General features: G+C 37.5%; 12 protein-coding genes across 17 annotated transcripts; 7 read left to right on the top strand and 5 right to left on the bottom strand.

The window, feature by feature from the left end:
* Positions 1-4,447: 4,447 nt before the first annotated feature.
* On the bottom strand, positions 4,448-29,551 carry LOC106083605 (microtubule-associated protein futsch). The gene is made up of 4 exons (XM_013246740.2): positions 28,831-29,551; positions 8,080-8,496; positions 7,216-8,014; positions 4,448-5,126 (listed from the first exon to the last, which is right to left on the bottom strand). The coding sequence occupies exons 1-4, from the start codon at positions 29,083-29,085 to the stop codon at positions 5,035-5,037; spliced, it is 1,563 nt and encodes a 520-aa protein (XP_013102194.2). The 5' UTR covers positions 29,086-29,551; the 3' UTR covers positions 4,448-5,034.
* Positions 12,619-20,287, top strand: LOC106083604 (V-type proton ATPase catalytic subunit A). Its single transcript, XM_013246739.2, has 6 exons — positions 12,619-12,728; positions 17,662-17,751; positions 17,845-18,542; positions 18,617-19,594; positions 19,665-19,919; positions 19,983-20,287. Exons 2-5 carry the CDS (start codon positions 17,676-17,678, stop codon positions 19,755-19,757), a joined length of 1,845 nt encoding a protein of 614 aa, XP_013102193.1. The 5' UTR covers positions 12,619-12,728; positions 17,662-17,675; the 3' UTR covers positions 19,758-19,919; positions 19,983-20,287.
* Positions 29,552-30,588: 1,037 nt separating the features above from the next.
* LOC106083585 (melanoma-associated antigen D2) lies at positions 30,589-32,274 on the top strand. Its single transcript, XM_013246703.2, has 5 exons — positions 30,589-31,177; positions 31,260-31,455; positions 31,522-31,678; positions 31,754-31,826; positions 32,113-32,274. The coding sequence occupies exons 1-5, from the start codon at positions 30,998-31,000 to the stop codon at positions 32,188-32,190; spliced, it is 684 nt and encodes a 227-aa protein (XP_013102157.2). The 5' UTR covers positions 30,589-30,997; the 3' UTR covers positions 32,191-32,274.
* A 3,220-nt stretch (positions 32,275-35,494) lies between these two features.
* On the top strand, positions 35,495-37,610 carry LOC106083601 (uncharacterized). Its single transcript, XM_013246735.2, has 4 exons — positions 35,495-35,642; positions 35,702-35,908; positions 36,192-37,353; positions 37,424-37,610. The coding sequence occupies exons 1-4, from the start codon at positions 35,568-35,570 to the stop codon at positions 37,525-37,527; spliced, it is 1,548 nt and encodes a 515-aa protein (XP_013102189.2). The 5' UTR covers positions 35,495-35,567; the 3' UTR covers positions 37,528-37,610.
* A 1,733-nt stretch (positions 37,611-39,343) lies between these two features.
* LOC106083600 (E3 ubiquitin-protein ligase Kcmf1) lies at positions 39,344-56,089 on the bottom strand. 4 transcript variants are annotated; one of them, XR_009397003.1, is made up of 8 exons: positions 55,963-56,088; positions 46,366-46,777; positions 45,650-46,074; positions 44,053-44,313; positions 43,688-43,951; positions 43,395-43,612; positions 39,754-40,747; positions 39,344-39,689 (listed from the first exon to the last, which is right to left on the bottom strand). XR_009397003.1 is itself a non-coding variant. In XM_013246734.2 (7 exons), the coding sequence occupies exons 2-7, from the start codon at positions 46,379-46,381 to the stop codon at positions 40,132-40,134; spliced, it is 1,794 nt and encodes a 597-aa protein (XP_013102188.1). In that variant the 5' UTR covers positions 46,382-46,777; positions 55,963-56,089; the 3' UTR covers positions 39,344-40,131. The 4 variants fall into 4 exon arrangements, 3 of the variants coding, with proteins under 3 accessions (XP_013102188.1, XP_013102187.1, XP_059218222.1); XM_013246734.2 differs by having other exon boundaries at positions 39,344-40,747; positions 44,059-44,313; positions 55,963-56,089; XM_013246733.2 differs by having other exon boundaries at positions 39,344-40,747.
* Positions 56,090-58,296: 2,207 nt separating this feature from the next.
* On the bottom strand, positions 58,297-58,701 carry LOC106083597 (splicing factor 3B subunit 5). Its single transcript, XM_013246727.2, has one exon. The coding sequence runs from the start codon at positions 58,597-58,599 to the stop codon at positions 58,342-58,344; it is 258 nt and encodes an 85-aa protein (XP_013102181.1). The 5' UTR covers positions 58,600-58,701; the 3' UTR covers positions 58,297-58,341.
* Positions 58,702-59,911: 1,210 nt separating this feature from the next.
* LOC106083586 (abasic site processing protein HMCES) lies at positions 59,912-61,606 on the top strand. The gene is made up of 4 exons (XM_013246705.2): positions 59,912-60,032; positions 60,102-60,520; positions 60,577-60,857; positions 61,023-61,606. Exons 1-4 carry the CDS (start codon positions 60,013-60,015, stop codon positions 61,446-61,448), a joined length of 1,146 nt encoding a protein of 381 aa, XP_013102159.2. The 5' UTR covers positions 59,912-60,012; the 3' UTR covers positions 61,449-61,606.
* Positions 61,607-64,653: 3,047 nt separating this feature from the next.
* LOC106083611 (aryl hydrocarbon receptor nuclear translocator homolog) lies at positions 64,654-67,135 on the bottom strand. The gene has a single exon (XM_013246748.2). It carries the CDS (start codon positions 66,756-66,758, stop codon positions 64,821-64,823), a length of 1,938 nt encoding a protein of 645 aa, XP_013102202.2. The 5' UTR covers positions 66,759-67,135; the 3' UTR covers positions 64,654-64,820.
* A 295-nt stretch (positions 67,136-67,430) lies between these two features.
* Positions 67,431-68,286, top strand: LOC106083613 (uncharacterized). 2 transcript variants are annotated; one of them, XM_013246751.2, is made up of 2 exons: positions 67,431-67,841; positions 67,902-68,286. In XM_013246751.2, exons 1-2 carry the CDS (start codon positions 67,590-67,592, stop codon positions 68,199-68,201), a joined length of 552 nt encoding a protein of 183 aa, XP_013102205.1. In that variant the 5' UTR covers positions 67,431-67,589; the 3' UTR covers positions 68,202-68,286. The 2 variants fall into 2 exon arrangements, with proteins under 2 accessions (XP_013102205.1, XP_013102204.1); XM_013246750.2 differs by having other exon boundaries at positions 67,459-68,286.
* On the bottom strand, positions 68,220-69,301 carry LOC106083612 (dephospho-CoA kinase). The gene is made up of 3 exons (XM_013246749.2): positions 69,088-69,301; positions 68,735-69,026; positions 68,220-68,674 (listed from the first exon to the last, which is right to left on the bottom strand). The coding sequence occupies exons 1-3, from the start codon at positions 69,197-69,199 to the stop codon at positions 68,359-68,361; spliced, it is 720 nt and encodes a 239-aa protein (XP_013102203.1). The 5' UTR covers positions 69,200-69,301; the 3' UTR covers positions 68,220-68,358.
* Positions 69,302-70,313: 1,012 nt separating this feature from the next.
* On the top strand, positions 70,314-72,861 carry LOC106083580 (THO complex subunit 4). The gene is made up of 4 exons (XM_059362447.1): positions 70,314-70,696; positions 71,552-71,750; positions 71,812-72,015; positions 72,081-72,861. Exons 1-4 carry the CDS (start codon positions 70,466-70,468, stop codon positions 72,230-72,232), a joined length of 786 nt encoding a protein of 261 aa, XP_059218430.1. The 5' UTR covers positions 70,314-70,465; the 3' UTR covers positions 72,233-72,861.
* Positions 72,862-91,263: 18,402 nt separating this feature from the next.
* On the top strand, positions 91,264-115,336 carry LOC106083602 (transforming growth factor-beta-induced protein ig-h3). 2 transcript variants are annotated; one of them, XM_059362408.1, is made up of 8 exons: positions 91,264-91,316; positions 91,609-91,734; positions 107,950-108,032; positions 108,121-108,277; positions 112,651-112,827; positions 112,963-113,239; positions 113,319-113,787; positions 113,851-115,336. In XM_059362408.1, the coding sequence occupies exons 2-8, from the start codon at positions 91,655-91,657 to the stop codon at positions 115,107-115,109; spliced, it is 2,502 nt and encodes an 833-aa protein (XP_059218391.1). In that variant the 5' UTR covers positions 91,264-91,316; positions 91,609-91,654; the 3' UTR covers positions 115,110-115,336. The 2 variants fall into 2 exon arrangements, with proteins under 2 accessions (XP_059218391.1, XP_013102192.2); XM_013246738.2 differs by having other exon boundaries at positions 91,269-91,390.
* The last annotated feature ends 3,683 nt before the right edge of the window (positions 115,337-119,019 follow it).

The raw sequence follows: 119,019 nt of genomic DNA, 5'->3' as shown, positions 1-119,019 counted from the left end.
GCAATAAATACGATATAGGTACAATATACCAAATACCAACGTACCACCCTTAAAGCCTTCAACCTAATATGGTCAATGAGTTTTTCTAACCAAATGCCGAAACGCGTCCCATAGTTATTTAAAGGCGCTTCTTTTTCGGCCCTTGAAGCCTTCACACCTAATATGGCCGATGAGTTATTCTAACCAAATGACGAAACGCGTCCCATGCTGGTTGGTATCGATCCGATCCTTAAGCTCATCTCGAAAAAGAAACAAACGTAAAAAAAACAAGTAAATGCGTTCTAAGTTCGGCCGAGCCGAATCCTTTATACCCTCCACCATGGATCGCATTTATCTATTTCTTTCCAGGTGTCAATACTAGGGTTTCGTCAATCCAAGCCGCTGGCAACAGTGCCTCGTAGTCGAACTCAAGTGTCGTCTCAGGTATCGTATCGGAAACCTCTTCCATTCCTTCCAGGTTTCCTACCGTCGCCTCGATTATACCACGATGGTATGAGCTGCCCCCATCCTCAATGCATTCTCCCATCGCCTAAGTCTCATAGCCACAGTGGCTCCCTCACACTTAATCTGTATGTCAATAGGTTGGATATCGAGAATAGTCTCCAGTGCCCTAGTGGAATACTGCACCTCCGTGGAGAATACATCTGCGGCCTCTATGCTAAGGAAGATCCTATCCTTGAAACCTATTATGGTGGGATATATTCAGAAGTCAGAGAATGTATGGACAATGTCTAGTAAGGAAATAGTAGAATTACTCGTTGATACCATTTCCCCGAAACAATGAGGCAGCAGAAGAGATTGTCATTTCAAAGCATTCGTCTGATGTTATTGGGGAAATTGTTTTTGAGTCGAAAATCCTTTTCGCGATAAAAAGTTTTGGCTCCCTTTAATCGCTAGGACCTGATGATGTATCACCGGTTGATACACCGGTGTCCGTTCTAATGGTCTGAACGTAAATCCACGCAAGACAGAAGTAGTTCTTTTCAGCAGGAGATACAAGTTTCACACTGTGGTACCTGCCTCCGTGGGAGAAAAATGTTCCATTTACTGAAAGCGCAAAATTCCTGGCTGTTTTGCTGGACAGGAAATTGAACTTGAAATCCAATACTTTGGAAAGGGCAAGAAAGGAAACTCTTGCGCTTTACACCTGCAAGAGAGCCATTGGCAAAAGTTGGGGGTTTAGAACGCGCGTCATGCATTGGGTATATACTGCAGTTGTCAGACCTATAATGCAATATCGTGCTGTCGTCTGGTGGACGTCGCTTCAAAAGTCCACCTACTGTTCAATACTCACCCGGATCCGCATCGCAGACGCACTGAGGACGACATCACCTACACTACACCTATTGCCTTTGGACATTGTGGCTAGTAAAATTGCTGCGACCACTGCTGTGAGGCGGCTACGAACATTGTGTTATCCTTGATACAATGCCCGATGTTCCTGGCAGTCTGGATTACCCATAGCCTAAGCCGCTTTTTGATGAAAAGTACTTTACCACTATTCCTGATAGAACCGATTGGAACTACAATACCCCTGGTATTAGAAGTTTCATAGACTTCTATACGGATGATTCCAAACTAGACGATCAGGTGGGCTGTGGGTGTATTCTGAAGAAATTGGACAGTGTAGTGTGTATCAAGCGGAGATCCTTGCAACAAAAGAATTGGTGGAATGGCCAATGTCATAACGATGAATGCCATTAATCTCTTCTCAAACAGCCAGACAGCCATTAAATCCCTATAAAACGTATATCTGATTTCAAAAACAGTCTTAGACTGTCGCATATCTCTCAATGAGATGGCTGAACAGTTTAAAATTCAGCTGTTCTGGGTGCCGGGCCACAGACACATCCCAGGGAATTGTAGAGCAGACGAGCTAGCGAGACTAGGAGCTACCTTACACATCCCAGGGCAACTGGAATCTGAGGGATTTCTCTTTAGCGACATGTAAGCTAAGTCTTCAAGATCAGGCCCGAAGGGCAACGAATGATAGAGGGTCACAAAGCGAGGGTAATGAACACTCCAAAATTATGTGGCCTTATCTAGACTTGAAGAGGTCCAACGCTTTGCCATCACTGGCTAGAAGAGACAATGTGTCCGTCATGATCAGAAAACATTCTGACATACTTAAGATTTCCAGTAACAAATTCTGCAGAATCCATGAGACGTTCGTGAGGAGGAAGAACATACTATAGAGGAAGAGGAGACTATAGAGGTGTGTGTGTGTGTCCTGTACTGGCAGAAGAAGTTCTACTTTAGGTTCTCATTTCTTTCAAAATTGTCTGATTTATCGATTTAGCGGATGCGAACATTCGCAAGTTGTTGGGCTTTTTGAAGCGATCTGGATGGTTCAATGGAAGGAGCTAGGAGGCATCTTTCTTCTCCTGTTCCTGTGGTATCACAATGGACGAAAACGTCTATGTGAGTCCGATTGCAGACTGCCAATTAAACCTAACCTAACCTACTGATTAAGTGACCAGACGCTGTACTGCCAAATGATTTTTTGACGTTTAGCTACCAATTGTGACATCCACATATTGAATGAGGATGCCCCCACTAGGATTAGGAGGAGGTGCAGCGACTCGCCAGACATCTCAATCGCATCCCCTGATCTCCTGAGTGACGTATCCTGGCAAGCCGTCATCTCTTTGGGGTCAGACCACCTCCCCATAATCCTCACCATCGACCGACCACCCGACTTCATAACCTCTGAGCGCCGGACGTTCATCAATTACAAGAAGGCCAATTGGACTGGCTTCAGAGAGTATACCAATCGCCGCTTCAATGAACTGCCACCCCCCTCTGATGTGCTTGTGGCCGAGAGGAAATTCCGAGACATCATCAACGCAGCAGCCGATCGCTTTATACCAGCCGGTCGAATACCGCAAGTGCGACCCAATTTCCCGGCGCAAGCAGTGGTACTCGCAGACGAGCGTGATGGGATTCGTGCTATGGACCCCGCTAACCCCAGAATCAGCGAGCTGAATCTGGAAATAAACAGGGTAGTCAACGAACATAAGCGGAATTTGTGGCTGGAACACTTGGAGCAATGTAACTTAGGCACCGGTGCAGGCAAATTGTGGGCCACTGTTAAGTCTCTCTCGAACCCCGGTAGACGGGACGATAGGACCTCAGTCACTTTTGGCGAGTTAACCGTGACTGATCCGAAGAGATGCGCCAGGTTGTTCAACCGTCAATTTATTGTGCATCCCGAGAGAGACAGGGCAAGGAGGAGAGCCATTCGCCGTGTTCGTGGTCTCCGAGCCGATGAACAGCCATCACAATTTACCGTGGGCGAAGTTAAGAATGTCATCCGTGGCGCCAAACCTTCCAAGGCGTTGGGCCCCGACGGAATCTCTACATTGATGCTGAAGAATCTGGATTTACCTGGAGTTGAGTACCTTACCACTGTCCTTAACCTGTCATTGAACACTCTTATAGTTCCCGATGTCTGGAAAATGGGCAGAGTGATCCCGCTACTGAAGCCTGGTAAAGACCCGAGTTTGGGGGAGTCGTACAGACCGATCTCCCTTCTCTCACCAGTGGCTAAGACGCTTGAGGCATTACTCCTCCCGAGCCTCGTAGGAGAATTTCCATTCGCCGAGCATCAACACGGATCCCTGTGGACGCACCCCATCTTAGTCGCGGAGTTCCTGGGTCTTGACACTCAACAGAATCACGCAGACGAAAGATAGAACACAATAAACTGCTACAACAACAACATCTAAATATTGAAAGAATTGTCATACAAAACTGATCCTGGACTGGACATCCCCTACTTAACAAAACCTTATTAAAACTAAAACACCAATATTATCTTTTATTTAACAAGATATTGTATTTATATTTGATTTCAATTTGGGCTCTTTGTTTGTTGAGAGGGCGAGAGAAAAAAAACAATACCTAAAATGGGTAAATCTATAAAGACGTAAAATTGTTCTTAAATATAGATTACATTACACATAAGTAGTACGTATAAAAAATAAAATATTTTATGTATGCCAACATACAAAAAAACACAAATTCAGAAAAAAAAACAAAAAAATCAAGGTAAAAAAATTTACATTTTACAGACACAAATGCTATAGGAAAAAAAACAAAAAGAAAAACAACATTCACAAAACAAGAACTAAATTGAACAACACAAGAACAACCGACTCACTAAAATCGATAGTGTAGACCTCTAGCATTTATAGGCAAATTCGAAACAATAATGCCAATGGTGGTGGAACATTTAAATAAATGATTATAAGTTGCACAACTTCTCTCATACTCATGGTGTTGTTATGTGACAAATAATGCCAACATAGATTTGGACTTCTTAAAACTTAGATTCATGATTGCACACTGGATAGATTTGCAGCACCATATCCTTGCAATATTTAATATTGTTTTGTTTTCTTTCTTTTTTAATTAAAAAGAAACTTTATAAGAGACTTTTTTGGGGTTTGTTTGCATTTATTTCCATTTCTGTTTTATTTATTTATTTTCTTTGTTGAACTTTGTTTTAATTAATAATATTTTAATTTTAACTTTAGACGTAAAAACTATTAATCCAGTTTATATAACTATTTATATATATGAAGAATTTAATTGTTTTGTTTGCTATTTTAGTTAATATACATTTTGAAAACAATGTATGACTTATCGGTAGTATCGGTGTAGTGGGGCAGGGGGCTTAGGGAGAATTTGTTAAATGTCATAAATCCAAAATAGAATATATAGGTATATATTTTTGAAAAAGGTTAGATCTATTTTTTCTTCTTTTGTTTGTTAAAAGATGTAACTAAACCTAATAATAAAAAAAAAATAAAAGACAACATGCCAGGCGAAGATTTTAAAACAGTTTAGAAGGGAGCACGTAGTTGCTATTCTTTAATTTAATTTTATAAAAAGGGTTTAACTCTTTCTAATTATTTGCTTTTGTTAAAAATGATATAGACTTTAGATATTTATTTGTTTGTTTGTATGTGGGCGTGGGTGTGTTTGTGTGTGAATTTACTGCTTAGGTGTTGTTTCTGTATAGCTTCCAAGCTAATTACATGTCTGCGGCGTCGTTGTGACTGAGCTGTTGTTGTCAGTAGTCGCTGTTGTTATTGGGGGTGATGTTGCAATTTTTGGTTCACCTGAAATGTCAATAATATTATTTAATGAATATTACAAAATCATTGAAAATTATCATAAAAAAAATCATTATCATATATAAAATTATAATATTGTTGTTGTAGCAGTGTGTTGTACACTGAGGTGGCAGACGTTGCCGATTAAGAACTCCATCGGATCAATCCGGTACGTACAACCGGCTGCCATGGAATTGATATAATATTGTAAGAAAAAAAAAACATACGAATTAATCTTCAAGTGTTTTGCCTGTTAGGGCGAAGATCATTAAATTTTACAATTTCTGTTTATTTCTCTTCCGAGACGAGCCAATGATCGGTCTAATAAATTAAATAAAATAAATAAAAACAAGTAAAAAGGCCGGGCCGAACTTTGGATACCCACCACCTCGGGAATACACGTAAACCATCTTTCATCAAAATTCGGTGAAAATTGTATACCTTTTGTCCCAGAGCAGTTATATAAAAATATTTGCATTAGTATTTGGACCAAATACTTATAACTACAAGTTTTTGTTCAATTGTGTATAACAAAATATTGGTCTTTTAAGTAGCTTTATCTAGAAATAAACCGATCTGAGCTACATACGACACAGATTTCGAAAAGCCTATCATAAGTCACTGTGTCAAATTTCAGTGAAATCGGATTATAAATGCGCCTTTTATGGAACCAAAACTTTAAATCGAGATATCGGTCTATATGGCAGCTTTATCCAAATCTGATCCGATTTGGGCCAAGTTTCAGAAAAATGTCGAAGGGCCTAACTCAACTCACTGTCCCAAATATCGGCGAAATCAGACAATAAATGTGCCTTTTATGGACCCAAAACCTTATATCGAGAGATCAGTCTATATGGCAGCTATATTCAAATCTGGACTGATCTGGGCCATATTGCAGAAGGAAGTCGGAGGGCTTAACCTAACTCACTGTCCTGAATTTCGGCGACATCGGGCAATAAATGCACCTTATATGGGCCCAAAACCTTAAATCGAGAGATCGCTCTATATGGTAGCTATATCCAAATCTTAACCGATCTGTGCCATATTGCAGAATTATATCGAGGGGCTTAACTTAACTCACTGTCCCAAATTTCGGCGACATCGGACAATAAATACGCCTTTTTTGGGCCCAAAACCTGAAATAGAGTGATCGGTCTATATGGCAGCTATATCCAAAACTGGACCGATCTGCACCAAAATGATGAGGGATATCAAAGGGCCTAACGCAATTCACTGTCCCAAATTTTAGCAAAATCGGATAATAAATGTGGCTTTTATGGGCCTAAGACCCTAAATCGGAGGATCGTTCTATATGGCAGCTATATCCAAATCTGAACCGATCTGAGCCAAATTGACGAAGGATGTCGAAAGGCCTAGCACAACTCACTGTCCCAAATTTCAGTAAAATCGGATAATAAATGTGGCTTTTATGGGCCTAAGACCCTAAATCGGAGGATCGGTCTATATGGCAGCTATATCCAAATCTGGACCGATCTAGGCGAAATTATTGGAGGATGTCGAGGGGCCTAGCACAACTCACTGTTCCAAATTTTATCAAAATCGGATAATAAATGTGACTTTTATGGGCCTAAGACCCTAAATCGGCGGATCGGTCTATATGGGGGCTATATGAAGACATAGTCCGATATTGCCCATTTTCGAACTTAACCTGCTTATGGACAAAAAAAGAATATGTGCAAAATTTCAGCTCAATATCTCTATTTTTAAAAACTGTAGCGTGATTTCAACAAACAGACGGACGGACATGTCTAGATCGTCTTAGATTTTTACGCTGATCAAGAATATATATACTTTATGGGGTCGGAAATGGATATTTCGATGTGTTGCAAACGGAATGACAAAATTAATATACCCCCATCCTTCGGTGGTGGGTATAAAAAAAATAAATAAAAAAATAAATATAAATAAAAAATAAAAATAAAAATAAATAAAAAATAAAAATAAATAAAAAATAAAAATAAATAAAAAATAAAAAATAAAAATAAATAAAAAATAAAAATAAATAAAAAATAAAAATAAATAAAAAATAAAAATAAATAAATAAAAAAATGAATAAAAAATATTATTTACTTACATAAGTCACTTTCACTATTTTTATTAGTAGCAGGTGTTGTTTCGTCCGCATTATTATTAACAATAGTGGCGGCAGGTGCAGGATCTTCTGATGAATTAACTGTGCTTGAATTGTTTGTAGTTTCAATGGCATCAACAGAGGCAACAATTTCAACGGAATTTTCTTTAACGATCTCCACTTCCGCAGCTTTACTATCAGTTATGCAATCAACAACATCAGCTTCGACTGCTGTTTGTGGCTGCGATGAAGTTTCCACTATTGTTACATCGTCGGACATTTTGTCGACAACATCTTCGCTAGCAGAACTAGAATCGACTTCCATGGGTTCAGGTGTGTTATCAATAACTGCAGGTGCTTTAACTTTAGTTTCATCAGCTTTCTCACTCTGAGGAACAACAGCTGGTGCTGGCTGTGTTTCAACTTCCTTAGCCACATTCTCAATCAGCTCAACATCGTCAGATCCCATGGGGCTATCATCTGAGTCTGATTGCACAACCACTACCTCATCAGGTTTCTTAGAAGTTTCTTCCACTAAAGAGGCGGTCTGACTTAGTGTCTCTTCGGCTACGGAAGGCAAGGCAATAACTGTGGCATCTTCATTTGGAGGAATATCCTTTTCCACTGTAGCTGGAGGTTGTTCCACGGCAGTGTCCTCGACCAACTCCTGCGATTTTTCTGTAGCCTTTTCTTCTTCCACTTCAGGGACAGAAGTTTCCATAGGAATTTCTTCCTTTTTACTTTGCTCCTCTGAATCAACTTTATCTTCCGATGATACTTCTTCTGTATCTCCTTCTGTTTTCTGAAAGGTAAACAAAAGAGAATATTTAAAACCTACTGCATTCACTTTTATTTAGAATTAAATACTTTGTCTTCTTCTTTATTTTCTGGAGTGATTTCCTCTTCTTCATCATTTTTAGCGGCAGCCTTGCCTTTTCCTTTAGCTGGCGTCTTCTTTTTGCTGGGTGTAGGTTTTGCTTCCACCTCTTCTTCTTCTTCTACATCTTCTTGATCGGCGGCGGTGTCAACCGAAGTGTCCAACTTACGCCCGCGGGCACGGCCTCGAGTAGGCGTAGATGTACCACTAGCTGGAGATGTACGCGCCTTTTTGGCTGGAGGTGGTGTAGCTGCTGCAGAAGCTCTTGTCGGTGTTCCTCTTGCGCTGGAACGTGTTCGTCGACCTCCTTCCATTTCCAAACTTCCTCCCATATTTTTCACCAGTTCTTCGCTTTCTTTTTGAGCACGTTCAATAAAGGACATGCGTTTAGATGGAGTTCTCTTAGCCTAAAAGTAGTACCAAAAAATAAAATATTTTTATTATACAACATTAAAAAAAAAAACAGTAAGAAAAGGCAAAAGTCTATACTATAAATTACCCTACACAACCTTTAATTTAGATACCAATTGAAATAGCAATTTAGAACCTTGTTTGATTTTCCTACCATAGATAAAAGATTATATGGGAGTTATATCGAAACCTGTACCAATTTTAATGACACATACTGGGGCGCCAAATAGAGATTGACGTTCCAGTATGTGTCATTAATATGGGACCAAAATTGTCGTTTTTACTGCCATAAAAGTCCATATCGGATGAAATATACACATTGGAGCTAAATCTGTTGGGTTGCCCAAAAAGTAATTGCAGATTTTTTTAAAAGAAAGTAAATGCATTTTCAATATAACTTAGAATGAACTTTAATCAAATATACTTTTTTACAATTTTTTTCTAAAGCAAGCTAAAAGTAACAGCTGATAACTGACAGAAGAAAGAATGCAATTACAGAGTCACAAGCTGTGAAAAAATTTGTCAACGCCGACTATATGAAAAATCCGCAATTACTTTTTGGGCAACCCAATAAATTAGGACTGATTAAATGAAATTTTGCGCACGTATTGGAACGTCAATTTAAACGTCTCATGTAAAATCGGGCGAAAATTGTGGATTCTACAGCCTTAAAAGGCCATATCGGATGAACGATATATATTGTAGCTATGCACACATATGAAGACGTCAAATAAAGCACCTCATGCAAAATTGTGTAAAGATCGGACCAAAATTGTGGCTTCTACAGCCTTAAAAACCAAATCGGACGAAAGATATATATGGGAGCCATATCTAAATCTGAACTGATTTTTATGAAATTTTCCACATATATTAAGATCAGTAACAAAACAGTCCGTGCTAATTTTTGTGCAGATCGGTTGAAAATTGTAGCTACTGCGGCCATTTAAGTGCAAATCGGGCGATACATATTTATGGGAGCTATATCTAAATCTGGACCGATTTTTATGAAATTTTGCACACATATGTCCAACATGGACTTTTATGGATGTAGAAGCCACAGTTTTAGTCCGATCTTTACAAAGTTCGGCATGGGGTGTTTTATTTGACGTCTGCACATGTGTGCAAACATCATAAAAATCGGTCCAGATTTAGATATAGCTCCCATATATATGTATTGCCCGATTTGCAGTGGTGGTGCAGGGTATAAAAATTAACTGAGATTGAAAGAAGCTAATTGTTTAAAAAAAAGCTCAAGAGCGTGCAAGGTAGCTGACAAGAAGTTTTTCCAATTCAAACAACTAGATTTTCCTGTGTGTGACAAAAATGTGTGTGGAAATAATATAAATTTCATCATCTATTCTCATGTGCTCTTTTTTCACTTTTCCCTTGACTATTACTGAGTTAACCAAAAAATGAGTGGGAAGCGGCAGGAATGTAATCTGCCGTACAAATCTTCATGTACCACATCCATAATTGGCATACTTTTTGCCGCTACTTTGATCTCTAAAATGCGCCAAATAGAAAAGTCCATCGGATGGACATTTGAACATTCGAATTGGATGGCCACAGTGTGGACAAAATGTTGTGCGAAACATTATTTTTTGGCCATTCTTAGTGAACATGTGCTTAATGTGAAAGTGCCGAGTATTATTGGTATGGCCATGCTATGCAACCGAAATGATTACGTGCCCACGGATTCAAAGCAGCTTCCAAAAGGTTTCTCCTAAACGCCAGGCTTGATGAAAATGATTGGAGTGCTGCCGGTACCATAACTTGAAATAGAAAATAAATTCGGGTGGCCCATTGTAGGCTCTAATTCTAGTACGTGCGCCAAGGATAGAAAGGCAATACTTCAGTACTTTCTTCAAACATTCCCATGCCAGCCGGTTTTACGTACCGGACTGACCCGACGGAGTAATTCATCGGCAAGGGCTGCCGTCTCAGTGTACAACACACTGATACAGCAATAACAACACCCCTCGACCGATTTAATAGCTTTTAAAGCCTAACTTTACAAACAATTCGCGAGTTGTTCTCACTTTACGTCTGTTTCGTAAAAATAGGGACAATCTCCTGTAAGACGCTCGAATCATATCCGTCCGACTGTCGAATTTACATTTTGCAGGTCGTTTGGGGATTGTAAGGGGACAATATTAGTTCATATTTACATATATAAGCCTTATGCACGAATCGCTTTATTTGATTTATTAAGCATCTAAAAAACAAGAAAAGGCGCGGGGGCCCCTAAAACTTGACTCCAATTTCTATATGAAATTCGTGATAGGCTACCAAATATCTTTCACTTAGGTCCTATATTGTATATGTTTGTATGTAGGATTTGGGGTGGGCCGTTCCCCCATGGTACTTCATTCGAAATACGATTATCTGATTTGTGTTTTTGGTTTACTATAAATGTACAATAAAAAAAAGTCATCTCCAATAACTATCTCGGTTATATCGCAAAAAAGGGGCCCATCGTCTTCGGTTAGGGTTATATATAAATGGTCCTAAAAAGAGTTTGACGACCACTCTTGTAAGGTTTTTCTTTACTCAACCATAACCACCACCCTAACTTGGAATATCCCACTGGTTAGATTGACTGTTATATTGTGTAATCTGTGAGGCATAATTAACATTATTTTTAATTTCTGCACCCGAAAATTTTTGAAATTTTTATGTAAAGCAAAAAGTACTCTTTCGGCCCAAAAATAACTTTTTAGTATGTTTTCAATATTTGTATTTTCCATCTCTGAGGTGGGCTCGATTAAGTAAATGCGATCATTTTGAGAGCATACGAATTGCTCAATTGGGAAATTGTTCTCGTCACCGAACACCTTGTTCGGTAATGCACAACGTTCGTGCAAGCTCTTTCGAGTCTAGCTCAAAAAAATTCCCTTTTTACAAAAAGGCAATATTTTCGTTGCTATGAGAATTGCTTAAGCGAAATTTTCGGGTTTCTTTGTAATACAGGGTGATGTTGTACGCATTGGATATAGAGATGGTCTGTATGTCGAGCAAAAATTTCACCAGAGCAGTGTACTGGCCTTTAAGAAAAAGATTTCAAAATCATCAATCTTCTATTCTCAGATGTAAAAATGACGTAGGAGGTTGTTTTTAGACTGGTGGGAAAAAATTTAATTTTGTTGTGTCAATCGACCATTTTTTTCTAACACTGACAAATTTTGACGTTTGTCAAAAATCAAAAGTGAAAAAGATGTGCGCGCCAATAATAATACAGGAAGTAGTAAATTGCAAATTTTGGCCATGAACACCGCAATAAGGAACAGGGGAAAACTTCTCACATATCAATGAGTGCAGACCGATTCAAGTTTGACATCGTTATAGAAAAATCACTTTACGACGGCGGCGCCATCATTTCAATAAACTACAAACACAAAACAGTACTATGGTCCATTATTGTTAAATAACCACCTTTTAGAATCCCGTTTCCAATGATAATAAACAAGAATCTTATTTATTTTACGCCAAATAAGTCGTTTAAATTTTGTGACGTCTGTCCACAATGTAGGCGGCTAAGTTATGCCGCACGCAAGATGGTTACCAAAACGCAAATGAATTTACAATTACTGGCATGGGACTTTGCTCAATAAAACGTCAAACTGTGCTGTGCTATCAAAAATCTTACTAACCTCTGGGCTACCTTACTACCTTACATATTTTTACTATCCCTACAACTTTGCTACCATTCAACACACAGCCAATATGCAAGATTGGAAGGGGATGGGTTGCCACACATTTTTTAGAACTTAGAAAAGCCATTGTTTTTTTTTGATAAATGATCTTATAAAAAATGGTCCTTATGACATAAGACATAAATGTCTTTCTTGCGAATTGTTTTGCAAAAATAATATGGCATCATAGCTAAAATACCACCTTTTTGCAATTCACCACACCATGGCACACAAACAACAAAATTATAATTGATTTTTCTCTCCATTATGACAAATACAACAGTTTTCGCGCATCCCACATTAGTGCGCAAAGCATGGATACCCCACAACAAGAGAGAGCGCACATTGTGACAAACATGCATATGTTGGTTGTGGTCTGTCATAGGTCGTATAAATGAGTAGTATGTACTCAGAGCAGATACTTTCCTCCCAAGGCAGAATAGAGGAAAAAAACAGCAGCATATCGAAATTTTTCATTTGAGAAAACCAATTCGTAGTGAGCGAACATTAGCAAAAATCACAGAAAAAATCGAAAAGTAAGTAAATTCTTAAGAAAAATGTAAAAAATTATGGGAGAATTCAGCAAAAACAATACCACTTGTTCGAAAAAATCCAAAAAATATAAAAAACTTAGAAAAAACCAAGATAAATTTCATGAACATTTGTCAAAAACTATGAGAAAATGTGAAAATTCTTTTATTTCTTCATCGAAAAGGTAACACACAGTGAAGAGAGCAAATTTTTTTTCGGGTTCTTCATTATTTTGGGGCAATATAAAATATAATATGTTTTCTACGTTGTTGTATTTTGTTTTTTTCTATGGATAATAAAATTTGTTGCGTTTTTTCGCGAAGCGGTATTAATATTAATATACAATTCCAATTGGCAACATAAAAACTTTGGGCCTACTTCTGCCTACTGCTATCTAAAGAAAAAAATCCTTTTTTTCACTAGAAGTGAAGGTTTGTGCTGCGGTATAGATTTTTCTCGCATGACCCTCAAAGCAAAAAAATAAGGTTCCGAGTAAATGAACTTTACAAGTTGTGGTGAATATAGTTAAACTGTTTTGTTTTATGAAATGGTTAATGTTTTGACAAAGATAGCAAAATACATTTTGTGGAACAAGTTATCCCTTTTTAATAAAAAGGGTTTTCGAATATAGAGCTGAAAATTTCTAAAGAATTATAGTGATAAAAATATCAATTTGCCATAGCCTTATTTAAACGAAAGTGTGTTACATGTGATAATGTAATGCATTGGTTAGTAAACCGGAACTGTGATAAAATTAACCTTAATCCATATCCATTAAATGAATAGAAAGAAAATAAAAAAAAAATTATAGAAATGTAAACTTTAAGCTGCTAACAATCGAAGCTTTTTTGTAAAAACTGAAAAAAAAAAGTTTTAACTTCTATCATTTTAATCTAAACAAACTCTGTCCAAAATGTGTTATATAACTTGACAGCTTCCCTTTTTAAGTCCTAGCAAAAAATTGTATGGGAAAAATAGCTTGCTTTTACTCGATTGCTTCTTAAAAAAAATAACAAGTAAAACGCATAAAGTTCGTCCTGGCCGCAAATTGGATATTTAGATTTAGATTTAGATTTATTTGTTCGTTTTCACATACAACAAGATAACAATGATCTTATAATTACTGTATGTGAGATATCAATGACATTTAACACAGTTCAACAGAGATTAGTAGTATATAAAGTAACATTTGTAATATATAATTAATTAACAAATAATTTTGACAATATAAACACTATTTAATTAAGACATTATCAATATTAAGATTATTTAAAGATTTTTTCAACCACCTCAGACATATTAACCACTTTCCGTAAAAAAATCCGGTAATAATGCACCACTTATGAACCCATAGCAGCTACATAGAAATATGGGTACCAATCAACGTACGCTATGCCAAATTTCACCAAATTGTATATTAAATGTACCCGAATAGGGAGATCGGTATAAATGGCAGCTGCATCCAAATGTTATCCGATCTGAAACATACTCGATAATGATGTCAGAGAAATGTTGCAGATTTCAGAGAAATAAGGGGCCCAAGACCTAAAATCTGGAGATCGATATATACGGCAGCTTTATCTAAATTAAGTCCGATCTTGACCACTCTCTGTATGGATGTCGAGGGGCCTAACAACACAATTGCCTGTGCGTGATGTCATCGAAAACGGATAATAAAAGCGCCTATTATGGGTCCCAAGACCTAAAATCAGGAGCTCGGTATACAATACAGAAGCTATATCCAAATATAGTCCCATCTATCAATACGGCTTTTATGAGCACAAGACTTAAATCGGGAGAACAGTATACACATATGTCTGCTATATCTAATTATAGTTCGATCTTGACTATACTCGGTACGGATTTCGAGGGTCCTGCACAATTCACTATGCAAGATTTCATCGAAATGGTGAGATAATTGGGCCTTTTATGGCCCCATAACATTAAATCAGGAGATCTGTATATATGGCAGCTTTATCCAAATATAGTCCGATACGGAAGACAAGCGTCTTAATATAACAAATTTTAGCCAAATCGGGTGATAAATGCGCCTCTTATGGTCATACGACCTTAAATCAGACGGTCGTTCTATATGTGAACTTCATCAAGATAAAGTTCGATATAGCCCTTCTTCGAACCTAATTTGCCTATGGACGAAAAAAAAATCTGTGCAAGTTTCAACTCATTGTATTAATTTTTAATAATTATAATAATTAAGACAAGACTAGATCGTCTTAGAATTTTACGAGGAACAAGATTATTCATACTTTATAGGATCGAAAATAGATAAATTGCAAATGGTCGGTATAAAAATGGCGATAACACTAATCCCTGCAACATTTGTGAAGATCTCAGCTATATAAAACTTCATTAAATGGCCATAAAATATTTTTGCAGCAAATATAGTGGCTTTGGATAAAATTAAGTTTTTTTTGATAATTTTTAACAATTTAGAATAAAAAAAAAATTATAAAAATTAAAAAAGAATTAAGAAAAAAAAGAAAAATATAATAAAAAAAATAAAAAATAAATAAAAAAAGAAATAAATAACAAAAAATAAATAAAGATAAAATAAAAAAAAAAATAAAAAAAAAATAAAAAATAAAAAAATAAATAAAAAAAAATAAATAAAAAATAAAAAAATAAATAAAAAAAAATAAATAAAAAATATATAAAAAAAAATAAAAAAAAATAAATACAAAATAAATAAAAAAAAATTAAAAAAAAATAAATAAAAATAAAAGAAATAAATAAAAAAAGAAATAAATAAAAAAAGAAATAAATAAAAAAAGAAATAAATAAAAAAGAAATAAATAAAAAAAAGAAATAAATAAAAAAAGAAATAAATAAAAAAAGAAATAAATAAAAAAAGAAATAAATAAAAAAAGAAATAAATAAAAAAAATAAATAATAAAATTAAATAAATAAAAAAATTTAAATAATTAAAAAAACAATAAATAAATTAAAAAAAAACAATAAAAAAAAATTAAAAAAAAATAAAAAATAGAAAAGACATTAAAATAAATTAAAAAAAAAAACATCTAACAAAAAAACATTAAAAAAAAATTCAAAAAAACAATAAAAAAATATATAAAAAAAATAAAAAAAAGCAATAAAAAAAATTAAAAAAAGCAATAAACAAAATTAAAAAAAAAAGAAAACAATAAAAAAATTAAAATATTAAATAATATTAATATAAAAAAATAGAAAAAAATAAAAAAACAAGAATATAAAAAAAATAACAATATAAAAAATAAAGAAAAAATTATAAAATATTGGAAGAAAATTAAAAAAACAATAAAAAAAACTATTCAAAAACAATAAAAAAAACTATTCAAAAACAATAAAAAAACTAATCAAAAACAATAAAAAAAATAAAATAAAAAAGAAACTAAAAAAATAAAATAAAAAAGAAACTAAAAAAAATAAAATAAAAAAGAAACTAAAAAAATAAAAAAAAACTAAAAAAAAATAAAAAAAAACTAAAAAAATAAAAGAAATAAAAAAATTAAAAAAAAATTTAAACAGTAAAAACAAAATATTAAAAAATATAAAAACAAAAATTAAAAAAAATAACAAAAGTTAAAAAAAAACAAAAATTAAAAAAAAAACAATAAATTAAAAAAAAAAACAATAAATTAAAAAAAAAAAAAAACAATAAATTAAAAAAAAAACAAAAATTAAAAAAGAAAAATAAATACAAAAATTAAAAAAGAAAAATAAATACAAAAATTAAAAAAGAAAAATAAATAAAAAAAATTAAAAAAGAAAAATAAATACAAAAATTAAAAAAGAAAAATAAATACAAAAATTAAAAAAAAATAGCAAAAATTAAAAAAAAAATTAATACAAAAATTAAAAAAAAAATTAAAAAAAAAAAATAAAAACAAAAATTAAAAAAAAATAAAGCAAAAATTAAAAAAATACATTTAAAAAATTAAAAAAAAAAAAAAATTCAAGATATAAAAGATGAAAAAACAATTAAAGAAATTAAAAGATTCAAAAACTATTAACGAAATGGAAAGATTAAAAAACAATTAAAGAAATAAAAATAAGAACAAACAGGTTTAAAAAAAATTAAATTAAAAAATTTATAAAAGAAATTTAAAATATGTAAAAATCTAAAAAAAAATTAAAAATAAAAAAATTAAAAATAAAAAAAATTAAAAATAAAAAAAATTAAAAAAAAATTAGAAATCTAAGAATAATAAATAAGAATTTAATTAAAAAAACTAAAATAAAAAAAATTACATTTTCTTTTCTTTACTTTGGTTGTTTGAAGTTGATACCAATTTTTTCTTTGCTTTTTTGACGGGCTATAAGATTATTTTAAAAAATTTGTTAAAAATTCTGAAAAACATTGATATACATAAATGCCCTATATAATGAATATGTCAATTTTCATTAAATTGGACTAGGAAATAGAGGGCCAATTATTATTGAATTTAAGACATCTGTACGGAAATTGAACAAAAAAAGGCCTACGATTTGAACTAAACTTGTGTCAAGAGCGCTGTCATTGAATGGCTGCCAGAGAAAAAGCTCTAAAACTTTATCACTTTTTCTACATGGCTCCAATCCATCCCTCAAAAATTTTACCGGATTGACCCGATGGAGTCCTTCGTAGGCAAGGGCTGCCGCCTCAGCTTACAACACACTGCTACAATATAGTGCAGGTGCAAGAAAACTACACTTCTTTGTGGTAATTTTTTTTAATTCCATACAAAAGCATTTGCATTCTTCCCTTTTTCTCAAATTTAACAGCACAGAATTCAGTTTAGACTAGTAGGCATGTGTAACGAATCGCTATTAGAAAAATTCTTCATGGATATGTGACGAAGTGTGTGTTTGTCAAGTTCTCTTCGTTTCCTTCTACTTAACATGGCTGCGGTTCCTTCTATTACTAAAATCAATCAATTTACTTTAAATTTCTTTCAGAACATCCTGCCAACATGTCGCTTTTGAAACGTTTCGCTGACGAGGAACGGGAGTCTAAATATGGACGGGTGTTCGCTGTGTCCGGACCAGGTTGGTAATATTTTCCCGGTGAAAAAGCCTCATTTTGTTTCTAATAATATAATTAATTTTTTTATATAATTCTCCTTTTTCTCTCTCCCCTAGTCGTTACTGCCGAATGTATGTCCGGTTCTGCTATGTACGAATTGGTTCGGGTAGGCTACTACGAATTGGTGGGTGAAATTATTCGTCTTGAAGGTGATATGGCCACCATTCAGGTATACGAAGAAACCTCCGGTGTCACAGTTGGTGATCCTGTATTGCGTACCGGCAAACCTTTATCGGTTGAATTGGGTCCCGGTATTATGGGCAGTATTTTTGACGGTATCCAAAGACCTCTGCGTGATATTGGTGAAATGACAAGCTCAATTTATATACCAAAGGGTGTCAACGTTCACTCCCTCTCGCGTACCACTGCCTGGGAGTTTAGTCCAACAAATGTCAAAGTTGGCTCGCACATAACCGGTGGTGATTTATATGGTGTAGTAGTGGAGAATACTCTGGTAAAACATCGCATGCTGGTGAGTCCCCGTTCAAAGGGTACCGTTCGCTACATTGCTCCACCTGGCAATTATACCATGGAAGATGTGGTCTTGGAGACTGAATTCGATGGTGAGGTAACCAAACATACTATGCTGCAAGTGTGGCCAGTGCGTCAACCTCGTCCAGTGATTGAAAAATTACCCGCCAACCATCCTCTGTTTACGGGTCAACGCGTTTTGGACTCTTTGTTCCCTTGTGTGCAGGGAGGTACAACTGCCATTCCTGGAGCTTTTGGTTGTGGCAAAACTGTCATTTCACAAGTGAGTAGTCAAGTGATTTTGAAATGGCATATACTATACATATACTAATTAATTTTTTGTATTTCTTTCTTTAGGCCCTTTCCAAATACTCCAATTCAGATGTCATTATCTATGTGGGTTGTGGTGAACGTGGCAACGAAATGTCTGAAGTATTAAGAGATTTCCCCGAGCTGACCTGTGAAATCGATGGCGTCGTCGAATCTATTATGAAGCGTACCGCTCTCGTGGCCAACACTTCCAACATGCCAGTGGCTGCTCGTGAAGCTTCTATTTATACAGGCATTACCCTTTCGGAATATTTCCGCGATATGGGCTACAATGTGGCCATGATGGCCGATTCTACCTCACGTTGGGCCGAAGCTTTGCGTGAAATCTCAGGTCGTTTGGCTGAAATGCCCGCCGATTCTGGCTACCCCGCATACTTGGGCGCCCGTTTGGCTACTTTCTATGAACGTGCTGGCCGTGTTCGTTGTCTGGGCAATCCCGAACGTGAAGGCTCTGTATCGATTGTGGGTGCTGTCTCACCACCTGGTGGTGATTTCTCTGACCCCGTTACCTCTGCCACTTTGGGTATTGTCCAGGTGTTCTGGGGTCTGGATAAGAAATTGGCCCAACGCAAACATTTCCCCTCCATCAATTGGTTGATCTCTTATTCCAAATACATGCGCGCATTAGATGAATACTATGACAAAAATTTCCCCGAATTTGTGCCATTGCGTACCAAGGTTAAGGAAATTCTGCAGGAGGAAGAAGATCTCTCGGAAATTGTACAATTGGTGGGTAAAGCTTCTCTGGCGGAAACTGACAAAATTACCCTGGAAGTAGCCAAGATCTTAAAGGATGATTTCTTGCAACAAAATTCCTATTCACCCTATGATCGTGTATGTCCCTTTTACAAAACCGTGGGCATGTTAAAGAATATGATATCCTTCTATGAAATGGCCAGACATTCTGTCGAATCAACAGCACAATCCGATGTTAAAGTAACCTGGAACACCATACGTGAATCGATGGGCAATATAATGTATCAATTGTCCTCAATGAAGTTTAAGGTAAGCATAATATATTATGGGATTATGAAAGTAGTAACTAACGTGATTTGGTAATTGTTTGTCACCTTAGGATCCTGTGAAGGATGGCGAGGCAAAAATAAAGGCCGATTTTGAACAGTTACATGAGGACATGCAACAGGCCTTTAGAAATCTTGAAGATTAAGCACATATATCCCCCTCACCTAAACAACACATAGATATTATTTAGAGAAATTTTTAAAGACAAGACACATAAACGATTCTTAGATGTGGTACTTGAAGGAAATTAAAACAACAAGTAACCTGTAACAATAATTGTAACTAAACCGAAAAGTTAAAACAAAAGGTTGGTAATCCAATACTATGACAAAATGCTTGCAATCTAACTAGCCATTCCATTCTTTTACAGATCATCATTCAATAAGAAAATACAACAGCTATTCTATATATATTTATATACACACACACATACAAACACTAATACCTACTATATGATTTAGCCAATAAAGAAATACGACGACTATATACATATATATTATATATACCAAACAATCCACGAGGGAAGATTATAAAGAAGAAAGCAAAATGTTATCTCTGTTCCAGATACCCCCTTGTAACTTTCAAAATCCAAATAAAATCTAAAAGTGTTATAAATGTTATTGTTTTTATTGTATATTTAATTGAAATAAATTTTGAAAAATTTATTCTCTCTCATACATATGTATAATTCATAAAATAAATAAAAAAAAATGTTCCAGTAACTATTCCGTCATTAAATAAAAAAATAAAAACACAAATGATGCGTGGCATAAATATCATGGGAAGTTCAATGCATACGAATATACACATACATACATACATAAATATGTATGTATATACATAGTATAAAATGTAATTAAGCAATAGCTAATAGGTACATACATATTACCACTATTGTGTAGTTGCCAATGTAAAAACAAAAGCCCTGTTTTATTTTATTGTACAGTTCAAATCGGATTATTAGATATTAGCAGGAAACGCTATTGGCCAACCTGTCAAAATAATTTGTAAGTCTTACATTAGATGTCTTTTATTTTAGTACTTTATATAGCAGTGCAATGAAATTTGTATGAAAATGACATCTATCCAGGACAACGAAGTTCTGGATAAATTTAGCCGCTATTGCCTGGCATGTAGTTTTCTTATGACATGTCACTTTTTGTATTCAAATTTAATTAAAAGTGTTTGTCAAAATTTTCTATTTACATACGATACATCATTTTTGCCATCACACCTGTATGTGATTTTCGTATGACATAACCTTAAAATGTAACTAAATCTGAATACTTTATGCGTAAAAATTGTTAAAGTTGTGAGAAAGGTAGTTAAATGCGAATGAAAGTAGCATAGAACAATCAGATTTAAAAATAGCACATGTTATTTTCGCTTAGAGCAGTGCTCTATTTCTTCTGACAAAAACTTAATGATATCAACTTGTTTTTGTTGCCAGACGGATGAAAGCAACGCCAAATTAAATTGTTTTCACAACTTGACGATTTGGCCAGCTTTCTTACAACTAAAAAACATTTTACTTATTAAAATATGATCTGTTGTTACATTTTCAGGTTATGCCATACAAAAACAACATATACTAGGTTGATCAAAAAGCACACATAATGTAAAACTAACGTTGCATAAAAAGTGGCATGTCCTAAGTCAAGAATATATAGTGTGATACCAGCTTTACCCGTGCTAATCACGGCATTCGATAACGCATTCGCTTTTGCTTCGAGCCAATTGTCAATACGAAAACGTGTTTGGATCATGGCATTCGATCGAAATTTGCTACCGTTTTGTACAGAGTTGTCAGTACCAAAAAGCGAATTAGATTCAAAACAAACAGGAAAATTAAGAATAAGAAAAAGGAAAGGCGGCAGTGAATTAAAAGTAATCTACTTTGTTTTGTGAATGTTAATGTGATAATCACATTTTATCTCTTAGGACGACAGAATCAACGATTTCATGACCGAACGGAATCAATTTCTTGCAGCGAAAAACGTAAACCACCCAAGGATAGATCCATAACATCTAGAATAATTCATCGATTCCTCTTGTTTGTGTTCTTTCCATCTTTTGGCCCACGAGATAAGATGATCTAAAACTTATTTGGCGACAAAACAGGCATGTGGTTGGTTTTGGAAATGTATGGATAGGTGTAAAAAGCATATAATTTTACATGCAAAAAAGTTTTCTGGTTTCAGCAATATCAAAAATAAACCCATGTATATCATAGCAAGGTTTCATATATTTATCTTCTTCCAAGATATACTGTCACCGAAACTACCAGTTAGAAATAAATCTTCCCACAGTTTTTTAGTTGCTTTAACCTGTGCGCAAATTCTAACGACTTTTTCCAAATTAGGATGCTTTTTATTATGTCGGCCAGAATAGGCTGTTGTTATTTTATTCATATTTAAAGTTTATAAATCATTCTTTATAATAAAAAGACAAAAAAGGAGGAGGATACATATAAAAGTGTACGTTTTCGCATTTTTATAAATTCATAAACAATCAAACACAAATACTTCTCGATGACAGCAAAGCAATCGAAAAGAATTTCGAACAAGCGATTCTCGATATCGACTATCGTGATTCGAAAAATGTACAATTCGATCGAAAAATCTCGAAATCGAATCCCGTTATTTGGCCCCAGGTTTATGTTATCTGTCGTCAGGATTACCATATATGCTTTTCACAAATATATGTGGCCACCTGCAGGAATAACACTATTGTGAATGGCAAATAAAATTTAAGACTAATTAATTATAAACTTACGTGCACAAATCTTAATGAATTTTATTTGACTTGCCTACTTGACTATGCCTACACATGTTTTGCAAGATTTATTTATAAATTTTTTTATTATAATTTTATAGATGGCATTGATATATGACCTCTCACTGAGACTCTTCACTCTATACCGTTGATTGTCTGCGGCTGCAATTGCAGTTTCTCCCTATATTGGGCATCCCACTATCCGCAACTTGTGGACGCACCCGGTAGCTATCAGCAGAGATTCTCGTAATGACGACGAAGACAAAATTCATCTGATTTGGACGGAAGTAAACCTCTAATTTGATTTTAGAGGTTTTCCAGACTTTATACCAAAGTTATATGTATCAAAACGCTTTGGGCTCTTATCCAGATGTAAAATCTTATCTGACATGCTTATATTCTCCAAAAAATGTAAGGATACAATTCTGTACAATTTTAAAGTAATTTGTAGACATTGCGATAGTCCTGTATACTATAAAAAAAAGGTCCACTCCATTGTATAGAAACATTCCCTAAACCATGATATGTATGTATGTTTGACGGTTTATACAACACACTGTTACAACAACAACAACGAATCCCATGGCAGCCGGTTGTATGTACCGGATTGGCCCGATGGATTCCCTCATCGGCAAGGGCTGTCGCTTTAGTGTACCACACACTGCTACAACTTAGAGCTGGCAAACTATCGATAATCGCAACATTCGATATTTTCGATAGTTTTAATAACAAATATCTATACTATCGTTATTTTCCCATCTCCTATATTTCAAAGGAAATTCAGGACTGAAAATCAGGAAATTTATATAGAAGCGATATCAATGCACAGACCAAATTAAACCAAGATTAATAAAGTCATTTGGAAGTAATGAGAGAAATCATTATCCCAAGTTTAGTAACTTTTGCATATTTTTTCTTGTAACAGCGTTAAAGCAACGACTCCATTTGCCCAGGTTACAAGTAGAAAAACTTCAATTGAAATAAAATGCTTGATCTTACCTCTTCTTCTAAAAATTCTACGAGCAAAAAAATGCTCTTATTCAATTTTAGCAACAGCTTTTAATGAATTTTCTATATTTTGAAACGAATCGACTTACTGTCCCCATTATTTCGCACAACTTAAAATTGGACTTTTTGTAGCAAAAGTGCGTTCTTGCGAAATATCAGTACATGCTTGACATTTTCATAGCGGGAATAGCTTTTGCAGAGTATATGCAATACAAAATTGTCATAAACCATCGATCCAGATCTCATTTTACGCGCTTTAGAAACCTTTATTTTGGGTCTACACGCTGGGCTTATTTTCTCGCACATAACTGTATATACCTTAGTGCCAAAAAATTAATAAAAAGGGCGTGCCCCGATTTTCGAGTGTATACATTGGTGGTGGCCACCGCGGCGCAGAGGCTACCATTTCCCGGGTTGGTTATCCCCCTAATGCTGGCGATGCTTGTGAAGTGCTATGCCATGTAATGGAGCCAGTAAAAACTTCTCTCACTGGATTAAAACTTATATCGATAACTACTTAGTATATCGAAATTCTAACCAAAACATATGAATTCACTGGATAGGTACAAAATAAAACACGACAAAAATTAGCATCTTTAGGCTTTAAAGGCCGGTACGTAGCCCTAACGAAAGTTACCACCATAAGAAATGGAGATATATCCTAAGAAAAATTTTCGAATTGTGAATTTTTTCTACATTAATGAAAATTAAGGATTGTATAATTTGTTCCATTACTAAATGTATGTATTAGCTTCCATGGCATACTCATGACATTTTTGTGCACATTTTGGTATTGTATTGATGGCTTCGAACTCTAGGCAACGGCAACGTCTCTTGTTTTTTTGTTCAGGTTTTTAGGTTATGTAAACTGACAATAGAGGCCACCGTAGCGCATGTCCACCTATGACGCTGAACGCGTAGGTTCGAATCCTGGCGAGACCATCAGAAAAAATTTTTAGCGGTAGTTTTTCCCTTCTAATGTTGGTAACATTTGTGAAGAACTGCGGCACGCCGTTCGGACTCTGCTATAAAAAGGAGGACCCTTATCATTGAGCTTAAACTTGAATCGGACTGCACTCATTGTGTGATCGGATTGCACTCATTGTGTGATCGGATTGCACTCATGTGTCATATGTGAGAAGTTTGTCCCTGCTCCTTAGTGAAATGTTCCTGAGGGTCTTACCCTTCGGAAGCTCATATGATGAGGAGTGTTCGTTTGATTTACTATTACTTTCAATAAAACCTTAAATATTCCAATATTTTAAATAAAGAACAAAATTTCAATAACATTTTCTGTAAGCACAAAATAAAAGGTGTTTTTTTTAGAGCTATAGGAAAGTTTTTCAAGAAAATTGCATGAAATTTTTATTTGAATCGGTGGTACGGTCCACATAATTTAATCTTTGAAAATTATTTCATACAAATGTTGACCGTGGCTGGGCCTCAAATGGTCCATCCCACGAATAAATGCTTCAATGTTGTCTTCCAATGTGCCAGTTGAAGAGGGCTTGTCTGTAAAGACATGAACTTTTACATAGCCCCACAAAAGTAGTCTAATGGCGGCCAATTGACCGGTCCCAAACGTGAAATAATATGTTCACCGAACTCGCCCCTCAATAAGTCCTTTGTTACTCGTGCTGTGTGGCATGTGGCGCCGTATTGTTGAAAACACATGTCATGCAAACCAAGCTCTTTTGGGAAAAAAAGCGTTGCATATCATCTCACGATAGCAGTCACCATTTACAGTTACGTTACGATTCGAATCATCTTTGAAGAAGTATGGTCCATGATGCCACCAGCCCATAAACCGCACCAAACTGTGAATTTTTCTGGATGCATTGGTAGCTCTTACAATGCTTCTGGCTGATCTTCACTCCAAAATCAACAATTCTACTTATTTACATACCCATTGTGCCAGAAGAAGCGCGCGATGAACTTTATTAACAAAGCACGCGTTTTGATCACAAAATTAAATAATTTGCAAGCGTTGTTCTTTTGTAAGACGATTCATGGTTAAATTATAGAACAAACTGAAGATGTTTTACAGTGAAACAAAACAAGAACATGCGTGAGCTGTTTAACACTCCGATGGTTGAGTCATCCGATGCCGTTGCCGAAGTACTATGTCAACAGGGATCTTGTACTTTTTGTATGGAATTTTTTAATTGAACAAGCGACCTTCTCACTCGCCACTGTTATAATATCAATAGCTAAAGAAACACCCTTAATCCATGAAATCTTCTATAGAGACAAAGTTTAAATGATATTTTCCCTGAAGAAAAAATTTTACTGAAATTTTCCTTGAACACAAAATTTTGATAAAATCTTGACTAAAATTTTATAAAATGTACCTCAGTATAAAATTGCAGTAAAATGTTGACTAAAGACAATGTTTTCGAATGGTAGGGTATTGCGACTGTAAAATTAAATTTTTTTGAAATTACAATTTTTTTCACAGAACTTTTTTCATTAATATATATATTTAATATAGGACTAACAATGAACAATAAATATTACATCTTAAAAAATACGGGCCGTTTTCGGCACAAACCCCGATGTAGTAAAAACACGACTGTAACACCAAATTCAGCAAAAGACTGTCCTGTTTTCCAATATCGGCCTGATAATCTTAATGGCTATGTGAACTTCAAAGTAAAAAAATCAATACGTAGAGGGATTTAAAGCAAAAATCGTCAGGGTTCAAAAGACCAAATTTTGGCCAAAATATAGTCAAAATAATGAAAAACCGTCACGTCTGGCAGCACTGGATGGAACTCCAGTTATTTTTAGTGTGGTGTTCTTAGTCATTGCGAGAAGCTCAGCTGGGGGCTACCGGGCGCGTCCACAAGTTGCGGATAGTGAGATGCTTCATATACACGGAGTAGCTACAACTGGAGTCGCGGCCAATCAGCGGGATCTAGTGGAGAGTCTCCATGAGAGGCCGACCGGCTTAAATACACCCTAAATACTGAGTGCCCTAAATACGTAGTAGCTACAACTGGAGTCGCGGCCAATCAGCGGGATCTAGTGGAGAGTCTCCATGAGAGGCCGACCGGCTTAAATACACCCTAAATACTGAGTGCCTATGATACACGATATGACAAGTCGAGCTTTGGCACCTTCAAATAACCGATCCATAACGTTCCAGCGGCGATCGGTCCTATGAGCCGGAACGAGCTTGCTCACCTATGAAGCTTAACCACAACAACAATCTGGCCAAATGAATGTATTGTTTTTTTATCACCATTTGTTAGTTACAGAAAATATTGCTAGAGCTGTGTACCGGGATTTGAGTGAAAGATCGGGAGACAGCTGTAACGAAATTTTCGTTCCGATAAACTTAGTACTGGGTTCGACTTTTCACGCGAACACCTGAACGGTGACGAAGGAAATGCGAACACACACCCAGGATGCACTTAAGGTGAGATCATGCGAACAGCTGAGTAAAATTTTTTTATTCTCGTTTCGGTTCTAAAATCCTAAAAATATTTTCTATTTGATCCGATATTCCGCACATAAGCAACAAAACAGTGTTAGAAGACGAGGTACTGTGTTCTATGAGCAAAATAGTAGCGCCATGACGCAGCGTCAATATAAACTCTGTTTCAATTACCTACAATTGTAATATAATGCTCATAAAAAAGGTCACAAATAAATCTGCTTCGATGTAGTTGCTTTTGTTGTATGTCCTTATAAAATTTTTGTTTATATTATTTCATCCTATAATACCACGCAATTGATTTATTTGTATAATTTAGACAAAAGCGTACATTACCACAAAAAAAAATTTAACCACGTTATGGATTTATTTGTACATAATAATGCTTAAATTTGATCAAAGCAAATGTATATTTTTTTATTAACAGTTGTTTTCCAGCGAAAATTTCACTAGAGCTCGGTACAACATTTTATCATCGTTTGTTTGCTACCGAATATTTCGTTAGAGCTCCGTACATATCTTTTTATCACCATTTGTTTGATAGCAAAAATTTCTTCAGAACTCCGTATCGGACTTTAAGCTAAATATACACATCTAGCAAAATTTTCGTTTGCAGTCAAAACATTTATGACACCAATGAAAAAAAAAGTTGTGTAAAATGCAAGATAGCGGCAAACATCGAATTGTAATTTTAACTGAATTTTAATAATTTTCGGCTAATAACGCTGAAAGCTATTAAAAAATAAATTTTCATTCGTAGTTGCAAGAAAAAATTCACCCCTTCCTATAATGTTACCCTGTTATCAAAAAAAAATTCATTCCGGCCTATAATATAAAATAAATAGCACTTATTACCACCCCAATTATATCAAATCATGTAAAGTGACTTTGAATGCAAATATCATGTGGTAACACTAAACGGTTAGTGTCAAATTCAAAATAACGGCAACACTCAACAACAAAGTGAGAACAATAGAAATAAAAACAAAACGGCAAAGTACAGCAAACACAAAACACAACACATAAAAAAAACGAACGCACAAAAAGAAACCCAACAAAACAACTCAAAACAAGGGAAAAACATTTTGAAAGTGGACCGGCTGATAACAACGACATAATCAACTAATCGAATGAAAAGTGTATGTAAATACATGTGAACAAATAAATAGATGTACACACAGAGAAACTCGCACGCTACACTTCTAAAAACCACGCAACAATAAAAAAAAAGCTACAGTCACGAGTAAAAGGAAGGAGGAGTATTGGCGGTAGCGGTGGCGGCGGGTGCCACCAATAGATGCGAGCGTGTGCCTGTACAATACAACTTAGATCACACATGGCTGTGAACCTGTCTGTATTGGTTGTGTAAAATATTACATTGAACGGAAAGGCCACAAGCAAAGATGTAAATCGTAATAAAATGAATAGCAGCAATACAAGCAAATGCCAACATAAGCAACAGCACCACTATTGCAACCAATTAAACACGGCGACTGCCATTACTTTTTTTTTGCTGTTGCTGGCCACACCACCACAAAGCGATGTTTACTTGTTTTTTATTTGTTTTGCCGGTGTAGGCAAAGGTATAGTTTTTTTTATTTTTTATCTTAGGAACATTTTGCAATGAATTGGCAAGATGTAAAAAGGCATGCTTCCATTTCCAGATTGTTCCAATCCAAAAAACACGCGGGAAATTACTCTACGCTGTCAATAACAGCACTGCAGAGCTCCTCTCAGGTCTTGTGAGAACTTATGCGATTTGTTAATCTCTCTTGTTTTTTTATTATATATATTTTAATCGCTACCTTGTACAATCGCAAACAGAAAAAGTAAAAAAAAGAAACAAGTAACACGACTAAATAAATGACGACTACCACAAAACGAGGTAAACTTTATCGCGCAACCTTGTTAATTGGACAATACGAATATTCGTCATTCGCTGGTCGTATTTTTTGAACAAAAATCCAACAAAAAAAACAAACAATATATTACTTACGGGAGTCTTTTTGTTCTCCGCAACTGGTGACGATGATTCTTCAGCCGGTTTTGGCATTAAATTAGACTCCTCATCAGCATCTGGAGACTTGTTGGTGGCAGTTTTTTCGGCTTCATTATGGGCGGCAGCAGATGAAGAAGCATCAACTTCATCTTTTTTCGTAATCTCTACTTCTGCCGCCTCTGTTGGCTGCGCTGCCTCATTAGATGGCGCGCTATTTTGTTGTTCACCAATATTTTCAACAACCTCAGACATGTTTCCTATTTGTTTGTACTGAATTTCAATATATTGTGTAAATCCCTTACAACGTTTGGCTTTTACAAAATCAAAAATTCAATTTGTTCAAACAATATACACGAAAGAAGATATTTTCACTTAGAATTGCCACAGCACACTTCTCTTTTTTGGTATTCACACGAAAAAACGTAGGTTGCTTTGCTTGTATTGAAACTTCCACTCATACACGAACACAACAACTACAGGCACAAAATTTTTTTCTGGTTTTCTCTTCGTTCTTTTTTAACGTACAGTTTTTATGCACTTTTCTCCTGTGTTTTCTGTAGTTTTTTTAATATATTTTTATTTAAATGAAACGAAAATTACAAATTTTTTTGTAAACAAACGAAATTTTGTGTAATATTTGTGTAATTTCACCAACGTAACTAACGCCGCGTAGTTTGACACAGTAGAGAGTGGTGAATGCAGAGAAACGAGCTGTGTCCGATTTGTAAACGGCGTTGGCAGCGCTACCAACATGCGTTTTCAGAAATGTGGACGGCGGCTTCAAACTGAGTCGTTTACTGTTACAGGGTGTACGATATTACATTGTTAATTATACATTGGGCGTTATAATAAAGTGTACAAAAACATATGTTTTGTTTTCACTGTGGAAACTAGAGCTGGCAAACTATCGATAATCGCAACATTCCATAGTTTTAATAATAAATATCGATAGTATCGATACTATCATTAATTCCCTATCACCTTTATTTCAAACGAAAATCAAAAGTAAAAATCTGGAGATCGATTTTTATAGAAGCAGTATTAATTCACAGGCCAAATAAAACCAAGATCAATAAAGTCAGTTGGAAGTCATGAATCTGCAGGCGCAAAGTATCTTAAAGGATACATTCAGTGTCGGATCACTTTTTTTTCTTAAATTTTACAAAAAATTTAACTTTTCGATAGTATCCATCGGAAAAATATCGATCGATATTCAGTCAAAAAAATAAATATCGATAGTGCCATCAATATTTTGCCAGTGCTATTGGAAACCCCTTTTTGCGATTAATTTTTGAAACACTACACAAATATCAAAATTTTACTGTAAGTAATGAGAGAATGTCTTGCTGAATGAAATCAGAATATATAGTGTGATAGAGCCTTTTGAGCATTGAAAATGTCAACGACTGCGTATTGGCCTTAAAGCTAGGTATGCAGCGCAGTTTTGTTATCAAACACATGGTGACACAAACGTCTATTTTCGTTTGGTCAATCTGCCGATGTTTGGTGATAAAGTAAGCATTTATAAAAATTAAACATTACCATGTACAAATGAATCCATTACGCAGTGCAAAAAACTGTCAAAGCATTAATTATCTTTTAATGAAGCCGAAAAAAATACCCAATGCTTTCAATGTCGTCCTGTAACACCAACCAAAGCAAAAGTTTCGTTTGAGATGCATACCGGCCTGCACGAGAAACATTACGACTTACGCTGACGTTGGTTTCAGACGCTTTAATTAGGGCTCTGAGATATGTAGCCTATCTAAAAATGGACGAAATTTAATTTTTTCAATTTCTGGTTTTGGCAAAGTCGATTTTTAAGGTTTTTTGTCTTCTTTGGCTCGTCCAAAAGTCGAGTTTTTCTCTTTTATAGGCCTAAAAAGGCGATTTTTACCTTGCTTTGCATCAGGATGTGTAAAGTTGCAGCTTTCAGTTTGTTTATGAGACATGAAAGAGAGGGCAAAACAAACAACTAGAAGAAGGAGAAAATCAAACTAGAAGAAAGAACGTCGGAATTTCGGAAGAAACCGAAAGTGGTGGACCACTACCGAGCGGTATTATCTACATAGCTGTAGCATCCTCGATTAAAAAAGGCCCGCTTTTAGCCGAATTCGACGAAGATAAGAACAGTAGCAGTGTGTGCTTTTAGTACTTGCTTCAAATGGAGTCATCTTTTGCTGTCGATGAAATTGCAAGTTGCACTAACAGCATTATAACATATATAATCAATGGAATATCAAACAAATTGCCCATAAAGGAAAGGGACATCACGACCGTCTTAAATGTTAAAGGACGACTGTTCAATATGGCGCTGACACAAGCAAAAACTGCTTTACAGGAGGTAATGTTTAATTATAAAAAACAAATTTCCGAAACTCTTGAAATAGTTTTTATAATGTTTCACTGTTTTCCAATTTTCATAGACCTTTGGAATAGTGATGGTAGATGTGCCTGATTCTAAAAGCGGTAAAGCTATCATATGCTACAATGAGGACAGTGGAAAGTCGGTTCTACTGTTTGACGGGGAACAACAACGCCAACTAACATTGCTTTTTGTTTTACTTTCGTATTTATTTATGCGCGGTTCTGATGCACCTCAAAACAACAATACTAGTGAAGGTATAACATAAAATTTATAATTTCTTATACTCAATCAATGTCTAAGTTCGAGGTTGGTTTCTACAGAGGATTTGGTTAATTTTCTCAATGGGATACGCATACATTTCGATGCCCCTCATGAGTACTTTGGGGATAATATTAAGAAATTAATAACGGAAACATTTGTTAAACAACTTTACCTTAAACGTGAAAAAGTTGTATCCGAAATGGAATCGGAAGTGAAGTAAGCATATCTTGAAAAAAAATCGAGTTTTTATTTTACAGATTTTACTATTCATATCGAGTTTTTATTTTACAGATTTTACTATTCATGGGGATTTAGAGCTCATATGGAATTCGATAAAAAGATGGTTTTGGAAGCGACAGCGAAGGTAATTTTTTTTCATTTTAAATAAAACGAAAGCTATAACCTATAAGAGTGGTGGCAAACACGACATACAATTTCTTGGTACTCTTACTGTCGAAACATAGAAATGCAAATAAAGTTCACTAATAATTAAAAGTTTTTAATTTAAATTGAGTTAAAAATAAACCAAAGTAATTTGCATTGCTACTCTTTAAAGATTTTTCGCACAGATTTGGACGCAAGGCTTTATATTCACTATTTTTACTCATTTTTTTATATTTTTTCATGTTCATATTTCTTCTTCGTTGTAGATATTAAAAAAGCCTCCCAGTTTCTTCGTTGCCAAGTACCAAGAAGTTCATCAAGAAGACAAACAAATGGAGACATAATGCTTATTAATATTCACTATTATTCAATTTTATATTCTAGATCTAGGCTATAAAATAAAACGTTTTAATAACGCGTTCAAGAAATTTCTATTAGTCTCTTACACTGGCACGGGATGACTATGAGCACCACGCGGGTTGGAACTCTCAGTTACGATTCCCGTTGTTGTTGTAGCAGTGTGTTGTACATTGAGGCGACAGCCCTTGCCGATGGAGAACTCCATCGCGTCAATCAGGTACGTACAACCGGCTGCCATGGGATTGACCATTCCCGTCATTACGAGAAGCTCAGCTGAGAGCTACCGGGCGCGTCCACAGGTTGCGGATAGTGGGAAGCTCCATATACGGAGTACCTGCAACTGCAGTCGCAGACAATCAGCGATATTGAGTGGAGAGTCTTAGTGAGACGCCAGCCGGCAACGGCTCATGCTTAAATACTGAGTGCCTATGATACTCGATATGACAAGGCGAGTTATTGGCGCCTTCTTATAACTTATGGCCATAATGTTGCCGCGCAATCGGTCGAAGGCCCGAAACGAGCTTGCTCAAATATGGAGCTTGACGAGGATATCCACATACAAATGTGGTTACAACAACAATATTTTATTTAAATTATTCTAAGCCATTTTGAGAATTGTATAAATTTTAGAAAAGATATATCTTAAACTAATGTGGCAAGTAATATGATTCCTTGTTATTTTCTTTCTCGCTGTGTTCCCCCAATTGATCTGTCTTGAACTACCTATTAGAAGAAATTCGCATCAATTGATCATAAAGTTTTTCACTTTATCTTCTGATAGCAAAACTAATTTCGTTTGATTTCGACGATATAACGTGATTGGTTTGGCGGGGCCAAATCTAGGAAGACCAAACTTGGCAAATGTAGACGACTGAGTTTTCTTTTGGATTAATTTGAAGACATTAATAAAGCCTTATGAAGTCAAATCGGGAGATCGGAATATATGGGGACATTCAAACGTCCGAGAGGCTCCTTGCATCTTTCCAAAAGCCTAGACCTCACATGACAGGCAGCTAGTGCCTTCAGCGCCGCCTGACTATCCACATAAATTGCGAGTCTGAGGGCCGGTGCTCCTGACTCAGAATCACATCTAGGTCGACGAAATATCCGCCCGGCAAATAGTCCGTCGCAAACCAATGCCCGCAATCCATAGAGCAAAACCCCTGCGGCCCTGCTGTTTGCATCATGGCAGGCGATATTCCATCCATGATTTGTAGGGCTCAAACGAATTAATTGCCCGGATTATCCTCACCTCCGTTATCGTCCCCTCAACAACCGACAGCGCCTTAGCACTGCTTTTTATATGAGGGCCATCCGTAACATCAGAAGCCACCGGTCCACTAGCCACATCCGAACACCCCGGAGAGTGGGGTACGTCCAGGAGTTCGGGAGTTTCGAAACTAGATTCCGTTCAAGTCCCGGAAATCACTCAGGACGCTCCCAAGGGTCTTCAAGTCTTTAGACAACACTCTCCAAAACGTATATCCTAAAAAGCGTTTAGAAGTTTAAAGTCAAATCGATTTATACAGGGCTATCTTTTCATGAACCTATCTGCGTGTGTGGGTTTATCGTTGATTTCGTTGTTGTTGGGCAAATGATCCAACCTTCCATGGTTGAATTAAGAAGGTTGGGTTACCCAACAACAACGAAATCAACGATACAACCATATAGCGTTGGTGGCGCGAATTCCCACGAGACTGTCAAATTTCTGGACACGTCCTAATTGACAATCTAGTTTTTATTTGCATTATCATATGTACCATACACAATATTCATGGCGGATTTAAAAAGATGGTCTCTGTTAACAGCCGGCCAGGTTTGACGGTATTAAGATTGCATGCTCATTGCATCTTCTTTTTCGCATATTCCCTGCTCATCTACGTGCACGTATACACACACGCACACAATTAATGATTGTTTAACATAAAACCAAACCATTATTTTATTATTTTAGTAAATAAAATGATACTTTTTATCAAAGACAAGAACTTTATTCGAAACATGCAATTCTAGTACTAGTTTACAACCACCATTGTAGATCTTTAGTTTGACAAAAGAAGCGGTGCAATCAAAGTAACAATACGTTCTGCCTTTTGGATGCCAGGTGTCGCTGGCATCTTCCAGTTATATTTTAGTTACAAATAGTGGTTAGCAGGTGTCGTTGGTAAAAAAAAATACGCAAATTCTATTGTGCCTTTTGGATGCCAGATGTCGTTAGCGAAAACACTACTCTTCAGTTATATTGCAATGTAGCAAAGACATGCACAAACATACAATACTTATCGTGGCTTCATGTTTAGTAGTTAGTTTCTCTCTAAAGAGCACAGGGCGCCATAGCACACAAGCTAACATGTGTGTTTTTGACGCTGAATGCCCGAGTTCAAACAATTTTTTCTAATTTTTCATCGAATTTTCCCGCCCTAACCATCCAACATCAAATTTGGCGTGAACTATGACACATCTGTCAACTGCTAACCAGCGCCCACCAAATATAGATAGACTTGCGAATGAGCCTTCCAAAAGCCGATTAAAAATTCGTCAAAAATATTTTCGTCGGACTATATCTCGGGACCCAGACCAGGGGTCTTGAGATTTACACCGACGGATAGATAAGAACTTCCTCTATTTAAATGCAAAATGTCATCAAAAACGAGCAAATTTTGAAAAATGCAAAAAAAGTTAATAGGCCGAATTTTCCTAGATCTCGGAACTTTGACCACCTAGGGTCTTAAGACTACACCCACGGATAGGCTATCACTATATCTATATACTTGCAAAATGTCGTGAAGTTTCGACGTATATTCTCCAACAAACCCAACATAGAAAATGTTTCTGATTTTTAGTAGAATTTTTCTCTATCTCGAGACCTGGACCACCAAGGGTCGTGAGATTACACACACCTATAGCTTTACACTAAATCTAGATACATGCAAACTTTCTTGAAGATTCGACGTGTAGGTTGCAACTAATGCAACAAACAAAATTTTTCTGATTTTTCGTCCAAACTTCTCACCCAAAACCCTTTAAAATCAATTTTGGCGCGACTTGGTTGCATTGAAAACAATGACGAGATGGCGGATTTCACCATATGATTTGTGGTTGTTGTACAAATGTGACAGCCTTTAATTGTTCCGCCATGCAGCACTGCTAGTGTTGAAGACGTTTGCGCTTTTATTGTGCCTGTTGGTATTGGTGCATTTCTCTTCGCGTGATTGCACAATCATATGATTGTGCCACCATAAATAGCCCTTTAGTAGGATACTTCTTATATACAACACTGCACTTGTTTATTTGCAAATCGGTTTTTGTTTACCAATTGTATTTAACAAAAAATCATAAAGTCAATTAAACTAAGGACATCATGATGGAAATTGATAGTATCTTTGATATTAAAAGTCTGTTATGCGATCAAGAAGAACCCATTTTAACAGAAATAGTGCGTATATAAATTAGTTCTTAACAAGAAAAAAATATTGATATCCTTTGTATTAATAGGTAAGAAATCACTATATAAATTATCTAGAGAAACAACTTATGGAAAATTTAATAAGCTGCTTTCATGGCAAGGCGGATAAAGATTGTCCGCATGATGCAAATGAAAAGTACAAAGGATCTATAAAACACATTGCAAAATTATTAGAGGATAAAGCTGTTGAGGCATGTCAAATTGCCCAAAGATATCAAAGAGCTATGGTGAAAATCGTAAGTGCAAATAAAAAATAAAACTAATTATCTACCAATCATCATGGTCATTTGGTTGTTGATCGTGGTCAAGGATTTTCTAAGAAAAACTAAAATGCTGCATCAGAATTTATTCGTCTGATTTTTCGTTCTGACAAGACCCAATTTATGAGTTTTTTGTGCCTATGCCAAAGCATACAATGTAAAATTTGTTGTTTGGGTCCATGCTTTGTATTTATCTTATGTTCTCGCAGTTAATTGAATTGTACTTATTTAATTAATCTTCTTATGTTTTTGTGTTCAGATTGCCACAGTGAGACGTTCAACTCAAGAAAATCGTCTAATTTCCCCCTTGGAAAATGCTATTTTAAAAACTGAAACTCTTGGTATGCAAAATAAGGAGACCCAAACGGAAGCTGGTCTTCTAGAAAAAGAAGTAAGAAGAAGCAATGAAATGATTAGAAAATCCTTACAACAAGAGAATAATAAGGAAGAAGAGGAAGACCATGAAATGACATTGGATGAAAAAATTGAAATATTTCAGAAGCGTTTGATAAATGGAAATATTGTAGCATCACCATACAGCAAAAGCGAACATAAGACCATTGCTTCAAAAAGGCACCATTCACATGTAAAAAAGACTCATGATCGTCATCATCAAAGTCGTCGTAATCATCACAGACCTTATAAGGAAAAAAAGCATAGTATTTCAAACGAGGTAGAGGTAGCAGTGAGTCCCATCAGCACTGTTATAACACCAATAAAGTCTACAATGCAAACCAAAGTCAACGTTTCCAAGAATCCTTTAGATGACCTAGTAGCTGATATGGAGAATTCAAATGACAGCGTTGCCTTAGAATTGGCTAGATTATTCAGCGAAGAGAAAACGGAATTGGATGAAATATTTGGTATTGATCCCAATCAAGAACCTGACGACCCTCACATTTGCAAAATCCTTAAAGAAATAGAGGAAGCTCATGTTAGTCATGAACCACACTCACAGTTAGCAGCGAACAATAACAAAATGGTTGTTGCAAGCGATCTTAATAATAAAATATTAACACCCAAAATCGTTACCAAGTCATCAATGCCAAAATCAATGACCACAAAAACGACTTCTGTAGATCTCAGCAATAGCCTTTGGCCTTGTGAGTTATTTATGCAAAAGCGCAAATTAAGCGATTCCTTAGCGCGTCTAATCGAAGAGGATCTACGTTGGCATGATATAATGAAATGGAAGTTTAAAGAACTATTCGGCGAGGACAGTGATGATGAGTTTGCTCCCTGCAGTCCCAGCATAGAGATGGATGATATACTTATGGGCAGTTGTGTGAAACGTATATCGCCTTGGATTGTTAAGCATCTAATGAAACCCATGAAACACGGTCTAATAGGCAATCGCTTTATATTTAAAAAACTAGCTAAACATATAGCACGATCCATTATAATGGAGAATCAATATCCTGGTATTTATTTCAAAATATAATCTATTGTATATCAACAATTTGTAAATTTTATGCTTAATTATCTTTGCAGATGAATCAATTATAAAAGAATGTGTGGAAAATTATTTTTGCCTGCATCAGGCTGTAATGCATTTGGACGATTTGCAAGATGTACCAAGTATATCTTTATATTGAGCTTTCTCAAGTAAAAAATTAATACATTTTTAAATCACTTCACCTAAAAATTTAGAAATAATAAAAGTACTATCGACATAAAAGTGTGTATTTTTGGGTAAACTTATTAAAAATAACAAAAATAAAAATCGTTGAGTTTATGTGTAACCTAAGAGTCAAATTTTATAGTGCATACGAAAAAGTTGCCTTTAAAATGTACTTGTAAAAAAATAGAATTATAAATGTCCATGTTTTTTTTTTTTGTTAGGGCTAAGATCATTTTATTTCCCAATTTTTATTATAAATACTTTTCAATAATTTTTCTCAAATACCTCAATGTTTGTCACGAATCAAAATTGTGCACATTTGAAATTTGCAAATTAAAATGCTGTCCATGAACATTCCACAAAGGAACAGGGGCAAACTTTTCACATATCACTGAGTGCTGTCCGATACAAATTTAAGCTCAATGATAAGGCACCTTCTTTTTACAGCCGAGTCCGAACGATGTGCTGCAGAGCGACATATATTTGGGGAGAAGATTTTACATGGCAAAGTTCCGCACAAATGTCGCCAGCATTAGGAGGGGATAACCACCGCTGAAAATGTTTTTCTGATGTTCTTGCCAGGATTCGAACGCAGGTGGACATGCTAACCCTCACGCTACGATAACATTTGAAATATGTTATACAATACCTTGCTTTTACATCCGAGAAGTAGACATTTGGACTCTTCAAAACTCTTAAATGCTTCCGATGTCCACAGTTTTGTATGTACTTTTCTTGAATGCCGTCAACACCCATGTACCGTATGTTTGAGACCCATACGGTTTCTATCAGGGAACGTCTTTGAGAGGCGCATTTCTTAATTAATCTCAAAGGAACCAACTGATTGAAGAAAGCACTGATTGTACCGAATATGATGACAAAGCATTACCCGCTCTTTGGAATGCGCTGGAAATCCATGCATATGTACCAGAAGACATCATCAAGGATTGGCGTAGTGCTACTGAAACATTGTAAAGGAAAAGAAATCGGAAAAAAGTATATAGGGCAGGGGTGGAATGGACCTTCAGTGTGTGACATATGTTTGGAGTGAAAGTATTCTTCCAACACTTGGCCTTGTGGCCGTTTAATTTCTTTCTGTTTGGCAAAATATTTGATGTATTTTGGATACGATTCAAAGTTCATGAACGGGAATGTCAATTTCGTAAACGTCTCAAAATCCAACATCGAAGAAGATAGTGGCAACGTAGAATGATGATCAATATAAAATTCAATTCATTCAGAACACGTATATGCCAAGAGAGGGTGTACTTTGACACATGCACATGGAGATGACAAAAAAGGAAGGAGAAACGAAACACAGGCACACACGGAAAAACTCACCAACTCCGCCCCAACGGCCAGCCCAGGTCTTTACAGAAGTCAGAAGAAAAGAGGTGATAACCATAATTCTAGTCCTTCTCTCCACCATCGCGCAATATTGACGCAGCATAAGCTCGAAACGTCTCCAACTCCTAGTCATCTCCATAGACACGACACTGTAGCAGTCGTCCACGTCCCGAGCCCATCGCAATATTAACGACATGACATCGTAGTAGCCGATCAGGATCTGTTCTGCCTTCTTCCGGAGTGGACATAATGGTCCTAGGGTCTCCAAGCGAAGTGGCAACAGAGGTTGCTTAAGTCTAAGGCGAAAATGGTGTTGCTTGCAACCGCAATGGCAAGCTACTGATATCGAAATTTGTACATCAGTAGGAATAGCCAAATCGATTATCGACCAACGGCTTTTCTCAAATGTTATTACAATAAATAACAAGAAAAAAAAACAGAAATTAAAATGTTTTGAGTTAAGATTACAATAAGATTTTTTCTTTTTGTGTTTTTATAATTATATAAATTTTTTAAATAGTTATAATATTATATTTATTTTAATAAACGAATATTATGTTGTTGTTGCTGTTTTTTGTTTTTGTTGTTGCAACTGCTGCTTGCTGTGCATGCACACCATGCTAACATTAAATCATCATCAACGTTAAAATCAAACACCGTCATCATCGTCGTCATCATCATCATCATCAGCTGGGATCCATTCGTCGTTTCAACACGCTGCTGCTCAGTTCAATGTGTCAATTGGAACAAATTAACATTATTGACAGAAGAGGTAGACAGACGATGATGCTGTTGATAGAGGATGGATGAGAGGAGAGTGGGCTTCACGCGATGCTTACTACACAAAACATACCAGAGACATTTATGTGCCGAGTTAAAAAATAATAAAAAGATAGAGATAGAGATGTTTTCTTTTTCCATTGTTGCTGCTGATCGATTTTTAGTTGGTTTGTTTCTTTTGCTGTGGTGGTGGTACACTTTACCATCATCATCATAATCACCTTCATCGTCCTCAGCTTTTTGGGGGAGGGGTTGTTGATAATTTTGGTGGTGGTGGTGGCGTTTGTTGTGGTTAAATTGGTTGCTAAGAGTGAATTTTGTAATTGCGACTGTTGCGACAATGATCTCGGTTGTTGTTGCTGCTATCATTATTTTTCTTGAATTTATTAAAATAACAATGCTGCTGCTGTTGTTGCTGTAGTGATTTGGCGGGTCTATGGAGATGATAACACTACCTAGAATCGGGTATTTGATTTGTGTTTGCTGCCGACATCGCTGCTGCGTTCGCGGCAGCATTTTGTTTATATTTTTGTGGTTGCTGACCTTGTTGCTGTGGTTGCGACTGTGAGCCGGTTGCAGCAGCGGCGACAGCGACAGCAGCTGCACCTGCCGACGTGGGTGGTGGACGGCCACGTCGCTCAATGCCTCTGTCTGTTGTTGCCCCAGCCCCAGCTGAAGGCTTAATACCAGCCGTATTACCAGATTTCTTTTTACTCGAATAAGCCTGCTGCTGCTTCAAATCCTCAACAACGAAATCTTCTGGCGAGGTCTGTTGCTGTTGATGGACCTGTTGACGACCCGTAACACTGCTTGAATTTGTAGTTTGTGCAGACGCATCTGCAGCATTGTTATTCATCATTGTTTCCCGTGTATTATCCCCATACGATGACGATTCACTGTCATTGGCTGTGTTTGTGTTGTTGGCTGCCGCTGAGGCTGCCTTTTCATTATTTACATTATCACTGTTGGTAGTTTCTTGCGATTCACCTCGTTTATCATGTTCCGGGTCTAGGTCCAATGAAGTACAAGCTAAAGTTGAGAGCAGTAAGGCCTGTACAAATTGTGATCTGTAAATGAAAATAGCCACAATGAAAGCTCCTTCATGCATAATAGAACATAAAAAGAATATATACTAAGAGTAACGTTTATTGTTGTGTATGTAGAGATCCTTGTCAGGTTTTTGTAGGTGAGCATACAAGGGTTAGCCGCAGGAACCTTTTGGCCATTAGTTTTTTAAACGCGCCAATAAGTCGATTTATCATTGCGATGCACTTAGTACTTATGGACGGGCCGCAGCCCTCAGGCCTGTAACTACGACTTTCCACTAGATACCGCTGATTGTCCGCGACTGCAACTACAGTAACCCAGAATTTCTACAGAGCATTCCACTCTTCGCAATCTGTGGACGCGCCTGATAGCTTTTGGCTGAACACCACAAAGGTTGGAGCTCAAAGTTCTAACATGTGTGGTGCTCATAGTTGAAATATACCGGAAGAAAATGTTAAGGAGTCTGTCGGCACATGTAAAAAAGGTACACGTTTTCGGGCCTTGTGTCGTTTTTGTGTCATTTGGAAAAACTGATGCATAAAAGGTTCCACGGAGAACCTGTCACAAGCATAAACTAATACTAATGAGAGACTGCAGAATAACTCACAGATGGTTTCGCGATCACAGAGCAACCTATGGGTTATATGCCCCAGATTGACCCAATGAAGTCCCAACAGGCGAGGCGCTGCCGATAAAGTGGTGTGTCAACTAAGCCAGCAGTGGGTCAGAAGTGCCATTATCGTCGTCGGGTTGTGTAACTCTCCTTCTTCTCCCTTGTTGTAATATGTAAAGCAGCATCCTATTCAAGATATTGCCATGCCGGGAAAAGCATCGTTCTTGCAACGATGTCAGCAAGGTAAAGTCGACAAAAATAAGTCAAAAAAATATTATGGCCTCTGCGATCAAGCAGATGAGGCTGACCAACACCTTCCCCTTCTACTTTCGAATTATGGACGTATTCGAACTCGAAAGTTGTTGACAATCACTAACACACTTTGTTTCTACAGCCATTGAAGCACAGTAACCTAAGTGCTGCTATTGGTCACTCGCAGTCACTCCTAAGAGGCCACCGTAGCGCACAGGTTAGCATGTCCGCCTATGACGTTGAACGCATGGGTACGAATTCTAGCGAGAACATCAGAAAAAATGTTCAGCGGCGGTTGTCCCCTCCTAATGCTGGTGATATTTGAGAGGTACTGCCATGTAAAAACGTCTATCCAAAGGGTTGTTGCACTGAAGCACGCCGTTCGGACTCAGCTTAAAATTTGATTCGGACGCCACTCATTGATATGTGAGATTTTGCTCTTGTTTCTTGAAGGAGTGTTCATGTGCAAGTTTGTAATTTGCAGTCACGCCTGAATTCAGGTAAAATCTGTGTTAAAGCCTCAGTCACTGTTGGCGACATAGAGTAACTAAACTGGAAACATCCGCCGGGTGAAGCTGGTTGCTATACAGGAGACGGAAGGTTGGTTTAGAGCAGTAATCAACCAATCATCCACAATAACTTTCATCACATTGAATACTTATATTCTCGATCTTGGATAATGCCGCCTCTAGTAGCGTACGCTTCAAAAATTTATAAAGCATCTCCGAACGCTTCTCCTTTTGTGGTATCAACCGGTTTTTTCTAATTGGAGGTTGATATATAACGAAAACCAAACCTGTACCACCACAATGTATGCGATCCTTACGCAGCACATTGCAACTAGACAAATCTGCAAACTGTATTTTAGTTGTTATTGTAACCACATATATGCATGTTAAGATAGTATACGTGTCAAGCTCCCATAGGTGAGCCATAGGTGAGGAAGTTTATTCCGTCTCAAAGGATCGATTTTTGCGGCAACGTTGTTGTAGCCACATTTTCAATTGGAGGTGGCGATCCTCGTCAAGCTCCAGTAGGTGAGCAAGCGGAACGGGGTGGCCATTGGTTATTTAAAGGCGCCAATAACCCGCCTTGACATATCGAGCGTCATAGGCACTCAGTATTTGCACGTTGTTGTTGTAGCAGTGTGTTATGTTCTATCTTTCATCTGTTCGGGTCTGTTCAATATACAAATCGATGAACTCTACAACTAAGGTGGGTGTGTCCAGAGCGATCTGGGTCTGAGTCAAGTAGGTCTGGCTGGCCAGTTAAACAGGTGTCGTGTGGGAACGTTATGGCCATCGTTTATTTAAACGGCTACAATAACTCGCTTTTTTATATCTCGACACCCTATACTGTCTAATCGTGGACAGGTTGGAGCACGTCCAAAAGTGTATCCACTTCAAGAACTAGTTACACACCACAGACCGATTTTGAATTGGGACCTGACAGATCAAATAGAACGAGATATTGGGGTTTTCTCAGATTCCAGTACAAACCGCAAACGGAGTAGGTACTCCAGTATTTGACCAATTGTTTATTTAAAGGCGCCAATAATTCGCCTTGTCATATCGAGCATCATAGGCACTCAGTATTTTTGTGCAAGAGCTGGTGACGCCCGGCCAGTGTTGCCAAAATGATAATAGCTTAAAAATCACCCTTTATAAAATTTCCCAGCCTAGTCCCAAGTTTAAGCTAAACGAATGGATCACTACCGTGCAACAACAACCGCATATAACGCAATTTGTTACCATATACTAAAACGAAATGTTTCCCTTAAAACGTAACAAATTTATACTTACCGATCAGCACGTTCTCGGCCAATTTCAGCCCATTCGGCATCACTCAGTGTTGGTTGCATGAATTTTGTGAGCAAAAATTGCGATTGTGCACCATCAGCTCCAGTGCCGCCATTTCCAGATGCCCCAGCTGAACCAGCATTTGCTCCACTGCCAGAACCGCCCATTGACATGCCCAGCATGCTGTTTCCATTACTACCACTGATTCCACTGCCACCAGGCTGTAGAAAGGAGGAATATTGTGGTGACAAACCGAAATCGTTGAAAGACAAATAATTGCTAGAATTCAACGTTACTTCTCTAGTGTTCAATGCATTTGCAGCCAGACTTGATTGTTGCGATTGATGTTGCGCCGACACAGACCATTCATTGGTGCGGCAAGAGCCACTGCCGGTTCCACCATTAGCATTCGAGCCAGAGCTGTTTCCGCTAATTAGACCACTTCCGGAACCAGAACCACTAGCACCACTAATGACCTCGGCCATGGTTGCATTTGAATTCGATGATGAGACCAATGGATGAGCACGCCTTGGTAAACGTTCCAACTGCTGACGGGTAGCCTATATAGACATAGTAAAAAAAAACACAGAACAAACAAAAGGATTTGGGATTTAGTATTACAATTATCCATGTGGCCCTTAATAGAGAGTTTAATAATTGCCGTCACTTGTTGGCGTTCCAATTGTATTTGCATTTGCAATTGCTGCAGCTGAGATGTTGGCGGTCCTCCTCGTCTAACCCCCGACAGTTGTGATAATAGTTCAGCAATCGGATCAACCGATTCCCGTCCAGAGGGTGATAATGCTGAAAGACCACTTGATGAGCTAAAGTGCATATTTGAACGACGAGCTCGGGGGCCACCAAGTGTACGTCCTGGTATGCGACGTACTCCTCCTCCATGTCTAATAGCTGAAGGTTCGTCGTGCAAAGGAGTTAAGGAATATAATTCACAACAAATAGACGTTTAAAAGAAAAACAAGTGCGAGCATACATATCCGAAAATGGATATAAGGATATTCCGAAACATTCTACACAATGGAATAATAAAAAAAGCGTTCAATAAAAAAATTAAGGTGATGACTAGAGAGCAGAAAAATATATTATATACAAAAATGTGGAACTGGCATAATTAAAAATGTGTATCGTGCATTTTCCTGAATTAAATTTTCTTTTTCGAGTTTACTTTTAAGTATTTAGGGCGCACAACAAGCCAATTGCTGGCTTAAGAGTATGTCCATATGGCATCCTCTTTTCCTTCTAACCTAACCTAGCGTGCATTTTTCCGCCCTCTAATGAGAGCTAAAGACACAACTGTGATATGAAATAAGAACAAAATTTCTTTCTGAACTTTGAATACGATTTAAATTGTGCCGACGGATTCTATTCGCCGCCATAACATAAACTAAAGCCGAACAGCAATACACAACAAAGGCGATATCTTTGAAACACCGTCGATTATGGCCAAGTTCGTGAGCAATATACATGTTCAATTATTTTAAGCGAAATTTGTGATACAGCAACAAGGATAGCCTGCTCAAGGAACTCAGTAACACTTCCACGGAATGATACCCCATTCTTTTCGCCATATTTTATAGTACGTTGTTGACAATAGTTCGGGCAAAACGTAGAACTCAAGCTACAAGAATTTTTTACAGGAATATACATAAATGTATATCTAAACATGTCTTTGGATGCTCAATGAAAATAATGTTTTGACACAGAGTCGATTATGGCCAAGTTCGTAAGAAATATACATGTACAACTATTTTAAGAGAATGATTGCGCTTCAGCGACATGTCATTGCTATTTTTCTCAAGGAGCTCAGAAACACTTGTATGGAAAGATACCCTATTCTCTTTGCCATTTCTTATAGATAGGCAAGTGATTGGCAAGCTACATTTTTTTAGAGGAATATCCTTATATATCTACCCATTTTTTTGGATGCTCAATGCAAATAATGTTTGTATTGGGTTGCCCAAAAAGTAATTGCGGATTTTTTAAAAGAAAGTAAATGCATTTTTAATAAAACTTAGAATGAACTTTAATCAAATATACTATTTTTACACCTTTTTTTCTAAAGCAAGCTAAAAGTAACAGCTGATAACTGACAGAAGAAAGAATGCAATTACAGAGTCACAAGCTGTGAAAAAATTTGTCAACGCCGACTATATGAAAAATCCGCAATTACTTTTTGGGCAAACCAATATATAATAACTTAGGCCGAGTTGAAAGTTGCTTGTTTGTTTTGAAAAGGATATCAAAAAAGAAATCAATTCCCGGGGTCCAGTACGATGTTCCAGTGATAGATGACCGGCAAAATCATCTGTGACTAGATTCGGTTCACCACCTGGCAAGCCAGCACATACAGGACATACAACTTCTGAACTGGTTTCCGTATGTTCGGATGACACATGCTCCAGTAATGTGGCATCACTGAAACCCATTTTTTTACAATACGGACAGGTAAAACTTTGGGGTTGCTCAGAATTGAGCATTTCACCACCAAAGAACAATTCAATATCCGAACGCGTTAGAATGCATTGCATAGGATGATCAACTAAGTGTCGTGTAGAGGTGACACCTTCTTCAAAACAATCGGCGCACAAATCATAATCATAGCAAATTAGGCATTTATAACGTCGACCAATAAAGTTCGATTTAAGACATGAATCGCAGCTGACGCCTGCAAAAACAAACAAAAAATAAAGCAGTAATTTTAAGTTGTTTATTTCACTTCAAAGAAACTGTAAGCACCAATAGTGAGTCTACACCCATTGAAATTAAGTTTATTGCTGTAAGATTCTTGTATGTATGTATTTTCAACATTCTTGCAAATTTATTTATAATATTTTTAAAATTGCTATGCTCTATGTACATTCTTGCAATAATCTTAAAAGTCCAAAATTTCACGGATGCTGATACGCTTTTGACGCTCTTTGTACATATATTCATTACATTTATCACATATACAAACCTTCATGACGACTCATTATATAGTTGCGAAAACTCCTATAGTTTTCAATAAAAGATTATTTGCATCCACCTCCGCCTCCTTTTGTTAGGTTTTCTATGTTTTCGTTAATATTCTTCTGAGTTATTCTTCCTCTCCAAACGATGCGGTATTCTTAATTTAAACAAGAGAAAAAAGGCCTGGCCTTTTAAGCACCAAAACTTATACGGTTAGTAGTTAGGATATTTTAGGGATCCGTTAGTTAGTCCAAGTTAAATTATATGTTCCAAATGTAGATTTCGTGGGGTTAACTCATCCACAATTATTGTTCCAGATTCTTTTTTAAACAAAATTTATTTATTTCCTTTCTGAACAATAAAAAATGTGCAGATAATTAGTTAATAAAGGAAATGTAATTTCTTTTTCAGCAACAAAACTGCAAGTAGAAAAAATTAAGATACATTTTTAAGTTAGCTTTGTTTTAACTTGTTTGCTTTCCTGACAACAAAAATAAGGGAAACTTTGATTAAAATCTTTCAATGTATCTCATTACGTTAACTTAGGAAAAGTTGTTAGACAATGCCTTCTGGTTGGGTTCAAGACCCTCAATAGGCAGTTTTGGTATGGTCTCATCTGAAACATACTCAGCACGGATGTCGAGAGATCCAATTCAGTTCGCTTTACCAAATTTAAACGAATTCAGGTCATAAATGTACGTTGTATGCGTCCAAAGACCCTAAAACAGGAGATCGGTCCAGCGATATATAAATTCAGTCCGATCTTAGCCATATTGGACACAGGTGTGAAGGGGCCTAACAACTCGATGTACCAGAACCTGAAACGGGAAGTCTGCTTATTCAGGTAACTGTGTCCAATATAGTACGATCTGAACAATAGCCGGCACGGATGTCAGAAGCCTGGTTTTACTCACTGTTTCAAATTTAAGAAAATTCCGAAGTACTTGAAGTGTTTGAAAGAACGATTCTTTGCAAAATGTATAGACCTATCTGCCTTGATGGAGAATAGCGGAATAGGTCGTGTTGTCAGAATGAATGAAGTAGCTCCAGCGAAGTAGTCTTTTGAAGGTAAACATTGTGGTATAAAAGGAAGTTGAAGACCAAAACTCCGATATATAGGCCAAGTAGAGAACACACATAATAACATCGAGGCTGAGTTCGGCTAGTGAAACAAATGTTCTATGATAGCCAGTTTAAGTATTCTCCAGGAAGACCTACGGAGTTCGGCAAACTTCTTTATTTTCGTTGAAAAAGGGTATTGAATTTCATTTGAAAAATTAACTAAAAACAAATAAAAGCGTGCTAAATTCGGCCGGGCCGAATCTTGGGAACCCTGCTAAAATTTTATACAAAATAAATTTTGTTGAAAGGCATAATTTAATGTTTTTTTTGAAAGTACTTGGCACAGTTGTTGGAAGTCATACAGGACGACTGACTGTGGCTTTCAGGGGTTAATGATCTCAAATCGGGAGATCGGTTTGCATGGCAGCTATTGCAGTTTATAGACTGATTTGGACAGTATTTGACACAGTTGTTGGAAGAGTTAACAGAACATCGCATGGAAAATTTCAGCCAAATCGGACAAAAATTGGGGCTTGTAAGGACTCAAATCGGGAGATCGGTTTATAAGGGAGCTTTGTCAGGTTATAGACGAACTTGACGCAGTTGTTGGAAGTCATACCAGAACACTACATGCAAAATTTCAACCAAATCAGACAAAAATTGCGGCTTTCAGAGGCTCAAGAAATAAAATCGAGAGATCGGTTTGTATGGGAGCTATATCAGGTTATAGACTTATTTGCACCGTACTTGGCAAAGTTGTTGAAAGTCATAACAAAACAATTATGTGCAAAATTTCAGCCAAATCTGACAAAAATTGCGACTTCCAGGGGCTCAAGAAGTCAAATCGGGAGATCGGTTTATATGGGAGCTATATTAGGTTATAGACCAATTCGGAATGTACTTAGCACAGTTGTTGAAAGCCATAAAAGAATACCACATGTAAAATTTCAGCCAAATCGGACAAAAATTGTGGCTTTCCGGGGCTCAAGAATTTAAACCGGGAGATCAGTTTAAATAAGATAAATTTTTTACACATAATTTTAGTGACATTAAATAGTTTTATGTTGCCAATAGATTGAAGATTTGATGGCATAGAGTTCCAAAGGCGGATCGCATTTGTAAAATATTGCCATTTTGATATGAGCAGACGATACCGTGGGGCGACTATTTAAATCCTGCGAGTTGTTCTCCCAAATTGCAATTTTTGATACAGGTACTCCGGTCATCTCTCATAGATGATTTTATGTAAGAATAAAGGTTCTTGATGTCAAGGTAACCACCAAATTTCATATTACATATACTTTTCACAAATACATTTTTTAATATCTGAAGGTTCGACAGACGCTCCCCCTTACCTAATTACTAAAAACACCATATCTTGGAGATGGAAGGGCGATTCAAGCGACATTTTGTTTGCACCCTCAAAGTAACCACCACAAATTTGGGGTGATATAACAAAACAAATTGATTTCAAAGGCTAAAATTGTGAATATTTTCAGTGCCCTTTCAGATATGAGCCTAAAAAAGAGATTCGTTTGTTTGCCGTCTATTCGCGATAGAATAATGGATTTGTAAATTCGGGTTCATTGCATATTGCTTAATCAAAAACGATAGGAGCCAATGATGAACTTAAAACTATCATACTATTCCGGCCTAACAATAAAATAGTTTGGGTCATAGTACTTGTAGTAAAAAACTTTTTTTTCCTAAAACAAAACGCATAAACAAAGACACCTTATGTGGAAACGGTAAGTAAGATAGTCCTCAAGATGTTTGTTTTGAACATCAGTTTTCGCGATATATGTAACTCCATCAAATGCAATGCTACACTAAACCCCTTCGTGAAATTTGTTTTTTAACCGCATCCACTACGTCACCAAACTAGGGCCAGTAAATGTCACATTTTTGTCTATTGATGCATTCTGTTAAAACCCATTGCATTAATTTGCTGTGCAAATTTGTCCATGAACATTCCACACATCATCTAGAGCTGTTCTGTCATGTTTAAGCTCAATGTTAAGGGGCCTCCTTTTTATAGCCGAGTCCGAACGGAGTGCGCAATGCGACACCTCTTTGGAGGGGATAACCACCGATGAAAATGTTTCTGATGTTCTCGGCAGGATTCGAACCCAGGCGTTCAGCGTCATAGGCGGACATTCTTATCTCTGCGCTACGATGGCTCCATTAATGTGCTATACCATCCAACGCCTCAACGTGCCACGTTGTTTCAACAAGAAACAACCACAGTGGCATGCGTATATCTGCCACTCTCAATACAAAGGTTCAATTCATGCGTTAAAAGAGTTGATTTTAAAATTTTTTGAGAAAGAGAAAGTCAAATACCCAAAGATATTCATTTATCTAACACTTTATGTCGTCAAATGGATTTCCCTTTGTTTAACGAATTTAATGATAAATGTGGTGCCTTAAAAATTGATGTGGATACGAACGAGTCTTTCATTGATTCATTAAAAAAGCCTTCATAATTTGTTGTGGAATTTGTTTTTTGTACTTGTACACGTTTTAACATACATCGCAATATACCATCCATCTGTTTGAGAACTACGCAGTTTACATTTAATTTTCGGCCATTTTCTTAAATGTTGTATATTCTCCATCTACGCCTTTTTTGCATGATCATGACTTTGTAGACGATATCTGACTCATTTTTCACACACAAAATGATATTCAAAGGAGATCCACAAACATATATAGAACATCAAGTCCCAATTTTTATTTATTCCCACTGCAGGCTGATATAAGTACTGGAAAAATCCCTGGTCATTCTTGGTGAAGGACTGCTCTCTTGAAAGATGTTTCAATTGATCTTGGGATTAGAGGTGTATACGTGAGTCGTGAGTTGTTGTTTCACGCGTGAGCCACGTGATTCGTGAGTGAGATCCAAATTCAATCTCGTGATAGTGCATGACCGTGATTTAGTTGAAATTCTTCGTGCGTGAGCGAGTGAAATCATGCTCACGACTCTAATCACGACTCACGAGAAAAGCACGACTCCCGACTCACGAGACACTTACGACTCACAAGACACTCACGACTAACGAGAAATTTTTTTTTCGCATGCTCTCAAATCATACAGTATTTTAAGATACTAATCTGTCTACAGATGTGTAAAAGGATAATTCCAAATAATTGGTTATGCAGGGATGATACATTTTATACACGTACATTAATATTCGTAATTTCAAATACTGTATGATTTGAGACACATGGCAAAAATTTAATATTCGCTTCATGGAAAAATATTTGTTTAACCGTGACGCTGTGATTATCTCGTAAGTGTTTCGTGAGTATCTGGTGAATAGTGATTTCCTAATGTGCAAAATTTTTTTCTCGTGAGCGTGAGTAAAAAATCACTCATCATAGGATCATAGTGCACAAAAATTTTTGACAGCAAATAGCTGAAAATTTTAAGAGTTACCCTGTACAGAGTCGCACAGCCGATTCAAGTTAATGCTCAATGATAAGGTCTTCCTTATCACACAAATGTCGCCAGCACACAGCTGAAAATTTTTTCTGATGTTTTCGATGGGATTCGAACCCAGACGTTCAGTATCAAAAAGTGGCCTCCAGGAGTGAACAGTACGCAGAGGAAAATGCTGTCAAAGACCAAGATCCTAAAAGTCAAAGATCACAGTGAGCTTATCTTTATACAATATCTCTTGAGCTTCCAAAATCATTCGAATTTTCGCCTTACTAAGGTAGAACCCACTAAAAGACATGTTAGGGGGAGTATCTGCTTGTTAGAGACGCGATCCGACAACACTTCACCGATCCAATTACAACCTCCTCATACAGAACAGGCTTGTACCATAATCATCAGAATACTGTTACCAATGCGAATTCATCATACCAGCCGAATATAGAACTTGGTCCCGGCACGGGATGACTATAAGCACCACACAGCCTGGTACTTTATGCTCCAATCTATGTGGTGTTTATAGTCATCACGATAGCTACCGGTCGCGCCTACCGGTTGCCTATAGTGGAATGTTCCATACGGAGTAGCTGCAACTGCAGCCGTGGACAATAAGCGGTATCGAGTGGAGACTCTGAGTGAGATGCCGGGCAGCACTGCCTCTTGCTTAAACATTGAGTGTCTATGATTGTTGATATGACTAGGCGAGTTATTGGTGCTTTTAAATAACCAGTGGATATAACGTTTCTGCGGGGATCTGTCCTATGGACCGGAACGAGCTTGATCACCTTTAAAAGCTTGACGAGGATAGCTACCTACAAATATGAATGCGGCTACAACAACAACAGCAGCAACATAGTCCTTGGTGGACGCCCACCACACTTTGCAGATGATGAGAAAGATCTGCCTAGAAAAACCAGAACTACTTGGCCCAATTAAAAAGCGTATGGTGCAACAAACTAAACTCGTATACAAGGTTAGACGATATGCTATCATCCCCAATATCTGCACTATTTCAACACAGCATACTATGATATATACATATCCGGATCAGAATATTGGAATGAATCAATTTGTATACTTACAATTTTCAATTTGACGAAGAAGTGAGGTACAAGTTGTGCAAAACCCGATCTGCATTTGGACACTTTTTAAGATCTGGCTATCCCCGTTATGGCTGATCCTGCTTTTCCTTACTAACTTGTCAGTCTCAGGTTGTATGTACCGGATTGACCCGAAGAAATCTTTCATCGGCAAGGGCTGCCCCCTCTGTGTACAACATACGCTACAACAACAACAATAAGTAAAATCCCCCGCATAAAATAATCTGACATTTTGGTCAAATGCCATCACCAATGCACAACTTTTGAGTAGAACCAATGAAACGCCTATAGAATTTCAGATCGCGAAAAGAAATTGAAATTAGACAGAGCATACTCTTCGCAAGCCACCTGAACCTGAAAGGGTCACAATACGAGTTTTTTGTCTAGAGAGAAACCCACATTGTAGCCACAAACGTGGACGACCGAGAAAGACTTGCCGACCCATAATATTCCTAGATTAAAAAAAAATTATAATAAAAGGTGGAACAATGCTCGAACAGCCCTATGTTACCAAAAGGAATAAATAAGAAAAAATCAATGCTCGTTAAAGTTACAATGTCTACCTATTGCTTTACCTTCCGTAGCTTTTTTGGGTATCATATGCAGTGCTCAACCCCTTTTTCTGACTTGCAATTACTACGGTGTGTTCTTGACACAAACCTTAACCAACTCCTGAGCCAATAATATTAAAGTAATTAACCCTCTATTTAAGACAAGTACTACGGATTGGCAATCCCATTGCAGCCGGTTGTACGTCCCGGATTGACCCGATGAAAGCCTTCATCGGCAAGGGAGCTGAGAGCTATCTGACGTGTCCACAGGTTGCGAAATCTAGAATGTTCCATAGGGAGTAGCTGCAACTACAGTCGCGAAAAATCAGCGGCATTGAGTGGAGAGTCTCAGAGAGGCCGAGTGGCACCACCTCTTGCTCAAATACTAAGTGCCTATGATGCTCGATATAATAAGGCGGGTAATTGGCCCGGATCGAGCTTGTTCACCTAATTATTAATTTACTATTTTAGTATGTATTATCTACTTAACATAGGCGCCGATTAGGTAGCATGCTCGGATTCTCACAAGAGGCCTCGGTCTGTCACTACTGTGTTTTCACAATGGACCTAAACTTGGCTTTGGAAAAATTATGATGCTCGATATGACAAGCAGTTATTTGCGCCTTTAAATAACCAATGGCCACCTTGTCCCGCGGCGATCGGTTCTTTGCACCAGAACCACATGCAAATATGGCTACATATTCGTGGGAAAGCATACAGTTGCAATGGTCACCCCGCCATCTCTCTAATAGCATTAATCTAAATTCTAAAAGCCTTTTCGCTTTGTGCAGTACTAGTTCTTCGGAATATTACCCGAAACCAGTGTACTAATATAATAACCCCAATTGGTTTCTGTTAATTATAGTGGTATAGAACCAAGTAAGACATGTCAAAAGCACGTCCACCGGTATTTGCGTTGGTTGAGACTATAAGTATTTCGTAAAATACGAAGGTAAAGCTATAAATAGTAGAGAACATTAGTTGATAGGTAAATAAAAAGGGTCACGGCATGGACAACGGTGATATCTGCGATTGCGGCAAAACGAAGATTAAGACCCGGTATTCCATATTTATTCATGAGTTTGAATAACGTAACTTGTGTACGACAAAGTTTTAATGTTGTCCATGATCCTGGATAGATCCCCGTGCAATTTGTATTCAATATATTTAAGCGATTTCATCTCCATGTTTCTCTCCTTCTCCAAGTTTCGAAAATAGGACTGTTACATAGTCTCACTTATTGAAAGAAATAATTTTATCCGCTCATAGATTACGTAGCCATTGTAGTTGGATTTGCTCATAAAACATCGATATTTTCTATGAAGTCTAATGGATCTATATATATTCGAATACCTCGACATTGCCTTACCGAATGGTGACTGCTTTAAATGTTGCCAGAATTTCAGACTGTAAGTACTTTCGTTTACCTACATTATTAGTAAACTTTCAATACAAAGGATTCATCGCTGTAACTTCATGGGTTTTGTAAAACACCCCTAGATAATTTCTCTGAAACCAGCTTACCTTTACATCAAACCTTAAGGCAATACATATAAGTTCGCTTCGCTATATAGGAGTTACAAGATAAGAGTAGGTTCGCTTCGCCTAAATTGACTTGGGTCACAACTGTCCAAGGTGGTGAACTAATCAACAGTCGGTTTTTGATGACCTAAAAAAATCCATATTCCACATACATTTGACAGAATTTATATTTTATATATATATCTGTCTGTGCACTATTTTCAGTCATGCAGCGTGAAATAAAATAAGAAAATTATTCTTATCGGTATCCAGTTCTTATAAAACACGAGGAAGTGCTAAGGAGACATCCAATAAATATCACAATTAACTTATATTTCTCTTGTTCGTATATAGAAAGAAGCCAATGTCTTGTTTCGTTCAATTTACAAATTGTTTTGTTTTGGGAAGGAGAAAATCGAAAATCATTACCTTTCAAGCGATAATGTGTGTATTTTATTTTGGCATTTTGCAAATTCACAGGCACAGACAAGAGACTGAGCGACAGCAAATCGGAAAGTGGGGGTAAAAAGAAACCAAAGTACGCAGAGGAGATATTGGAAAATTTGTATCGCCTCCTCGTTGTCTTTGTGTTGTTGTTTTCAAAAGAATTTTCCTTCTTCTTTTGCCAGGAAAATGAAAAGTGCAGCGCACTTTAATTGTAAATGAAACAGAGAAGATTTGATGTCGAGCAATGAGCAGCAATAAACCAACGATATTTTTAACTTAATTTTTTTTTTTCTTATGCAAAAGAAAGAAAAAAAGATGTGTGAAATGTATTTGACTTGTCGTTTTTGCTGCTTATTTCTTCTTTATATTTTATTCTCGCGAGTGACGTTTTGCTAAAGTTCGTCTGATTATAGACAGCAGCAGCAAATGGACACCAAGACCTTTAGAGCGTTCTTAGTGTTGCAAAATGACAAAACAAAAATAAAACGTTTCAATAAACAAATTTAATTACACGATAAAGCGAAGAACGACGTTGACATTATATATGTATGCATATTATTTATGTCAAATGATTAATACTTGCTTTTAGAGGAATTGTAAAATTGTGTTACTAATAAGAATTTCGTTGATTTCTTATTTTGCGGTCGTACTACTGGATTTTGCAACTCTGCCATTTGCTTCAGAACGAACGAGTACTTCTTTTTGTCAACTCAATATAGATTCACTACTCTCATTGGAAAATATTCCCTCTCGATTTTTGTTCTCTTGCTTAACTGTTTTTCTAGTTAAAAGGAGATAACATTAGAAAATGCAAAAACGGGAAAAATGCACTTTGTGGTCTTTATTTCTTCAATTCACAATTTGTTTTGAGAAATATTTTGATATAATTGCACACATTTGCGCTGTCATACTTATTATAATAATTTTTCGCACAACACAACCTTATACCCTCTTCCTGCTTCTTCCTATCATCCATTGAAGAACAAGGCGCAATTTTTGCCCGAATTCTTTGCACAGAATACCATACATATTAGATTTGCAAAGAACACACAAATGCGCTTCAATAAATGCAAGGGGGCTCAATAATCGTGCATGTACGAACTTGAATTGGTTGGTTGGGTCACCGTCGTTTATGTCCCGCGAAGGTAAAAATGTTATACTTTTTTCTTGTTTGGTGATATTACATATTACACACACATACAATTATTAAATAACCAAAATTATGCACTTTTTATCTTATACCAGCGTAGAAGAAGGGTATTTATGAATTCCAATAATATTTTTTGTTGTACAATTTTCTATCGTCGCAAAAGAAACGTCCTCTTCTCTATATGTACAATATCTTATATATATTTATTTGCATTTCTTTACTGGTCTTCTTCTTCATATTTTCTTTGAATGACAAATGAAATTTTCTTTCATTTCATTATTTTTTCTTTTTTACACATTGCCTTTGCTCAGAAAAATGATATTTTTACACGTACTTCTATATTCTTGATGTGGTAGTTCCAATATAATTGTTCAGATATTGTTTTAAACTTCGAAATTGTATATTAACAAAAATTATAAATTGTTTAACACAAAAATTCTGTAATTTCGAGACGAAATCGTGATTACCTTCTCACCTTCGTCTAATCGATTATTCGACTTTTTGTGTGAAAAATTCGATTTTTTTATATTAATCGAAAATCGACATTGTGTAGACAAAATGAGGGAGAAATATCTTTTATCCCGTCAAAAATATAGGCAGTTTATAGGGCACATCATGATCGTACTCATCATGTATTACCAAAATCGGTACATCGATTTTTTCTTCGAATTTATTTTTTAATTTCCCATACTTTTCTCTTCCTTTTATAACTTTAATTTGGACAGAAAGTGTTTTTCAATATCTGTCAAGTAATGACTACACATTTATGGGTAAACGGTAATTGATAGATGCCAATCAGCCACGACTGATGATCATGTGTACATGTGACGCATATCATGATGTGCCATGTAAAGTCCCCATTATCGGATCATTGATTCAACAATATTCGATTATAAGAAAAATCGATAATTTGAAATATAAAAAATTGAGTGTGTTGTGTGTGTGGTAAAAATAAATAAATAAAAACCATAAACTCATTAGTGCTTGTGTCTTTTATATGACGTTTTTATTTCTAACGCTACGTGTTCATCTATATGAATATTTATTTATTATTTTTAATTCTGTAATATTTATCAATTTTCAACTTTAAAGTTCTTATTTACTACCAAAAATGTAAAAACTTGAAAAACGCCAAAAAAAACAACTTAAAATCAATGTTACGTTAAGCGGAGCAATATTTTTATTTTTCCCGCTTCTAAAAACAAGTCCTAACAATATGATCTTCAAATAATGATAAAAGGGGTGTTTTATGTACTCATTAAGCAGATTTCCTCGCTTAGTTTATATGGAGAGAAATGCTATCCCAGTTTAGCTAATCGGCTAATCTTATCGCCGTTTATTAAAAGATATGAACTGGGTTTTATTTATCAGTCTAGAGGATTCGTTGGCTTATGGGTAAATAAGAAGCTCTTCCCGCTATATGATTTACGTTGGCACACCACGTCTGAAATAATTAAGTATCAACAAAACAATCAAAATAAGTAATTTCAATTATGTTTCTCGGAGTTCAGTGGCTCTAGAAGTGAACATCGGGCGATATACATATATGACAGCTATATCTAAATCTGAACCGATTTCTAAATTATTCATCAATAATATTAAGAGTCGTAGGAAAATCGTTCCTGCCAAATTTACAGGGAATCGGTTAACAAATGATCGCTCTATTGCAATATTTCTCTACATCGGACGAACATATATATGGGAGTTATATATAAATGATTTTGAGCAAACCTCTCAGATGTTTTTGTAGCTATCGAGGAAAGTGTTGTAAAAAATTTTGGGAAGATTGGTCAACCGAACCGATTTCTATGAAAACCACCAGTAATGTCGAGAGTCAAAGGAAAATCCTTCCTCCTTAATCCAAATCTGCCGATTGAAAATGTCATCAAATAGGAGAAATTGTAAAGAAAGAAGAGTGTAGGGCTTAAATATAAGGAACTTATGAACGGTATACATACAGGCAATGCTGCCAGGTCTTTTTCGCAAAAAGTCTTCAAAATTAAGAAAAAAGATCGTCAAAATTTTTAGAAAAAGTCGTCTCTCTTTTTTACTAGTCTAAGTCAATTAAATTGTGCGTTTTTCGAAGGGTGGAAGACCACTATAATGTGGCAGTCTATTAACAGAACAGCTGTTAATAGCCTGCCAGGTTCTACGGTATTAAGATGTCAGATTTTTGTTTGCATTCTCTTTGTTGTTATCTTCTTTCTCGCATACGCAAACGTATACACACAAACTTCGTTGAGTGTGTTGCAAAAATTCGATCAGCTGATGACAAGATGGCGGATTGCACCATATGATTTGTTTTTGTTGTTTTAATTAGTTTGCCATGATCAACCCTTACAATTTAATCAGTCATGCGGATTCGTCGTACAAAGTCAACCTTAAACAATAATTCTGAAGTTATTATCTCTAAATTGAGGTTAATTTCAATACAAATAAATCCCGAAAAAACGTAAATCTATAAAGGGATCCAAAAAAATCTACAAGCGTCAAAGTTCCAAATCTTGAGCAAAAAATCGTCACGTCTGGCAGCCCTGCGTAAAAGTCCAATACATAGATAAAATATATATTCTTGTTTCTGTCCAATACGTTATTCCAATAGTGTAAACGTTCATTGCAAATACATCGAATGTATACTCCCACCTCTGAAGAACAAATAGCAGATTCATCAATTTTGGCTACATTTTATTTGTATTTATATTCAATGCGCTAACTATTCATCCATTTTTTCTGGCGGTGGTCCACAAGGCTGTAACATGCGTTCCATTAAGTCAAATCTCACTCTTCCCTTGGTTTCGTTAAGGGCAATTGCAAAATAATTCAGCATATCATAATGTCCCATGTAGCTGGCCAGAGAATCGCGATGTTGATTTGTCAGCCATTCGTATTTAGTTGTGTCGGCATGACCAGTTCCTATATACTTGCTTTGTAAATGCTCCAACTGGCTGTGGATATTGTAACGATCGCCCATTTTTGTGCAGAAATGCAAAAATATGCCTTATTTTTATTGTTTCACACAAAATTTATTTTGAACGGTATTACCACTTATTTGTGGTATACGAAATGAAAAGCGTTCCCCAGATAAAAAAGGATGGAATCGGTATTACTGTTTTAGTTATGAAATGTACATGGGATCTTCACATTTGGAGAAAAATTTAATTTTATTATTATTCTGAATTTTGTAATTTTAAAGCCCTATAAGAGACCATTCAATAAAATTACAATTTATTTAAATTAATTATATGAAATAAATTAAATATATATAAACTAAATAAAATATATATAAACTAAATTATAAGATAATTTGCAGGGTGTAAATTTCTATAAAATCTACTAATTTTCAACAACGATTGTGTAAATTTCTATCAAACGCTGTCAAAATAGATTGATAAAAAGTTGAATATATATTTTTATAAATAAGAACGAATAATCACTGATTAATGGGGACTTTACATGGTACATCATTATGCGTGGTCATTGAAAAGTATTGATGAAAAAAAAGAGTGTATGCGTCACATGCACACACGAGGTGGATTGTTTCGCCATGATGCCTACATAACCATCAGTCATGGCTGAAAAATCAAAATCATAAGATTTTGATCTTCATGCAAAATTAAATAATTCAAAGAAAAGTTGATGTACCGTTTTTGGCCAAAGCTGTAGTCAACATGTACACACGATGGGTACGATCATGATGTTCTGCATAACGGCCTATAAAGATTGACCATGTAGACCGCGTTTAATTATTGTTATTAATGTAAAGTCTCCATCGTGGTACAAATTAGAGGTAGAGTCATTAGCACAACAACAAATATCTACCCCCAACGAAGCTACCTTGAGTGGCAAATGCCGTAAATTGAAATGTCAAAATGGTTTTAGAAATAAACACTGTTTTACAACTTATCTTCCTTCAATTTTTTTTTAATTTGTATTTTCATCATTATAACACTATTTTTTGATTATATGTGGCATATCCGATCATATAGAACATCTTTTTAAGATATAAGAAAAAAAAATCCCAGCTGTGTTATCAAGCCTTTGACATTTGGCTTGATCAAAACGCATGTTCGCATGCTCTCCTTATAAGTGCAACTTGAGTCTCCATTAAGTGTTAACGGGCACATCAAGATGCGTGGTCATTGTATGATGAAAACAATGATTTATGCGTGACATGAAAAAAAATTAGACATTTAAGAAAAATCAAAGAAGGGAAAAATTTGATGTACCGTTTTTGGCAAAAGCTGTAATCGACACGTACACACGATGAGTATAATCATGATGTGCCGTATAAACTACCTAAAGGTGTGTCAGCTGGCTAGTCAGGCTGGCTCATATTAAAATTTGCGGCGCCAATCCTATTGTTTTTTTTTCGAGAATTGTTAAAATGTGTGGCCGAACTTGTTTGTAATAACATTTTATTTTATTTAATTTGTAGTAATTTTGAATATTGATATTCTCGTTCTAATTTTCTAGAACTCTGGAACCACAAGAAATTGTTAAAGCATGCCGATATAATAAAATTCAGAGTAAAACTACAGATACCAAGTGCAACACTAAAGATGAAACTGAAAAATGTGAATATCTGGAACCCGAATGGCGATCGGAATTCAACTGTGGCCGTAAATTTGAACCTTCTTATAATTTAGCTCCCACCGACATTACTCCAGTCATAGTGTCCAAGCATCATTTCTACGATGATGAAGTTGCTAAAAATATGGAAAATTCTCGAGTAATCGTCCCAATGATGTGGGGTATGATTCCTTTTTGGCATAAAGGTGACTACCGGAAACATGGCTTAACAACTAACAATTGCCGCTTAGAACATATGCTGGATTCCAAGTTGTACAGGGGTCCCTTTCGTCGTGGACAGCGTTGTGCAATTGTCTGTGAAGGCAAGAATATTTGAAATTTTCAATCCCGCAGAAAAATGAATGTCCTTATTTTACAGGTTTCTATGAATGGCAGACAACAAAGTCGGCGAAACCTTCTGAGAGGGCGGCACACTTACTTTACATGCCGCAAAAGGAGCAGATCAAAATATATGATCGAGATTCATGGCAGCCAGAAGATGTTAATTTATTGAAAATGGCTGGACTATTTGATGTGTGGGAGGACGAGCAGGGCGACAAAATTTATAGTTATAGCATTATAACTTTCGAATCATCCAAAATTATGTCCTGGCTACACCACAGAATGCCTGCCATACTTGAAACAGATGAACAACTAAATGTAATTAAACAATTTACAGAAAATTAGTATTGATATTCTGATAATGTTTATGTGAATATTGTATTGAAACAAATTTTCAAAAAATGCTATAGTGATTGCCAGATCATATAACGATAGTAAAATTTGATGATTTATGTATGATTATGTCCTCAATTTCTTTTGCAGACATGGCTTGATTTTAAAAACGTTACTGACGACCAGGCCTTTGCTACATTGCGACCCTGTACGCAACTCGAATGGCATCGTGTTTCTAATTTGGTCAATAATTCGCGCAATAAATCGGAAAAATGCAACAAACCTTTCGAATTGATAAAAGTGGAAAAACCAACAATGAATAAAATGATGTCACAATGGCTAAATGTACGCAAGCGGCGAGAAAACTCCCTTCCACTTGAAAGCGAAAACGAAGAGGGGGAAGAAAAATGCTTCATTGGAGGTAGCGGTGGAGGAACAACAACTAGTGAAAGCGAATCTGAGCTATATGGATCAAAAAGACCTCGTTATCACAAACGAAATATTAAAAAATCACCAAAAAATGTGAACAATTTCGAAGGCGATCCTAAGAATCCACGTTTGGACAATAATAATTGAAACACAAAGTAAGTGAATTAAAACTTATATACCTACGAAGTCTTCTGAATTACTTATTACTTCTGAACTACTATTTGTGTTATTTAATGTTTTTGTTTGATGTAATGATTTAAGGAGCATTCCTATTTACCTAGCGTCAGTTTAAAATAATATATTAATGTTGTTGTTTTTAAATACAACAACAATAATCAACATATAATATATTAATAATAATAAAAATCTTTATAGTATTTGTAAAGATAAAATCGTTTATCTTTATTGCAAAAAACAAACAACTTAAGATGAGCTTAGCATTCAAAATAACGAAAAAATGGGTTGGTCATGACATATTTCAATAAGTAAATAGTTATTATGGCAACATTTGCTCTAACTTTCAGTAAGGGAATGCTGTTTATGCCCATTTCTATGTTTGGGAACATTTTTTTCAGCCATATGTAATAAAACCAGGAACCCGCATTAGTCGTGTAAGCTACCCATTAGGCAACCAGAAGTTTAAGAAAGTAGTATAGCAGGTTAGAGATTAACGTTCTGCCTGGCTTACTTCTTTTTATTGTGTTTGTTTTATCTGTTAAATGTCCAGATGACCAATGCTGTAGAGTGGAAACTCTGGGTGCGTCCCGATTGTAATTTGAGTAAAATTGCTGATTGGAACAATAAGCAAATTGAAGCGGCTGTATCTGCCGAATCGCAGTTGATCCAAAACTACTGTACTATGTCTAGGGACTTCAATCTCTTCAGATACGATGGGTTAAACCAGCTTTATCACCTGCTACCGCGTCTTCATGAATGCTGTCGGCTGCTGGCCGCTTCAATCGGAGCCCTTATGTATATTAGAATATAGTATGTGAAAAAGTAAGATGCGGAAAAGCAATAGTAAGACGCAAGATAGCAGAAATGGCAGAAAAACTGAAGCCAATTCGGGAGCCAGGTGGACCGAGTAGAAACTCTCATCGGTGAGAGTACCACCCAGTCAATTCAAGCCCCTACGAAACTCTAGAATGACAAGAAGACTAAATGCCTCAAAGTGCTCCTCATAATCGCAAACCCTGCAGAAGTCTGTCTCATCGTGTATTTGCCCATCGCGACGTTAAGAACCTGAGGTTGCAATGCCCGTTGAGGACTCATCAACAGGACAAAATCATGCTTTACCAGCCTCCGGAAAGGCGGTTTCAGGTTTCGTGAAATACTCCACCTACTTAATCTGGATCCTGTCTTTTGTAATACTATTTCCTAAGCCCATGAGCTTGTGTTCTTGTGAACGTACACATTAATGTACAATACTTTTGGTGCTTAGATGGGAGCTACCGGATGCGTCCAAAGGTTGCGAATAGTGGCAGTCACGTGCAATCGGCGATATCGAGTGGGGAGCCTCAGTGAGAAGTCGGGCAGCATTGGCTTTTGCCTAAATGCTGAGCGCCTATGATACTCTATATGACAAGGCGAGTTTTTGGCGACTTTAAATAACCAATGGCCATGACGTCCCCCTCGGAGCTTGACGAGGATCGCCATCTTCACATACGGAAATGTCGATGCAACAACATAGTGGCTCCTGATAACGAAGATCTATTCTGTCGCCTTAAAGTGATGGTTGCCTATCCATTAGATGGTGGTTGTTATTGTTGTCGCCACGTTCGCTGTAAGTATACAAACAGTTTTATTATGAGATTATGCTGAATCGGTCTCCAAGTTTATCTCCAGATTGCCTTGCAAGGAATAGGTGATTTCTGTTATGGGGTCCTTTTGTTGCATCAAGAATAGAGTTGGGGGACGGTATTGCCAACCTCGATCAATACGAGTAAAGCCTGGTACATCATGTGGAACTTACCCTCCAGTGAAATATCCCACAGTATCTGTGTAGTTAGGTAAGACTGTTTTGCAGTCTTATTCATGAATGAATATTTTCCCATGAATATTCCATGAAGGAAAAGGGGGAAACTTCTCACATATCAATGAGTGCTGTCCGATTCAAGTTTAAGCTAAATGATAAGGGCCTCCTTTTTAAAGCCGAGTCCGAGCGGCCTGCCGCAGAGCAACACCCTTTTGGGGAGAAAGTTTTTACTTGGCAAAAATACCTCATTCACCAGCATTAGGAGGGGATAACCACCGCTGAAAATTTGTTTCTGATGTTCTCGCTAGGATTCGAACCCAGGCGTTCACCGTGAAAGGCGGCCATTTGAAGGTACTGCGATGGTCTTTAAGGTCGCTTTTTGCCTGTTGTGCACGTTTCCCCCAGCGAGCTTCCTACTTCTGACAGTCACAAATTGAAGATGCATGAGCTTTTACGGTGATACATAGTATTTGGAGATAAGTGGTGGTTAGAAGTGTGACTGTCGATTCTCACTCACCCCACTTTGGCCGTTAATACCCCCATGGGGGTGCTTCCTTAGGGAACATGCGGTCTCTCACCACTGCGATTATTACTTAGATTACTTTTACGTGGAGGCCAGAAGCCACGTTTTGCCCAAAATCCTTAAGAGTTGCGTGGTGCAGTATAATCTGAACTCGGTGTGTGAGGCAGTGATTAGAATGCAAAACTATCGTTTTCCTTTACTGTTTACAAATCTGATGTTGATGATTAGCATAAGCATATCTAGAGAGGATCAAAACACTGTTGAAGCACATCATTGACATAACAACAATATTCAACATATATCATTACATCAATTTTTTTCATATTGATCTATTACAAGCCGCTACTACTAAGCCATTCTTCAATTCCATGGCAGCCGGTTGTACGTACCGGATTGACCCTATGAAGTCCTAAATTGGCAAGGGCTATCGCTTCAGTGTACAACACACTGCTATAACAAAAACAACAACAACAACAACTAAGTCAATCTTAGCATTCTTAAGCTTTCACTGCATGAAAAATACTTGATTTCATAGTCTGCTGCATGAGCCATTGTAACCATAACTATGAAGTAAACATTTAATTTTTGCAATGTCGTTACAAACAAAAGAATATCAAAAGAAATACTGATGCAAGTGGAATGTGAAAGAAAGAAAAAAAAACGGGATCAAGGTCAAGGTGTAATATTTATACTATGGTTTTAATTTCAATTTAACTTTATTATGTAGGCGCAGAAAAACTTGGTTGGGCTAAGTAATAATGCAAAGATTAAATAATAAATACTTCGTACAGAATTGAGATTTTTGTGGTTTACGAAGCAAAATGCTTACCAACCCAAAAAAATACAACTTGTCATTATTTAAATCTTATATTAAGTTTTGTGTATTTTTTTCGTTTTGTTTTGTCGTATGTATATTAGAAATAATATTAGAAAAGTTTAGACTTATAAACTATTTTTCTCATTTTGCTGCCTAAACGCGTTTACTCTTATATGCGAACATACATCGTAATACTAGACAAACTTATTCAAATTGTGAATTAAACATATTTATGGTTAGATCCTCAAATGTGCCAGGAGCACTTTGATCCAACATTTGCAACATATCGGAAAATTCTTGCCCCTGTTGCGGTGGCTGCTGGCCGGGAACGTGATGCACGGGATGAGTGGCATGTGGGTGGGGTGCATGATGCGGATGGGCTCCAGGGTGGGGCGCTGCCTGCCAGTCCCACATGCCTGGCGGAGGGGCTTGTGCCGGTCCCGTTTGGTAAGCAGCTGCTTGTCGGGCATTGCCGGCACTTAATTGTGTGTATGTGGGTCCACTTGGCGATCGAACTGGACTTGATTGAGGATATTGGTAGCCCTCTGTCACGGGCTGCTGTTGCTGCGGTGGCGGTCTCAATGGCCAATTTGAGGGATGCTGCGGTGTTGGCGAAGTGTTTGCTTTGGGAATTTTAGCCATATGCCCTGTATTGGGTGAAGGACCGCCTGTGGCGGTGTTATATGCCAGAGGTGAGTGAGTTGCATCATAGCTATATGGTACAGGATTCTGTGTTGAAGATGGTCTTTGTACATTTTGTGGTGGCTGCGACGATGGTTGCTGCGGCAAATGATGTGGTCCTGCATTGGTGGGTATCATATTATGGGGTGCTCCATACATATTGGGATCTCCTGCTGCACCAGAAGGCGTTACATCTCGCCGTGCTTGCAATGTGTAATCTACCCCCGGTGTAACGTAGACATGTTCTTGCGGCTCTGGATTATTGTTGTCATGGCCTGTGGCCGCATGCAATGATGTCTTATTCGCGCTATTGGTACACACGATATACTCCACCTCATCCGTATAGGGATTTAAAAAGGCATACGCTTGAGTTCTGAGCCAAACATATTCGCCCGATTTGCCTCTTGCTCTGTACATTAGGGAGAACATTTGGCCCTTCTGTTTCAACACCTGCTCAAAACTTTCTTTCATGTGTGATTGGTCCTCAGGATGGAAGAAATCGTAGCAGATTTTGCCCAGCAACTCTGGAGGCGTATAACCCAAAATATTCATGACACGTTGATCGACGAATGTAAACTTGCCATCGATGGCATGGCGTGTTATAAATTCGGATTGATTATTTGCATTTGTGACATCGGTGGAGGCTGTGGACGTAACCTGTAAGCGACCAATAGCAACAAGACAACAATGAGATCCATGCATGTCATCGTCAGGACGTTCCATATGCACCCCGGGAAACATTTCTGTTGGTGGCCAATTCTTTATATACCCAGTGCAATGTACTACCGCGAAATTTGTTCCATCTCTGGAAGGTCCCAATGAATTGCGTTGTTTTAAACGATTCAAGTGTCCAGCTACCATAGTTTCTGGGTTGACATTACCCACTCGCATGCGACATATAAACCCACGACGAGCACCCATGCTTAAACGCATGGATGATTGATGGCCCTCTTTTTTGACAGTACCCGATTTCAGATCTAATATGCGCCCTGAATTTTGTGATTCTTGGGTGGATAGTTGTTCTCTGATCTTCTCACGGTCATCTGGATGTATATGCTCATAGAGACTGGTACCATACCAATCGCTCTGCGTATAATTCAATACTGGTGTCACGGAATCCGAAACATATATAACTCTACCAGAATCACAGGAAACCACAAAAAGAAATCCATCTGCAGCTTCCAAAATTAAATGTTTCAATTCCTGATCGGTTAGAAATGAGGGCTTGTAGGTACCATCACTGCTGGTATTCCCGGTGCCTCTCAAGGCCTTCATATGGGCTACGGCCATTCGCAAAATGGTTAATTTATCAGGTTTTCTAGCCAGTGCGCTGCAAGTAGGCACCATATCGGAAAGCTCTGTGATATAGGCTGTCATCTTATTACGCCTTCTGCGTTCGATTTCACAGTGGTTCTCACGACTGGCATATCGTTCCTTGTCCTGTATACTGGTATCGTCCATGATTGGAATATGCAATGAGTTTCTCTTCTATTTAGGTCGTAACTTCTTTTACTTTTTCTCGTTGTTCTTTGCTGTTTGGTGTATTGCGTTAATTTCTCTCTACACCCGATTGCTAGCGCCACTGTTTTTCTTCGTATGCAAGAGGGTTGTGACGTGTTGAGCCCGTTTTTCTTGGAATGAACTTTTTATTAACAACTATACTGAGTTTTACATGATTTTTACAGGTAAATAGTATAAAATTTTTGGATCAATAATCACACAGGGCTTAATCTTCTAAATTTTGCTTCGAAATTATATCATTTTCCATTAAATTGTTTGTAAGAAGGTAAGAAGAGAAAATTGTTCTGTGTATTTGATGGTGTAGTTTGTGTGTAAAACTATTGGTACGCTTATGTACAACCCAGCCTGTGACTTAAATTAGTGCGTGCAGCATACGTATTAACGTAATTTCTTGAAATTGTTGTATTTGACAGAGGTTGTTCAAATAATCTTTAAATGTGAGCTTGTCTCGTGCAATAAGATGATTAAGTGGAATTCTATCTGATTTGTAGAGGATAGTACTAAAACAGAACAAAGCAAATATGTGTATTTCCATTAAGGGAGTATATTTTTTATTTTGCTAACAATTGGCGGTTGTGAACAGCCCTCTATGAAGGTATTCTGTCTATTCGAAATGCAGTTAGCGGCCGCCGTTCAATATATTTCTAAACATACCTACAATACAGCGCTGGCTTTGTTCTCTGAGTAAGGAACTTATTTTTGTTGACATCATTTTAAGAAAGTATTTTTCTTTTACAAAGTTAAAAGACTTTGCTACGCCAGTTTTAAACAATGGAGGCACTGGATATATTAGAAAAACGAGTGGACACATTGACACGTATTCTTGGTGTCGTTCCTGATAATGGTATGGAAGGTGAATCATCGAAAGTGACTGCATCTGGAAATGTTATTGACTCTTTGGTATCGGCCAATAACATAGTGAATGAAGCTATATCAGGGCGTGAGAAGATCAAAACAATTGTAGATCGCAGTGAAGAACTAGAAGCATATCTAGATCCCCATTTTCTTGAGGAGAACCAACAAGTTAGAGCTAAAGAGGTGTATCTTAATGCAGTGGCAAATGATCTTCACACACAATTTCAGCAATTGGATCGTATAAAAGAACTGGAGCCGACACTGGGTGCAGAATACTTTCGCAATATTCCGGGGGAGTGCGTAGATAAGCTTAAGCAAGTCAACGAAGACAACACTGAGTTTGCTCAGCAGGCAGAGCTTATAGAAGAAAGCCTGATATTGGCAATGAAACGTTACGGCGAAATACAGAAGGGACTCATGGACTCCTTGGCTGTAATGAACAAACGATTGGAGGCTGTCGAGGAGAAACTGCAACAAAATAAAAAGGAGCAAATGGAAAAGGAACTACCCACGAAAGAGGGAAATTAAATTAGTAATAGACATATGTATGGATCATTATTTATAGCAATGGCATATAGCGATTGATAGAAAATATAATTTATTAATCAAGGAATAGTCTACTTTATAATACCATAGCAAGTTTCTTAAGCAATGATTTTTTTTAAACAACATTTAACTAGTTTCTTTAACTTCTTGAAGCACCACCTAAGCTGGGGAATACATTAAAAATCTTATTCAGATAATATAAAACAAAGAGTATTGCACATATAAATCCCAAGAGGCTTAATCGGTTGCGCCAATGTTGCTTACTTTCCTTCATCATATTGCATATGCGTAAAGCAGCTGCTTCGGTATCCTCTTTGGAACCGTTATTATCTATAACAAAATGGGACTTTTCACACTTTTGTTCCAATGGCATCTGCGACTCAATGCGTTTCTTGGCATCATCCTCTGACAATTCATTACGCTCAATTAGCCGCTGAAGCTGTTTGTCGGAATCGCTAAAATATTCATAAGTGGTTATGAGACTTTGGATTACTGCTTGGAATGGTATCACCTACCAAGTTACACATATTATTTTGTGAATGAAATCCATTAAAATTCCAGTTTCAAACAATAGAGGTAAATCCAAAACAATCCAAGCTTTACCACTCATAAAGTTTTTAAATACTTCTTTAAAAATTGTACGGTGTATAACAGGATGTGTTATTTTGTTCAGTTTTCCTCGTAATTCCTTATCGTTAAATATGGCTTTTCCAAGTGCCACTCGATTAATTTCCTTTGTGGGCAACAAGACTTCATCTCCGAACTCTTCCCTAATTTTATGCCAACAAGGTGTGCCAGGTTCTACAACTAATGTGAAATGTAGGTCATTAACATTAATTAATTAACAACAATAATTAAAAATAATTACTTTGCCTTGCGATCTTATCAGCATCTATTACAGGAATTCCATTACTTTCAAACACATGGCTGACAGTGCTTTTGCCAGATGCAATTCCACCCGTTATTGCAACAATGAACATTTTATTTTCCCAAGGAGTAAAGTTGTTTAATTTAACAATTCAATTAATATTTTAGAACAACCCCACAAACCCCTTAAGAAATTACACGGTATTGATAAACGGGAAAAGTAATCATTGAAAATCGTAACGTAATGAAATTACAGTCGCTGCCAAAGAAATCGTAACGAATTGCAGTAATTGGGTGGTTCACATTTTAAAAAAAGTCGTACATGTTGGAAAGTGCGGAAATGATCGATTAAGGTGCCATCACACTACATGTTCTTGTCTTATGACGTCAAATTTTGCAATTGTTAAAGTTTGACACATAGTGTGATACGAATAAAAATAACACATGAAAATCACTTTTCAAAATAGCATTGTTGTTTTTTCGATTAGAGCGGTGCTCTATTCCTTCTGTCAAAAACATAAAGAAATCTGCTGTTTTTGCTGTACCTAAATTAAATTGTTTTCACAATTTTAACAACTTGTAGCCATAAAAAATCAGCTTTTGCTCACATTTTTAGACATATACTTTCCACATTTCGAGAAATCTGAATGTTTTTTTTTATGTGTCAATTAATGTTTAAACATTTCTTTGTAAACGGTAACCGATAGACGCCGTTCATCGATAAAAAACGAATGATTTTGATTTTTCAGTCATGACTATGTGCACATATGACTCGTACACCTTTGTTTTCACTAATACTATTACAATGACCATGCATCAGATGTGCCATGTAAACGGGCCATAATAGTTTAGTGAAAATAAGGGTGTATGCGTCACATGGACACATAACCATCAGTCATGGCTGAAAAATCAAAATCATTTGATTTAAACGATGATTGGCGTCAATCGATTACCATTTACAAAGACATTTGTAAACATCACTAGACAGATATTGAAAAACCTGTTCTGTCCAAAATAAAGTTATAACAAGAGAAGAAAAGTATGGAAAATAAAACTAAGTCAAATAAAATAAAAATTAATCGATGTATCTTTTTGGCAAAAGGTGTAATAAACACGTACAATTTCATTCACAGGAATTGATAACATAACCCGAGGGATCTGGAGTTTTAATTCTTGTGAATGAATGGATTAAGAACAAGCCAACCCATTTCGTGTAGAAACGGTCATCATTCCTCATCCACTTTCGTGTAGAAACGGCCTGTGTTTTGCCTTCGTCGGCGTGGGTAAAAGTGCTTGGAAAAATTTTATTGCTTGCTTTATTGCGCGAAAAATAGAAAGATTTTGTTCACCTTGACCGAATAATTATTGAAAGAAGCAAAATGGTGGACAAGATTGAAATGAGTCTCGACGATATTATCAAATCTAATCGCGTGCAAAAAAAAGGTGTTGGAAATCGGGGTGGTGGTGGAAACCGACGTGGTGGTGGCACTGTTAACCAAGGAAGAAGAGGAGCAGGTCGCCGTGCACCAAATTCATCTCCACGTAAACCTGGCGGTGGGATTATTAAAGGTCGAGCTGCAGGAGGAATTCAGAAAGCCAAATTTTCAAGGGTAAAGCTATGATGAAATTCATTATAACAAATCACAAAGAGCTATATATAATAAAAAAATGGCTCGCACCTGGCTTGCTAACAAAAATTTATTATGAAAGATATGGAGAGTGCAAACAGACACGGCTTGCGGCTGCAGATTATCCCTAGTAATTACACACATTTTCCAATTTTACAACAATAAACAACAGTATTCAATTGATGAAATTTCTTTCCGCAAAAAAGAAAATGGCCTCATAACGGGAAACATATAGAATGCAAAGAAACAAACACAAAGTGTGTGTATGTGTGTGTGTGCGTGTGTATGTCCGCAAGAGAGGACAAAAAGATGTTTCGGCGAGAGCGTGTGGCTCGCAACGGAAAAGATGTGGCATCACTGCATTGTGCAATAAGCCTAAATGAGCGAAAGGCTTTGAGATATTGTTTGTTGTTTGCATCATTTTCCCCCTTCAATCGCATTTTAATTTATTAATAAACTCTACGCCATGCAAAGTTATTCTGCGTCATATTCAACAAAAAAAAAAAAGTATTTACCAAACTGTTATTGTGTTATCTTTTTTACAAACATTTCCCAAAATTTGCAATATTTTCTTTAACAAGCCCCAAAAAGGGCTTCCCCCTTGAATTTAGCTACGTTGTTTCATTTAGCAAAAACAAATCAACCAGTCTTCATATTAAGAACCTAAACATTTCCTGTAAAATGAGCTGCAACCGGCGACCCTGTCTTGTCAACTTCAATGTTTACTTTCGAACACAAAACAAGACTACTTTCAAATCCTTTAGAACAGTAACAAAGCAAACACAAAGTCGAACTTCTGTTGCATCTTGTACCTACTCCTACTACTCCTCCCTCTAGGGTGATGTGAACAGCGCTTGGAAACATGACATGTATGATGGACCAAAACGTGGAATTTTGAAAACTGCAGACTCTGCGAAACTTTTAGTTTCAAATTTGGATTATGGAGTTTCGGATTCGGATATCAAGGAGTTATTTACCGAGTTTGGTCCGCTGAAGAAGGCGGCCGTTCATTATGACCGTTCGGGTAGATCGTTGGGTAAGTGGCATAATGCATTTACTTTCTTTTCCAAACTTTATGCATTTACTTTCCGATGTAGGAACTGCCGATGTTGTCTTTGAGAGGCGCTCGGACGCATTAAAGGCTATAAAACAGTACAATGGCGTACCTTTGGATGGTAGACCTATGAGTATACAATTTTTAACTGATGCCTCAGTTGCTACAACTCGCCCACCAGTACGTAATTCAGGCCCTAGTCCAAGCAGAAGAAGACAACCAGTTGGTGGCAATAGACGAGGAGGTGGTAAGCTATAATTTACACAAATTAAAGGATTGCGTTTTCTTACTTTTTTGTTAATAATATTAAAGGTGCTGGTGGCGGTCCTCGTCGTGGTGGTCCCCCAAATCGAAACAAGGCCGTAGGCGGAGGCGGAGGTAATCCTCGTACTAACAAAACAACGCCAACAGCTGAAGAGCTCGATGCGGAATTGGATGCTTATGTCAACGATATGAAAATATAGATAAGAACATTTAGTTATTTGGTATTTATATTTTGTAATTGTTAAGGCATCAACTCCCCACTCCTAAGTATCCGCTCAGATACTTCATATAATGTAAAGGAACAAACTATTGTTGCTATACAGATCAGAGATATAGCCACCGTGTAGCATGTACAATCAATCAATCGAGTTGGTAACATATTGGGCGCACGGTTTTTAATGTTAATTTTGTATTTAAACCAATTACAAAATGTCTTATCAACTACCACTTATTTTTTTTTACTTTACATCCCATATTTTAAGTTTTTTTCACTTAAACTCTTGACTTTTGCAACAAAACTTATTTAAAAGAAAACCCATTTACCATATCGGCTAGCAAACGATCACAATGGAATCTAATTTGAAAAATAAATAATTTGAACTGATTTAGCCAAATATTTGATGGTAAACAAAGACAACGGTATGACTTTATTTGTAACAAATAAAAAAAGTATTGATTAAAAAAGAACTAAACTTATAACTAGGGTATAACAAAACAAAGTAATGACACGAATTGGGGATTGCCTTTAATTTTTTAGTGCAAACCTTTTTGCGTAATTATGTTAAATTGCCTAAAAAAATTAGAATAAAGTTTTCTTTAAAAAAATCAACTATTTTTTTCGTTATTTGGAATAGTCTTATACATACAGTATTGGGACAGCTATAAGGCAGAGTTAAGAAAATACAAGGCGAGCTGAAAAAGGTTTAAACCAAATCCCAAATGGAACTATGTAGCTACATGAAAGATAGATCCAAAACTTTCAAGGAATTGAATGCCGTCAATTGTCGCGAACGGCTTTTTCGTAGCATGACAGAATTTCTTGACGTTGAGGGGTCGATTTTGGATTGTCGTATAGTTGAACAAAAATTTGTACAAATTTGGAAATTTTTTTCAGTTTAACTCAATATCAGTGTTTTAAACGTTCACCTACTAAGTAATTTTAAAATCATATGAGATTTAATAAAGAAATGAAAATTTCTATAACAAATTTGGCCGTTTGCAACTCAACTGAAGTTGGGTTGCAATCCATAGTCATTAGGTTAGTTTAGGTTGAATGGGTTCCCCATCAAAGGTGTGTTGACTCGGAGGCCAGTTTGGCCCATTGTGGTACCCTAGAGAGAGAAAGGGAAGAGAAAGAAGACGTCAGACCTCAGACTAGAGGTTATATACGAATAAAAGAAAGACACGAGGAGTGGAGAACCCGAGAGGAGGGTGAAGAAACGCCCGTCCCCACGCAAGCACGGATCTACCTATGCCGGAGCTTGTGACACCCCTAATCGGAACCATCCTGTTCTCTCAACAAACCTCAGGAGACATACCAGAGGTGCCTTAGCAAGTTTACCCTGATCACAGAAGAAATGGCTCCCCAGAAAGGAGAGCCTTAGTCTCTGCAGACCCGGACAGGAAAACAGCAAGTGCTCAATAGTCTGCCCCTCCTCCAACTCCTACAGAAGTCATTGTACGGTGTGCCCATGCGCGCCACCATGCGGCCTATGGCACAGTGTCCGGTTATGACCCCTTTCACGGTACTCATCGACCTCTTATCGAACGCCAGCAACTCCCTCGTCCTCCTCTGGTCGATGACTGGCCATAGCGCCTTCGCAGTCCGGCAACCATCCACCGAGTCCCACCACGCCAACGACGCCACCCTGGTCGTTTCATCTACTGTGTTCAGTAGCTCGACATATGACATCAAGTCCCTGACTCCATCTTGGAGCCATCTGTGTAGATCGATCTATTAGTCTCATTCAATATAACTGTTTTGAAAGTTCAAATGCTAAGTAAATTGTAAAAATATTTACAATTTAATACAGAAATGGAAATTTCTACACCAAATTTTTCCAATATGACGCGTCGACAATGTAAAACCCGTCATTTTTAATTAAAAACGGGCCCTATAGCAAACCTCCCAACGTTATGACTTAACATTTAAAAATTCACCTGTTCTGGGTGCAGGGCCACAGCAATCTCAGAGAATTGTGTTGGAGACGAGATGGCAATACTAGCAACTACTTTACATATATCAGAGGAACCGCAATCTGTAGTTATGTGTCTATCAACGTGAACAGCGAGTTCTCGGTCAACAAATCATCGCAAATTGGGCGCTGACAATCCTCCAAGATTATTTAGCCCAGTCTAAAGCCTTGCTGTCGGCGATTAAACTGGACTCATCAAACTCATTGTGGCTGTCATCAAAGGTCATTGGAAAACCTATTGATAGACTTAAGGTTGTAAGTAGTGATTTTAAGCAGTCTTGTCATGGTAGGAAAAAGAAAACACAATGGACCCTAGAGGGCGCCAGCTAAAGCAAACTCTGAAAGATGAACCCCACCAAACGTTGAGCTTTATATATTTCGAAAACACTTTAGCGTTAAAGCCAATATTGCTGTAAACTTGAAATTTTGCACTGATGCTTCTTATTGTTGTAGGTTGTTGGGGAATTGCAAATGGGTCATAGCGGTCCATAAATGAATAAAGCTCCTGAAATAGAAGGATTTTTTTATTTAATTTAATACCCCAGCCTGCAAGGAAGTTGTGTGGCTCCACAGGTCTACAGATCTAATAGCCTTACGTGCTTCCAGCTAATTGCCCACATACGTGCAGCATGGCTATGTAATGGGGAGATCGGTGGAGCCTGCACAAGGTTGTCCACAGTATAGGGGATTTTTTGACTATGTGAGGACCGACACTCTAATCCAATCTTTAGGCCAGAACCGGGTGGACCAGATCCTTAGAGAATGGATATGTTAAGAAACAGTTGAATAAATTGTGTGGGTCCCATGACAAAGATAAGGAAGAAAATGGCACAGGTAAGCCATAGGCGTCATTTTTTCGCCACTCCTATGGCTGACCAAAATTAACACCCTTAACGGATTCTGACTTAGTAAGGATTTGAACCTGATTGCTTTGCAGAGGATGTTTTGATGCTTCTGATGGGTGGGGTCCGAATTAGCTATGCAAAAAGGACAAAAGGTTGTTGTGTTAGAGCTATGGGTCTGAATGATAACCCAGAGAAGACTGAAAGCTGCTTGTTCACAATGAAAAGGAGGTGGGCCGATTTGACGCACCACGTTTCCTCAATAGAACGATTTACAACAAGGTCAATTGCTTGGAAGGGTCACATACGAGAGTGTACCCAGAAGGCTCATACATGTGGGGCATCATGTAGACGCGCGGACCATGCTCAAAATGGGGTCAGAGGATAGTTCACTGGCTCTACGGGAGCGTGATACGCTCAGTTGTTTGGTAGACAGCGATGGAGAAAAAGTACAACATGAGGACAACACAACAGATTATGAGAACATGTTATTTTGGCATTGGCGGGGCGACGAGAACCACGTCTTCTAAGGCACTGGAGACTATTTCTGATGTCCGACACATAGGATAGACAGATTAAGAATGAGCCAGAGACTGGTTAAAAGCAGGTCATAACGTCGATGTACATATATTCGAGGCCATATAAGGAAGCCTACATGGGTTGGAAGAGGATTCAAATCGGGTACCTGAGGAGATACTTGAGGTCGAATGGGAGACACTGCTGTCAGTGGCACGGTTTTGGATTCTTACATTTGAACTCTTACATTGCCATCTATTAGTTCATGCTATACCGATGGATCAAAGTTAAAAGTGGGTCTGGCAGTAAACCAAATGCCAGATCATATCACGATTCTGTAGGCGGAATTCCGGGTGATTACAGAAACCGTGTTGTTGCTGTAGCAGTGTGTTGTACATTGAGGAGGTAGCCCTTGTCGATGAAGGAATACGTCGGGTCAATCCAGTACGTACAAGCGGCTGCCATGGAATTGAAGAATCTTGTGTTGTGGTATGGTATTAAAGCATGAAAGTCAAGTGTTAACATCACTAGGGACAATTAGGCGGCCCTCAAGGCTATAAAACCAAGCCGGTTAGATCACGTTCGGTCTTGGAATGTAAGAAGGAGATTAACGCCTTCTCTGGACAATGGCAAACAATTAGAGAGTCAGTATCACGAATTTCCTGACATAGATTAGTTTCGTGGTTAAGCCTAGTACTGACTTTTCATCTGAATAAGTGTAAAAAAGCATTATAAAAAATGGTGACGAAGAAAATGCGAACACATTCCGTAGAAATGGTACTGAGTTCTATTGGGTTGCCCAAAAAGTAATTGCGGATTTTTTAAAAGAAAGCAAATGCATTTTTAATAAAACTTAGAATGAACTTTAATCAAATATATAATTGCCATTTTGTTCGATAACCTTTTGCCATCTTCCTGGCAAATTTAGTATTCCACGCTCATAGAACTTCTGGCCTTTATCTGCAAAAAACTGAACCAAGTGCGATTTTGTAGCCTCATTATTGCCGAAAGTTTTACCATTTAAGGAGTTCTACAAAGATCGAAATAAATGGTAGTCTGATGGTGCAAGGTCAGGGCTATATGGTGGATGCATCAAAAGTTCCCAGCCAAGCTCACTCAGTTTTTGGCGAGCGACCAAAGATGTGTGCGGTCTAGCGTTGTCCTCGTGGAATATGACACCTTTACGATTGACCAATTCTGGTCGCTTCTCCTTGATGGCTGTATTCAATTTGTCCAATTGTTGACAGTAAACATCCGAATTAATCGTTTGGTTCCTTGGAAGCAGCTCAAAATATACCACACCCTTCCAATCCCACCAAACAGACAGCATAACCTTCTTTTGGTGGATATCAGCCTTTGAAGTGGTTTGAGCTGGTTCACCATGCTTGGACCATGATCGTTTTCGACTAACGTTGTTGTAAACAATCAATTTTTCATCTCCGGCTATGATTCGTTTTAAAAACGGATCGAATTCATTGCGTTTAAGGTGCATATCACAAGCGTTGATTCGGTTTGTTAAATGAATTTCTTTCAATACATGTGGTACCCAAATATCAAGCTTTTTCACCAGTCCAAGACTTTTTATGTGATAATGGACGCTTGATTTTGGTATATTTAACTTCTCTCCTATCTCACGCTCAGTTACATGACGATCCAATTCGATTAATGCTTTGATTTGGTCATCATCAACTTCATTTGGCCGACCGAAAAATCCGCAATTACTTTTTGGGCAACCCAATATAAGCAAAATATAAGCGACATGGCGCTGCGCAAATACTAATTTCGCTTTAATTAAGTGCCAATGTTATTAAATGCTCGCGAAATGTGTTGTTGTTTGAATTTTGTTTGTGTTCTGGAAAAGAAATAGAGTCCGTCGGATAACGCAATAATTTAATATGCATTTACATTGCGAATAATGTCAGTACTAGGCTTAACACGGATATGGCTTAAGTGTATGGCCATGGTGACATGGGGACGGATGAATATCCCCACCCTCTTTTCAGCCCAGGTTAAGTTTAAAAAGGGGGAGCAGACATTAATCTTTCTCAAAGGGTTCTCAATGTAGACATCCAGACCCACTCTGACCCCTAGCTTTGATCCATCTGTGTACCATGAGCTTCCAAAAGGGCAATACCAGAGTTCCGTCAATCCAAGACTGCCGCTGGTAGAAAAAGACCTCACAAATGGCAACAGCATTAGTTAGGCAAAAAGCATAGATACAAAATTTTTTTTATTGCAATCTAGGCGCTCAGTGTCATCAATAAAATACTTGTCCGGTCCGGTCCGGTCGAACTTTTTTCTCGTTTCAGAATTTAATGGTCATTGAACATTTTTTTGTTTTGGTTTTCAATCGCGATATCAATTCCAGGAAAGAATGTATTATTTCAAAGAAGTTTATCAGTGAGAAGCGGAAAGTAACAAATATGCAACAATGATCTTTGTTTTTTTATTTTATTAATATTTTTTACTTTTAATGTATTCATGTTTTCTTTCTGTGGCGATGATAACGTAGACAATCCAGTAATCATTCCTGTGTCAGAGACGATTTTTTCGAACATAGTAGTCATATAATTTTATAGAAAGTTTGTTATGGACATCTGGAATTTTCTCTTTCCTTTGCACTGCGATGGATAATGTTGATAATGTTGGCCCATTATTGCCAATTATCGTCAAAATTATATTTTCCTCCAAATTTTGGGGAATTTGATTGATTTGATTTGCGGCTTAATAAGGATAATCTGCATAATCTTGTTGTTGTGAGAAAGTTCGTTCCGGTCCAAAGGACCGAACGCCGCAGGAACAAGGTGGCCATTGGCTATTTAAAGGCGCTAATAACTCTCTTTACAGGGTGGCTGATGAAAGCCGCTACCAAAAAAAAATGTAATAACTTTTTTTCTATTTAATAATAATAATTTAATAATTAATTTAATTAATTAATTAATTAATTTAATTAATAATAATTTAATAATTAATTTAATAATTTAATTTAACATGAATAAAAGAAAAATGTATTCCATACACCGAAAAAAAAATGTAGCAATATTCATCATTGTAGCAATATTCATCAGCCACCCTGTATCATATCGAGCATCATACGCACTCAGTATTTGTGCAAGAGCCGGTGCTACACATCCTCTCACTGAGACTCTTTGCTCTATAGTGCTGATTATCCGCGGCTACCGTTGCAGTTACTCCATATGGAGCATTCCACTATCCGCAACCTGTGGACGCGCCCGGTAGCTCGCGGCTAAGCTTCTCGTGACAGCAAAAAACACCACACAGATCGGACTTCAATGTTCCAGCCTGTGTGGTGCTTACAGCTATCCTGTACCGAGATGGAAAGTGGTTAAGGGGTTACGACGGTGGGACTGTGGGCAGTATCTTAAGCTGCTGTTACTAGACCAAAGAAAGAGGTTGTTTAACCTTTCGACCGTCCAGATACGAGTTGGTGCCGTAATGATCAATGACTTCGACTGAATGTTTAATAGTAGGTGGATTTTTAGAGGACAATCCACCAGAACACAACATCATATATGTACAGATTGCAAATGCAAATGGAAATTTTGCCCATGAACATTCCACTATGTAACAGGGGCAAACTTCTCACATATCAATGAGTGCAGTCCGATTCAAGTTTAAGCTCAATGATAAGGGGCCTCCCTTTTATAGCCGAGTCCGAACAGCGCGCCGCAGTGCGACACCTCTTTGGAGAGAAGTTTTACATGGCATAGTACCTCACAAATGTTGCCAGCATTAGGAGGGGAAAACCACCGCTGAAAATTTTTTTTCTGATGGTCTTGCCAGGATTCGAACCCAGGCGTTGAGCCTCATGGCGGACATGCTAACCTCTGCGCTACTGTGGCAAAAAGGGAAACTTATTTTTTGAAAAAAACTCAGAACGGTGAGTGGTGCGGGGAGAGAGTCGAGAGTGGGCGCATCTGAAGTTTGTTTTTTCTCCTGTCAGTTGGCATCATGCTAGGTCTAGGAAGCAGCGAGCATTCGATGTCGGGAGCTGCTTTTCATGCAACGTGCCTTCCGCGCTCGCTTTAAAATTGCTACTCACAGACACGTTCCAGGCCGTAATTCGATTCTGTCGAGGATTAACTCATTTCTGGAGTGTGGAAGTGTCGCTAAACCCAGAAATGGACTTCAACGGTCCACCAGAACTCCCGACGTTCGGTTCGCAAACACGCAGCTGGTATGGGAATTTCTGACACCACTGTTCGACGAATTCTTCATTAAGACCACGATCGACCACGGACCATTGCCAACATACCGATTGATATGTTGCAAAGAGTGGACACGAATTTCAAAAATCAACTTAATCGGTGTATGTGCAATAGGGGTTGCCATTAACCCGATGTCATTTTCAAATAAAAAAGAATTAAAACAATAACTGAAGTACTTTTGATTTTATTGGTCTTTCAAACCTGAAGTTTCTCTGGCGAAACTTGTATAACATTATAGATATGAGAATTACAGTAGAATATACTGTCGTCATCCGACGTCTTAAAATTTGGTACAAGCATGTTTTCGGCCTAGAGACGAAGCCTATTGAAATTGGAAAAAATCGGTTCAGATTAAGATATAGCTTCCATTTATATGTTCGTCCGATTTGCAGTAGTAATGCAATAAAATGGTAATTTGTTAACGGATTCTTTGGCAGAAAGGATTTTCTAATGACTCTCGACATTACTGGTGAATTTCATAGAAATCGGTTCAGATTTAGATATAGCTCTCAATTATATATATATCGCCCGATTTTCACTTCTAAAGTCACTGCAAGCGCATTTATTGACAAATCTTGCCAAAATTTTGTACAACGCTTTCCTCGACTGCTTCCACAATATCTACAAAATGTAGTCGAAATCGTTTCAGATTTAGATATAGCTCTCATAAAGGGTGATTTTTTTGAGGTTAGGATTTTCATGCATTAGTATTTGACAGATCACGTGGGATTTCAGACATGGTGTCAAAGAGGAAGATGCTCAGTATGCTTTGACATTTCATCATGAATAGACTTACTAACGAGCAACGCTTGCAAATCATTGAATTTTATTACCAAAATCAGTGTTCGGTTCGAAATGTGTTCAAATTTTGACAAATTTTGTTCAGCGATGAGGCTCATTTCTGGTTGAATGGCTACGTAAATAAGCAAAATTGCCGCATTTGGAGTGAAGAGCAACCAGAAGCCGTTCAAGAACTGCCCATGCATCCCGAAAAATGCACTGTTTGGTGTGGTTTGTACGCTGGTGGAATCATTGGACCGTATTTTTTCAAAGATGCTGTTGGACGCAACGTTACGGTGAATGAACACATTTCGAACCGAACACTGATTTTGGTAATAAAATTCAATGATTTGCAAGCGTTGCTCGTTAGTAAGTCTATTCATGATGAAATGTCAAAGCATACTGAGCATCTTTCTCTTTGACACCATGTCTGAAATCCCACGTGATCTGTCAAATACTAATGCATGAAAATCCTAACCTCAAAAAAATCACCCTTTATATATGTTCGTCAGATTTTGGCTAATTTGTAATAACGGTGTCATTATAGTTTGTACGTAGTTGCTCGAAATTTGATACCGATTGTTAAATAACCCATCTGAAAACATCCGCCGAGGTCCATCAAAATTGGTTCAGAATTAGATATAGCTCCCACTTTGTACCTATAGTGTAGGTGTAGGGTATTATAAAGTCGGCACCGCCCTACTTTTGCCTTTCCTTACTGGTTTTGAGACAACTTTTGTTAGATAATAGATTTCGATGCAAAAAAATTGCTGATTTCATTCAGTAGGACATTCTCCCCATAACCTATGAAACAATTTTAATAAAGTTATCATTGAGCTATCCAGGCACGGGATAGCTGTGAGCACCACACAGGCTGGAACATTGAGGTCCGATCTGTGTGGTGTTCATTACTGTCACGAGAACCTTAGCCGCGAGCTACCGGGAGCGTCCACAGATTGCGGGTAGGAGAATGCTCCATAAGGAGTAGCTGCAACGGCATTAGCGGACAATCAGCGGCATCGAGCGGAGAGTCTCAGTGAGAGGCCGGACGGTACCGGCTCTTGCACAAATACTGGCTGCCTTTGATGCTCGATATGACAAGGCGAGTTATTGGCGCCATTAAATAATCAATGGAACGGAACGAGTCTGCACTCCTACAGGAGCTTGACGAGGATTGCCACCTCCACATAAAAATGTGGCTACAACAACACAGAGATTTTTGTAGTGTTTCCAAAAAAGTATTCGGGAAAAACATGTGTTTTCAACTGTAAAAAACGAACATAGTACCCGCCATTAGACAGATGCCCCATGGGTAACTAAATTATCCGCAATTCGAAGTTTCTTAAATAAAACCCAACTTGTATACAAATAGGAATTTTGTCAATATGTTATGTAAATAGAAAATTTATTTATTTATTTATAAAATTAAATTTCGTGGAAAATTCCCTGGAAATATGATTTTGATAGAACATTTCTTCGACATTAAATACCTATATATTGGGTTGCCCAAAAAGTAATTGCGGATTTTTCATATAGTCGGCGTTGACAAATTTTTTCACAGCTTGTGACTCTGTAATTGCATTCTTTCTTCTGTCAGTTATCAGCTGTTACTTTTAGCTTGCTTTAGAAAAAAAGTGTAAAAAAAGTATATTTGATCAAAAAAAAAAAAATCCGCAATTACTTTTTGGGAAACCCAATAATATCGTTAGTTTTTGAACTTTAAGTTTATCTAAATGAAATTTTATCGAAAAGGAAATAGGAAACCCCAAACAATTTCGATTGTCTTTCTACAAACAGGTGTTTCATTAAAATTGACAATTTTGACTGTGATATTTCTAGAATCAATTTGGTTTTGTTTATGGAAAACCTTGGTGGTGATAACGGCGGTACTTTTTTTATACAAACATAAAAATGAGCTCTAAAAACATGTGTTTCTTTCCAGAAACGAGATAACAGCGATGACGAGAATGACTCAATCTCGAAGACCGTCTGGAAAGAACAAGAAAAAAAACATACATACAACTACAAATAAGTATACAAATAAACTAGACAAAGGTTCCTCGATTATGGCATTTTCATGGAATCAATTAGCAGATTAATTTTATAAAAAAAAGTTTGGGTTTGACTGGGCCTCCTAAAATTGGTTAACTTTACTTTAATTGGCTATGACAGAATATTTGGTCCACTAGCTGAAGGTAGAATAGCGTTCCAAGCGCCTCGATCTTCTGCGCTCATTATAAAATCTCTGACACCAAGTTTCGAGGTGTCTCCCACAACTTGATCACTCCATTGGGCTTTTGGTCTTCCCGGTTGACGTGTACCACCGTGTTTGCCTTCAAAAGACTTCTTTGCTGGAGCTTCTTCTTCCATTCTGACAACATGACCTAGCCAACGCAGCTGTTGTATTTTGATGCGTGTAACTATGCTATCGTCGTCATTCAGCTCGTGGTTCATACGTCGCCTATATTCTCCGTTAACGCAAACTGGTTTACATATTTTACGAAGAATCTTTCTCTCAAATACTCCAAGCACTGCCTCATCTGCTTTCATAAGTACCCATGCTTCAGAACCATATAACACCACGGCTAGTATCAGTGTCTTGTATTGAGTATTCTTCGTTGGTCGAGAGGTGGCCTTGTTTCTAAACTGCTTAATTAGTCCAAAGTAGCATCTGTTTGCCAGTATTATTCTTCGCTTAATCTCAAAACTGGTGTCATTCGTTTCGGTTACGGCGGTGCCGAGGTAGATAAAGTTACTGACTGTCTCAAAGTTGTGGTTCCCAACTTTCTCCATGTTCTTTATCTGCTCGGTTGTGCAAGGCTTTTTGGGAGTTGAAACCATCCATTTCGTCTTATCTCCATTTACTGCCAGACCCATTTTCACTGACTTTCTTTCGATTCTTTCAAAGGCTGCAGTTACTACTTCCGGTGACCGACCTATGATATCAATGTCGTCGGCATAGGCGAGTAGCATGTGTTCTCTTGTGATTAGTGTGCCATATCTATTCACATCTGCATCTCGTATAATCTTCTCCATTCTCCAGCAGGGTATTAAAGAGATCACACGATAGGCTGTCTCCTTGTCTGAAACCTCGTTTGGTATCAAATGGTTCGGAGAGATTCTTTCCTATTCTTACTGAGGAACAAGTGTCATCCTGCAGAGTCTTATTAATTTTGCAGGGATACCAAACTCAGACATGGCTTGAACGTAACCTTTGAACCTTTGAACGTAAAGGAGTATCGAGGGCGGCTTTGTAGTAAACAAAGAGATGGTGTGTGTTAATTTGTCCTTCTGGGGTATTTTCCAGGATTTGGCGCAGTGTAAATATCTGGTCTAGGGCGGGTTTACAAGATCTTAAGCAGCATTGATAGGGCCCAATTATATCATTGACTTTAGGTTTTAATCTTTCACACAGTACGTTCGAGAGTATCTTGTATGCGATGGGGAGGAGACTTATTCCTCTGTATTTGTCACATTCCGTCTAGTGTCCTTTCTTGTGTACGGGACATAGTATGCTGAGGTTCCAATCATCGGGTATGCGTTCTTCTAGCCAGATTGCGCAGATAAGCTGATGCATACGCCTTATCAGCGTGTCGCCTCCGGTCTTAAATAGTTCAGCTGGTAACCCGTCGGCCCCTGCTGCCTTGTTGTTCTTTAGTCGGGTTACTGGACCTCATTCTGACTAGGAGGTAAATATTCTATACCATCATAAGGGATTGGTTCTGCGGTATCCTCTTCGCCGCCAACATCGGGCACTAGCAATTGGGTAAAATGTTCTTTCCATATCCTCAGCATGTTATCTGTGTCAGTTACCAGATTTCCTTCTTTGTCTCTGCAGGAGAATGTGCCTGCACCAAAGCCATCGGTTTGATGTTTAATTCTTTGGTAGAATTTCCGGACTTTATTCTGACTCCTGTACATCTCAATTCGCTCACACTCACGTCTTTCCATTTCCTCTTTCTTCTGCAGAATAGTTGTCTCTCCTTTTCTCCCGATACCTCTCCTTCATCTGGCGCGTTGCTACTGATTGCAGGATTGCTCTATATGCCGCATTCTTGGCTTCAGTAGCATCTCGACTCTTGGTCGTACCACGGGTTTTTTGGAGGAGGCTTCCCGTACCCAAGTACGGATTTCGCAGCATTTTCCATGGAGTGGGCAATAGTTTGCCACTGCGCCATTATATCATCGAAACAAGGAGTGCTTTCATGAAGCAGTTGGGTCAGTCGAGTGGAGTATGCCGCTGCCATTTGTTATGTTTGCAGCTTTTCAATGTCCAGCTTCCTTGCAGTGTCAGATCGTACTTTCCTCGCCATGTTCAAACGGGTGCGAACCTTTGCTGCAACAAGGTAATGATCCGAATCTATATTCGCTCCACGGATCGATCGTAAAACTAACACGCTGGATGAATGCCTTCCATCTATCACAACGTGATCAATTTGGTTTCTCGTGTTTTGATCGGGTGACAGCCATGTGGCTTTGTGAATATTTTTATGTTGGAATTTGGTGCTACTAACTACCATGTTTTTTGCCGCGGCGAAATCTATCAGCCTCAATCCATTACTGGACGTTATCTCGTGGAGGCTAAACTTTCCGACTGTTGGACCAAAAATGTCTTCCTTCCCTATTTTCGCATTCAAATCTCCCAGAACGATTTTAATATCATTAGCGGGGCAGCGGTCATATTCTCTCTCTAGGCGCTCGTAGAAAATATCCTTGGTCTGCTCGTCTTTGTCTTCCGTCGGGGCATGGACACAAATAAGGCTGATGTTGAAGAATTTGCCCTTTATGTGGATTGTGTGGCTAGCCTCTCATCCACCGGAGTAAAGCTGCAGACAAGGTGTTTCAGTCTCCGACTAACCACAAATCCACAGCCAAATTCATGCCTCGTGTTATGGCAGCTATAGTATAGTTCGTCACCGTTTGGTGTTGTAGTGACGTCATTCCCAGTCCATCGCACTTCCTGTAAGGCGGTAAGATCTGCCTTGTACTTCTCTAATACATCCGCCAGCGCGTATACTGCACCTTCTCTATAAAGAGTGCGGACATTCCAGGTGCAGATCCGCAAATCATGGTCCTTTTTTCGTTTGCGTGGGTCGTTAACGTTGGAGGGGTCTGCTTTTACTATTCGTTTGTTTCTCATAGTAGTTCTCAGGTTTTCGGGGGCGGGTTACTGGCCCAGCGCCCCAACCGCATGTGTTTTGTGGGATTGCAAACGTATCCCTCGTTGTGGCGAGCCGCTTGCTCCAAGACTCGACGCTCGCCGCCCCTAACCTGGGAACAAGCCATTGGTTATTTGAAGGCGCCAATAACTCGCCTTGTCATCTCGAGTATCATTGGCACTCAGTATTTAATCACTGAGACTTTCCTCTCGAAAATTGCTGACTGCCCGAGCCGCATTTGCAGCTTCTCCGCATAAAAACAGAGCTTTCCACCATCCGCAACCTGTGGACATGTCTAGTATTGTGTCACCACCTAAGTGCCGGTATCTTTTAGACGCGAAAGCCGGGAAATGGCAAAGGAAATCCTCCAACGTCTCATCATCTTCTCCGCATGCCCTACACATGCTATCACTTGCCCCACCGATTTTACATTAGTGTGCTGGTTGTCCTATGTGTCCCGTTATGATACCAATAGCTATACTGACCTCCTTCTTACTTCCTTTCAGTAATGGCCTCGTCTGCTTACGATCTGGATCCCTCCATAGGGTTTTCGCCGTCCTACCGACCGTTTCACTGTTCCACAATGTTGCATGTGCATTTGTCTCCCACTCCCTTAACTCGTACTGCATCGACCCGAAAGTCTTTAGGTTAACCAAGTTTATTGACGGCAGTCCTCTGGCCTTCACCGCCAAATCGTCTGCCCTTTCATTTCCCCTTACTTCGTTACGGTTCAGCACTCAAACGATGCGGATTTTGCCATCCTCAGAGAAGGCGTTAATCTCCTTCTTACACTGCAGACTGGTTGTTATTGCCCTTATTGCAATTTTACTGTCGGTAAAGATGTGCACATTCGACGTCCTCGCGTTAGCACCACACGAAGAACTTTGCTTTGGTAAAATTTTTACGCCATATTCAAGTTTATGAACAATTCGCAACTAACTAAAGATGTGTAAAATTTATTTAACACTTGCAATTTTTCCTTTTTTTATGCAAAATTTAACCAAATTATATTAAAATTAGCTTACTTAATTGGAATAAGTTTTATAATTTATTTTATGAACCACTTTTTTCTGAGTGCATGGTGAAGGGTATATAAGATTCGGCTTGGTCGAACATAACGTGCTTTTACTTTTTTCAATTTAAACTAAAGTAAACTTCAGGAGCAAACTTCATTCATTCCGTTTGTTATAACTCAAAATATTGGTTTAAGACTCTAAGTGATTAAGCTCAACTTTTTCCATGCGTGGTGGTTCTGTTATGACTTCCATCATTTTTGTCTTTTTGTAGTTTTCATGTAAACCTATCTTCCGATTTGAAGAAGATATATAAAAGTATATATTTACATAAACCTGTATTGCATAGCTATTATTTCCATACTATTTTCAAACTCCTGCATCGTATTGTGCAAAAATAAACAATCTTCTTAACATAACGATTATCCTAAATACCAATCTTAGCTTCACTGACAATTTGCAGATGCAAAACCGTCATTTGTATACGAAAAAAATTAATTACAATTAGTTCTTTTTATTCGAAACAAATCTGCATTAGAAAAGGTCTACTAATGAAGTGATTAAGCAAAATATCCGAAGTGCATTCACACAAATGGATGCACGTACTACGAACTACATACATTCAAATTGCGTATGCAAAATGGGTACACGTAATTCAATTTAGGTGACTACGATGTTGAAGTGAATTTTATTGGTTAAATTTTGTCGAGAATGATCGTTTTACTTAAACAAAAACAAAAATATCAAATAAAACCTACACTCTAGATTTTGGGCAAACACATACTTTACTTTCACTTCTCTTTCTCCCTCTCAATGTGTGTGTTTGAGTTTGCTGCTAGCCACACACTCTTGCTCTCTCTCTCTCCCGACTTTTCTTTAACCCGTTGTTTGGGTCAAATTGTCACCTTTGTGGGCCTGTCTAATCGAGGTGTTAAACTCAACCATATTTATCTGCAGATTTAAATCTGTGCACATAGCTAGGTTTAAATGTGTGTGTGTGTTTGAATTTAAAATATACTGAAATGACTATTTATTTGGGAGAGATTATAGACGCCAGTTTGTCTTCAATCTTTATACATATGCAATTTAGCAATGTAGAAACCTTTAACACTAAAACTACCCATAGTCCCATATTCTCTTCAGCGCGATGTTTTTTTTTTATTTTTAACATGCATTGCTGTAAGACAATTACCACCTGGTCCACTAACTATGTGTCATTCAAATGAGTGAACACCGTTGATTTTGATATTCAAAAAAGGCCTGCGGAAGACTATTAATTTCTGCTTTCTAGACACACTAACAACAGAGTACGAGTATTTCAAGAACTGAACTCTTCGTTTAAAAATACAACATTGTATGAGACAATTGAGAATTGATAAATTAGACACCAAGTAACGAGATGAGTGAATGCATAAAATGAGACCTTCAGCAAAAAGAATGATTGATTCGGATTTCAGTGAGTGCTTCAGATAAAATACTATTTTTCTTGTCGTCTGCTTTCGTAGTACGAAATTCATACGAAGGCAACGTGGTTGCTTTGGCAAAAGCATGGGTAAATACACATACACACACACATGTCTAGATGCTTTATATGAAAAAACAAACAGTTTGCAAAAGTTTTGTTTGATCAGTTCATATTTTGAAAATGACAGCGAGACGCTTTCATAAGCAATGTTCGGGAACTAAAAAATGTATGCAAATTTGCACAAATTTTTACTGGAAGTCGTTCGCGTACTTTATTTACCAGCAGAAGAGAGCGCGAGGGAGAGTAAATGTTGACAGTTCAAAAATAGAGAACCTGCTAATTTCTACTGGGACTTTTTTGCCAGCAGAAATTTGCAACTTTGAACAGATCTTTTATAAACGTCAGCTGTTTTATGAAAATCAGCCGTTACATGAAAATTCAAAAGATAACACCAAAATGGATCACATAGGCAGAGGTAGGTAAAAAATAAAAATATTGTTTATTGGGAACCATTAAATTTGTTTCATTTTTATTTACTTTTAATAAAGATTCATGGCAGTTATGGCATGTAAAGCAGTCCTATGCAGCCTTCTAAATGCATGCTGATGCTCGGCGAATGGAAATTGTCCAACGTGAGAGCTGCAACGAGTAGCCCCTCAAGCATTTTTGCTACTCTTGAGAGAAGGGAAATTGTTCTGTACGACTTCCCCTTGCTCGTGTCCTTTCCAGGTTCAGTAGCGGGATCACACTGCCCATCTTCCAAACATCGGAAGAGAGATCACGGATACTACGAATTGCTCCCCTTCTACCCTTGTCACTGACGTTTATCTAAGGAAATACCCTCACAAGTATCGCCAGCATTTTTTATTTAAAAACCATTGTTTTCCTAAGCAAGCAAATAAAAAACCAACTAGAACAAAGATCAGCTGTTGTTCGCGTACTTTTGCTTGCAACTTTTTTAAAGGGAGTAAAATGGTTCTTACTTTCCCCCAAGTTTTTACTGGTAAATTCTTACTGGAAAAGTACGCGAACAAACCTATATACAGCGAGTAATTTCTCATAAAGCACTGTAGCGGCTATGAATTCGACATAAAAAATCTCTAAAGTAGTGAATGGTGGTTGTTTTCAAGATTATCTACTCAACAGCAACTCGTTCGTTTTACTCTAACTTCAGTGTCTCGCTCTTCAGTAGTCTTGAAATACAACATCATGTGGGTTTAGTGTTATGAATTCAGCAAAAACAGTCACCAATGAATGGTTTTGTGCAGGCCTCAGCGATTTTCCTTCACTTGACGTACAAACGAAGAAAATCGCAAATTTTTAGTGACACAAAGTTAATGGAACAGGCAGTATGTAAGAAAGAGAAAAACGTTACAATGTTGCAGAACACACTCCGAAGGTATTAGCCACTTCCTTCCAGGACGTTAGGTCGTTCCCAAACCAATTATTTTATTTTTTGTCAGGGACCCAGGACTGGTCTCCGCAAGTCATAGATGAATGTAAGATGTGCATGTTATAGCAATGTATAAAGGGACACTACATAGAAAACTTTTAACCGGTCATTTTAGCGGCTTAAAAAGTCAACTTGCAGGAATTTTTTTGGTGCCATGCACCGTCTCGCGGGATATTCCTTGATATAGACATGTTCATTTAGACCGAGCAGCCAAAATGATGATATAAATGAATGAAAATCAATATTCTGTTCTAAAGCTTCTACAAATATAATGACTAGATTTTAGATGTCAACACCTTTGCCAGAGCATGAAAAGTCTTCGCCACCTTGCTGATAAGACACGCTCTTGTATAATGCTTGCCCACTGTGAAGGAATTGGTATTCAGTAGTCCACATGATGATTTTATATATAAATCTTTAATTCTTACTAAGATCTTCAGCTCCAGGATGACAAGATTATTGATGTGAACACATATGTCAGATCATGAGAAGGCTCGCCATCTGGCGGATAAATATGGATAATGAGGTATATTCATACAGCCCATGTGACTACCCTCCGATTTGGCTTCTAAAGCCCTTAGAAGCTTAAAATGTGTCTGATTTGGCTAACAATATGTGTGTATCTTAGGTTATCCATGATTGCTCGGGAAACAGGTTTAGCTTTTAGGGCTTGTTGCTGATGTTTAATGTTCAGAAATGAAATTTTGGTCGTATGAAATCGCGATACCACAGTCTGTCAATACATTTTGCATCAGTACAGTAAGGTTCTAGTTGGATGATATTTTGTATCGGCGTTGAGAGGTTCACACGTTCAGCGAAAAAAAAGGCAACGAAATATGACTTTTATGGGCTTAAAGGCCTTAATTGGGAGATTAGTCTGTACGGCAGCTATAGCTAAAAATTTGGCTCGATTTAAAGCATGTTGTACAGACATGTTGATGAGTCTACTACAACTCTCTATTGAAGCGAAATCGGGTTATAAGTGTCTTTTATGGAATCAAGGCCCTTAATAGTGAGATCGCTTTATATGACAAATAAAATGTAATATGGTCCGATCTCAACACGGATGCCACTTATTGTTCCACATGTCAGCGAAATCTGGTAATAGCTGTTCGTTTTATGGGTTCTAATAGTACGTTCCATCTGTATCTGTAGATGTATCTCCTATATATTTAAAAAAAGTAATTCATAAAACGTGTCAAATGCGTAGGATATATAAGATCGGCCCGGCCGAACTTACGCGCTTTTACTTGCTCTACTTGTTTTCTTGCTTTTTCATACACCTTTTTATTTTATAGCTTGCATTACGAATTGAACCCACGGTTTTGTTAGGGTTAATCAAAAATATTTCTGATCAATGAGACAGTCAGCAGACATTGTGAGTTGGCCCCTCAGCTGAGGGACACTCTTTTTACAAAATGAGAATCGCAGCAAACAGAGATATAAATAAACAAACAAAAAACCAAACCGTAGCATTTCAAAGACGAAGGTAGTATACACACACATACATATTTATATATGTTAGTATGTATGCCATATAGTGGCATCGCACATTATAAATACCGGCTCAAACAAGTTCTTGCCTCAGTAAGATTTAAACTGTGCTGTGAAAAAGAATACACGCTAAAGGAGGTCTGTGCGCTCTAAACCACGATAATTTGGGAATTAACTAAGTTTAAGAAATAACAATCTTTTAATCCACGACAGTGAGTTTTGAAAAAAAAACAGAGAAAAAGGAGTGATTTTGACATTTCATATACCAATTTTTTTTATTTGGAAAAATTCGACCAGAAGAAAGAAAAAACATAAATAATTTTCAAAACGTGTTAGCATCAGCCTCCGGGCCTTTTATTGTGTGCATTCAATAGTCTGACTGCAAATCAGACTGATCATTAATCTCTATTCCATTTCTCCTCTGCTGTAGCAACGGAAATACTAGAAATTTCTGTAAATTTGAAAATCGTTTAACTATGAAGAGCACCATTTTACCGTTGGGGCTATTGTTGACACTTTTCACTGTCAGCAATGTAACAGCTCAATATTTCAGTAGGTAAGTGATTTTGCGATTTTTTCTCCAATAATTTAATATGCTTACATTTTGCATTGCTTGTTGTAAGAGTTTCACGGTAGTTGCTACACTTTGAAAACAAAAAATAATAATGAAAATGCTTAAACATTTTTTTTTAACTTTTAACACAATTTGTTTCGCTATGCCATTTTTTTATCATTCGCTGCAGTGTGCTGTTATGCATAACTTAATAACTCTATTTTTTGTGATGAAAAATAAAACAACAAAATGTTGGGGTCAAAAATACAATGGATTATGGTCTAAAGTTTAATACGATTGATATCGATCAGCGATTGAAAGTTTTAAACAACACCTAACAAAGCAACTATCAGTGTATGCCTAAAGGGTGACACATTAAGATATCCGTAATTTTTAAAATTTAAAAATCTGAAAATAATTTAAAAACTAGCAAAAAAATGATAAAATTGACACAAATGAACTTAGGTGATAGGCACATGTGTGCTTCACCTACCGGATTTCTGCCAAATCGGCCAAATATTTATGTTTATTGTGGCCATAGAAGACTAAGCGGGCGATCCCTTTATATGGGTGCTATAACAGTTTATGAACTGCTCTGGCATAACAGAACACTACGTGCAAAATTTAGGGCAAATCGGACAGCAATTGCGGCTTCCAGGGGCTCATGGTGACAAATTGTGATATCCATTTATATTGAAGCTACATCAGGTTATATACGGACTTGGACCGTGAATTAATACGGATGTTGAAAGTTATGAAAAAAACTACGTGCAAAATTTTAGCCAAATCGAACAATGAATGTGGATTTTAGGACTTTGAAGGAGAACTTTATATGGTAGCTATATCCAAATCTGAACCGATATAATCCATTTGCAATCCCCAATGATCAATCATCAATTAATCTTATTCGATTTGGCACAAATTTTGCCTGAGGTATTTTGTTTTGGCTTTCAACAACTGTGTCAAGAATGGTTCAAATCGATTCATAACCTGATATAGCTGCCATATAAACCTATTATCAGATTTGACTTCTTGCGCCTCTAGTCGTAATTACCACCCGAGGTGGCTGAGGTGTTTTGTTTTGACTTTCAATAACTATGCTAAGAATGGTCCAAATTGCGTTATAACTTAATAAAACTGCCATATAAACCAATCTCGGAACTGGACTTCTTAGGCCTTTAGAGGGCGCAATTCTCATCCGATTTGGCTGAAATTTTATCTGAGATGTTTTGTTTTGACTTCCAATAACCGAGCCAAAAATGGTTCAAATCGGGCTATAACCTAATATAGCTGCCATATATTGTAAAACGACCCCGGACCTTGAGGGCGCAATTCTCATCAGATTTGGCTAAAATTTTGCATGAAGTGTTTTGTTTTGACTTCCAACAACCCTGCCAAGAATTTTTCAACTCGGTTTATTACCTGATATAGCTGCCACACAAACCGATCTCGGATCTTGACATCTAAAGCCTTAGAGATCGTAATTCTTACCCGACATGGCTGAGATTTTGCCTGTAGTTTTTTGTTTTGACTTCCTACAACTGTAGCACGCATGATCTAAATCGGTTTATAACCTGATATAGCTGCCACACAAACCGATCTCGGGTCTTTATTTCTTGAACTTCTAGAGGGCGCTATTCTCATTCGATTTGGCTGAAATTTTGTCTGAAGTGTTTGGTTTTGACTTTCAACAACTGTGCCAAGTATGGTCACAATCGGTTCACAACCATTCATAGATGCCATATAAACCAATTTTCAGATTTGTCTTCTTGAGCCTCTAAAAGTCTACCTCTACCACCCGAATAGGCTGAAATTTTCCACATAGTTTTTCTGCGGCTTCCGGCAGCCGTTTATAACCGGATATAGTGCCATATAAAACAGTTTTTCGATTTGACATCTTGTACATGCACAAGGCGCAAATATTTGGCTGAAATTTATGTATAGTTCTTGTAATAGTCATGACAAGTACAATCCATCTCTAACTGTAGATTTATTTCCTATTAATTTGGAAAATTCACTCAAAGAACGTGTCTATTGTGGTATATGTTGGAGGGTATATAAGATTCGGCCCGTCCGAACTAAACGCACTTTTACTACAACAGCCTTAAAAGTACATATAGGATGAAAGATATATTTGGGAGCTATGTCTAAATCTGGACCGATTTTGACCTCATACACAAGTTTCTAAAGGTCCGACCAAAGCCTTAAAAGTCCATATGGGATGAAAGATATATGTATATGGGAGCTATATTTTAATCGGGACTGATTTTGATCAGGTCAGACAAAAATTGTAGCTTTTACAGCCTTAAGAGTCCGTATTGAATGAAGGTTATCTAAATCTGATCCGATTTTTTTCAGAACCAATAGCGTTCGCCCTATTCTAAGCCAATTGGTATATTTATCAATGGGTCTAGCTCTTCTCCTTCTTGGCGTTGCAAATAAATGCGCAAAGCTATAATACCCAGTACTACAGCGGTGGTGTAGGGTATACAAATTATTGAACTGGTAGCGCTCGGCTGCGCCTTCTTTCACTCTAATTCATTCAGACATTTCGCAGCCGAAGGTAGATATCAAAGTCGTGCTTTACTCACAAGCATTGCTGCCTTTTTTGGTAGATTCCTTTGGTAGGTTGGTAGGTTGACCTCAATTTTTGGAAGTTTTTTTTTCCAACATATAAATACCAAGTTAATTACTGAGAAAATCGCCGGAGATAACTCAAAATTACTTCTTGTCCTTTCCGTGTATTCGTTAAGAGTTCAGAATATAACTATGGATGTCGAGAGTCCAAATACTATTGGGTTGCCCAAAAAGTAATTGCGGATTTTTCATATAGTCGGCGTTGACAAATTTTTTCACAGCTTGTGACTCTGTAATTGCATTCTTTCTTCTGTCAGTTATCAGCTGTTACTTTTAGCTTGCTTTAGAAAAAAAGTGTAAAAAAAATATATTTGATTAAAGTTCATTCGAAGTTTTATTAAAAATGCATTTACTTTCTTTTAAAAAATCCGCAATTACTTTTTTGGCAACCCACTATTATAAGGGGTCTCATTGCTTCAAATTTGAGTAAAAAAGGGCGTAAGTTCTGACATTGACTATAACTAGTACAGGTATTAAGCAGGATTCACTGAATAAGGTTAAGCCAAGCGATCAGCCGATATACTTTTTTTTAATATTTGGCAGTACTTGGCATTGAGGATGTCAACTTGTTCTCTTTTTACATTCATTCTTTGTTTACGTTTTCTCCTACATATATGATGACATTTTCAGTCGTCAGATTTGACATCCTTAATGATGTTTATGGGGCCTATCCACTTTGTGTTTTTGCATGTGACCTAACCTTCTATTAGTGAATCCTGGGTATTAAGGAAGTTTTTAAAAATTTCGTAGGTAGGAAATACAGTGTTTTTGCGTTATCTGCCTTCAATCGGAAAACAGGACTATGTGGCAGCTGCATACAAATATGGTCAGATCTTGTCTATACTTACAACTTACAGGATCCATGCTCACTGTAACGGCGAAAATGGTTGGTAAAGCGCATTTCTGGGATCAAACACTTAAATGGGCTGATCGCAAAATCGCAAATATCAGGTCCAAAATACGACTCTATGAACTTAAGATTTCTTATCGGGAGATAGGTATAAAGGGTTGCAAATGGAATGGCAAAATGGCCAGCTATTCGGTGAAGGGTATAAAAACATATACTGCATTTTTGATTTGTAGAACACTTGGTAGGTATGGTCGGTATGGTAGGATTTTTCTTAAATTTTGGTAGGGAATAATTAGTACTTTTATTTTGAGCTGCGGATCCCCACCACCATCGCTTTAGGTATCAAAAAATTAACTACCCTACCCCTTTCACCACACCTGTCATCTGTAGAAATTTCAAGAAAATCGGATAAGCCATTTTTGAGTTTATAAGGAACATAGAAGCACATATATGTAGGAAAGATATATAAAGGAAGGTTAAGAATCTAATAATTTCTCTTAATTTACAAAAGACATATAATGACTAATGGAATTTTTGAAATTAGTCACTCCATTTTTTACATCCATATTCATAAATTTCATATTGCACCTACATAAATGAGTTTTACACCAAATGTTATAAATTTAATTTAAGAAAATAATGGCTTTTATGGCTAATTATTGTACTAATTTGTTTTTTTTTTCGTCGAAACTTGTTCCTTCGCAATAAATATATAATCAGTAACATATATAATTTTTTCCTTATATCTAAAATGTTTCACAAATGCAATACTAATAAACGCTTGCAATGACAGATTTTTCTATTAACCGGTTTGGAACAACATTTCTATTGTTGGTATGAACACTTGATCTATATTAAATATTTTGAATAGAAATAAGTAAAGCAATAGTCAATTATAAATTGTTCTGAAGCAATGTTTAGGTGTTGTTGTTGTGGTTCCAGTGTGTTGTGTGGTATCTTTCGTCTGCTTGGTTTTGTTGAATACCCAGATACAGAAACTCTCTGGCCCTGGTCTCTATCTGGACACATATCCTGCACCTCGGCATCAATCCTTGCTCTGTAGGAGTTGGGATGGCTGCACCTGCCGAATGGTAATTGAGCCAGAACTACTCTGGTTTGCCAGGGGTGGTCAATTTCTCCAGGTGCAATGGGAGGCGGTCGTTCTCCAATGACCACATTCACCCGGTAGCTATTCAGCGCATCTGTTACAGTGTCTGTGTGAATCTTGTCTAGACCTGCTTCATATGCCGTTTGATCTAGGTGTTCTCTTCTGTAACGCTGAACCTCTCGCGCCAGATCATGTACATCCACCTTAAGGCTTCTGGTCGATGGATGTCTATCCACAAGATGATGGATGGTCCCATATAGTCATGTCTTCGGATGGTCCCATATAGACATGTCTTCGCACAGGTAGGATCTTTGTCTCCTGATGGAAGTGATCAATGTGAGAACTGAGGAGACAGCCCGTCGCAGTTCAAAGAGCTGCAGCATAGGTAGAGGTTAAAAAATGCGGGAGATATCACCCCGCCTTGGGGAACTCCCTGTTTCACTCTACGGTGTTTCGACTTTTTATCCCTAAATTCCACAAATGATTGGCGACCATACAGATAATTCGCGACCCAGTGTTTCAGGCAAGGCTGAAAGTAGGTGTGAACGAAGTCCACAAACAGTTTGGTATGGCTGACCGTGTCGAATGCCTTCGATAGGTCCAGTGCCACGATCGCCGTCCTTTTACAAGAGCAGGACTGATTAAAGCCATGTATGCGGTGATGGTATGCAAAGCAATTGTTGTGCTATTCAGTTTTCGAAATTCATGCTGATGCTCGGCGGATAAAAAATTCTCCAAAGAGGCTCGGAAGTAGTTGTCCCTTAAGCATCTTGGCTACTGGTTAGAGATGGGAGATTGGTTTGTATGACTTCCCCTTACTCGAGTCCATTCTAGACTTCAGTAGCTGTATCACTCTGCCCATTTTGTTCAAAGACAGGTTGAAGACAGTTGTAAGGTATTCGACTCCCAGGTAGATCCACATTCTTTAGCAACAGTATAGATATTCCGTCGTGTCGCAACAAATGCAAATTTGTCCATGAACATTCCACTAAGGAAAAGGGGCAATGAGCGCTGTCCGATTCAAGTTTTAAGTTCATTGATAAAGGACCTGCTTTTGATAGCCGAGTACGAATGGCGTGCTGCAGTACGACACCTCTTAAGGAGGAAGTTTTTACATTGCTGCCTTAAACAAATGGTACAGTAGCTCACATATGTCACCAGCATTAGGAGGAGAAAACCACCGCTGATAATTTTTTCCTGATGTTCTCGCCAGGAGAACACCTCTGCTCTACGGTGGCCCTAACGCTTTGGATGACATTCGTTACATAGTCCACGGTACTCTGTGATGGCTGTCCATTGGCTCGGAGACCATGGATACGACGAATGGCTCTCCTCCTAGCCTTGTTACTCTCGGTATGCTCAATAAATTGAAAGTGTGCGCATCTCCTTGGGTCAGTCCCATTGGCGTTACCAAAAGTGCCTGCGGTCCTTCATCCCTTCTACTGGGGTTCGAGAGTGACTTAGCGCCGATTGGTGTTCTCTCTGAAGCTGACCCAATCGGGTCGGGCGTTTGGAGGTTATGAAGATTATGAAGCCTTTAATCTGCGCTGCCAAAGCTATCCCCCGCTGATCGTTACTTAGGGTAGAATGCCATGAAACGTCATGCATATTAAAGTCTCCTAGTACAAGGCGATTATAGACAGACATTATGCCACTAATGTCTGGCCTGTATGAACACGTTGTATAGCTCTATCTCGACAGTAACGGACTTGACTGCTTTCTTCACACATTCCATGTAGGAGCTGTAGCGCCTGGCGCAGTCGCAGGAAGGCCAGTCCCCCACTTTAATTAATTTTTTGTTTTTTAATCAACCAATAGACAGGGGATATTCCTTATATATGCAGTGCATTGCTTTGGAGAGGATAGTTAATGATGGAGGAGGAAAGAGGGAGTAGTGTAGCGGTAAAGACATCTGCCGGAAGTCGATTCTACATACGAACCGTCCTTGCGTAAAAAGAATTTTCTCGGTCGGACTTGGTCCGATCAGCTGGCCAATCGATTACAAGCCGGTGTGAGCCTCTGGAAAGTCTTGCATCTCTGACAAACGACCTCAAGTCCGGAATAAGAATACGTCTTGTGTGCATTAAAATCCACTCTTAGCATTCGACCACACTCAGAAAAGGCCAGCAAATCCTGGCAGAGTGTTACGTCCATAATTAATAATCCTCCCCTTTCTTCAATCGCTCGAATACTCGATCTTTGTCGACTGAAAATTAATGACAGAGGTTGCTGTTATTTGTGAACGAGTGGATCGGATTAGAAGTCAGACCCAATAGATCGTCAATGAAAATAAGAAAAAGAGAGGGAGAAAACTTTTACAAATATTACGATCCAAATCGGTCTATAACTTGATATACAAATTGGCCCATAAACATCTAAGGAACTGGGGCAAACTTTCCACATATCACTGTCCGAAATTTTAAGCTCAATGATAAGGGGCCTCCTTTTTATAGCAGTCCAAACGTCGTGCCGAAGTGCTACACCTCTCTTGGGAGAAGTTTTAACATGGCATAGCATCTCAAAAATGTCGCTAGCATTAGGAGGGGATAACCACCGCTGGAAATTTTTTCTGATGTTCTCGCCAGGATTCGAACCCAGACGTTCAGCGTCACAGGCGAACAAGATAACCTCTCCTCTACTGTGGCCTATAGCTCCCAGATATAAAGTACACAGTTAATTGATATACATTTGTAGTTAAATTCATGGTGAGTGGGCGTGGCGTTTTATTTGTTTATTCCTACATTCTGCAAAGAACATAGAGCTACAAAAGGTTATTGCACTCAAATCATTGCACATATTTCCCTTATATAAAATCTACTGATTTCGATGAGTTATGATTCATCAATGATTTCGCTTGTCAACAATCCTCCCGTGGTTATGGCATTTTATTATCTTTTTCGCATGTTGGCCATTGGGCGCCAACGTATCGGTTTATTGCTATTTGAGATATAGGCTGCTAATGCTCTCAACGCTTTTTATTTAAGTGTTAACTAGGTGCCTGTAGTTGTTTTATTTTGGAAATTTTTGTGTAAGGGAAATATTTGCACAAAACTATATGCTGTTCGACTATACCTTAGTATTTTCATCCATTTCGAATAACAACAAATTGATGACACTTCCAGTCTATACATACTTACACATATGTATGTACCTACGTTCATACATACGTACCAATCATAAAAACTTTCTTTTCTTGGAAACATTCAGACGACAGAAATGCATATTGAGACATCTTCATGTTCCTCCTATTCGTTTTTGAAGAAATGAACTTTGTTTATTTTTTTTATTTTATTTACACATTGGTGAAATTACCAATAAATGTTATGGAAATTTTTTTAGTATATACCTATGTACGAGTGAGTGTGTGGTGTGACTTAAAAGAAACCTTTAAGTTATTACTTGCATGCAATAACTTAAACGTTTCTTTTTAGTCACATCACACACTCACTATTTAGTTTTGTTTCTTTCATTTTCTTCTTTTAAACGAGAGCCATCGTAAATTTCTTTATTGCTCTCTGTTGATCTGTGGTGACCCTAATTGATAATTATCAGTATGCCAATCACTAAGCCGCCACCACCACCACACCGTTATCGCCATCTCACCACAATAAAACAACACAACGCAAGCCAGAATTGAGAAAAATGAGGAAGAATTTCAAAAACCGTTCTTTATTCTGTACATCGTTTGTCTTATGATTTGTTTGTTTTTTGTTCATGGTGGATTTGCCAAAAAGAACAGAATATTCAACCCAAGTCAAGATTAAGTTTAAGCAGACAACCTTTAGTACAAATGTTTGAAACCCGAAATACACGATGTTGCAATGTGTGTGCAAGCGTGAGGCATTCTTGGCTTGTAATAACTACTTTTCTTAAATCTGCTTACTACAAAAAGGTTTTGTTTTTGTCTTCACCGATGCACGCTGTGATGTTTCAATGGTAACATTATAAAAATCGTGCAAATCTTAGCATTATTCTACACGGGAATACAACAACTGGCTAAGAAATACATCAAAAAAATGTATGCCAAGTCGAGGTTTTTATTGCCTCAAAGATTGACGGACTAACTAACTAACAATCTACCTACCTACTGCTACTTACCGATCACCAAGCCAGCAACCCAGCCAGCCCACCACTTCGGTATTTAGTTGAGTTTTATTTCAACTTCTTTCTTTTGTTGTTGTTGCCCGACTGTTTCATCTTCATGGCAGAATGATTTTAACTGACGTTGCATAAAACGGCGCAACTGAGAGAGACCATAAGGAAAAAAAAAACAGATAGTTAAGTTAGTACAATATTTTTAAGTAGGTTATAACAGTGAAGTAGGTTTAAAATGAATGCCAAATACCAAGTAATGGAACACATTTTTTATTTACATTAAATATTGTTTTTGTTGCAATTGAAGGCCTTAAATGGAATTTGTTGGTAAACTTTAGGGGTAAGAAGGTTCTAAGTTACAAAGTTTGTATGAAGCACTGTATAATAAGGGGAATACTATATTTGCCAATCCAATCTTTTCAATCTCAATGTTCTTGTGCCTGTCTATTTGTCCTTACCTCGGCAAGGTATTTGAATATGAACAAGGTATATATGAAAAAGCAAAAATGTGCTAAATTCGGGCGGGCCGAATCTTGTGAACCCACAACCACATTGTTGAAGACATTCTGCCAAATCAGACACAAATTGAAGAATATATGGGTCGTAGAAGACTAATCGGGAGATCGGTTTATATGGGAGCTGTATCGGGTTATACTCCAATTTGGAACGTACTTGGCACTGTAGTTGGAAGTCATAACAAAACACTCCGTGCAAAAATTTAGCCAAATCAGATTACAATTGCTGCTTCCAGTGGTTTAAGATGTCAATTCGGTAGATCGTTCATAAGGGAGCTATATCGGGTTATACTCCAATTTGAACCGTACTTGGCACGATAGTTGGAGGTCATAACAAAACACTCCGTGCAAAAAATTAGGCAAATCGGATTACAATTGCGGCTTCCAGGTGTTCAAGATGTCAAATCGGGAGATCGGTTCATAAGGGAGCTATATGGGGTTGTACTCCAATTTATACCGTACTTGGCACGGTAGTTGGAAGTCAATACAGAACACTCTGTGCAAAATTTCAGCCATATCAGATAATAACTGAGGCTTTCAAAGGTTCAAAATGTCAAATCGGGAGATCGTATCGATAACAGGTTACATATCGATTTGGACCGTAAATGGCATAGTAGTTGGAAGTCATAACAAAATATTCCGTGCAAAATTTCAGCCAAATTGGTAACATTGCGGCTTCCAGGGGCTCAGGAAGATAAATCGGGAGATCGATTTATATGTTACCTACATTTATCCAAATCTGAACCGATATGACACATTTGCAATCCCCAATGACTTACATGTACACGAAATATCTGAGCAAAATTTCAAACGGCTAAATTCAATCGTTTGACAGAATGTCGGGACGATCAAGAATATATACACATTATGGGGTCCCAGATCGTTACTTCAAGGTGTTACAAACGGAATAACTAGATTAGTATACCCTCCATCCTATGGTGGTGGGTATCCAAAGTCATTCATATTGTTTATGATTCCGGGGGGCAAAGAAGTCATAGTGAAAAATCAGTTTAACATCTGGCAATGAAACATTTTGGATCATAAATTGCATGGTTGCATTGCATGGTAATGCTTGAAAAGAGTTACGAACAGGTGACGGAATGGCAATACTAACTTAGGTTGAAGAAGAGGGTGCAGGATTTAACCGGACTTAGTCCTTACTTCTAAGCCATCAATCGGCTTGTTGAGGCTTTCAACAAAATTAATAAAAACCTTGAAAAGTCTTGCTAGGAATTCCATACAATTCCTATAACTCCTATTCCTATATCTCTATTCCATGGCCTGGAAAAAATATTAAAATTAATGGCCAAAGGGCTTGGCATAAACCCCATTAAGACTGAATTGCTACTTTTCACCAGGTGGAGAAAGCTGTGTGTTCTTAGGAGATCTGTCACTCTCTACGGAGGTCTAGTAATTTGGAGTCATACTTGACCAGAAACTATGTTGGAGAAGGATTGTTGAAAAAAAGGGTCAAAGTGTCATTAAATGCAGTCTACTCCTGTAGCAATTCGATATGATGAAGTTGGTGGCTTAGGCCGGGGACTGTGTACTGGATGTTTACGGCGGTTGTTCAACCTATTTTCACCTGGTGTGGCATAAGGCTCTGGACAACGGTGCCCTCATTAAAATGATCGAGAAGATACAAGCTACAGCGGCACTGCTAATCTCGGGGGTAAAAAGGAGTGCCCCAAGGAAGGCTCTGAATGCCATGCTCGATCTTAGTATTTTGGCCTTGTATGTTGGGTGGGCGACAACGAAGATCGCCATAAGACTAAGGGAACTTTGGGTATTCTTCTGTTCTGCTGAGGGATGAAGATGCGGCATGTTATGTGAGGCGCAACTATTGTCTTTGAACGTCTTTGTTTCGAAAAGGGATATCTAGGCTGGAGGCACTCCGCCCTTCTCGGGACGCTCTGTATACAAGGACGTGTTTTTATATTGAATGAGGGTACTGGGGCAAGAGTCTTCATTGAGTTCCTTGGAGTCAGGGAGTCATATAGTCTTCATCACGGGTGTAGAGTCTGTCAGGAGGAGTTCTTCGCAGTACTGAAAACACAGGAGACGCGATGCGAGCGGGAGTGGCTGCCCAATCGGACTGTCACGATACACGTGCGCAGTCAGGTGGCGCTGACAGCTCTGCCACGAATCAATAATTTTTTTAATTGAAATTGGCAGAAATTTCAATCGCGATTGTTACTGAAAAAATTCATATTCAATTAAAATTTTTTTAATTGAATTGAAAACGAATTTATGTTCAATAAAATTTTTAATTGAAAATATTTTTGAGATATTTTTGCCTGTGTACATTGAAATCAAGGAAATGACCCTTTAAATGTTAAGGATCATCTATTATAAACTCTACTGTTTGGTATTACGTACATACCTGGGCCATAAAGCAATTTTTATACATGTTTCCATGTTTGGCCATAGTGCCATGGCAGTACATAAATTTTTCTTAGTTTTTATGAACATACACACATGTATGTATACAAGTATGTATACAAACATAACTATACATGTATGCTTCCGCCTTATACGTGTCCATAATAATTTTCGTTGTTTTTGAAAATGAAACGCTAATTTATTTGAAAATACGACATAATGAATCAGCTTAGCATCCTAATTCTTCGCTGAAATACTATTCGTATATTTTTAATTACTTTAAAGTAATACCTCATAAATATAAAATCAAATAACAAAAGAGCTACTCTCGTATTCAATTGTTGAGCACTTAAACACCGCCATCATCACATCATTCAAAATTCAATTCAGTAATGGCACTCACACAGTACGAGGGATAGATGTTGGCAAAATAAAGAGACTGGTACAATAAGTATTTTGACAAACTTATTACTTTGGGGACTTTTTAACGAAAAAAACTTTTAAATGAAAGTGGTCGTTGAGATTTTATCTGCATTTATAAAACAGTTTATGGCGCGTGAGGATATTTAAGTTTTCGTGTTTCTCTGAGGTCTTTCAGTTTCTATTTCTATAGAATTCAGGCAATGTGGATTTTATTTTTTTATCTAAGTTTGATTGCGAGAATAAGGGAATTAACAGCAAATTTTATATACTTAATTGGCAACACTGGTTTCAAATATAGCGGTAAAAGCTTTTACTTCGGGTCAAACAGCTGTTTTTTTTTATTTGTCAACCATTAATCCTAGTACTGCCTCCGACTTTTCACCCGAACCTCTGTCAAAACGCTTTGTAAAAAAATGGTGACAAAGAAAATACGAACACATGCCGCAGAAGTGGTACTGAGTTCTTTGAACAAAATACCAGCGACGTGTGTTCTCTCGAGTGTGTGCTCACTTTATTCCGATCAGCTATGACACCTGGGCGGGAACATCAGGAATGTTGAGCGGTTGTTAGCCTAACTAATGCTGGCGAAATTTTCTCACCAAAATGGTGTCACTCGTTTGGACCCGGCTTTATAGAAGGTCGCTTATCATTGTGCTTAACACTTAAATCAGACAGCACTTAGAAAAACGAAATCCTTTCACCAGAAGATTCTCGATACGATAACTTGTAAGCGGAGAATGATTTAGAATTGCTTCTATTATAAATAAGATATTATTCAAAAACCAATCATTTGAGATGAGACTTGTTATATGTGTATTTTTTATATATATTCATATAAAGTGGTGCCGTCCACACGACCACAATACCATAAAGCATCAAAGGTCCGACAATTGCTTTCTCAGACTGTGCTGCTGGCAGGTGTGCTTCACACTCCACACTAAGTGTCGTCTCAGGTATCCAATCTGGAACTTATTCCATTTACTTCAGGTTTCCCATTGTCGCATCGGTGGTATGACCTGCTCCTATCCTCTATACATTCGTCCGCCAAAGTTCCATAGCTGCAGTGGCTGCCTCAAACATAATCTGTATGTAAATAGGCCGGATATCTAGATAATCTACAGTTTGTAGTAAACGTGGTCCCCATCACCCTCTCATGCCAAGACGACATATTCTCTGAACCTGTTGTCATACTCTTATGTTGCACTTTTTTTTAAACCGCCGTCTACCAAACTACAGAGGAGTAAATTAGTATTGGTCTAATCACGCTTCTGTAGAACCAGTGTACTATCCTCGAACTCAACCCCCATTTTGAGCCTACGGGCCTTTCTACGTAGTGCACAACATCTGTGGGCCTTCTCAATACACTTCTGAATGCAACACTTTCAGTTCAGAGTCTTAACATTCATCAACTTAATGCAGTGAAATGTTTCCAAAGTCTGGTTTTAAATGTTGCCGAGTTACTGAGTAATTGCAAATCGTTAGGAAGTGAATTACAGAGACGTACAGCGAATATGAACATATGCCATTCAGAAACAAGCCTCCGATACATTTTGGGAATGATTTTTTTTACCTCTAGTAGATCTGGTGAAATTAATAAATCCATACAGATTATGTGGTGCCTGCGTGTAGATCAGTTTATGCAGGAAAGTAAGCGATCTTAGGAACAACAAGTGCTGTAAGGAGACGTCATACAGAGATAAAGAGTATTCAGAGATGGAATCGCGCCGTCTCAAGCCAAATACATAACGAGTAACGCTATTAAAAAAGGTGTTCAGCTTACGTCTACTTACCGAGTCGCAATTAGTAAACAACTCACAGCCGTAGAGAATGCCAGGAACAAGATAAGTCTTTGCCAAGAGAGACCTAACCGGCAGCGGAGTAACCGACTGAGTGGCCCAGAGAGCACGCAATTTTGAATATCCCTGACCAACGACAGAGTCGATATGATTACTCCAACTCAGAGTGCTGTTAATAACAACGTCCAAGTTCTTTGCATGAGGAACGATTTCCAATCTAGAGTCGTTAATGAATATACTGACATCACATGAAAAACGAGATAGCCTGTTTCTGATAACCACACACTTGGACTTTACAGGGTTGAGACACAGGCCATTGGCTTTCGCCCACGTGCTGACTCTTGACAGATCATGATTAAGCAGACGTATGTTTTCAGCAATCTCATCCCTCGGACTGCCGATATATATTTGTACATCGTCAGCGTACATATGTACCTCACAATAAGGCAATTGACCCGCCAAGTCGCTACTGTACAATGAAAAGAGAAGAGGACCCAGAATTGATCCCTGAATAAATTCAATAAATTTTTAGGACTTCAGGACTCTTAAAATGGATTGTCCTCCCGAAAACTCCAAGTACTGACTCACATGCCCCTCGCAAGCAGCAGTGGCTCGAAGAGCTCGATTTTGACCTGTCAAAAATTGGTTTTGCTTTTGAACTTTTAACTTCTTACTCTCTGGCAACTATTGCCCATTGACATTTTGCCTTTTGACTTCGAAACTGTTGGCGGTTGTTTTTTATTTTTGGCACTAGAGGATAGGGTGAATTTTGTCGAATTTTGACCCAAACCCAAATCAGTTAATTATAATTACATTTTCGTTTAAAATCAAACTTTAATCACATAATAAACAAGTTTTCATAAATCCAAGGGTAATTTAAATTGCACAGTGTCATAAGTTCTTTGGAGAACTGCTAGCCTTTGCTTTTTAAAATTTGATTTAATGCAATTGACCGTTTAATTTGAAGAAATAATTTAATGGGGGCATAAAATCTAATGTGTCGAGGTTGTTTTGGATCAATTTACATTTACCGACCATTATAAATTTACCAAACAAACCTCGTAGTACAGTGTGAGTCAGAGACAAGTGTCTCTATTTTGCATTTTTTTTTTCGTTTTCTTTATTCGCTTGAATTCCGATGAAATCAGTTTGATTGTGATTTTTTGAGTACCCTTTTTATAACATTTTCATTTTATTTATTTGTGTTTTTGGTCAATGTATGTACGTCGCGCAGTCGTACTTTTACCTGTAAGTCATATGACTTTTACAAAAACAACACTGTATTCGGATTTTATGGCGGGTACTGAGAATGATGAAGTTGGCATTTTGTGAAAACAGATGTGGTATTTGATTAAACAGTTGTATTTTGTTTTGTTTTTTGGCAATAAGCAAAGAAGAATCACAATGAAATATTGTGATTAAACTTTTTTTATTATAATATAAAAAAAAAGTTGGGATTTTTTATTTTTTTTTTAAGAAAAGTAAATTTAAAAAATTGTTTATGATATTAGAAATAATTTTTTCCTCGTTTTAGATTTATTCTAAAATTTTAAAGTAAAGAAAATAAAATTGTTTTTAGACATATTTTGTATTTTCTAGCACTTTGGTGAGGGTGTATATATCTATGTAAATAGTATGACTATGAGTAATCGAGTTGTCTGCCACTTTAAGGAAACGAGTACAGCATAATAATTTGTTAAATATCCAGGCTGAACGTCGCCTCTTTTTTATAACCGTCAAAGTTAGAATTAAGTATTCAAATCGTTCGTTGTTTAGGCTATGCATAAAATAATATGACAAAAATATTTGACTTAAATAGCATCAACAATGAAAACAAAACATTGGGTGCTGTCATTCAAAATTTAAACAAGAAGCTCAAAAGAGAACCTACCGTGAAACAAAATCACTTGTATACAAAATCTAGCATTATAAAACATCTCATCTCGTGTTAATCATATCATTAATAGGAAAATGTTTTAGTATTTTACCATTTTGTTTTATTGCTTGCTTATTGTAGTCTTAACACCCGTATTCACAAAACTTAATGTAGGTTTGAAATAGGTTTACTGATCGATTTCCTCTAATAGAACTGTCAAATGAACCTACTTTAGGGCTTCATTAAGTTTTGTGAATAGGACCGTATGTGTGTGTGCGTGTTGTGTTTAATATTTATTGCCATATTTATTGTGCATGCTGGCAACTTTGTTTTGTCTTCCTTTTTTGTAGTCTATTGTCTCACCTGCAAACACCATCATCAACTTATCAATTTTTTGAACCCATATCACAACCTCTAACGACAATTTATACACAACAACAACCACAACAATCACATGTAACCACCACCTCTAGACAAAGATACATTTGGCCACAATTATTTAATCCACTATTACCTCTTAATACGGTTCTTAATAGCTATGAACCAGAGGCGGAATTTGTGCCCCTTGAAGCCCACAACAATCCCCATAATGGCCGCAATGCTGAGGAGAAACCATTTGGTGGGTTTTAAACATTATATTTAATAGCACAGCCACTCGAGTGAATTCTAATCGTTGCTTTTGCGTTTGTAACATTGTCTCTTTCCAGAAGTCGATGTTATTACCAGTGACGTCAATGGTGGCGGCAATAATCAAGCCCAACCTGGTTTGTTCCTCCATCAATCATTCCCTTTCTTCGGTAATAATTTCCTAAACAGTTTTGGCGGTTTTGGTATTGGTACCCAGGAGGAACCCTGGTGGAAGGGGTAAGTTTCTAGTATTTATGGAAATTGTTAATGAAGAAATGTACACTTGTGTCTCAAAGGAACCATCGAAACTGATTTTAGCCCAAAGAAAATTTTTGGCTTGTTGTGTCTGAAATCCTCATGTTTTAGTAACAAAAATAAATAAAGAAATACATGACAGAGTTTGTTTGGTTAAATTAGTAAATTCCAATGAAAGATTAGTTTTGACGCTTTAGGGACAGTGTTATCACGAAGTTTACGGTCTTACCGATTTTGTATTGTTACAATAACAATAGAACAGAAGCATGCATGCATTGTAGATTGAATGTAGAACAAAAGTGAAACAGAAAAATGCTTAAGAACGGTTCGGATTTTCAACAAATTTGAGCCCTAAGTCCATTATTTTGCTTTTCTATTTAATATGGGAGCGTTCCAAACAAATATACAGACGAAATTATCAACAGTTGGGTATACGTTTTTGCATTTAAAGTTCTTAATAAAATTGGTATGTATGTATGTAAGTTCTTATTGAAGATTGCAAACAGATTGTTTATTTTGTAGATAGGTAAAATAGAATTGTTGTTATCCAAAGCAAAGTTGGTGGTATCACCAGATGTCGAGAATATTCTAGCAGATTATGGAATTTGATTTCTTCTTTTTTTCTCTCCTGAGCACACAAGTTGCGACCTATCGAAACTTTATGCCTTATCATCGGATGCCCCATTCAATTCTTCAGACCCATTGAATACGATGTTTCATTCTAGGTGTACAATTAAAAGCATCTGCTGTTTACATAAGCTTAAATCCTATTTTTCTCCAACCATAGAAAGACAAACAATCTTTTGTAATTCTTACAAAGATAAGAATCTGTTTTTGTTTGACATGATGAAATTGAATCACGTAACTCTCCTTATATTTCAATGTATATACCGTCATCTACCTTGTCTCCTACCCTTTTTGGATGATTTTTTTATGGGTTTCTTACCCCTTGTCATTCAATGATATCCCCATATCCATTGCCATTAGCGTCTGTGAAATGTATTAAATTGAATAGATCCCCTCCATTTCAATTAAATTAAATATGAACAAACAAGGCAGCGAATTCAACAGCACCGGTTAGCTGACCATCATCCCATGCGCGCTGCTGTTTGTCAACAAACAAACAAGGCAAGCAGTATACAAAATAAGCAATGCGACCCATATGTACAAAATTCGCCCAACCTATCATACAGTAAGCAGGGTTTTCGCATTATTGTTTATTACTTTGAAAAAAAAAAACAATGAATAATAAAAATCTATAGTGTAGAGACTACTAGTATACTATGTTCAGAAATAATTATCAGACCTCTCCACATTGAAGCCACTGACCGCAAACACTGATCTTTTTACACTTCGAACAGCTAGTCATAGCAAACAAAAAAAAAACTATGTGACTGGCAGCACTGGCTGCTGCTTGCTATAACTGTTTTCTATTCATATTTGCTATATTCTAAATAGAAAACTTTCATTGAATTTCTGTGCTCTCTGTACTAGTACATCTTAGCATCGGTACTAGTACATCTTAACATGACTTGATTCATGTTGTACATATGAGTATGTATGTATGTATGTTTGTCTATTGACAGACAGAAAGACAGACAGATGTACATAATCAATTATCAGTTGGGGAAACTCAATGAAGTCGATTATTTTACAATTCTCAGTTCAATGAACGACCTAGCACAAAACTGTTCATATGTATGAGTGACTGCGTGATTTTTCTTTATTTCATGTTTTCCCCTTACTTAAAGAATATTGCATTAGGGCAGTATGTATGCATGCATGATGATGGTTTTTTTATGTAATGGAATGCATATGGAAACAAGTCATTACAATGGATTGTGGGATTAACATCAAGTGATAAAATTTTTTTGAATAAACAACATTCTTAACCCACAATCTAATACCAATGAGTTAGGTTAGGTCATAGTGACAGTTAAACAAATTAGATCACAGAAACTATAAAAGAATAAAACAAACAAACTATCAAGCAAACTAATCTGCTAGTGTACTAGAGGCTGGCCCACACTATAAAGGAGATTTTTTTTTTGCAAATAGGGAAACACATACACTCAATTTTTTTCCTGATTATTCCCAATAAGCAAAATACGAAATATTTGCTGTGTATTATTTTATTTCTATCCAATGCAAGTCAAATGTTCGGTATAGTATATCAGTGCAAAGTTGTATTGGTGAATTATTGACATCATACGATAACAAATAATAAGAAACGATTAATCATGATTTGTAATATACAGCACTAAAATAAAACAGCAATAATGGCAATCGGTTAACGATAATCCGTGCCAACACAATGTTCAAAGTTCGATGTAGCATATACTTTCTGCATATCCTTTCTGTGCTGATTGCAAGTCCTGCGTTGTTTTTTTTTGTAATCAATTTTGTAATCATGAAATTTTTCTCATACCACTTTTTTAGCTCAAAAACTAAAAAATTTTGGTAAAACTCAGTTTAGATTTAGATCAAGTTCCCAGATATATTGGGTTGCCCAAAAAGTAATTGCGGATTTTTCATATAGTCGGCGTTGACAAATTTTTTCACAGCTTGTGACTCTGTAATTGCATTCTTTCTTCTGTCAATTATCAGCTGTTACTTTTAACTTGCTTTAGAAAAAAAGTGTAAAAAAAGTATATTTGATTAAAGTTCATTCTAAGTTTTATTAAAAATGCATTTACTTTCTTTTAAAAAATCCGCAATTACTTTTTGGGCAACCCAATACATATCGCCCGATCATAGCCACATCGTTCGAAATCTACGACGAATGCTAAGAAAATTTGCTTAAGTCCTACAAAGTCCGCCCAGAGGAAGGATCTTTGGCTATGTCCGTGTGTCCGCTTTTTTCCTTACCGTTTGTTCGTTTTTGTAATAATTTTTTTTGCCCAAAGTTCAGATTAAGAAATAGTTCTCATATATATGTACATATAGCCCGACTTACACAACGACGATTTGCACCAGATTAGATATGGAATGTGCTATTACCCATCTGAAACCCACTGCTAAATTTTGTCAAAAGCAGTTCAGATTTGGATATAGCTCCCATATAAAAATACCACCCGACGTTAGGACTTTGTCGTTAAAAAAGCACGAATTTGATGTTAAATTCATAGTTTGTTGGACAAATTTTCTTCCAATTTTTCATAGACTCCAAATTTAATAACCGCTTTGTCGATAACTATTAACTCACCCTAATTTCCATCCCCTAAAGATCACCGGACTACGCCTTGCCAAGTGTCAACAAGTTCGTGTCAACCAGTGGCTCAACGCTTCTACTTACACTATATGTAAAGTTAGTATTCTCTGCCTTGGCTTCTTGTAATACCTTTTTATTCCACTGCTTCATCAGTCTTCTCTTCGTAGGATTTTTCTTCCGTTGGTTCTTTATACCGTTGAAATTGTCTTCCGCTGCATTGTTCGTCGTTTCTTCGCAGGGTTTTTTTCCGCTGGTTCGTTCTTACGCTGCTTTGTTCGTCTTCTCTTCGTAGGATTCTCTTCCGCTGCCTCTGTTGTCTTCTCGTCTTACGTTTTTCTTCCACTGATTCGTCCGTCTTCTCTTCGTAGAATTTTGCTTCCATTGGTTCGTTCTTCCGTCGGATTCCGCTGCTTCGATCGTCTTTTCTTCGCAGAATTTTCTTCCGTATGATTTTCTTGCGCATCTTCATCGTCTTCTCGTCGTGGGTTTTTCTTCCACTGCTTCGCCCTTCTTCCCGCCGCTAGTTCGTTCTTCTGTATGATTCTCTTCCGCTGCATCCTTTGTCCTGCGTTATTCTTCCACTGCTTCTTTCGTCTTCTCTTCAAAGGATTTTTCTTCCGCTGGTTTGTTCATCAGTAGAATTTTCTTCCATCATCGTACTTTTTTCTTTCACTGCTCAGTCCGTTTTCTCTTCGTAGGAGTTTTCCTATTCTGGTACATTCTTTCGGATGATGCATAGAAAATCTTATCGAGTGGGCAGAAGAAAGAGGCAGGTCATAGCATCCTGAGATAATTGAGGCGACGTTAGGATTGGTGGATTGGAAGAGGTTTTTCTTGCCAGCCCCACAGTCATGAATTGGCGGATCTCTGGTATAGCCAGCTGCTGGTTTATGCTACATGAAGGGACCTCATTTCACGGGAGTGGGGTAATGCTTGCCCTATGAATGGCATAAAACATCGTCTCCTAGCCCTTATGTTGGTGTGAAACTAGCTAGTTTAGGTTCAGTGGCTAACCTTACTGGGCCATATCTACAGTTTGGACCACCACTGCATCATATTTGCTTACAAGCCCTTTGAAAATGTTCCAGAAAATGTATATTTCTCTATATTGAATTAACTTATATAATTATTTTTCCCCTTCCAGTCCCAATGTGTGTACAGAAAAGGAGGAAGATGAAAAGGATATGGAAGCTTCTGAGGAAACCGATGAAACTCAAACCGCCGAAGGCAGCGAAACTATTAAGCAACCCACATATGGGCAATTCCAATTTAGCTTGAACTCATGCGTTGAAAAGCCCAACAAATATGTGTGCACCCGCGTGTAAGTATGACTTAAGGGAGAGCAGTGAAACTGGTGTGTACGGTGACACGATCACAGCTAACACCATTCCACACACAAACCCAAAGCCAAAATTTAACTATTATCATAAATTAAATACCTCGTTTTCTTGTACAGTGTGAATAAAAATGGCAAAAAGAAAACTTTGACTATTTCACGCCAGTGCTGTCATGGCTATGGACGTCCACGTAATGCCGCTTATGCAACACCTTGTGAGAAAATCGATATCAAAGATATTGAGGCAACTGCTGCCGACATGGGTGCCAAAGAGTTTGTGGCAAAGGCCAAAAGTAGCGGCTTAGCCGATACGATTAAGTCGAGCAAAAACGTTACCATCTTCTTGCCCATGGATGAGGCATTCAATGCATACAGCGATACGGCGCAAAGTGAAAATGTAAGTAGGCTAAATAAAGATATTGCAGCAATGTTGCTGGGTTATACCTGGTGTTCCAATTAACGTTTATTTTCATTAGAATTTGGTTGAAATGAAAACGGACGATGGCATGAAACAATTGTTTTTGCGTCATGTGGTCGATGGCGAAATCAATCTGGAGGATGTCGGCAATGAGCAGGTTTTCAAAACTCATGCCGAAGGACAGACCATACGCATCAACAGCTACCAGATGCCTTTGACTTTGAGTCGGGAACCCTATCGCTATACCGCCAATTGCGTGCCCATTGTTAAGCGTGACAAACTTTCGGAACAGGGGATGGTGCACACCTTGTCTGGGGTAATACCTGCAGCCAGTAAGAACATTATGGATCTCATACGCGAACGTAGTGACATGTCCATCATGCGCACTGTCCTGGAGAATACCAAATTGAGCGAACTTCTGGAGGGAGATAAACCAGTGTCAATTTTTGTGCCCAATGACAGTGCCTTTGACAAGTTGGAACCACATTTGCGTCGTGCCTTGAAGGAGGGCAAGGGATGTGCCTCGAGTATGTTCTCATTTCCTGTTTTTATGGAAATTTTTTTGTTAAATTTTGTTTTATTTTTTTTAGATATTCTTAAGAACCACATGTTGGATTTGACCTTCTGCACAGTTGCTTCTGTGGCTGGTGCTAAGACTATCGCTTACAATCTGCTGGGTGAACCCATGCGTTTCAATCGTACCAAGTCAGAGTCTGCTGCTGCTACTGCTACTGAGGGCAAAACTGAAGTCGAAGTTGAACAACCTGTAATTATCAATGGCATTGCCAAGATCATGGAAGCCGATATCATGGGCAGCAATGGTGTTATGCATGTCATTGACACCATTATGCCCACCGAGTCGGCATTGCCCTTGTCTTCGTTGATGCAGGAGAAAAACGTTACGCTCTTCAAGCGTCTGTTGGAAGCTTCCGGTATGGATAATACCTTCGATGATTTGGATAACGTCACTGTCTTTGCCCCCACCGACAAAGCTTTGCAAACTACCAAGTGGCCTCAACTTCTGGAGGAGAGTCCCGAGCAATTAAGAGACAATCCAGAATTGGCAGAGTTCCTCAACTATCATGTGATTAAGCCCATGATTAAGACCTGTGACTTGGAGGTGAAGCAATTGCCCACTATAAATGGTGATAAAGTTCGCATTAATTTGTACTCCACTCACGCCCTATTCTCAAATGTCATGAATCGTGCCACCGTCAATTGTGCCCGTCTCATTCATTTTGATGATGAAAGTTGCGGCTCGGTAATGCATCAAGTGGACAAACCATTGACTCCTGCCAAATCGAATCTATTGCAAGTATTGGAGTCCAATCCCAACTACAGTAAATTCTTGGATTTGGTGCGCATGGCCAACCTCACTGATCTCTTGGCCAATGCCGAAGAGGACTATACACTGCTGGTTCCCAAAAATGATGTGTTCGAAGAATTGGAAGATTCTTTGCCTAAAGAGCAATCGGAATTGGAGAGTCTAATCAAGACCCACATTGTCAATGATGTGGTATGTTGTGCTGGCATAATACCCACCAATTGGCCATTTGTACGTTCCATTGAATCTCTCAATGGCCACCATTTGCGCATCACCCGTGATCGTCGTCCAAAGATTCAAAATGCTGGCATTACCAAATGTGATGGTATTGCCACAAATGGCATTATCCATGAAATCAATGATGTCATTGTTCCCAACAGTCGAAAACAGCAATTGCAACCACAACAACAACAACAACACCACCAAATACCAGAATTCTCCTCTACCCACCATCAACATGGCCAAAGACCACAACATCATCACTATCCAAATGCCGATGATATTTTCGGTGATCTATTTTTCTAAGAAGCTCGCGAACGAATGATTTTCAATTTTTTATATATGTAAAAACATATTAAATAATATATTTAATATTTATTAAGACCCCTATCCCTTTCGTAGTCCCCCACCCCACCCGCCACAAAGATGTTTTGATCTGATATTCGAATATTTTCCATATACAATACATCATTTATATTTGTACTTGTGAAAAATATACAATAATAAAAAATTTTCTAAAAAAAAAAACATAATTTAAAAACATTGTTTTATATATCTCGCATGATTCCCTTACAGAAGATTATGTGACTTGCGAAAACATAGAGGATAGGCCTCATGAACATCATTAAGATTGTCAAAATCTGGCTATTGTGAATGCCAACAAATGTCAGTAACTTTTTTTACTGTGACAAAATGCAGCATATTACACATCACATCTTTTTAAAATACGGCTTGAAATATTTAAATTTTGTATACTTTATTAATTCAATTTGAATTTTAATTTGAACAAACGCAAATTGCAAAAAATTCAACAATAACAAGTTTGACAAGTTTAGTGACGAAAATTCAAAAATTATGTGTCGACTGATCTCTTGACGTCATTTTGTTAAGTGAATGATGGGAAATGTATAGAGATTGCATAAGCTTTACTAACTACAGTGCATTGACATGGGAAATGTTCAACGCTTCATCATCTTCCACAAGTGCCCAAGGATGCTCTACAGGTGCTGTAACTTGTCACACCTATTGGGCACAAGTTCTATGTATAATGTCCTAATTAGTCCTATGTATAATGATACCGAAAGCCATGCTGGTCGCTACCTACTTCCCCTTAGTAGTAACCTCTTCACCTCAGTAGTCACCTCTTCACTTCAGTGGTAACCTCTTCACCTCAGGATCCGGTTTTCACCATGGGATTTTCGTCGCCCCGGGTGCTCCAAGTTTTCTAATGGCAGTCCTTTGGCCTTAACGGCCAAATCGTGTGCCCTTTCATTCTCCCTTACTCCGCTATAGCTCGGCAACCAACGATGCAGATCGTGCCATCCTTAAAGAAGACTCTAAGACTGTTCGTGACCTTACCGATCTGGTTCTTATAGCCCTTATGGCCAGATTACTGGCCGTAAAGATGTGCACACTCGACGTCCTCGCATTAACGCTATACCACCTCAAGCATTTCGAGAACCTCGGATCTGCCCCTGCAGGACCGTATTATGGTCAGGCAGTCGGAAGCAGATTTCAGTCCTTGGTTTGATCCATCCGTCTTCGTCTTGCCTTAGCCACTGACTACAGTGCCTCTCACTCGGCCTCAAGTGACGTCTCAGGTATCCGATAGGAAACTTCTTTTTATCCATCCAAGTCTCCTTTAGTCCACACTATTATCTAACTATTGCCTGGGCTGCTTCTATTCACTCTTCCATCGCTTTATGAGGATGTGAGACTATCCTTATCGCTCCATATAAGGCAAGGCGGTTCTTATCGCCTCTGTTATAATATCCTTACTTTGCACTTGTTCTCTGTAGATGTCCGTAATCTTTTGTAGGATTAAGGCACCACTTCGACCCTCTCACTCGTCTGGATAAAACCCTTTGAAAATTCCTATTCAAGATCACATCAAAGTAATTGACCTGGTCGAGTATCGAAACCGTTTCGTTGAGAAAACCTGGAGCTTTGCATTGGGAAACCTTTGTCTTCCACTTAAGAAGGCAGATTTCAGTCTTTTCTGGTTTAACGTTTAGACCCCTAGGTCTAGCCCACTTCGTCTTCGTCCGGACCCTTTCTGCCTTCCTGCATAACAGAATCGACTCCTATCCCTTAGAAGAATTATAACATCGTCTGCATAGCGGACAGGTTCAAGTGCCTCTTTAGTCAAAATCCGTTGTAGGCTTCTTATGGTGGTCATCCATTGGAGTGGCGTACCCTCTGCCCCCTTATCCCTTAGCCTTATGCGCTCTAGTCATCCATTAAACGATCGCCCTGTTACTACACAGAAAAAATTATCACGAAATATCAATTAAAAATCTAAGAGAAAAAAAATGTTTTCAATTAAAAAATTAATTGAAACCGAACTTTTTTTCAATTAGGATCGTGATTAGCTTTCGGCTATTATCAATTAAAAAATTTATTGATTCAACAATTTTAAACCCTCCACCATGGGAAGGAGGTATACTCATTTCATCATTCTGTTTGTAACTCCTCCAAATAGTCCTCTGAGACCCCATAAAGTATATATATTTATGATCGTCATGTCATTTTAAGTCGATTCAGCCATGTCCGTCCGTTTGTCCGTCGAAGTTTCGAACTTTTTAGGCGTCCATAACCTGATATAGCTGTCCATAACCCGATATAGCTGTCATAAAAACCAATTTGGGAGTTTGACTTCTTGACACTCTAGGGGTCGCAATAATTATCCGATTTGGCTTTGTACAACAACTTCTCTCATGACCTTCAATATACGTGTCTATTATGGTTTGAATTGGTCTATAGGCTGATACAGCTCCCATATAAACCGATCTACCTATTTTACTTCTTGAGCCCCTAAAGGTCACAATTTTTATTCGAATTAGCTGACATTTTACGCAACGACTTTTTCTATGATCTCTAACATTCAGTTAAATTTGGTCCGAATCGACTATAACTTGATATTATAGCTCCAATATCATAGCATATCAATTCTTTCCTTTTAAAATATGTTTGCCTAATACCGGGAAAAGAATTCGACAAATGCGATCCATGGTGAAGGGTATATAAGATTCGGCCCGGCCGAACTTAGCACCCTTTTACTTGTTTAATTGATTGCTTGATTAAAGTTTTAAAATTTTCAAAAAATAATTCATTGATTCAATCATTTTTTAATTGAATCTTCTAAAATTTTAGATATAAAATGTGATTGAATTTTTTTTTCAATCCAACAATAGCTACCTAAACCACTAACATTTTTTCTTTTAATCACTCGATTCGTTCGCCAATTCATTGAAAACAGCTGATTTTATAAAGGGGAAACAGATGTTTTCATTGGATTGGCGGGCGAATCAAGTGACATAAAGAAAAAAAATTTTGTGGTTGTTGTAGCCACTTTTGCATGTGGAGGTGGCGACCCTCATCAAGCTCTTATAAGTGAACAAGCCCATTCCAGTCTATACGATCGATCGCCGCGGGAACATTGATTATTTAATGGCGCCAATATCTCGCCTTGTCGTATCGAGCAACATAGAGCCGGTGCTACCCGGCCTCTGACACTCTTCACTCAATACCGCCGATTGTCCTCGACTGCAGTTGAAGCAACTTCGTATAAAACATTTCACTATCCGCAACATGTGGACGCGCCCGATAGCTCCCAGCTAAGCTTTTCGTAATGACGAAGAACGCTACACAGATTGAAGCTCAAAGTTCCAGCCTGTGTGATGCTCATAGTTTTCCCGCGCCGGGAATGTTAGTGGTCTAGTTCGTAAGTTCTTTCAATCAATCAATAGGAAACTAATTTAGGCCGGGTTTCTCATTCACCGATTATAAACTTCTGCGGTGGAAAAACACCAAAAGAAATTTACAACCTTTCATTTACAAAACTCTCCAAAAGTTATAACTAAAATTTGCAAAATATTTGTGGGCATAGAAGTCAAATAAAATTTATTAAGATTTGTGCTCGCTGTATTGTATAAATAATTGATTTTTATTTTATTTTATTTTACCATTCACAATAGATAATTTCTGCGGGTGGCCACACTTATTTGTGAGAAACATATCATAGCAATCCTAATGACAGATGTTCTACATAAGCCTGCACTGGTAATTTATCCAGAACTTCGTTGTCCTGGATAGATGTAAGTTTCATACAAATTTCATTGCACTGCACTATATAGTACTAAAATAAAACACAGCTATTGTTAGTAAAGAAGTCCAGGTTGGGGTGTTATGGAGATGGGGCGCACCATTAAACACG

The sequence above is a fragment of the Stomoxys calcitrans genome, chromosome 2 (genome assembly GCF_963082655.1).
Source record: "Stomoxys calcitrans chromosome 2, idStoCalc2.1, whole genome shotgun sequence".
In the NCBI taxonomy this organism is placed as follows: domain Eukaryota; kingdom Metazoa; phylum Arthropoda; class Insecta; order Diptera; family Muscidae; genus Stomoxys; species Stomoxys calcitrans.
Note: the sequence above shows the minus strand (reverse complement) of the source record. Positions and strands in the feature narration are given on the sequence as shown.

What these genes read in the sequence shown, in the direction of transcription:
- LOC106083580 (XM_059362447.1), top strand. Translation starts at nt 70,466, where the DNA reads ATGGTGGACAAGATTGAAATGAGTCTCGACGATATTATCAAATCTAAT. An exon ending in AGAAAGCCAAATTTTCAAGG is followed by an intron (nt 70,697 to 71,551) that starts GTAAAGCTATGA and finishes TCCTCCCTCTAG; the next exon opens with GGTGATGTGAACAGCGCTTG. An exon ending in TGGCAATAGACGAGGAGGTG is followed by an intron (nt 72,016 to 72,080) that starts GTAAGCTATAAT and finishes ATAATATTAAAG; the next exon opens with GTGCTGGTGGCGGTCCTCGT.
- LOC106083586 (XM_013246705.2), top strand. Translation starts at nt 60,013, where the DNA reads ATGTGTGGCCGAACTTGTTT. An exon ending in ATGTGTGGCCGAACTTGTTT is followed by an intron (nt 60,033 to 60,101) that starts GTAATAACATTT and finishes CTAATTTTCTAG; the next exon opens with AACTCTGGAACCACAAGAAA. An exon ending in TTGTGCAATTGTCTGTGAAG is followed by an intron (nt 60,521 to 60,576) that starts GCAAGAATATTT and finishes CTTATTTTACAG; the next exon opens with GTTTCTATGAATGGCAGACA.
- LOC106083604 (XM_013246739.2), top strand. Translation starts at nt 17,676, where the DNA reads ATGTCGCTTTTGAAACGTTTCGCTGACGAGGAACGGGAGTCTAAATAT. An exon ending in GTTCGCTGTGTCCGGACCAG is followed by an intron (nt 17,752 to 17,844) that starts GTTGGTAATATT and finishes TCTCTCCCCTAG; the next exon opens with TCGTTACTGCCGAATGTATG. An exon ending in TGTCCTCAATGAAGTTTAAG is followed by an intron (nt 19,595 to 19,664) that starts GTAAGCATAATA and finishes TTGTCACCTTAG; the next exon opens with GATCCTGTGAAGGATGGCGA.
- LOC106083585 (XM_013246703.2), top strand. Translation starts at nt 30,998, where the DNA reads ATGGAGTCATCTTTTGCTGTCGATGAAATTGCAAGTTGCACTAACAGC. An exon ending in CAAAAACTGCTTTACAGGAG is followed by an intron (nt 31,178 to 31,259) that starts GTAATGTTTAAT and finishes CAATTTTCATAG; the next exon opens with ACCTTTGGAATAGTGATGGT. An exon ending in AAACAACAATACTAGTGAAG is followed by an intron (nt 31,456 to 31,521) that starts GTATAACATAAA and finishes TGGTTTCTACAG; the next exon opens with AGGATTTGGTTAATTTTCTC.
- LOC106083601 (XM_013246735.2), top strand. Translation starts at nt 35,568, where the DNA reads ATGATGGAAATTGATAGTATCTTTGATATTAAAAGTCTGTTATGCGAT. An exon ending in AACCCATTTTAACAGAAATA is followed by an intron (nt 35,643 to 35,701) that starts GTGCGTATATAA and finishes TTGTATTAATAG; the next exon opens with GTAAGAAATCACTATATAAA. An exon ending in AAAGAGCTATGGTGAAAATC is followed by an intron (nt 35,909 to 36,191) that starts GTAAGTGCAAAT and finishes TTTTGTGTTCAG; the next exon opens with ATTGCCACAGTGAGACGTTC.
- LOC106083613 (XM_013246750.2), top strand. Translation starts at nt 67,590, where the DNA reads ATGGAGGCACTGGATATATTAGAAAAACGAGTGGACACATTGACACGT.
- LOC106083600 (XM_013246733.2), bottom strand. An exon ending in GGGAATTGATTTCTTTTTTG is followed by an intron (nt 44,314 to 45,649) that starts ATATCCTTTTCA and finishes ACTCCTTTGCAC; the next exon opens with GACGAACCTTCAGCTATTAG. An exon ending in ATGCATTGAACACTAGAGAA is followed by an intron (nt 43,613 to 43,687) that starts GTAACGTTGAAT and finishes TCCTTTCTACAG; the next exon opens with CCTGGTGGCAGTGGAATCAG.
- LOC106083611 (XM_013246748.2), bottom strand. Translation starts at nt 66,758, where the DNA reads ATGGACGATACCAGTATACAGGACAAGGAACGATATGCCAGTCGTGAG.
- LOC106083605 (XM_013246740.2), bottom strand. Translation starts at nt 29,085, where the DNA reads ATGTCTGAGGTTGTTGAAAATATTGGTGAACAACAAAATAGCGCGCCA. An exon ending in AAAATAAAGAAGAAGACAAA is followed by an intron (nt 8,015 to 8,079) that starts GTATTTAATTCT and finishes TTTACCTTTCAG; the next exon opens with AAAACAGAAGGAGATACAGA. An exon ending in AAATAGTGAAAGTGACTTAT is followed by an intron (nt 5,127 to 7,215) that starts GTAAGTAAATAA and finishes TTGACATTTCAG; the next exon opens with GTGAACCAAAAATTGCAACA.
- LOC106083612 (XM_013246749.2), bottom strand. Translation starts at nt 69,199, where the DNA reads ATGTTCATTGTTGCAATAACGGGTGGAATTGCATCTGGCAAAAGCACT. An exon ending in TGATAAGATCGCAAGGCAAA is followed by an intron (nt 69,027 to 69,087) that starts GTAATTATTTTT and finishes ATTTCACATTAG; the next exon opens with TTGTAGAACCTGGCACACCT. An exon ending in AAAATAATATGTGTAACTTG is followed by an intron (nt 68,675 to 68,734) that starts GTAGGTGATACC and finishes TGAATATTTTAG; the next exon opens with CGATTCCGACAAACAGCTTC.
- LOC106083602 (XM_059362408.1), top strand. Translation starts at nt 91,655, where the DNA reads ATGAAGAGCACCATTTTACCGTTGGGGCTATTGTTGACACTTTTCACT. An exon ending in TGCTGAGGAGAAACCATTTG is followed by an intron (nt 108,033 to 108,120) that starts GTGGGTTTTAAA and finishes GTCTCTTTCCAG; the next exon opens with AAGTCGATGTTATTACCAGT. An exon ending in AAATATGTGTGCACCCGCGT is followed by an intron (nt 112,828 to 112,962) that starts GTAAGTATGACT and finishes TTTCTTGTACAG; the next exon opens with TGTGAATAAAAATGGCAAAA.
- LOC106083597 (XM_013246727.2), bottom strand. Translation starts at nt 58,599, where the DNA reads ATGGGCGATCGTTACAATATCCACAGCCAGTTGGAGCATTTACAAAGC.